General features: G+C 38.9%; 15 protein-coding genes, 3 non-coding genes and 1 pseudogene across 25 annotated transcripts; 11 read left to right on the top strand and 8 right to left on the bottom strand.

Moving 5' to 3' along the window:
• The first annotated feature begins 8,854 nt into the window (after positions 1-8,854).
• Positions 8,855-8,928, top strand: TRNAN-GUU. The gene has a single exon. It is a non-coding gene; the product is annotated as a tRNA-Asn (tRNA).
• A 1,219-nt stretch (positions 8,929-10,147) lies between these two features.
• On the bottom strand, positions 10,148-11,649 carry LOC121742723 (aquaporin TIP2-1-like). Its single transcript, XM_042135960.1, has 3 exons — positions 11,449-11,649; positions 10,978-11,228; positions 10,148-10,705 (listed from the first exon to the last, which is right to left on the bottom strand). Exons 1-3 carry the CDS (start codon positions 11,573-11,575, stop codon positions 10,337-10,339), a joined length of 747 nt encoding a protein of 248 aa, XP_041991894.1. The 5' UTR covers positions 11,576-11,649; the 3' UTR covers positions 10,148-10,336.
• Positions 11,650-21,473: 9,824 nt separating this feature from the next.
• Positions 21,474-22,979, top strand: LOC121811436 (protein JINGUBANG-like). The gene has a single exon (XM_042212290.1). The coding sequence runs from the start codon at positions 21,560-21,562 to the stop codon at positions 22,880-22,882; it is 1,323 nt and encodes a 440-aa protein (XP_042068224.1). The 5' UTR covers positions 21,474-21,559; the 3' UTR covers positions 22,883-22,979.
• A 3,134-nt stretch (positions 22,980-26,113) lies between these two features.
• Positions 26,114-28,618, top strand: LOC121742480. Its single transcript, XM_042135622.1, has 4 exons — positions 26,114-26,477; positions 27,206-27,650; positions 27,749-27,864; positions 27,955-28,618. The coding sequence occupies exons 1-4, from the start codon at positions 26,150-26,152 to the stop codon at positions 28,374-28,376; spliced, it is 1,311 nt and encodes a 436-aa protein (XP_041991556.1). The 5' UTR covers positions 26,114-26,149; the 3' UTR covers positions 28,377-28,618.
• Positions 28,619-29,295: 677 nt separating this feature from the next.
• Positions 29,296-30,079, top strand: LOC121810415 (probable inactive receptor kinase At5g67200). Its single transcript, XM_042211186.1, has 2 exons — positions 29,296-30,024; positions 30,074-30,079. Exons 1-2 carry the CDS (start codon positions 29,296-29,298, stop codon positions 30,077-30,079), a joined length of 735 nt encoding a protein of 244 aa, XP_042067120.1.
• A 1,157-nt stretch (positions 30,080-31,236) lies between these two features.
• On the top strand, positions 31,237-31,318 carry TRNAS-CGA. The gene has a single exon. It is a non-coding gene; the product is annotated as a tRNA-Ser (tRNA).
• A 75-nt stretch (positions 31,319-31,393) lies between these two features.
• LOC121741329 (protein THYLAKOID ASSEMBLY 8, chloroplastic-like) lies at positions 31,394-35,571 on the top strand. The gene is made up of 2 exons (XM_042134046.1): positions 31,394-33,094; positions 35,092-35,571. The coding sequence occupies exon 1, from the start codon at positions 31,471-31,473 to the stop codon at positions 32,143-32,145; it is 675 nt and encodes a 224-aa protein (XP_041989980.1). The 5' UTR covers positions 31,394-31,470; the 3' UTR covers positions 32,146-33,094; positions 35,092-35,571.
• On the bottom strand, positions 33,091-35,380 carry LOC121741330. The gene is made up of 2 exons (XM_042134047.1): positions 34,850-35,380; positions 33,091-33,903 (listed from the first exon to the last, which is right to left on the bottom strand). Exons 1-2 carry the CDS (start codon positions 35,378-35,380, stop codon positions 33,889-33,891), a joined length of 546 nt encoding a protein of 181 aa, XP_041989981.1. The 3' UTR covers positions 33,091-33,888.
• Positions 35,572-36,513: 942 nt separating the features above from the next.
• LOC121811600 (kinesin-like protein KIN-13B) lies at positions 36,514-41,436 on the bottom strand. The gene is made up of 13 exons (XM_042212470.1): positions 41,307-41,436; positions 41,033-41,200; positions 40,704-40,907; positions 40,024-40,218; positions 39,678-39,779; positions 39,129-39,206; positions 38,943-39,024; positions 38,574-38,733; positions 38,191-38,493; positions 37,806-38,024; positions 37,377-37,725; positions 37,217-37,282; positions 36,514-37,130 (listed from the first exon to the last, which is right to left on the bottom strand). The coding sequence occupies exons 2-13, from the start codon at positions 41,198-41,200 to the stop codon at positions 36,954-36,956; spliced, it is 2,103 nt and encodes a 700-aa protein (XP_042068404.1). The 5' UTR covers positions 41,307-41,436; the 3' UTR covers positions 36,514-36,953.
• Positions 41,437-73,960: 32,524 nt separating this feature from the next.
• LOC121811520 (pyridoxal 5'-phosphate synthase-like subunit PDX1.2) lies at positions 73,961-75,353 on the top strand. The gene has a single exon (XM_042212401.1). The coding sequence runs from the start codon at positions 74,153-74,155 to the stop codon at positions 75,071-75,073; it is 921 nt and encodes a 306-aa protein (XP_042068335.1). The 5' UTR covers positions 73,961-74,152; the 3' UTR covers positions 75,074-75,353.
• A 90-nt stretch (positions 75,354-75,443) lies between these two features.
• LOC121811519 (sialidase-like) lies at positions 75,444-77,570 on the bottom strand. The gene is made up of 2 exons (XM_042212400.1): positions 75,660-77,570; positions 75,444-75,510 (listed from the first exon to the last, which is right to left on the bottom strand). Exon 1 carries the CDS (start codon positions 77,069-77,071, stop codon positions 75,671-75,673), a length of 1,401 nt encoding a protein of 466 aa, XP_042068334.1. The 5' UTR covers positions 77,072-77,570; the 3' UTR covers positions 75,444-75,510; positions 75,660-75,670.
• A 4,653-nt stretch (positions 77,571-82,223) lies between these two features.
• On the bottom strand, positions 82,224-83,646 carry LOC121811405 (60S ribosomal protein L37-2-like). The gene is made up of 4 exons (XM_042212259.1): positions 83,520-83,646; positions 83,280-83,415; positions 82,515-82,616; positions 82,224-82,433 (listed from the first exon to the last, which is right to left on the bottom strand). The coding sequence occupies exons 1-4, from the start codon at positions 83,520-83,522 to the stop codon at positions 82,387-82,389; spliced, it is 288 nt and encodes a 95-aa protein (XP_042068193.1). The 5' UTR covers positions 83,523-83,646; the 3' UTR covers positions 82,224-82,386.
• A 654-nt stretch (positions 83,647-84,300) lies between these two features.
• LOC121742708 (glyoxylate/hydroxypyruvate/pyruvate reductase 2KGR-like) lies at positions 84,301-86,394 on the bottom strand. The gene is made up of 2 exons (XM_042135942.1): positions 85,894-86,394; positions 84,301-85,009 (listed from the first exon to the last, which is right to left on the bottom strand). The coding sequence occupies exons 1-2, from the start codon at positions 86,296-86,298 to the stop codon at positions 84,491-84,493; spliced, it is 924 nt and encodes a 307-aa protein (XP_041991876.1). The 5' UTR covers positions 86,299-86,394; the 3' UTR covers positions 84,301-84,490.
• Positions 86,395-87,806: 1,412 nt separating this feature from the next.
• On the top strand, positions 87,807-89,930 carry LOC121811502 (rop guanine nucleotide exchange factor 12-like). Its single transcript, XM_042212378.1, has 5 exons — positions 87,807-88,381; positions 88,453-88,607; positions 88,691-88,765; positions 88,840-89,082; positions 89,145-89,930. The coding sequence occupies exons 1-5, from the start codon at positions 87,973-87,975 to the stop codon at positions 89,778-89,780; spliced, it is 1,518 nt and encodes a 505-aa protein (XP_042068312.1). The 5' UTR covers positions 87,807-87,972; the 3' UTR covers positions 89,781-89,930.
• A 10,177-nt stretch (positions 89,931-100,107) lies between these two features.
• LOC121742720 (protein CURVATURE THYLAKOID 1C, chloroplastic-like) lies at positions 100,108-102,630 on the top strand. Of its 2 annotated transcripts, none has more exons than XM_042135958.1 (6): positions 100,108-100,345; positions 101,045-101,127; positions 101,247-101,333; positions 101,880-101,942; positions 102,063-102,100; positions 102,409-102,630. In XM_042135958.1, the coding sequence occupies exons 1-6, from the start codon at positions 100,240-100,242 to the stop codon at positions 102,461-102,463; spliced, it is 432 nt and encodes a 143-aa protein (XP_041991892.1). In that variant the 5' UTR covers positions 100,108-100,239; the 3' UTR covers positions 102,464-102,630. The 2 variants fall into 2 exon arrangements, with proteins under 2 accessions (XP_041991892.1, XP_041991891.1); XM_042135957.1 differs by having other exon boundaries at positions 101,042-101,127.
• A 1,254-nt stretch (positions 102,631-103,884) lies between these two features.
• LOC121810414 lies at positions 103,885-113,049 on the top strand (annotated as a pseudogene).
• A 603-nt stretch (positions 113,050-113,652) lies between these two features.
• On the top strand, positions 113,653-113,726 carry TRNAT-AGU. Its single transcript has one exon. It is a non-coding gene; the product is annotated as a tRNA-Thr (tRNA).
• A 5,284-nt stretch (positions 113,727-119,010) lies between these two features.
• Positions 119,011-122,765, bottom strand: LOC121742479 (probable inactive nicotinamidase At3g16190). 6 transcript variants are annotated; one of them, XR_006038061.1, is made up of 8 exons: positions 122,504-122,764; positions 122,311-122,424; positions 121,600-121,834; positions 121,400-121,516; positions 120,328-120,451; positions 120,006-120,046; positions 119,775-119,912; positions 119,012-119,507 (listed from the first exon to the last, which is right to left on the bottom strand). XR_006038061.1 is itself a non-coding variant. In XM_042135618.1 (7 exons), the coding sequence occupies exons 1-7, from the start codon at positions 122,552-122,554 to the stop codon at positions 119,477-119,479; spliced, it is 810 nt and encodes a 269-aa protein (XP_041991552.1). In that variant the 5' UTR covers positions 122,555-122,765; the 3' UTR covers positions 119,011-119,476. The 6 variants fall into 6 exon arrangements, 4 of the variants coding, with proteins under 4 accessions (XP_041991552.1, XP_041991555.1, XP_041991553.1 ...); XR_006038062.1 differs by having other exon boundaries at positions 120,006-120,043; XM_042135618.1 differs by lacking the exon at positions 120,006-120,046 and having other exon boundaries at positions 119,011-119,507; positions 122,504-122,765.
• Positions 122,766-123,702: 937 nt separating this feature from the next.
• LOC121742475 (peroxisome biogenesis protein 2-like) lies at positions 123,703-127,613 on the bottom strand. Of its 2 annotated transcripts, none has more exons than XM_042135613.1 (8): positions 127,351-127,613; positions 126,361-126,474; positions 126,105-126,258; positions 125,028-125,164; positions 124,781-124,881; positions 124,397-124,514; positions 124,134-124,300; positions 123,703-124,007 (listed from the first exon to the last, which is right to left on the bottom strand). In XM_042135613.1, the coding sequence occupies exons 1-8, from the start codon at positions 127,597-127,599 to the stop codon at positions 123,890-123,892; spliced, it is 1,158 nt and encodes a 385-aa protein (XP_041991547.1). In that variant the 5' UTR covers positions 127,600-127,613; the 3' UTR covers positions 123,703-123,889. The 2 variants fall into 2 exon arrangements, with proteins under 2 accessions (XP_041991547.1, XP_041991548.1); XM_042135614.1 differs by having other exon boundaries at positions 127,347-127,612.
• Positions 127,614-141,463: the final 13,850 nt, after the last annotated feature.

Below are 141,463 nucleotides of genomic sequence, written 5' to 3'. Positions count from 1 at the left end.
TGCCACGAACAGCCTACTGTTGTGCTGCTGCCGTTGCTCCGTTCAACGAGTCTCTGACGCTCAGCAATACCGCCGATGGCCGCTTCTACTGTTGTCCCGCTGCCACCACAACCACCACCATTCTCCTATCGGTTTCCTCTGCTCATCACGGACAAGAAAAATATTTGTGAAGTTCAGGTTCACGAATATGACGGTGTAAACATACACTACAAGGGAAAGTGGACAGATGGAACAATTTTCGATCCCATTTTTCAACGAGAGGATCCAATTGATATCGGACTTGGTAGTGGACAAGTAATCAAACGATGGCTACTAGTATTGGGCATGTGCTTAGGTGAGAAAAGAAAGTTGGAAATCCCTTCCAAACTCAATTATGGCGAGCTTGTTTTTGACCCTGGAGGATTCCTAGTTGTTTCTTCGTGGTTCTCACCTTGATGACAAGGTGGATTTCAACGGCGGGGGAATTGATACGTGTTAGAGTTTGTATACTATAAATCACCTTTCGAGTGATTGAATACTGTAAAACTTTATATCTTATTTTCCAATGGAATGAAACAGATTATTTTTGTCATAATGTTGTTATGTTTTACATTTAATGGATGTTTATTGCATATTTAAATGTATAAGCAACATAACAAAATCTAAGTCTCTGTTTTAGTAGACCGGTTGTGGGCGTCGTCCACTTTAAGGTAACACGATCAGTTCTGAACAAAGAAAAATAAGAATTTCACAACCTAGATAGGCCTAGACTACCTATCGTGAAAGGTTGCAATGTCAGTCCGCATATTTCTAAGCCTTACTGAAATAAGATGACATTGGTGTGGTATAGCACTGAATTGGATCTAATGGCAAGACGAGTCTTTATGCTATCTACTGAAAGATGAGGTCTTGATAATTAATTTCTTAATCAATGTACGTTAGCATTGAGCATACGATATTGATTATGCACTACTTTGACTTACCAATAGGTGCGGGTTTTTCGTAACCCAAGAATCCTGGTATATTAGGTAGTGGTGATTAATATCTAGCGGTGCTAGGATTGCTATTACATTGAATCGTGCACGAGGTGAGTCTCGTTCGATAACGTTCACAAGAGGGGCTCGAAACAAGGTTTTATTATTCGGAACCTAGCTAGTTGGAGTTTGATTACTCTATGAATAATAAATAAGCATTTCTTGCTAAGTCCACTCTTGGAGTTAATGATATGTTAATTAATTAAGTCCACAGCAGACATTGATTAATTAATGGACGTTTCTATCTTAAGCGCGAGAAATAAATGACAAACAAATGGAAACCCGGAATACTTGTAATTTCGGATTTGGATGGGCAGTGCAATATTACTTCTGTAGTGGCTGCTCGTAATATTCCAATATAAGCTTATATTAAATCGTGGGTTCAATTTAATTAGTAAAAAGCTAATTGGGGGAGGCCATATCCAAATTCTTCCATAGATCTCAGACTGGGCCCAATATGTGACTAAATATAAATAGGAGAATAAAGGAGACAGAAAATACACTTGTATTTTCTATCAAAATTTCGTCCCTCCCTTATCTCACATAGGGGACGATTTCTTCTCCTCCTCCGTGAGGGATTTTTGTCTTCTTTATTTAAGTCCTAGTATTCTGGTGAGATTAGCCCCCACTAATATCATATTACAATCCGGGAACCAGTCAGAAGATCCGTGGTTTAGTACTCAAGATCTTCACGGGGAGAAGACGCGAACCATCTTCGATTATTCAGTGAATCAACGAGGTAAATTGGTATTATTTGTGCTAAAACGTGTTTAAATTTAAGTTATGAGCATGATACATGTGAGAATTACGCGAATAGAATTTGTCTAAATAATTTGCTAAATAGATCAGAATTTTATGTGATCCGTTAGAACGCACGCTTCCGCTGCCAACCCCTTCAATACATTTGACATTCATATCTCTTCCATATCTTGCATTATTTAGTTAGATAATTTAGGGATTGCATATCTTTTACATATCTTTTGTCTTGCTCATTAACTTAGTATTAGTATTATATCTCTCTCATATCTTGCATTATATTTAGTTGCATTATTTAGTTAGATAATTTAGGGATTGCATATCTTTTACATATCTTTTGTCTTGTTCATTAACTTAGTATTATATTATAAATAGGGCTATTGTTATTCTCTTCAATCAATCAATGAAATCATAATTATTTGTCTTTTATCTTTTTTAGTTTTCCGTCTAGAATCCTAAAACTATCGATTGTCGACTAAGCGACGTTTCTCTGCGACTTTCTTTATCTTCTTCACTTGATAAGGGTTTTTCCCTTATCAGTCTCCGTGTTGCGCTACTGCGACGCACCGGTCTATTGTAAGCCGCAACGGCACCGCGACGGTTGTTCGACAACTGAGGACACGGTTTCGCTAGGTGGGAGGACGGCGGTCAAAATCGAATTTTTTTTAATTCTTTAATTTTTTATCTATAAAATACCTATTCTTAATTCAATTTTTTTTATTCCATTCTAATTTCAAATCTCAAATCTCAAATCTCAAATCTCAATTTTTTCTCAAATCCAATTAATTTTGTTCTAGTGCAATTAAAATATACCAACAATTAAAAAAATGTGAAGCGTAGCTGTGGCGTGGTTGTGGCGTGGCTGAACAAGTTTTATGTGGCTGAGGCATGACTGTGATGACTAGGCGTACAAGTTGTTTTTTGTGGCTGAGGCGTGGCTGTTTCACTATTGTGGACACTCTTGGATTTTTTTTGCATTTGTTGATAAAAAAAATCAGTTTATCTACGTGTACGAAAACTGATATAAAAATTATATCAAATTTCATCATCCGAACATCGTTGGAACATATGCAGTTGAGGTCTCGTTAGAATCCTTATAAAATTACCTTTAATTTTATATATATTTTGCGAAAAATAATTTAATCGAGAGAATTACGCCAATTTAAAGTGTTGAGATGATTTTAATGACAGAGAATTGACATTAATACTCTTTAAATTTATTTACAGATTATTTAAATTTAAAATATAATTTAATTGATTTTAATTTAGTAACTAAGAATTGGCCTTAATTGGATAGCTATGTAGTTAGCAGAATTGAACCGCAATATATAAACAAACTAGGGGTGTGCATTCGGGTTTCGGTTCGGTTTTTCACCCTAACCGAACCGAACCCGAAAAACCAAATTTCGCCTAAAACTAAAACCGAACCGAAACCGAAAACCGAACTCAAAAACCCGAACTAAACCGAAAAACCGAAATTATATAAAAAACTGAAAAATCGAAAAACCTTAAACCGAAAACCGAATTTAAAAAACCGAAAATCTGGAGAGAAAGAAAACAGTATAGAAACTTAGAAATTTTCAACCTTCAAAACATAACATGATAAAAATGATAATATCCCTAATCCATCAAAGGCATCAACCAACAAATACAAATATGCAATCAACATTCCACAATAAAAAACATCAACCAAAATGTCTTCAATAGTTTCAACACATTACATCATAAATCCAAAATGAAGTTCCATGACAAGTCTTCAATATTGTCCAAGTGCAAGCAAGTTTCAACAAATAATGGAGATTGATTAATTTGTTGAATCTTGAGTAGACATCAATGCAATACCTACACAAAAAAGAGTTATATAAGTACTATAAATGAAATAATCAATAACAAAAAACTTAAATGTATAAAACTACCTTCTTCTATCTTTTGGACATCTTCAAGAATTTATTCAACACTAAATTTGGAAGATTTGCGAAGCCAATTTTGACCATAAACAAGATACTCGACAACTTTAGGACTTAAAGAGCTCCTAAATGGATCAAGAACTCGGCCACCGGTGCTAAAAGCGGACTCAGATGCTACAGTGGAGATAGGAACTGCTAGAATATCACGGGCAGATTGGGAGAGTACAGGATATTTATATTCATTATTTTTCCACCAATCCAAAAGGTCAAATTTTGGCCCACTACTCTCAATATCCTCCTTAAGATATTTATGTACATCAATACTTCATCATGCCTTGGGTGAAAAGTCTCATACAAGGAACCCACCATTTTCATAGCATTCTTCAATACATCATTATCATCACGTGTAGCATTCAATTTCAATTCAGCATGTCCTACATTTTGTTGGACAATTGGCTGTTTGTAATCACCACACATGTTAACTAATTCAGCATCAACTTCATTTCCAAATGAGTTAGCCAACTCCTCATCGTACATATGTGCCAACACAAGTTTCACCAACTTCAACTTGTATCGAGGATCAACAACAACAGCCATGAAAATGAGCTTATTCATCTTCCTAGGATTCCCCCAATACTTGTCAAATTTTTCTTTCATTTTCTTTGCCATGATACTCAATTCAAAATCATCACCTCTATGAAAGACTTCAACAATGCATGCACTTTGTAAATCTCATGAACAAATAAATTAGAGGTAACATATATAGATCCAGAAATCCTATTAGTTGCCTCGTAAAAAATCCTCAAGAAATTCAACATTAATTTTGCTTTCCTCCAATCTTCCTCTTTTGGCACCCCGTGAACTCTATCTCCATCCACATCCTCATCCTCATCCTCATCATCATCAACAACTTCAAGATCCTTATGCCTTACTTCAAGATCCTTTTTATATGATGAGTCTATCAACTCATACCTATAGAAAGCTTTCTCAAAAGTTGTCGCAGCTTCCAACATGAAGAATGTTGAGTTCCGGTTTTTTTGCTCACCCCTAAAACAAACTGATTTTTTTTTCATTAAACTAATTTTTAATGGTCGTCCTGGCTGCATGGGTTTACTTTAACACTTTTATCTATTAAAAAAAACTAATAATGTTTTATGCATTTATATGCGTTGATTTATAAAGTAGTACTCCATTATACCTATTGAAACCTGAAACTTTGAAACCAAGCCGTATAATCTAGTATTATACTATAAGCGATCATGATTCATGACGGCAGTCACAATACTCCTCTTCGAAACGACAGAAAATTGGATAATAGTCGATACCCTCTAGAAAATTGAGCAATTAATTACACCAATGAAGATAATTAATTTTATAATGACGTTACAGTTGTAATATTTAATTAGCTACGAATTAAGCGTAAATCACTATGAACATTATCATCATTAATTTTATAATGGAAATCAAATTTGCCGATCTCAGTTTGATCCTGATCCTATCTCGATGCAATCGATATAATTTCAGTTGTAGTCTATAAAGCCCCACAACGCCTTTTTTTTCTCTCTCTTTTTTGCTACTTAATTAGTTGAATAACAATCTCATGATTTTGATTCCATATTAGTATTAAAATTGTATTTTCTACTCAGGAAAACTGCATTATCTGAGGAGAGGTTGAACAATGTTAAAGAACATGTCCTAAAAAACCGACTTCTGCATTCGAGAAAATTCCAGTTCAAACATGAGTCCACGTTACGATTCCAGCATGGCGCGCTGTCTCCGTTGTTTGCCAACTCCAGCCAGAGTGTGTTGGAGGAGACCAACAAATCGTTGACTAATGATGTGAAGTTCAATCGCGTAAACTGCCTTGTATGGACACTGCATGTATCAGCTAGAAGCTTCTCTGCTGCAGCGAAGGATCTTGCGTTGGAGGGAACACGGCCTGCTCTGGCCATGGCGTGGATTGGCATCGACGTCCATGCCTGGCACAAAAACATAGCATATCAGGTCTAATGGGATCTTTAGTAATGAATTTTGACTAGTTAGTTGTGATTTGCATTGCATATTGAGAAGCTGGCTGTTATTTCAGGTTGCAGTTTATGCATTGCTGATGGCAGTAGCAGAGGTGGAGCTCTTTCTCTCTCACAATCGTAGCAACAACAATCCTTCCCCGGTTCTCAACATGTAAGTCGAACATGCTCGTCACTTCCATACGTATATGTTTAATTCTTGTGAAAGGCAGTATGAAGGGAAACAATCCCAAATCGCGTTATGATTCTTCTTCCAATTGCGTACGTGTCAGTCTATCTCCGAAGGCAAACTTCTTAAGGGATCTCATAGAAAATCAGCTAAACATGAAGAACCCGAAGCTAGTGGAATGGTTCAAGATGGTGGAGCTTCCACGAATATCTGCCTCTTTCATGAATTTGTTCAAGAAATGGACTATGGAATACGCAGGGAGGTCAGTCGAATGAGTAAAAAGAGTGCTGTCGAATTACAAACTCATAGTGTTTTCTTAGCTGGTTTGAGCTCTGAAGCACAAAGAATTCAGTGGTGTTGCAGGGACGGTCATGGCCATGACGTGCTGTGCAGGTATACGAAAGCTAGGATCAGAGAAACTTTCGTGTTGTATATTCTCAGATTCAATCGCGGAGGCCTTGTTCCAGCTTATGGATGCAACACACAGTTTAGTAACTCTTGATAAGCTGCATTCTCTAGCAACTGAGGCCGGGTTCGAGGAGGATTTTCTGTCCTATTTCGGAAGTAGGTTTCTGCCTCATAAAAATGTTGAAGATGTTGAGTTTTGGATCTGTCTGGTTCATAGAAAACTCTGTGCAGCATTCCATAGGGAAAGTGTCGCTAGCAAGACGCGCATTCTTACCAATGAGGTAACCTTAACTTTTTTTTGTTTGGAACTTTTCAATAATGTCTCATGTAGAAATGATGTTGGCAGGTTGGAGAAAACAGTTTGGCCACTCTCGCGTTGTTTGCTTATCTTGGAAGAGAAACGAGGCTGTTCTTATCTAGGCATGGCATTCGGGTTCTTGACAAGCAAACAAGAGATTTTGTCAGGTATTTTTGTGTTTTAGATGTGTATGGCTTGAGGATAGTGAGTGCGTCTCGTGTTCGTTTGCAGCTACTTGGAGTGCGGTGTCCTGTTCGTATATCCAGAATTCTCAACACTATCTGAATATCAACTCTTAATGGAGGTCTGTTTGCATACATAGTTGATGATCAAATAAGTGATATAATATCACATCAGATGGCTTAGAACTAGTTGTGTTCTAAAACAGGTGATACTCGATGAGATCGGATGGCTGAACTTTTACGCAGCATCTAACAATCAGCTGCATCAAGAGAGAAGGAGATCAAAGCACCCTCCAATTCAAGCAGAGAAGGAGATCATACTACACGCTGTTTTCACTGTGTGCTACGACGTGATTCTAGGCTATGCTCATCGCAGCAATTCTAAGCATCAAGCATTAGGTGCTGATCTGCTAGACTTCTTGCTTAGAAGGTGTTCAAAATGTTCCAATACTTACCAGTTCTCTTCTGACTAAGCCTCTTAGTAATTTTTTTTCTCGGCTGTGAGCAGTCAAGCGTTACTGTCTACGTGTTTGGAGGATTACTGGGTGGCTTATGATGGAACAATGTAAGCTCTATAACACGATCAGCTAATAAAAACGCGTCTATGAGCTGTGTGTGTGTGTGTTAAACTGCATTCTTCTGTTCATTTTCATGCAGTGAAATGCTAAAGATTGTGGAGAAGAATGACCCTGACATGATGCCGCCTGTATGGATGAATGGCACGAAGAGCTCTTCTGCAGTGGATACGCGTTATAGACCGGCTGAAATCAACAAAATTGAAAAGCATAGTCAAAATCAGGTAGGCCTCATTGATCAATCACTACAAATTTTAGTCAAACATGCTGAACGGTTTGCAAGATTGTATCCGAGATTAAATTTGTAGTGTGTTTGGTTCATGAGATTCAGGCTCACAACTCAATCCTAGATTATATCTTGGTATTATTTTATCTTGGCAACTGAACACCACCGTATAGTTTTATGTGTACTTCTTGTGGATTATCAATTTAGAAGAAGAATTTTGACTTAAAAGAGAGGTTTTGCTGGAAATGGCAGGCTATTAGTTCTTCATCTTCATTCCAAGGTGAAAATGAAGCCTTTCTAACTTCATGGCATACTTCAAAACAAAAGGCGTTCCAACGCAATTTTCTCAAAAAGTACACGCGTGATCTTGTAGCTGCAAGCATCGTGAGTCGAATGAAACCATGTCTGAGTTCAGATAGTTTATGTCAAAACTCTTATTAAAGCATACAAACTTAAAATATTCTAGGATGTCTGGATGGGCACACAGCTGCTCTTCGTGGATATCTCGTACACCATGAGGCTCGTGCAGAAGAGACTGCACGGCCATAGAGTGACGCAGAGGGAGAGGAAGAAGATTTATAGAACAACATCAGACATGTTCACACTCATTCCAGTAGCAATACTAATGCTACTTCCAGTAAGCTGGTTTTAGCGCAGTAGTTTTGATCAAAGATTTAACATTTTCTTCGTGTTTAAGACTCTTTGCGTACATGATTACGATCAAGATGAAAGGGGTTGTTCTGTTTGATCAGGTTTCTGCTGTAGGGCATGCAGCTATGTTTGCTGCAATCAAGAAATACATGCCTAATCTGGTATGCATATAATTTCTTGTTGGTGCGCGTTTTTTTTTCAAGTTTTTGCCTTATTTTTGCGTTGTCTCCATTGAATAGATCCCGTCGCCCTACTTGGATGAACGGCTCGACTTGGTGAAGCAGCTGAAGAGAATAAAGAAGATGAAAGTTAGGCTGATTGGCATTGAAGATATTAAACATTTGCCTAATCTTAATTGATAAATTGATGTAATAATATTCCTAATGGGAGATTTACATTTGATCTATGTATCATGTACAGTACAGTGAAGAGTATGCAATATAGTACTCCTACATTACCTGTATATATTGATATGAGAATAATATTTATAGTATGATGATATTAGTAGATTATTTTACATTATGCTTCAAACTTAAGTTCCTATTTATTTTCATTTTTTTTGTAGTTGGTTATTATGCTTTATGGAATATAGTTCCCGCATATATTAATTTGTATTTAGAGTCTAGAATAAGCAAGCAACAAGCTGGAATAGCTCAGTTGGTTAGAGCGTGTGGCTGTTAACCACAAGGTCGGAGGTTCAAGCCCTCCTTCTAGCGTCTTTTATTAAATCTCTTTTATCTGTTATCCTTATTATGTTTTTAATATTTGAGACTTTGTGCTACATTTTTATCTCTTTTTCCTTTTTTTGGGTTATTGTTATGTTGTTCATATATACTTTGAGGTTTTTTCAGATTTTATGTTCATCTTTCTATAAGATTTGTTATAAAATTGTGATTTCAGCTGCTAACTGTGTATTTCTCCAAAATATCATACTGGATGTAGAGACGAAGTCATGTTGGGGGCTAAAAGAACCATAACTTCCAAAAAAATTATATTTTTTAATTATATTAAAAATCATTATTATTAAATTAGCTATAATTGATTGGAAGAAAATTTCCTCGAGTAACAAAGTTAAGTTTAGTTACTTGTGAGTATATAAATTATTTAATTTAGTATTTAACTAGTTTTATTAACAACTAGGTCCACTGAAGTTCGATGTAAAATTCAAATGTATCGTTGCAAAGCTCTTGATTATAAGTTTCTAACATTGCCCATAATATTGGGTTTCGATAGCTAAAAGTGGTCAAAACAGCTTAAAAAGGTTGCTACTATGAAACTCCTTTTTTTAAATTTTTTATTTAAATTTGAATATTTATATATAGGACATACCAATAGAAATGTACGTATGTCAAAAACATTTCAAAAATGGAATCATAAAATGGAATCATCTATTCGTGCATGATATGCAATTGTGAATTAAGGATTTAAGGTGTTGCGTATAAAATGCATTTGGAAATGGAGAAAAGAGAACGAGATATATAACGTATTCAGAAAAAGTGATATTTGATGGGGCGGTTGTGTTACCCACCAAAATAAGTTAAAAACAATATCATAGGCTATCACGGTAGACCTCACATTTCAGATAAGCACTACAATTATTTTATAAATTTATTGCCGCTACCCACCACTCCATATAATTGGCCAAAACGCAACAACCCTAGTCAACGTTTATTCACATAAATTGTTTATTTTGTTTGTACAAATACTTTAATTTTGAAGATAATGTTTTCACACTATAAGCTCATTTTAAATTTTGTTTTTCCCGGATTTCACTCTTAAAACACGTAATCATAAGCCTCTAATCTACTCCAATACAACACGTTATCTTTATTCATTTTTTATTTATTTTTTAAGGCATAGTTGCGACATAATAATCGTGAATACCATCTTCCATGATGAAAAGAGTGTGCCAAGAAGACAAAATGGGATCAAACATGACATAATTAACAATTTCACTTCACCCTTTTACCAGAAAAGCCCAATCATTACACCAAGAAATTGCATTTACAGCTGCAAACACCCCACCATCAAAAAAAAAAGGAAAAGAAAGAAACGGAAAATGAATTCCCATATCTTCCTTTTATTAGAAAAGAAATTTCACATCACAAACAAATGTAGGCAAATCTAGAAATCAGTAGCAAGTGGTGCATGCTCGTGGTGGATGTAAGTGTTGCTGTAGACGAGCCCGGCGAGGCCGCCTCCGATGAGTGGGCCCACCCAGTAGATCCAGTGGCCGGTGAAGTCGCCGCTGGCAACTGCTGGGCCGAAGGAGCGGGCCGGGTTCATGGAGCCTCCGGAGAACGGGCCGGCAGCCAAGATGTTGGCACCCACGACGAAACCGATGGCGATGGGGGCGATTGTTCCCAATGACCCCTTCTTCGGGTCCACTGCAGTCGCGTACACAGTGTACACCAGCCCGAATGTGATGATGATCTCGAACACCACTCCCTGGATCGCTCCCACTCCCGCTCCCACACCGTGGATCGGAATAGCCTTCATTTCCAAACATATATCAATTCGTTCAGTAGCGGATCCAGGATTGGCCAATAAAATGACATAATTAAAAATAAATGATATAATTAAATATTTAAGTGGCGGATCCAGAATTTAAAAAATAAAAAGACATAATTAAATATTTAATAAATAATTGTGTATATTTTTAAAACAATCAACCATAATAGCAAATATATTCTCCGAATACCATCAATTGATTATCTTGTTAATTGAGATATATAAAAATGTACTACTAATAAGAGTTGACTTACCAAGCCACCGGTGACGAAAGAGAGGAGGTATGAACCAACAACGGCTCCCAAAAGCTGAGCAATCCAGTAGAAAAGTCCGGTGATGACGGTAAGCTGGCCGCCGACGACCAGGCCGAATGTGACGGCAGGGTTGACGTGTCCACCGGAGATGTTAGCGGCGATAGAGACAGCCACGAAGAGAGCGAATGCGTGGGCCACAGCGATCGCCACAAGCCCAGCCGGGTCCAGGCCCGCGTTGGCCGTCAAACTGTCTGTTGAAAAGGCACCAATTTTATCACCCATCATAAAAATGTAGTACTTGGATTACAATTATAAAAAGGTACTCCATTTTTTGTTGCAAAGCTAAATTAGTGCGTGTGCATGCATGGCTCTAAGTTAATATTAGTAATTTTTATTTTGTTAAAAGAGTTAAGGAAAAAATAAAAAATTCTTGAGAAAAAAGTTAAAGTTGATGAGGCGTTGAGTACTAACTGAAAGCAATGGCAGAGCCAACGCCGGCGAAGACGAAGAGCAAGGTGGAGATAAACTCAGCGATGTACGCCTTGATGGTGGCGGCGCTGAACGAGTCATCGAAGCGGCCGATAGCGATTCCTGGCATTTTATAAAATTAATTCTTGAAAAAAAAAAGAAAATAGAAAGAAGAGAGGATTATGGTTTTGGGATGAGAGAAATAGCACTTTCTAAGTGGGTATATATACTGAGCCAAACACGACCTTAGCGAAATAGTTTAATATAGGCATCTATTGATTAGTATATACCAGATGCCAAGTCACAAAAGATAAGGGATAAATTAATCCATCCTACGTGGAATATTCTATCCTAAGATTATTTTATTTCAATTTTTATTTTATAGCATCCTTCTAAGAAGTTTTGTAACTAATTGAGCTAGGGTCGACGTTTAGTAAACTCAATTACGATATAAAATTGGTTTAATTCGAAAATAAAATTGATAAAGTGTCGCAATGAACTCACACCCACTCTACTAGTTAATTAATTTGGTTATGTCATGGTCTAAGGTTGTAATGGGCTATTTTAGCAAATGATTAAGATGAACATATTTGAAATTAACAATATTGAGTTTATTTAAAATAAAATTTGTGTGTTAAGATATTACCGACGCGTATGACTTTAGATAACTCATGATTTGAAAAAATATAACTTGGACAAAAAATATGAAATTTGTGACGTGCTGATAATGTCACGATCTTGACAACTTGTGTATGAATAAACGCCAAACTGGTAAACAAGTAATTATTTAATTTTCAAATATATATGGATATTAATTTTGCTACTTTGTAATATTCTTCATATCTATCTTTATTTAAGAGTAAAATAGACGGAAGTTTAAAAATTAAGTAACGATGGAACTAGATTTTTAATTTAAATGCGAAAGTCGACCATTAAATGTCAATTAGGAGTAGTTATAACTAGCTTGTAGTATTTAATTCAATAATAGTTGGATAAAATGTGTAAATTTATCTACATAACCAGCCATAAGGAATAATTTAGAGAGAATGACTCATTCATAACCGCGATATGCTTATATCACATAAACCTATATACATAATCCTATTCAACTATTGGAGCTTGTTTCATAAATGACATAAAATGATAAACTTACATTAGTTACTAAATACTATGGAGTGTAAAACATATAGTATTACCTTATATGGTCTAATTAGGGATGTCAATCAGATCAATTCTATTTGGATAGCATGCTAATCGAGCACGAATTGAAATTTTATCATATTAAAAAACTACTGCCCTAACCTTAAATGTCCGGATTTCAGGTTAATCCAATAGGCCAATCGAGCTAAAAGCTAAATTTTTTACTTAATTTATTTTTTATTTTATAGAATCTTGTGTTTATAAATTATAGATATTAATATATGACGGAGATGTTCGGTTTGCAAGATTGTATCCGGAATTAAATTTGTAGTATGTTTGGTTCAAGAGATTCAATCTCACAACTCAATCATAAATGGATAATCATGGGATAATTAGTCATAGCTAACCTCCTATGACTAAAATAATCTCACAACTCAATCCTACATTGTATCTTGGTATTATTTTATCTTGGAAACCGAACACCACCGACAAGTATACATTCATACTATGCTTACGTTCTACTGGTATAAAATTACAAAAAATATTTCATTAGATAAAAGTGACATTTAATAAATCTTGAGTTGTTGAACAATTTCACATATAATGATTTATTATTTATATGCGTATATATAAATATAAAATATAAATTGAAGGTAAATTATTTGCGTGTAGTTATTTATTTTATCAAAAGTTATCATTAAAATGTAAAATAAATTTAGCCAAACTCATTAAATATAGCCGTTTATAAATTTTGGGCTTCATTGATATTCCTATTTTTAATGCAGAAAAGGGGGAAAATAATACTATAAACAAAGGAATAAATTTGAGTTGGCAATGCCACTAAGTCCATTCACATCCAATCAAAAACCTTGGGTGCTCGCCTAGTTGTCAATAACGTGCAGATTTGAAATTGTCTGGAAAATGATCACGATTGGTCCATGTGAGATTATTAATATTTGATGCCAAAAATATAAAAATATATATATAAATACTATTTCAGATTTGAGATAACCATAAGATGGTGCTGCGACTATGTGCAATCTGGGCCACACATTGCGCCGACCAGGTTCTTAATCTTAATTTAACTCTTGTGGGTTAGTTGGGAAATTTTTTTATTATTATCTGAATAGGATTACACTGGTGATGATTGATAATTGGGTTAGTGGAATCTTGATTTGAAATAAGTGGTCTTTTGTCCATCTAATTAATTTGGACTTTTGTGATTAAAAGATGGAATTTTGTCATTTGTTTCATTGGGATACATAGTAATTTGGTAATTATTTATAGATCCCACGTAAAATTACACTAAAGAGAGAGAATATGAGATTGATTGGTTTATTTTGGAAGTGTTTCATTTTAGATTTATTCTCGTTTCAAAATGTGAAGAATACAATTATAACATTCTTTTTTTTCATGAATAAATGAATATAAATTTAAAGATCGCACCATAGAGGATTCAAATCCGAAATCTTTGACCTCGGACATTAACATTTCTATCGTTTGGTCAATTCACGCACACAATTATAACACTTTCTGATTTCTTATTCAATCAGTTGTATGTTTGCACTTTTTATGATAATTGAAAAAGGTATAGGATAACTGGATAAGTGTAATTTGAGGATAGATGACGTTTAAAAAACGGAAGGAAGTGTACAAAACAAGGCATGATAGAGTTAAAATGCAGTGGTCTAAGTCACGATTTTCATATTGTGGATTCCAATTATATTTCATAATTTTAGGGTATTTTTTTAAGTGCAATCTTATGCAGATGCGCATGAGAAGAATAAATAAGATGAGAAATAAATAGATAATAAGAGAGAAATAATAAGACGATGAGTTAAAGAAACACCTACAACGGGTGTTGTAAAAAGCAACATCGGCGTAAAAAGAGTCGACATTATATCGTAAAAAGTAATATCGTAACGCCTATTTATAACATTGTTGGTTTGTTGCTTGACAATTATATTGTATCGTAAAATCAAATAAACTACTATAGAAGTAGTAATATTTTTGCTTTTTCCAATTCCACTATATTGATTATTTGAAATATTTCAATTTTTTCAATAATTTTTCTATGCATCATTAATCAAATATCTTCACGATAAAATTCAATATAGAAGACAAAGAACTGAAAAAAAAATTAAGTGAAGAGTATAATTTTGAAATTAAATTTAACTATACAGTATTATGATATTTATATATTTAAAATATTGGCATAATACTAATTAAAATACTTTTGTATTTCTAATTTATCTAATATACATACACCCCTAGATACACATATAATAAAGGTTATTTTGACATTTCATATATTTTCCCTCAATATCATACAAAACGAATAAAAACATTAATAAGGCGTTAATTGGGATTTACTGTAGTTCATAAATTAATGAAGTTTAATAATTCACTGTTAAAATTTAATAATTCTTGATTAGTTAGGGTGGCCGCACTATGCAAGCATCCGCACGTCTGAAAAAGCTTAATTAATATGGATAAAATTTAATAATTCATGATTATATAATCACCTTCTTAATTCACTCATAAATGAATAATTGAAATACGTCTGTCGTTTTCAGCCCAGCTAGTCATGATGAGAATCTAAGAATTATTTTATGGAGTACAAATAATGATTGTGAACTGTCAAGTATTATGGCTATATAGTTGCCCAGGTTCATTTCTTGTATTCTCATTAATTGGGGGAGACGATTAATATTGTATTGTTTTGAGATGATCATATACTAGTATGTTTAGGGAAAATTATAATATTTTGAGAAGTGAAATAAAATATCTGATGTTACATTTTTGTTAAGAATTCATGTTGTCATTTAATGATATGCAACGGAAAATATAGACAAGAAATGAATCTTGATTCATAATTAATATTGTACGTCGAATTAAATTTAGATTCATAATTTTAATATTGTACGTCGAGTGTTTAAACAAAAAACTTAGAGATACTTATATATGTGTAGTTTGTTTTCCGCAATTAATTGTATCCTACAAAATAAATTCACTACTTTATATATTTATGTGCATTGACAAGTTGATACAAGATTAATTCATTGGTTGACAGTTCAATCAGATAGAAAGTTCGGTAATTTCCAATTAAAAGTACATAATATTTTTGTCTGGAAAAATCATTTTCTAAACTCTAAACGTTAAAAACTTTTGTTATAATCTCTACAATAGTATCCACTATTAACTCTTGCATTAGTAATTAATTAGTTTGACAAAATGCCTCTTAATGACAGAAGGGCATTTTGGTTAAAAAAAAACTCAAAAATTGCAAAATTCAAGCCAGCGATATTACATCAAAATTCTAATATGTGAGACGATATATTTTAATAATAGGGGCAGTAAATCATTTTATAGCAAAGTTCAGGGACTATCTCTATTGTTTAACTACCCTTTTTTTTATCTTTTTGCAGAATAATAAATGGGCATGGCGCCTAATATCACAAATTTTTTCTAAAAATTTGTTTTGTTTACAAACTTTGAACTTGGCAATATTACAAACTTAAATAGTGATTTAATTCCCACTGACGACAAAATTCGACAACGATTCATTTTATTACATCAAATAAGATATGAATACCACATAAAAATGATAGTGATATGAATACAAAGTACGTAAAAAACAAATATGGTTATCTATCTCATTTTAATGTAGTTGAATTTTGTCGCTGATGGGAAAAATTAAAAAACTACTGCCTCCCTCCACAAAAAATAGTCTTATTTGTGAACGGCACGGTTTTAATGAAAAATTGGTAAAGTAAGAGAAAATGAGAAAACGTAGGTAAAGTAAGAGAGCTATGAAGAAAAAATGGATAAAATACGAGAGAGAAACTTCTCATTTCTAGAATTGTGACTATTTTTTGTGGACATTCCAAAATGACAAAATGAGACTATTTTTTATGGACGGAGGGAGTTCTATATAAGTTTGTGATATAATATGTCAAGTTCAAAGTTCGTAAGAAAAAATAAATTTTTTAAAAGTTTCGTGATATTAAGCGTAAATATCTCTAATAAATTCGAAAACTATATGCATTATTGGATTGATTAGTTTGAAAGTTAATTCCTTCGTTCCTTAAAATAGACCATATCTGTCATTTTTAAGGATGTCCCTTAAAAATAGACTAATTCTATTTAAGGAAATTTGATTTGAGTCTCATTCTCCATTTACAATACTCCAATAACTTTTTCTTTCTATCTCTCTCTTGTTTTACTAATTGTGCATTAAAACACGTGTCATTTTAAATATTGTCTATTTTTTAAAGACAGATGGAGTATATGGCTATGAGGAAATAAAATGAAATTTTTGACATAAACAAAAAGATATCGTTGTTTTTTAAAAAAAGAAAAAAAAAATTGTATTGTCAATCAAAAAGGAAAGAAAGAAATGTTTAATATTTAATTTTAGTATTATACTCCTATTAAATGATACTTTAAATACACAAAAATAGCTAAAATAAATAGTACTACGAATTTTATTAACATAAATAAACAATTCCCAAACTTTTATTTTTCCCCTTATTTACATAAAGTGATAAAACTAGACTAACTTGCAATTCTCATATACAGCCCATACACTTCGTAGGCTTGTGTACATGTTTGAGCCCAATTTAAGAATGGCAACTCTGTTATTTAATAGTATACCACATTATCACATACGTATAAAAACAAAAGTTAATAGAGTGGGATTACCTCTTAGTATTATTTATACAAATAATTTCACCATTAATTTTCATAATAGATAAATAATTATGCACGTAATATATTTCGTAAAGTGGTAAATTAATAGGCGCACCAATGAACTAAAAATATTTTTAGGATTGTTAATCGTCTCAAGAGTTCACGATATGGACTCAGATTTCACAAAAAATGTACTTTGTCAGTATTGTTCTCTATAAAAAAATATTTGGAAACCAAATTATTTATAAGTCTAAATTTATTTCATATTCTTTTGATGTAAACCGTCTACGACAATATTATAATGCATCAATGTATAATATATAGAGAATGGTAATACTATACAAAATGGAAAACACTATTGAGACAAAAAAATTAGGGGATAAAATTTCAATATCAAAGCATAGTAATTAATTTGAATTCCAATTGGTATTGAGTTTTAACTACCTCAAACCTCATCTTGCAGAGACAGGATTTGGTTAATAAATGCACCCTCAACCACAAATGGAGCACCATTTATTGGAAAAAAAGTGTTAGGTTTAGCATTTAAGATTATATGTAGAACAAGATTAAAAAATTTCCTTATCAAATATTGATATAGGACTAAATCCCTAAGAATATAAACTGAAAACTACAACATGAAAGCAAAGTTGTTAGCTTCTATTTTGAGCAGAGAATTAAATTAAAGAGGTATGGGGATCAATTCATCATATTTTGGGCTAATCTTACTTGATTTGTGGAGTAATTGTATTTAAATTCTGTTGGACAAGAAATTTTTATGTACAACCCCGTTCAAGCTAGTTGGAATAAGAGGTGCCCAAAAGAATTAACATGTGTATTTTTTATTTTATGAATCATACATTTATAATAATGTGATCAAATGTTAACTAATTTCTAATCCAGAACTATGAACTTCAATATAGTATATCAATAATATCAACATAAAGATATAATTGTATCTATAAAACATGTAACTTTAAATATTAACACAATATCTACAGTCTTATGTTGATTTACTAATATCTTTGTGATAATTTTAACATACAAACTTGAGATTAGGATTGGAAATTAGTTAGCATTTCAAAAAATTAAAGATGTGAATCACAAGGCAAAAATTAAAATCAAAGTCAAGATTACACAAAATAAAATTAACAACTAATTATTCAATATAAGTGTAGTCTAATACAACCAGTGTGTCTTCTTAAATCTAAACACTTGCATAACATTCTTTTTTCTACATTCATAATCTTTGGAACTTCCACTTCATCATTCACTTCGAGCTCATGATCTTTGAACTTGTCACCATCAATTAAATAAACTATAATTAGCCATGCAATCAAAATTGATCAGACCAATCTAAAACCAATTGGTTCGATTTGATTTAAGTTGATTCATTGGGTTTCAGGTCGTAATGATCACCCCTAATTGTAGGTGAACACATTGGGGGGATCAGAGGAGGAAAACATGACAATTCCTTCAATCAATTAACATAATATAAAATAATCACACGTATTACCTTATAAAACCTATAGCAATTAAATCATCTAGACCTATCTATGTCTATAACCGTTATAAACCTAGATATTAAATCACCTAGTCCTATCCATGTATATATCATTGTTCATTAAAATGTCGAAATATCTATGCATAACTTAATAAGTTACAACGAAAAAACTAGATACAAACTTTAAATTCCATAAAGAAATTTTTTTAGAGTGTCCACAATGGGGGAGCCGCGGCCCGCGGCTCGGTGCGCGGCCCCCCATTGCAGAGAGCCGAGAGGCGGGGCGCAGGGCCGAGAGCCGAGGGCGAGCCGCGGCCGCGGCCTTCACTGCAGCGGGCCGCGTTTCGCGGCTGGGCTGCCGAATTTTTATTTTTATTTTTTTCGAAATTTTTTTATAAATATGAACTTCCATTTCCATTTTTTTCACTTCTTTCTATACTTTCAATCCCTTCATTACACTTCCAATCCCTACAAAAAATGCAAGGTGGAGATAGTGATTCCCCAGGATACGGAGACTCGGGGCCGACGGAACCTACAACAGTGGTAGCGACTCACGTGCATTCGACCTGAATGACGATGTGAGGGATGAGCCCCCCTCGACAATGTCGAGGCGCCAGCGCCCGCAGGGCCAGCAAGCCGCCATCCAGGAAGCTAGAACCGCTTCCCAAGTCTCTCGGGCGAGCGCGGCGGCACCGCGCCCTTCACCGACCGCGGCGTTGGCTCAAACACTGGAGGTGCAGATGATGAAGCAACTTGCGGATAACTTGTCCTTGTACGAGAAGTCGACAGACCCTATCATGCCAAAGATGTACTACGACCTCATTCTTAGATTGAGGTCGAAGTTGGGCTTCTCCGATGGGTCGGAGACGGGCGAAGCTAGCAGCAGTGGGGGCGGTGGCGGCGGGCGAGAAGGTGGTGAAGAAGATGTGCCGGATTCCGATGACGCCACCGAGTGATTCCGATGACGCCACCGAGTAGGAAGCGGTGGCGTTTTTTATCTTTTTATGTTGTGTTTTTTAAAAAATTTCGTTGTAGAATTTTCCCCTATCAATAGTACGACGAAAATTTGACTCTAATTCGTAACTTTATTAAATTATGTTTATTTCCCAAATTATTAGTCTACTAAAATTTAACATAGTTAAATTAAAAATAACAATAAAAAAAGAAAACAAATTAAATTTTTTTTATAAAGGGCCACATTTGGTGGCCCTTGTTAATTTTGTTAATATTGTTACTTTACCATTGCGGAGGGCCACATAAGAGCCACGAATAGTGGCCGGGTCACATTTGGTGGCCTTCAAGGGCCACCATTGTGGACACCCTTAGGAACCTTTTGCATATATAATTTCCATGGAAAGGTAGATAAATTCATTAATACTATGGAAAGCCTTACGTCTCACAAATAAATGCACTAATTGTATCAGTCACCAACCTTACTTGAATACTAATAAATCCTACAAAACCCAATCTGCACTATAACATTTAATTTTTGCCCACTAAAGTGATTTCAAATGCCAACCTTCTATCCTACCCAACCCCTTCAAATTAATAGCCTCCGATTTCGAGCGCTAATATATTGTATTATCATACACATTATTGTGTGCATTTTCAAAGTGCAAATTAGTTACATTGTGACCAATTGTTAATGAAAGCTAAATTAGTTATTTTCAATGGAGTGGCTAAAACTTATAAATTATAATAGTACAAGGTAGGTTTTGAAGGGATTTGGTTCTTAATTTAAATACTATCTAAAATGTTTTTATGATGCAACTATTGTTACCATGTTAGTGGACTAATTATTTATCCATTGAAAAGTACTAGTATTCTTATTGTAGCAAAAATCCTAACCTAACAAAATCTGAATGATTTGTTAGTTTAAATATGATATTGATATAAATGAATCGATTTATTCATTAGTGATTTGAGCTGGAGTTTGCAACTTCTTGGGTAGTGAACTTGAGACAAAGTTCATTATTGGAATTAGCAAGTTATAATACTTTAATAAAAGAAGGAATATTTTTTTATTCCACCAACTTTGCTAATGTATCAATTTTCAAAAAAAATATGAGAAATAAATTAAATACTTTAATAAATAAGAGAGAATAAATACACTGAAATTGCCTTAATGGGCTTGAGGGTATTTTCATCCAAATTTTTTTGAAATAATGAAAAAGCAGTTCAAACGACATTACATCGAAGTTAATGAACCACATAAGATATTTTCAAATGTTGTGGACTAAAATTGATATATTGGTAAAGTTAGTGGATAAAAAAAATGTTCCCTCCTAATAAAAATAAATATAGATTTTATGAAAATACAATACTACCTCAATCCACAAAATAGTCATATTATATTTTTTGATTGTCCATCAAAATTAGTCTCTATCTTTTTGTGATAAGTTTTTACACTAATAAGATAGATCTCATTTTCAATTAATAATATGAAAACCATATTTTCTCTTGATCTTTCTTACGTTACCAATTTTATATTCCGTCGAGATTATTTTTGTGTATGGATATACTAGTAGTATTTATTTAAAAATAGAATGATGAATGATAATAGTACTTCAACCATTCATCCCATCTTGAGAGTTGTTTTCCATATATAATTTTTAAAAAATAATATTTATTAAATTATCGTTTATAATAGGACAAATGATATGAAAAGAAAACTATATCCACACTAGATGAGCAAATGAAGTAATCCATCATTTGAAAAAAACAAAAAAAGAAAACACAAATGCATGTTTCATAAGCATTGAGATTTGAGCATCATCTTCGATGGAGCTCTACTCCGACGAGAATGTATGGCAGTTCGTCGACGAGGAGAGGAAAAACATAAACCTCCCACGAAGATTCTCCTTCGGCGGCGGCGCCAACAATGCCGAATTCCCCGATTCCCACCTCTCCTCCGCCCGCACCTCCTGCGCCTCCGCCGCCTCTCTCCCCCTCTGGAAAATGAGCCCCGAAACCCCCTGGACCCGCTCCCCTCTCCCCTCCTCCCCCTCCCCTCCCCTCCTCTACCACTGCCTCGCCTCCCTCCACCGCAGCGAGGGCGACATCTTCTCCATCACCGTCACCAACGACTTCATCTTCACCGGCTCCTCCAGCTCCCGCATCCACGCCTGGAAGCAACCCGACTGCACACAAACTGTTTGCTTAAAAGCCTCAACGGGACAAGTCCGCTCCATCCTCGCCTCCGGCAACCTCCTCTTCACCACCCACTCCGACTTCCGCATCCGCCTCTGGGACCTCTCCCTGATGCACTACTTCCGCCCCAAGAAGCTCGCCACCATCCCGCGCCGCCCCTCCCTCTTCTCCTACCACACCAACCGCAAGAGCCACCACAAGAACACCATCTCCTGCCTCGCCTACAACGCCGCGGAGAAAATCCTCTACACAGGCTCCCACGACCACACCGTGAAGGTGTGGAGCGTCTCCGAGAGACGCTGCGTGGAGTCTCTCACCGCCCACGAGGGGCAGGTGAACGCGGTGGTCGTCAACGAGGACGACGGCTGCGTGTTCACCTGCTCCTCAGACGGGACGGTGAAGATATGGAGGAGTGTCTCTAAAGAGACTCCACACATCCTCACCATGACTCTCAAGTTCCAGCCGTCGCCTGTCAACGCGCTCGCGCTGAGCAGATGTGGCGACGACTGCTTCCTCTACTCAGGGTCGTCGGACGGGCTGATAAACTTCTGGGAGAAGGAGAGGATCTCGGGGCGGTACAACCACGCGGGGTTCTTGCAGGGCCACCATTTCTCGGTGCTGTGTTTGGTGGCGGTGGAAGATTTGATCCTTAGCGGCTCAGAGGATGCGACGATAAGGATATGGAAGAGGGAGGAGGGGAATTCGTTCCATTCTTGCTTGGCGGTGATCGATGGCCATCACGGGCCGGTGAGGTGTCTGGCGGCCGCGATGGAGAGTGATGAGACTGTGAAAGGGCTGCTGGTTTACAGTGCTAGTTTGGATCAGACGATGAAGGTGTGGAGAGTGAAGGTTTATCCATGGGAGAAAGGGGAGGATGGGGAGAATGCCTGCAAGATTAGCCCTGTTTTGTCGCCTTCATGGGTGGAGAGGAAGATTCAAGCCACTGATTACTAGATCATCATCTCCTTTAAATCCATCTTTCTCATTTTGATTTTGTCACTAGTGTTGTAGTAGAGATGAATGAGTCAATAAATTAGTTATGTTATGTTTATAGATTGTTGTATATATGTTTAATTCCACTTCACCATCGTTAGCCTAGGAGAATTCATTGTTTTAGTTGCAACAAGAGTGTTGTGCTACTAAAGCTCTGCCCCCGTTGATATGTTCTGGATCCGTCACTGGTCATAACTTAAAATGATACTCTGCTTTTAACACCAAGAGAAAAATTATCAAAAAAATGTGGAACTATAATGAAAAAAGAATGAAACATTTGTATAAAATAGAAACGCTTGCGAAACAGCCTGAAACTAATAGATCTCCACTAGTACTATTTTACAATAATAATTTGCAGAGATTCCCTTTCTATTTGAATTTTTGTAGTAATAAATATTTATGTCCAATTAATTGTGTATCGTCATTTTATTATGCAAATACAATAATAGAAGACACTTCCTTTTCTTGTAAGGAAAAGAAACAGGAAAAAGAAACCTGTGATTGTCTTGCATATGAAAATTCAGATATTAAAAACATCAGAATTGCTTTGCATCTGTATAGGATATTCAAATATATCATTTAAAGAGAATAGAATAAATCTTTCTCCCAATTAAAGAAGATTCCTTATGATATGCAAGAATGTGCATCATGATTCTGGAATCAATCCCATTTAGAAAATACAATATCAGGTTCAATTTGTATGTAAATTCATAAAGAATTGTAACAATAGGTAGTAGTATGACACAATCGACGATCCACCTTGATCAACCACAACCTTAATTATTTGAACATATTAGATAGAACAACACATAACATCTCATAAAATCAAAGAATAATCTATTTATTGCAATAAAACAAGCAACATGGAAGTAAAAGTAAAACAGCCAAAGAAGTGATGCACCCTTTTGCCTTTTTCCATTGTCTTTTCCACTCTTTGGAAAAAAAAACACACAACTATACCATACTTCACACATTGGGTGACCACCAAAAACCAGGTGAAAGAAATATTCCATAGATTTCCTCAAAGTCATAAATTATGAGGATTAATTTATCCTTCTCCATTTCTTTCATATCATAATGGTATGCCTTGGAATCCTGTTTGGCTGCCGGCCCCATTCTCCCAAGTCGTACGTATTATCAGCCCTCATCATCATCGCCATTCTCGTTTGCCTCAGATTACTATGCTTTTCTATTATCCGCCTCTGGAAAGGGGACAGTGCAGGAGACCGAGATTCTGAATCCCAAGCCCGATACGCGAGCTAGCTAGTGCATTCAGGGGTGGCTTCTTCTTGTGAGACTAGCCGGATTGATAACCTCTTCTTATTTACTGACTTCCTAATATTGTATAGCTTGTATGAAAATCAATTGATTACTTTTTTTTTTGCGGCGGTTTCAGGTTTTCTTCAGGTTTATGTGATTGATGAATCATGAAATAATTGGTTTGTTATTCACATATATGCATGTAATGGACCTTAGGCAGTAATCCTGCTAGCCTCTTCAATCTTGGTTTAGTAATGACATCTGCAAACTGCAGAATATGGTATTGTGTCATTATTGAGCGTACACTATATAATGGTTTCACTTTAGTAATATCATTTTCTGTATTTTTGAATATCAATTCTTATTCAATATCATAATTCATAAGTACTCCCAAAACAACATCATTCTCAGATGCAGTCTAATTGTCCAGCCCATACATTATTCTTCTCTAGTTTAAACTGTACGTATCATTTTCCATTTGTTTGGTCCTATCATTTTTTCGGTATTTTTGAATATAAATTCTTATTCAGTATCACAATCCATACAAAAACAATATCATCTCTCGTCCATATATATTTTAACATTTACTTTGTTTAGCAATATCATTATTTTTTAGCCCATGTAATATCATTCTCTAGTTTAAACTTTATCATTTTTTACGTTTGTTATATCATTTTCTCTCAAATACTATATCATTTTACATCCAACACCGTATCATCCTATATCTATTCGACTATATAATTCATTTTAAATAATATGATATATTGAAGGAAAATTGAAAGTGTTACCTACATTTTTTGCTTCCAAATCCATAATTTCAACAATGTTTTAATAATTAACATGGTTACAGTTATATATAGTGGAGTACTTATTAAATAATTATCAGACAATTAATAAATTGGTACCTACTTATTTGGATAGTAAATTAGCCCCTAAATCATTTATTTGCGTTCAATTATGACTAGTTAAAGAGGGGTGTGTACGAGGGTAGCATCGTAAATTGATGAACTGTATTTTTCATAATTATTGTTATTTAGCTGACAATATCTAATTTATTTTAATGTCAAATACAAGAATAGTACTCCTTACGACCCCTTCTGTAATTTTATGGTTAATAAGAGGTGAATCTTTAATTAGCATGTAGTTTGGGGGCAAAAATATCATATGTGGAAAACTTAAACCAGATAGATTAGGGATGTCAGTGTAACCCGCAACCCGTGGGCTGGCCCGAATAGCCCGCCAAATTTATAGGGTTAGGGCCGGAAATTTCTAGCCCGATAAAATCAAAACCCGATTAGCCCGCACCCGATTAACCCGCAACCCGTTAGGGCCAGACCCGAAAACCCGATGGGCTGACCCGAAAACCCGATAAAATTTCTATTATTCAATATTTTTACTTATAATTCGACACTTCATTAATTAATTTTATAATATATATAACTAAAAAAATAACTTTCAATTTTATATTAAATATAAAAATTATATATTGAAATTTTTATTAATATAAAAATTGATAAATAAATTTAAAACTTCAAATTCACTAAAAAAATATTTAAATTTCTAAAACATACATTAAAATTTCACAAAATATCTCAAATATTAGTATTTGATCATGTTTATGATTGTGTTTAATCATATATCTCAAATATCTCATAATTAAATACTTTACATTTAATAAATATAACTATTTTTCATCATTATTTATTGGATTGATCGCATGTTAATTTTATCGGTAGCAACCCGATTAACCCGTTGGGCTAGCCCGAAACCCGAGCTTTTAGGGTTAGGGTTGAACTTTTATAACCCGAAAGAAATCACAACCCGACTAGCCCGCACCCGATTGGCCCGCAACCCGAGCGGGTTGGCCCGAAACCCGATGGGCCGGCCCGATTGACATCCCTAGATCCACTCATTTAGTTTGAAGCTCGTCGCTTTCCCACACAGTAGGCGCACGCAGTGAGCGTGAAAATGAAGACAACGCACAATCTGCTCGAAGGAACGGTCTCCACTCGCCGTCCGCCTCACGCCTCCGAGAACGGCAGCGGAGGTGAAGAATTCGCCGATGAGTCCAAGACCCGCAAACACATGTCCATCGCAATTCGGATCACAAATTACTTGACTCGAACGGGCTACCTCTGGCCCATTCTCGTCTCGGCTTTCGTAGTCGTCATTATCTATTCTCTAGTTTCCCGCTCCCTCGATTTTGTGCCAGCGTCCTCCTCCTCCGGCATCTCGCGGCTCTTCTTCCCGGTCGATGCAGTCGAATCGGATTTCGGAGCGCTCGGCGTTCCTTGGTGTAAGTTTTCATATTTTATGGATCATTAGGTTTAGGGATGCGGTGACAATTGAGGTCTGATTTTTTATGTAAATGTCAATTTATTATTAGTTCGAAAGGTTAAGTGTATATCTTGTTAAGAATCGTAAGAATTTAGGTTTTGTTAATGGTTATTACTGTTGATTTTTCGATTATTTGGTGTAATGCTTGGGAGTTCTGGCTTAGATTAACTGAGAGCTTTCTTTCACGGTGATGTCGATCTGTGTTAAACTGAAATATGAGAGATTCGGAATGAAGTTGCAGTAATACAATGTTGATGAATTAGGGCAAAAAAACTGAAATCGGATTGAATGTTCGTTATCATAGTTAATAGTTGGTTTGCTAGTTTTTTGTTGAAGATCGGATTTAGCAACTTTTCATTATTTAATTGTAGATATACTTAGATTGCTGGTGCAGCTAATTGCTTCAGCTGAGATTATTAGGCAGTGTTGCAAGTAGGTTTCAATGTTGCTTAGTTAATTGTATAATCAGCACATTGAGTGTTCTTTTATCAGAAGTTGAGAACCATTTGGAGGTAATAGAGATGTATTTGGAAAATGCTAAGATATAATTCTTTCGTTATGTTGTCATTCTCCAGTGCGATGATCTTATTTTCATGTTTACCATATTGATTTTTGAATTTAATATTCTGGAAGAACATAATGTTTCATTAAGTTGTATATGCATATAATTGTTATCCTTGTCAAAAGGCAGATCAAAACATGGAAAAACTGTGGAATGGACACCAAAGGATTTGCTCCTTGGGCTTGAGGAATTTGTGTCAATCTACGAGACCCGGCCAATCAAGAACAACATGTATGGCATGGGTTTTGATCACAGTTTTGGACTTTGGTTTATCACAAGATGGATGAAACCAGATTTGATGATTGAGAGTGGCGCCTTTAAGGGGCATTCGACATGGGTTTTGAGGCAAGCCATGCCTGATACACCTATTTTGTCTATTACACCTCGTCATCCAGAGAAGTACCTGAAGAAGGGGCCTGCTTATGTTGATGGAAACTGCACTTACTTTGCTGGGAAAGACTTTGTCGACTTTGGGAGCATGGACTGGGAACGAGTGTTGGGGAAGCATGGGATTCAAGATCCTACACGTGTCCTTGTGTTCTTTGATGACCATCAAAATGAACTTAAGAGGTAAGTATAGGTTAATCAAACTCAGTAACACACAATGTCCATGAATCCTATGTCATGTTCTGATTTATAAATCCCTATCTTGACTTAATAATTACTAGATTAAAGCAAGCAGTGAAAGCCGGCTTCAAACATCTAGTTTTCGAGGACAATTATGATACTGGAACTGGAGATCATTATTCCTTAAGGCAAATATGTGATCAACCGTACATTAGAGGTATTTCGTTTATGTCATAAATTTCTTGGCAGTATTACATTCATATTTTCTGGTGCATGCATGAACATGGAGTTGTCTTGTTTCATTCAGGTGGTGGGCATAGCTGCTTCAGAGACAGTGATGAAGCCAGGATAAGGTATAGAAGGAGGAAATTCTGGGAGAAAGCAGTTGATACGGACGAGTTGTGTGGGCCGGGAGAAGCATGGTGGGGTGTGAGAGGATACATGCGCGACGACTTTAACCACAGCAACAAGGCAATCACCTACGATGAGCATTTCCAAAATAGCAGATTTGTGGAGTCAGTGTTGGATGTCTACTGGGAGGTGCCCCCAGTTGCTGGCCCTTCACTTACTCATCAGACAAGATATGAACCCGCACGGGCGCCTAGCCCTATTGTCAAAGATGGTCGATTTGCCTTGTTTCAACGGCTGGGCTTAACACGATTCGAGCCCTCTGTGTTCAACGGGTACACTCAAATGGTGTATGTTCAGGTATCTGAACTGGAAACATAATCCTTGCTACTTATACCGCGCTTATATCTTAATTTGTTTGTCTTAATGCCTATGTGGCTTATAACTTGAGTTTGTCGATACTTGCCCGATCCGTCTCTCTTGAGAACTTTTTCATTTTTGTTGTTTGTAACAGATTAGTTTTCAGGCTATGAATACCTTCCACAATATATTTGTTATAGAATCTCAGTGCCTTAGTATTTATTTGAACCTCTGGAAATCGTATATTTGCTTGATTTGTTTTATTCGTTGGTTCACGTCGTATTCTATTTATTTATGGCGTTGTGTTCTCTCTTTCTCGCTTCACTTTCGATTTGCAATTTTCTCCAAAATTCGTGTGTAAATTACACATTGAATGCCGCTGTAAATTACAAATAGAGAATATTGCTATAAATAATAATCACACATTGAATGCCGTTGTAAATTACTCCCATAGGAGTCCTATTTAGTTATGGCATGCGTTTTCAAAAATGTAAACAAAAGTGGATTGAATAAGTTAGTGGAATATGAATCCTACTTATATTTATTAATTTTAGACTAAAGGCTCAAAATGGTCCCTAACATTTGACGTTTTTTTGATTTTGGTCCAAAATATTATCTTTTGGATTATTCGGTCCCTCACATTTAAAATCGGACCACATTTAATCTTAAATTGACGGAATCGTTAAAATTTGACGGAGTGTCACAGTCAACGCGAATTTAATCAATTTTGACCAGATTAATTTTTATAAAAATTCGATTTTTTTTTCTTTTTGAAATAAATGCAAATTCAAATTTAGTTAAACACTCTTTCATTCTCTCCCTCATTTCCGTTCATCTTCTTCGTCTGAGTGTGACCTGTCAACATAAATCTGCTGCTTTTACTTTAAAACACAAACCTCCATTATACCTTGCTCCAAATTAGGTTCCATCGAAGAAGACGATGAAACTCAAACCTCTTCTTCTCATTTTACTATCCCTCGCATTATCTTCCTCTTCTGCTCCCCTTCCTAACGATGCAGCTGCATTGCTCCATTTCAAATCCAAAGCCGATTTGAGGAACCAATTGAATTTTTCGCCTAAATCTAGCTCTGCATTTTGCAAATGGAAAGGAGTCGAATGCTCCGATTCCAGAGCGATTCGACTCATCGTGGAGGATGTACAACTCGGCGGCGTTTTCGCCCCGAACTCGCTGAGTCAGCTCGCCGAGCTCCGACTCCTCAGCCTGCAGAACAACCCACTCACCGGTCCAATCCCCGATCTCTCCGGTCTGGTCAATCTCAAAGCAATTTTTCTCAATCGGAACTACTTCTCCGGCGCAGTGCCTCCCTCCCTCTACCGCCTCAAAACCGTCGATCTCTTCTACAACATGCTCGCCGGCTCGATTCCGGCCTCTCTCAACGGTCTGGACCGGCTCTACTACCTCCGGCTCGATTTCAACCGGCTAAACGGCTCCGTCCCGCCGCTGAACCAGTCCTCGCTCCAGATCTTCAACGTCTCTCACAACGAACTCACCGGGGCGATTCCGGTCACTCCGGCTCTGTCGCGGTTCAATTCGTCGTCGTTTTCGTTAAACTCCGGCCTATGCGGCGAGATCATCAAAAAGGAATGCCGCTCCGATCGGCCGTTTTTCGGTTCTCCGGCGAATGCGACGGCTGCGCCGCAGTGCGTCGTTCGCATTTCAGTAGAACTATGTTTTATTTTTATTTTTTTATTTGCAGGTTTAATATTTTAACTTATTTTACATTTTGCATTTTTAAGTTTTAGGTTAATTAGGTTAATTATGTATTAGCCCTCAATAAAACATAGTTATAAATCATAATCCGGTCAAAATTGATTTAAATTACGTTGACTGTCAAATTTTAACGATTCCGTGAATATAGGACTAAATGTGGTCCGATTTTAAATGTGAGGGACCGAATAATCCAAAAGATAATGTTTTGGACCAAAATCAAAAAAACGTCAAATGTTAGGGACCATTTTGGGCCTTTAGTCTTAATTTTATAAGAAAATGTGAGTGAAATAAGTTGGTGGAATATGGGGCCTACTTACCATTTATGGTAAAAGTGAAATATGACTCTTATTATGGGACAAACCAAAATGGTAAAATAAAACTCTTATTGTGGGACGAAGGAAGTATTAAATAAACAATATCGTGCTATCTATTGCTACGTGTGTACAAATGGAGAATCAAGTGGTATTGGATGGATGATGAAAGAAAATGTATCAATGGAAATTTAAAAATCTATATATGTTCGCTATTAATGTATTCCCACCTTGCAATAGTATTGAGCGTTTCTTTTAACATTGAAATTAAAAAAATATTTAGTAAGTAAAATGGAATGAGAATAAAGTAGATGAATAATGAGAAAAAATAAAGTATGAAAGTATAAAGTACCAAATATTAAACTTTTGGATTTATCCAAAATGGAAATTACTCAACACTAATAAGACGATTCAAAAATTAATACAACTCAACAATAATGCGGCAAAGGGAGTATGGTATTCTCACAAAATTCTGCAATTGTATATGTTCATACTACTAGACTGTAAATTCATGAGAAACAAATCTTTTCCTTACTTTGATCACTACTATCACTTGTTTGGAATAAAGATATAGCCATTGGATTATATTCTGAAGCTCCATAAGATATAGTGGAGGAGTTAGAAAAAATCAAAATGTAGATGAAGGATCGGATTAAGATGGTGTGCCTTAAGTAACTACACCTCGAGAGAAATTAATTTCAAAAAAACTTGAGGAAGAGAAAAAGGTACAGATTATCAAGTTTAAAAAGCAATGAGATTTGTTCCGAATTAGTAAAACTTTTAAATCACTCTTCCTCATTCTACACATATTTTTATAATCTAAGCTAAAATTTCAGCAGTCGATATGTCCGAGTGGTTAAGGAGACAGACTCGAAATCTGTTGGGCTTTGCCTGCGCAGGTTCGAATCCTGCTGTCGACGGTTTATATTTCATTAATTTTTTATCGTCTTTTTTTTTTAAAATTTAAAATTAGTTCTTAATTCGTTTTATGCAGAGGGAAAATTCCGTCATTTGCATCTAAGCCTCTTATCCTAGTTTTTATCCGATTCACAAGCGACCAATCCTCCATCAAATGGCCGCCTACGCAAACTCAAACCTCGCTCTCTTCTCCGCCTCATCCTCCTCCGCCGCCGGCGCCGCCACCGTGCGCTGCGGTCCGCGCGACAACCGCGGCCCGCTTCTCAAAGGTCGAATCCTCAGCACCGAAGCCATCCAAGCAATCCAAGCCCTAAAGCGCGCCTACCGATCCGATCCGAAGAGCCTCCCCACGCACGCCCTCCGCCGTCTCATAAAATCCGACCTCACCGCCGCGCTGAAGGAGCTGCTCCGCCAGGACCAGTGCGCCATCGCCGCCGTGGTCTTCTCCGTCATCCAGTCCGAGTACGGCGCCGACATCAACGCGTACTCCGAGATGGTGGTGGCGCTGGCGCGGAAGGGAATGACGGCGGAGATCGACGCGCTGGTCGATCGGATGGAGGAGGAGGCGCCGGAGGGAATCGTGCGCGGTGAGAGCAGGGGGCTGCTGAGGATGGTGAAGCCATTGATCGGCGCGGAGAGGAAGGAATCGACGGTCAGGATTTACGAGATGATGAAGAGGAGTGGGATGGGGTCCACGTGGGAGGTGGATGAGTATTTGGGGAGGGTTTTGAGCAAAGGGCTGAGGAGATTTGGGGAGGGAAAATTGGCCGATGAGATTGATTCAGAATTAGGGAGGTTGTACAAGGGGGGCATTTTTGTCAAATCATGACTTCTGTTACTCCCTCCGTCCCACATAATTCGTCCCAGTTTTCCATTTTGGTCCGTCCCACATAATTTGTCCCACTTCAAACTTTCCATTTATGGCAAAAAAATCATACCAATGCTAATTACAATAAGGGAACTCAAATCACACAATTAATGCAATTAAGTGTTTAATTAGCCTTTGATTCTGTATCCCATATTTCGAATGACCCATTCATTTCGTCTTCCTTATTCTTCCCCTTCAATTCTCCTCTGGTGGAATTTACTCCTCCCACCTTCCCCCCTTCAATTCGGCTACCCCATTCAATTCTCTCCCATTGAAGACACCTCTCACCGGCTCACTCATTCAATTCGCCTCCCAACCGTCTCCCCCATTCAATTCGGCTCTCATTGCAATTTACTCCTTCCCACCGTCTATAAACCCTAGATCTACACTCATTCTCCCCTCAAATCCCACCGTCTCCACATACCTCGCCTCCTCATCCACTCCAAGTACTCGCTGTGAAAACCCTAGATCTACACGGGTTCCTCCACAAATTCGACCGCCTCCACACAAATCGATGGATGCTTATCCCGACTCTCCAACTCGTTTTTTATCGATGGATCTGGACGATCTCGTCGTCCCAGACACCCCAGATCATCTATGGGGTTCTGAGTTCGCCTTCGACGGCGGAGATCAAGTTGACACCGTTGTCCCCGAAACCCCAGCTGATCTCTTCATACCCGTAGACGTGTGGCCTTCTCACTGTGGCATCGTGTACGATGACCGTGGTTGCCCCTACTACGGGCCACCACCACCAGCCACCCCCTACGCCGGGCCACCACCACCAGCCACCCCCTACAATGGGCAACCATCCTCCACCAACGTCCAAGCTACAGCCGCCCCCATCGTGTATTCCGACTTCGAGAGGCAGATTCTTGCTATTTTGCTGCCTGGGTTTTTAGATTTAATCTAAGTATGTTGTCCCTCAATTTGGTTGTGTTGTTGATTGTGTCATTGGGTTGGAGGCAGTTGTGTTTGATGTGTTTGTTTGGGTTGGAGGCTGTGGTTGTGTCATTTGGGTTGGAGGCTGTGGTTGGGTCAGTTTGGGTTGGATGCTGTGTTAATTTGTTTGGGGGATGGGAGTATGGTTGTTGGAGTTATTGTGTGGGTTGGAGGCTGTGGTTATTTGTTTGGGGGAGGGGAGTTTGGTTGTTGGAGTGATTGTGTGGGTTGGAGGTTGGTTGGAGGCTGTGTTAATTTGTTTGGGGGTTCTCTGGTTGTTGGATTAATTGATGGTTGTATATTGTTCCTTGTGATGTGTTGCATGCTGATACTCTTTGGCCCTGTGATGATTTGTTGTGTGTTGATATTACTGATACTTTATGCATGATAAAGTCACCCCTCTAGTTAGGTATGGAGGCTTATTTGTGAGTTCATATAAACACTAAGATCTGAGGGATTACAAAAGCCATACACTGACATTACAAAAGCCACCCCTTTACAAGGTTTGGAGGCTGCCCTATGATGACAATTTTCTGAGGGATTAGGTTTCAGAAGCCACCCCTTTACAAGGTTAGGAGGCTGCCCTATGATGATAATTTTCTGAGGGATTAGGATTTTAGAAGCCACCCCTATACATGTAGGTTTGGAGGCTGTACAAAAGATGTCAAAAAACAGTTGATAGCATAAGCCACACCTAATCTTGAGGCTTACACACCCAACTGCCAAAAAATGCTTCCTAATGACTGAAATTATAAACCTACAGCCCTACATATATGTGAGATGTCATATGCTGTGCCAGCAACATTTTCACTCTGTTGGAGGTATGCCACTGCAGCCTTGACAACATGTTCTTCAACCTCTAGAGTGTGTGGAAGTATGCCCATCCTTGACAACCTATCTTTGTTGATGTGTGGAGTTTTGTAGCCATTTCCCCCTTCCACTTTCAAGATCTCTGTTAAACAAGTTTGAAGAGTTAGAAACACTTTGTTGAGTGTTTGTGCACTAAGTTCTTCAAATGAGCTTTGCACATTGCTCAACAAGTCATCCACTCCCCTAGCCAGCTTGTCATCTTGTATAGACTGTATTGCTCTGAAAAAACCTAAATCCAAGACATTACAATCTGGGGAATTGGGTGGTTGACAAATGATATGGAATGTGAAGCCATCTGTGTTTGCAATTGCCTGAAATTCTGCATCATTATGCATGATGTGGGGTCTTGCATTGTCTTATTGTATGAATATGTCCTTGCTTATGTTATCTGGTCATTTAGCCTTGATTGTTGGTATGATCTGCATAAGGGGTGCTTATGTGAGTTCTGGATTATGAAAAGGGAACAAAAATAGTGTACCTTTTGAATAAGGCAGTCTCTCATGACTTCCTTGTTCACTGATTGAATTGGCTTTGTCTCTAAGGTGCCCTTTGCTCTGTTCTTGGATTTTCTCTGTGCTGGCTCTTTTGTTGTGAATGGAAAGATGCCTATTTTTCCATCAAATATGACATCCCCATCTTCTCCAAAGTATGGTCTGCAAACAGCACACATAAACATCACCTTTGTTATAAACCGCTTTGACTTACATGACCTATATGGTTCGTCCTCATCTGGCAGCAGGTAGTATCTATCCGTAGTCTTTGTCATGAAAAACCATTTTTCATCTATGTGCACTACATTGTGCATTGTGTGGTATTTGAGCATACCATTGTGCTCCTGAGGCTGAACATGAATGAGACCCCATTTCATTCTTGCTAACTTGTTTGCGGCAGTAAGTTGGGGTTTCACAGCATTTGTGTGTGGCCTCAGTTCCCCTGCTTTCACTTTTCTGCCCACTGCACTCTTACTTAACTCCAGTTTGGCAGCCAACTTGCGGATGGTTGATCTTTCAAGGAATGAAAGAGCTCTTACTCTATTTGAATCAAGCTGAATTCTATCTTTGCGCTTGAATCCTTTAACACGATCTTGTATGCTCACAGGTACTCCAAGCTGGATTTGGTGGCTTGCCTCTGCCCAGATTCTGTGCACAGTCTTCGTGCTCACTCCAAAGTCCTTTGTTGTCTTCACAAAACCTCCATATGCTACTTTACCTTCATGGCTCAGTTGTAGCAGCCTTTGAGCTATCAGATTTTTGGTGTCCACTCCTACAATGCGCGAGTTTTTGTCGCCGGTGATATCTCCGTCACTGTCTCCGGCACTGCCTCCAGCAGCATACTCCATTGCCCAATGATGAAAATTTTCTGAGGGCAATACTTCTATTAATCTCATTTTGTTTAGTAGGTATGCCTTTGTAGCTAGTGATAGTTGGCCATACCCTACTACATTCCCTCCAAAAAAAATTTGTTTTAAGTTTAGTTTGATTTTAGATTTCCCTCCAAGCAGTTGTAATCATCAGTAGACATACATTGAGAAGTTGTAGTGTGTGGAGTTTAATAGAAGAGGCAATTTGGTTTGAAAAAGCAGTGAATGTGTATAATCTGGAGCATTGTCAATTGAGGACTTTGAATTTCAATTTATGCACACTAAAACACTCCTACAATTAACAAAACTTAATTTTCCAAATTTAATTATCCTCAATTCATCACTAATGCAAGATATTCATCAAAATACAAGATAAATACACAAGGTGGGACCCACTTTTCACTACCTACATTCATTTAAATCAAAGTCAAACAACATTTCTTAAAACCCGTGCCCGGTCAAACTGACCCGAATTATGTGGGACGGAGGGAGTATTTCTTTTCTACACTTCTTTTCATCCAAAATAGAAATATTATGCTGCCCATGTTTATTTCTGACCTTTTCTTCACATAAACAAAAAGATATTTTTAAGGCTATCGGTGAAACCTGCAAACAATACAAAAGCAAAAATTTCAACAATTTTAAATGTTACTCCAGATATTAAAAATTAAGTGTAATTTTTGTTGGAAAAACAGTATACGTTGTCACAAATTTTAGATATAATTAGGCGCTACTTAGCTCTTTAATAGTTTGATACTGCATAAATGCTAGAACTAATCAACAATTATAAAATATTTTGGTCTTGTTTTTATTTAATATACTAGTACTATTTAATTTAGGCAATCAGTCTTATAGTTTACTCATATTTTGTTATAATATTAATATATAAAAATTGAATTCATAATTTTTTAATCTATGTTTTCTTACCTATTTCATAAAACCCAAACGAATCAGAATTGGAGATTTAATCCAAGAAAGAGTGAATTAATAGATTATAAACTCATGGCCGTTTATACTATAGGATTCATAAGGGAATGGTATCATTTAATCAATGATACTCTATGTTTTCAATAGCTACTCATCTTGTAATGCTTATTAATATAAATTATTTTGTGCAAATGGGATACGATAATCCATCTACCACTGTAAGAACTAAGAACTGATAGAAGCAAAGCTGAAAATGTTCAGATTTTACTATAGAAGCAAAGTTGAACATCATAATATAAATTCGAAAACAAAAGGAAAGTGAAAAAATTGGGTAAAGTATACATGCTGAAAGCCTTCAACATAAAACCGGCTCTTTCTTCTGTCGAGGAGACATTATCAAATTGTATGTGAGTTGTAGAAATCTTTACAATGCAGCCGGTTGAACAAATCAATGATTATATAAACGGGGCAGATCTCTGCCCCAACCTCAAAGGGCTTGTAAAACATTACAAGACCAACGGCATGCGGGAGTTTTGACACAAGACAACTAATCTTAAGAGGTGATTTTCTGATGCAAAATCGAACAATGCGCTAGTGACTGCAGCGAGTATTGATTTCCCAAGCAAGCCGAAGCACAGCTTTCTATGTTGAGTATCATGACATACCTTCGAGTCTAGTAGCCAGACGAGACAAGGATGTTGTGCTCCTTCAAGCGTTTCTGGAAATGAGCCAAGCGGTTTTGTAACTGGAGGATGCCAGCAGCCTTCTGAGATAGGATTGAGTTCAATCTTGAGATGTAATCATCTAGCCGGTTTCCAGGTTGATCAGCCTCGACCAACAGATTCATCTCCTACAAAGAGCAAATAGAAGGGATTAACAAAATTCACGTGCTTGAGGAGGGAGAAAAACCAGACATCAAAAGAAAATTTTATAAACCTCTCTAACAATCTCCATAGTCTCCTCCACCTGTTTTCTGTGGGCATGAACAAGATCTTCCTCTTCCTAAACACAGACAGCACAAATTGATTAATGCCATCATAGCAATATCTATGCCTTATTTATATCATCAAATTAGGTGCTCCTGATATTCCCTTACCTTCAATAAAGCAGTCAAATCATCATCTGAATTTGAATATTTTATTTCTGATTTAGGAGGCTCCTTCCACTTGGATTGGATATTGTCTCTCTTCATTTTCTCTTCAGGAATTGGGAGGCTGTGCAGTTCAACTCCTGAGTTTTTCTTCCAAGCTGATTTTTCTTGCTCATAGAAATCCTCGTCATAGTCTTCCCTATCAGTTTGTTCGGGCCATGAATTGCCTGTATCATCCTCAAAAGTCGTAGCAGGTGGAAGGACTGACGACAAAGGTTGTGCAATTGACTCTTTCAGGTTTGAGGTCGAGGACATCACATCTTTTTTGGTGTTGCCTCTTGAAAGGCTCTTTACCCTACAACAGAAACATATTGCTCAAGACTTAAAAATAAGTGTTTGCTGAATGAATAATTACTCATTACAAGATAGACATACCTATCAGCGTATCTTAAAGTGTTTAAGGTATGCTCACAAGATCCTGAGTTTGGTGAAATACATGATATCATAACAGTGCGAGAATTCCCGACGAAGGAATCTCGTAAAACTTCGGTTAATTTACTGCCTCTAAACGGAATGTGCCCTTGGTCATTGTCAAGTGCTCTAATACATTCCTTCAGTGCAAGCAAACTTTTGTTGATCTCCGCCCCTTCCATTCTGCATAATCCGGAAATTGGATAAGAGAGACAAATTCTTGTAATCGTCATATTTTCTTCTCTCAAACAACAGGTGAAGCCAACGAGCAATGATTTGCATTACCAAGTGTGAGAATGTCCCATGGCATAATATAGTTGTATTAAAACACTAGTAAGAAATTATGTACCTTGTTTGCTTGTCATTGTCTGTCGTATCTGCCCCACGTTCACTTCCAGCAAGGTCTATGAAGGAGAGTTTACCAACAAGTCGTGCAGGTTTAGATTCACTTCCATCCACAGACCGCTTAACAGAAAGTTGAAGAATCGCATGTGACCGAGATGATTCTTCATTTGCACCAGTGGTTCCAGTACTTCTTGTCGCATTTCCTCTCTCAATGAGCTCCTTAACTGTCTCCACATCCACTACTCGATACTCTTGCAAGCCCACAATACAAACTTGCTGCTTCCCATCCTCTCTCATACAGAGTTTCCTACAAGTACAGAAATTGAAAACTGTGAGCATGCTACTAATGGGTGAAAGCCAACTAAAGAACCCAGAGAACAAGCTTACTTTCTATCACTGAGCAGATCAAAGAGTTTTCCTCCATATATCTCAAAGAAGCTGAAAAACAATTGAAACCCTTGGTTCCTGTAGGTGTGATGAATGAGCCTCACGATATCTCTCACTGCTCTGAGGGGCAGTGGTTTCATGGTATATGTTTTGCCACTTCCTGATGAATTAGAGATTGATGAAATTGATGAACTAGTGATGACATCAAAGAAAAGGAAAAGGGTTTAAAGAGTTTTCTTTTTGGGATATGGTTGAATCATCAGAAAAGTTGAGTTAAGATACTAAAATCATTTCAGGATTGATACTCCTCTACTTAAAAGAATTATACAACATGCAGTGCCACCTGATTACAGGATAGCATGTTATTACCTGTTTGCCCATAAGCGAAGCAAGTTGCTTTTGTACGTTGGAAAATTATGGGAATGATAGGTTCTACGGTTTCACGATATACCTGGAGAAATGAAAAAAAAATGAACCAGAATTAAGCAGACATCAAGATTACAGTACCAGATTCACTTCAGGTTTATATAGATTCATTTCATGTGATATAATTACCTCATCATTTGACACTTCTTCATTTAGTACAGCATCAAAAACAAATTCATGTTTCTCCTGATATTCTGTCAGGTCAACCTGTAGCACATTAAGAGTCATATAAAATGGGTATTTGGAATATACCAGATGAACAGGCATTGCCATTTCTAATTAACATTTGATTGGAGAAAGAGACATTTTAAAGAACGATTTTCCCAGAGAGTTAAGAAAGGAAAACTTGAGACGCGGTTACAACCATAACAACAAGAAAATTTGTTCTTAAAAGCTTTAAAATTTCCAAGCCAAGTTCATTACATTGCAAAAGTTACTTGTAAGATATAACTAGCAGAGATGACTTTTTCAATTTTTGAAGGTAGCTTCAAGAGTACACCCTTGAATAAAAGATGTGAATTTTACTAGAAAACAATTTTATAGGAGAGCAAAACATAACTTAATTTTAAGGAAGCAATAATCATGGACAGAGGGACGCATAACACAAAGTACTAAATGTTGGTAACAATTCTATCAATTGAATTGAGAGCAACGGAATTCATAACAAGTTCTACAGACCTTGAGTTTTGTCTCATGGACAACAAGACAGTTTGAAGAGGTTTCTATGATATCTTCATCATTCTTTGCCAGTTCCCTTTTATTTAGTGGTCGTTTCCTTACCTGGTATAAATAAAATGTTTGTCAATCATATTAGGAAACAACAGTGTTGAAGTTTTACTTATATGGTCACTGCAAGAGAAATGTTGGGTAAGAAAGTGCATGCCAAAGAAAATATAACTTATGAGACCGTGAATTGATTAGTCATAAGAAGTAATAATACTAATTTACAGAAAAGTAATGCATGTTTTCGTCCTGCTGAAATGTTTAGAGTAGAACAGCTACTTGAAAAGAATAAAATACATACCACTACTTTAATCTTTGCAACGTTGCTAGCCTTCACATTGTCCGCAGTGATGCTTTTTATGACATTAGTATCAGGTAAGCCACGTGCTTTGCCAGTTTGTTTATTGATCCCCACGTATGGGTCGGAATCATCAAAACTTCTTCCTCTTGAAAAATTATTTATTGGAGGGGCATCATACAGAGAGGGAACTGACATCTATCCTCAACAATCACACCCAAATAGCCAAAAGGGAAAAGAATACAAAAAAAGAGTTAGGCAATCTCAGACAATGTAACTTGATATCTTAAATAAAACACTGATGGGGAAAGAAATTCAAGACACGTAATATGAAACATTCTGCCTTAAATCTAAATATCAAATGTATATTAACATATCAGGCGTAACTCGCGTAAAATCCATATAGCATCAATGTAGCATCAAATGCACAGAATACAAAGGGTTCAATTGTATATTGCTGCAAACCCACACGATGGAATTGTCTTGTCTGACACCCTCTATTCCCAACAAAGCCATCGAATAAGACGATGTCTAATGCTACTACTACTTTATCCACAATATACGATAGAGTTCATTTCCTGCCACATAAACTACAACTACATCCCATAAAACCAACACCCACAATATAGTGATCAACAAAAAGTCGAAAATGACTGCTCAACTTCATAAAACAAAAAATCTACCTCCGGAAGTAGCTCAGTATCGAACGAATGCAGATCTAACAGCCCCGGGCTACTCTCATTTGGATCATCGCCGTTCTTCCGCCGTGAATGCCCCGGCGGCGTCAACGGCTCCGCAAACAAATCGCTTCCACTGTACATCCTCTGAGTCTGCAAACTCCCGTACATTCTAGAACCCTGACCGCCTCCATTGTAATATCCAAAATCCTAATTTCAAATCAAACAAACAAAATAAAAAGGAAATCAAATTTCTCGGTTTCAGCTCATGGAATCAGATCTGAAAAAGTTCAAATCCACCAAAAAAAAAATTTTAAAAAAAGCAGAAAATTTACCTGAACTGGAGGAGCCGCATTGTTCGATGACTGTAGATGCTGCAGGCCAGCTGATTGCAACCATCGGCCATTCGATGAAGCTTCCATGAATTGGTCGGAGTACTGCCGCTGATGGTGCGCCGCCGCCGCCGCCGCCGCGCCGGATCTCTGCCTTCCCACCGCATTCATCTTCTCTCACCAACCACGGTTAAAAAAATAAGAAGATGGAAATCCAACAGCGCTCTCACTCAATCTCTCAAAGCAATCGCCTCTGTTCAAATACTACCAAAAATACCTCCAATCCAACACAAGGAGTGGAATTTTTCTAGAGAGAGAAACTCCAGTTGTAGCAACCGCGCTTTAAAAACTGCGACATAGATTGAAGAGTTGCAGAGAAGAAAACAGTGAGGGCTGAGTTTTTCCTCTGTGTTTTTTTCAAAATAAAATGTTTAATTTAAATGTTTAAAAAGTGATTAATTGATTAATTATATTGAATAGTTTATTAGTAGTAGCGGAAATGGTGAGTGAGAATTTGAATTTTGAAGTGGCACGTGTGAAGACGACGACGCACACATACGAAGCATGTGATTGGTTGACGGTGGATGGGCATACTAATTTTTGAATTTGTTTAGGCTACCATTGTCGTTTCACATGGTGGGGCTATGTCGTTTAGCGTCTCGCTATCCATTGCTTAATTATATATTTTCAATTTTTATATACTGTAATTTTCTAATTAAATGATCAAACCTTGATACAACCGACTGAACGAGTGTTATAACAACTCAATTAATACATAATTAATCTCTGATAAATATGAGTGCAATTTGTGATAAAGCTCTTAAACATAATTACTTCATCGGAAATACTATAAAATATTAAAAATGAAATTTTCATGGTTCGCTTTTACAACTTCAAGAACGTTAACAAGTTAAATAAAATTTTTATTCACATAGATTTTATAAATTCATTAATTCTTATAACAATTTTATGGGGCATTAACATAATAAACATTGAGTTAAATATAGTCTATATCCAATTTAATCAAATACTACAATATTCTAATATTTCTAAAATTTTAATGTACTTCATGACTACATGATTTATTTAGAATATTTGTAACAAGTTTTCCAAGAGTCATGGTGTGAGTGGAGATGAAAAATCAAGGTTACCCGAACTTCCATTTTTCGTCGAGGATCGATGTTACGTAAAAAGTAGATAGTCATATATTATCATATAGACTTAAAAAAAACATGACAAACTGGAATTGTTTCTACTGATGCTAGACTGGATGTGGTTCATCTATATTTCACTTTGTTACTTAGTACTCCGTATTTTAGCCTCTAATATACTTCAACAGATGCATAAATCCAAGAATATACGAAGAATAGTCTGATTTTGTCATTTTGGGATGTCCATAAAAAATAGTCTCATTTCTAAAAATTGAAAGTTTCTCTTTTATACTTTTTCAACTTTTTGTTATCTTTCTCATACTTTACCCACTTTTTCTCCACATTTATCTTACTTTATCCACTTTTCTCATATTCTCTCTTATTTTACTAATTTCTAAAATACGCGTCGTCCACGAATGGGACTATTTTTTCCTGACGGAGAGAGTAGTACAATCCAAATAAAACGTGGAGCCACAATGCATATTTTTATATACTCCTTATCAAGCTTTCGCCATTTGCACTCGAATTTAATTAAAGAATTTCATACGTCTATAACCACTAAATCTAACGCAAGCTTTAAATGAGAACAAATTATTGAGCCACCTCCGGTGTTGACAAATAAGGATTCGTGTGACATATGGAATTGGAATTGGAATTGGAATTGGAATTGAAATTGAAATTGAAATTGAAATTAAAAATTTTAATTTTAAATTAAATATTTAATATTGTAAAAATATTTGATTTTGCAATTGAGTTCAATTCCTTCATTTTCAAATCTTTTAATTTCATAATTTGATTTCAATATTTAAAAAAGATAATTGAAATTTCGAATAGTTATTACTCCATAAGTTAAATACATTCACTATATATATATATCCATCACACACACACGACATACACGCATACACAAAATACACATATTGCACACACTGCACACACATCACACAATTAGACTGTCGTACGTCTTGTTGAAATGGTCCTGTGGGCCGTTGTCAGCCCAAACGAAGTAGGCCCAGCGGTGTAGCCCAAACCAATCTACTACCGAATTAGGGTTGCACACATTTTCTGTCTTGTTAAAATCCTCCTCATCAACCTGCGGAACCTTTTTTCCATCTTCTCTACTCCAGCAGCTTCTACTTGTGTTTTTTACGGATTTCTACCAATTTTAAACTAAAAGTCGCATCTACACATGCAAATATACTCCAATACATTATAAAAGTGATCGATAACATGAGACATAAATCAACCTATTAGAGGAGTATATGAATACTTTGTGAATGTTGATTATAGTGATAGTAAATCTTTGGTTTCAAATTTTACTATACTTTGTGGTACTAGAATTGTGGCATTTCATATTCAGTCGGTCGTCGGTTATGTAGGGGGTGTTACATAAATGATCCAATCACAATCTTCATTCGCCGGTGAATTCTGTAATCTGTGATGGAAGAAGAATAACGTGGTATGACCTAATTCTATGGTATAAAAGTGGGTAAATAAAGTAGATAAAGTAAGAGTGAGAAAAAAGTAGAGAGAATAAAATAGAAAAGTGAATAAAGTAGATATAAAAAGTAAAAAATAAAAAGTGAGTTAATTATTGACATAAATGAACATGAACCATAAAAGAACTTCCTGAAACAGAAAAATGACTCAGCTATGAAGGAACATAGTGAATAATTGGGAATGTGACAATATTCTAATCAGCGGTGGATCCAAGGGGCAGGAAGGGCGGTCTCCCCTCCCTGGACCACCAGGAGGACCTAAATGTCCTTACGATTTTTCGGAAAATCCATGGTGTCGCACCCTCCTCTTGATTTTGTAGAATCATGAAAAGAAAAGGATGAGGGAATGAAGAAATGAGGGAAAAAGAAACTTGATCAGCTGATTTTCAGAATTTGGGAAGAAGTAGATGCAGGCGCAATTGAAAATTTGGTAGGGATGAAGATGACAGGGGAGATCTATCTCCCCATCTCCCCTAGGTCCATCACTTATCATGTTTGTATGTGTAGTAGTAGATGTTATAGGTGATTCTAATTGTGAAGATGAGATCTTTTTGTAGTAATGGACCCATTACCGTGGGCTAATTTTTAAATACAATTTAGAGCATCCACAATAGAGGACGTCCCGAAGGACGTTCGACCGGCGAGCGGCTCGTCTGTCGCGGACGTCCACTATTGGAGCCGGCGAGCGGATGACGGACGTCCCGGACGGACGAGAGGTTGTCTGTGGTCGTCAGGCGACGTACGTCCGCTCGTCCGCTATTGTGGTCAGGCAACGGACGAGCGGGCGGACGAGAGCATTTTTCGATTTCTTTTATTTTTTATTTTTCAAAACTCTATATATATAGAGCTTTTTGCAATTCATTTCATTTACACATCTTGTATTAACTAGTTTCTCTTTTTTCTCTCTACATTTCTCATTTGATCCGTGGATGCAAAAATGCCTAGTGGTAGTGGTAGTGGTGCGGGTGGTAGTGGTGGGGATGCTGACGCTAGGCGGCAAATTAACGAAGAGTTGCGGGCCTATACGTCCGCAGAGATAAATCGCCTGATACAAGAGATCTTGCAGCAGTAGCAGCAGCTGGCGGTACCTCGCCCCATGCAACATCAAGATGTAGTACCCCGGGACCACGTCGCTGCCCACCAACGGTTGTTTGACGACTACTTCGCTGAGCAGCCGCGGTTCGGAAGAACTTTTTTCGGTGGCATTTTAGGATGCACCGAGATCTATTTATGAGTATCGTGAACGCTTTAGAGCGTCGATACAAGTATTTCAGGGAGGATGCGAGTGGTAGACCCGGTCACACGCCTATACAGAAGTGCACTGCCGCAATCAGACAGTTGGCCTACGAAGGTGCAGCCGACATGTTCGACGACTCCACATCGGCGAGACGACTGTCCGGGATTGTCTGTGGCATTTTTGTACGGACGTCATTCACATATTCAGGGAGAGGTATCTTTGGAAGCTTACCCCCCCAAGACTGTCAAGATCTAATGGATATGCACGGGTAGGTGCACGGGTTTTCTGGGATGTTGGGCAGCATAGATTGTATGCATTCGGAATGGAAGAACTGCCCAACCGCCTGGAAAGGGATGTACACAACCGGCTTCAAAGGCAAGAATCCAACGATGATCCTCGAAGCCGTAGCTAACTACCGACTGTGGATTTGGCATGCGTATTTGAAGGGGTTGGCAGCGGAAGCGTGCATGAATTTACTGATCACATAAATTTGATCTATTTAGCAGATTATTTAGATAAATTCTATTCGCGTAATTATCACATGTATCATGCTTATAACTTGAATTAAAACATGCTTTAGCATATAAAATCCCTAAAACATGCTTACTACGGAATTAGCCAATTTACCTTGTTGATTCAATCAATAATCGATAATGGCTTGCGTCTTCTCCACGTTAAGATCTTCAGTACTCGACCTCGGACCTTCTGACTGGTGTCCCGGACTATACGCTGATATTTGTGTGGGCAAATCTCATCAACGTACTAGGACTTGAATAACGAAGACAGAGCTCACAGAGGAGGCAAAATTTCGAACTCTCTCTTTCTCTGAGGGGGATGAAAATTCTCAACAAAATTATTGTGTTTTCTGTCTCCTTTATTCTCCTATTTATATTAAGTCACATATTGGGCCCAGTCAGGGATCTAAGGAAGAATTTGGAACAAGCCTCGCCAAATTAGTTTTTTACTAATTAAATTGAACCCACAATTTAATATAAGCTTATATTGAAATATTACAAGCAACCACTATAGAAGTAATATTGCACTGCCTTCCAAATCCGAAATTACAAGTATTCCGAGTTTCCTTTAAGTGCATTTAATTTATTTCTCGCGCTTAAGATAGAAACATCCATTAATTAATTATTGTCTGCTATGGACTTAATTAATTAACATATTTTAATCTCCAAGAGTGGACTTAGCAAGAAACTCTTATTTATTATTCATAGAGTAATTAAACTCCAACTAGCTAGGTTCCGAATAATAAAACCTTGTTTCGAGCTCCTCTTGTGGATGTTATCAAACGAGACTCTCCTCGCGCACGATTCAACGTAATAGCAATCCTAGCACCGCTAGATAATGATCGCCACTACCCAATATACCTGGATCGTTGGGTGACGAAAAACCCGCACCTTTGGTAAGTCAAAGTAGTAGATACTCAATATCGTATGCTCAATGCTAACGTACATTGATTAAGAAATTAATTATCAAGACCTCGTCTTTCAGTAGATAGCATAAAGACTCGTCTTGCTGTTAGATCCATTCAGTGCTATACCACACCAACGTCATCTTATTTCAATAAGGCTTAGAAATAATCGGACTGACATTGCAACCTTTCACGATAGGTAGTCTAGGCCTATCTAGGTTGTGAAATTCTTATTTTTCTTTGTTTAGAACTGACCGTGTTACCTTAAATTGGACGACGCCCACAACCGGTCTACTAAAACAAAGACTTAGACTTTGTTACGTTTGCTTATACATTTAAATATGCAATAAACAACCATTAAATGTAAAACATAACAACATTATGACAAAAAATAATTTGTTGCATTTATTGGAAAATAACAATTAGAGTTTTACAATATCCAATCACTCGAAAGGTGATTTCTCGTATACAAAACCCTAACAATCTCCCACTTATACTCAAAGCAGCTTTCGAGTATACAAAATGGTAGTGCACACGTCTAAAATTTCTCCCACTTATACTGAAAGCGAGTTGAGGTCTTGAATGAGTCGAACTCTCATCCCTTCAACGTGGCACTCGAACGGTTTCACCGCCAAAGCCTTTGTAAAAGGATCTGTCAGGTTGTTCTGTGACGCAATCTTGACCACTTGTATGTCTCCTCTCTGCACTATATCCCTGATGATATGATATTTCCGCTATATGTGTTTGCTCGCTTGGTGAGCTCCTGGTTCTTTCGAGTTTGCCACAACACCAGAATTGTCACAATAAATGGTGATGCTCTTAGGCAGATTCGAAACCACACCTAAATCCATAAGGAAGTTCTTGAACCATACAGCCTCTTTTGCAGCCTCCGAAGCGGCCACATACTCGGCTTCCATGGTAGAGTCCGTGATGCATTTCTGCTTCACACTCTTCCAAATTACGGCTCCACCTCCTAAGGTGAACACATATCATGAAGTAGATTTTCTCGAGTCCTGATCAGCTTGAAAGTCTTAGTCAATATATCCCAAAGGACAGAGCTCGGCTGCATTGTAAACTAGAGCATAGTCCTTAGTCCGTTTAAGGTACTTGAGTATGTTCTTTACGGCAGTCCAATGTCCTTGGCCCGGGTTCGACTGATATCTTGCCACCATGCCAACAGCAAAACAAATATCAGGTCTAGTACAAAGCACAGCATACATGAGACTTCTAACTGCCGAAGCATATGGAATCCTTCTCATTGCTTGTATCTCAGACGGCGTTTTAGGGCACATCTCTTGAGATAAATGGATGCCGTGTCTAAAAGGTAAGAAACCTTTCTTAGCATCCTGCATGCTAAAACGACTAAGTAATGTGTTAATGTAAGGTTCTTGAGATAAGCACAACATCTTCTTTTCTCGATTCCGAAGAACCTTGATCCCGAGGATGTGTCCCGCGTCTCCCATATCCTTCATCTCGAACTGGTTCGACAACCATGTTCGTACTGATGACAACATCTTTTTATTGTTTCCAATTAGAAGAATGTCATCTACATATAAAACTAAGAACACCACATTCCCCTTATCAACTTTCTTATACACGCAGCTTTCACTTGGGCACTTTTCGAATCCAAACTTGCGAACAGTTTGATCGAAACATTGGTTCCACGATCTAGATGCTTGCTTGAGGCCATAAATGGCCTTCTTAAGCTTCCAAACCATGTGTTCTTTTCCCTTTATGGCATATCCTTCGGGTTGTTCCATGTAGATGGTATCCTCAAGACCGCCGTTTAGAAACATAATCTTAACGTCCATCTGTCATACATCACAATCCATATAAGTTGCAATAGACAATAGTATCCGGATCGATTTGAGCATGGCCACTGGGGAGAAGGTCTCGTCATAATCGACGCCTTCCTTTTGGGTATACCCCTTGGCCACTAGTCTTGCCTTAAAGACTTTAACTCGTCCATCGGGTCCACGTTTACGTTTATATATCCATTTGCTCCCAATGGCAGTACAACCTTCGGGTAGGACGGACAAATCGTAGACGTCTTTGTCTATCATAGATTGTAGTTCCGAATCCATTACTTTTACCCATTCGCAATGATCGACATCTGCCTGCGCCTCCGCAAAGTTCCAGGGATCTAATACATTGCTGTCCGATGAGTGATCCATAGATTCTCCCAAACCAATGTATCTGTCGGGCTCATGCGAGACCCTCCCACTACGGCGCGGCACTACAATATTTTGAGTAGAAGTTGAAGTTTCGGGAATTGTTTGTACACTTGGTACTCGTTCTTGGTTAATGGAACTTGTGACAGAAGTTAGCTCATCAAGAGCCACTTCACTGCTGGGTTTATGATTCATTACATAGTCTTCCTCTAAGAATGTCGCGTGAGTACTCACAATGACTTTCTTGTCTCGGAGACTAAAGAATTCATAACCTTTCATCCCTTTGGGGTATCCTATAAACAAACATACCTCCGTCCTTGATCCTGGCTTAGTTGGATCCTTTTCCAATACATGAGTCGGGCAACCCCAAATCATGAGATGTGCTAGATTTGGCTTGCGCCCAGTCCACAACTCATAAGGAATAGTAGGTACGGATTTTGATGGTAAATTGTCTAAAATATGGCTTGCAGAAAGCAAGGCATGTCCCCAAAATGAAATAGGCAGACGTGCATAACTCATCATCGATCGAACCATATTTAACAAGGTCATGTTCCTTCTTTCAGCCACGCCGTTCTGTTGGGGCGTGCCTGGCGCAGTCAGTTGGGATTCAATTCCCGACTCCGATAAGTAGTCCAAAAATTCGGCACTGAGGTATTCACCTCCACGATCAGATCGTAGGCTTTTGATATTCTTTCCATGATACTTCTCCACAACAATCTTAAAGTCTTTAAACTTGTCAAAAGACTCCGACTTGTGACACATCAAATAGACATATCCAATTTTCGAGAAGTCATCAATAAATGTGATGAAGTATCGAAAACCACCTCTTGCCTCCGTAGACATTGGTCCACATACATCGGAATGAACGAGCTCAAGTACTTCCTTGGCCCTATTTCCCTTAGCCTTAAAAGGCCTCTTGGTCATCTTGCCTTCTAAGCATGACTCACACTCATGAAAAGGTTCCTCCTCTAGACCTTTGATAAAATCTTGTTGAACAAGAGAATGGATTCTCCTTTCATTTGCATGACCAAGTCTAAGGTGCCATAAGTACGTTTCGTTCATTGAACTTGAAGGTTCCTTTCGTTTCTTTGAAATTTTCGATGTTGTATTAAGTTCTGATTTGCGATTATTAAATTGTGTAGAAGTGATTGTGTACAGATTGTTTTCCATGATACCACGACAGATATAAGAACCATCTTTCTTAATAACGCAATTGTCATTAAAAGAAATCGAATATCCATCAAAAACCAATTTAGAAACTGAAATTAAATTTCTTCTAAAAGAAGGTATCAACAAAACATTCTTCAAAATAAAAAATCTATCACTACTAAAACGCAAATAAATGTCTCCCACTGCAACGGCCGCCACTTTGGTAGCGTCGCCCAGCTGGACTTCGATCTCACAATCATGTAGCCGTCTTGTCACCTGCATTAAGTCAGGATCAAAACAAATATGATCAGTGGCTCCTGTGTCAATAACCCAAGTGCAAGTAGATGTCAAAGTCAAACAGGACTCAACTACTAAGCTTGGTGCATACCTGTAGCCTTGCCCCTTTTAGGACAGTCTGGCTTCCAATGCCCCTTTTCTCCGCACTTGAAACACTTCCCCGAGGGCTTCTTGTTTGCCCTTTTCTTCTTCTTTCCCTTAGCCACTTTGCCCGATTCTGAGTTCGGTGCCTTCCTTTTTCCTTTGCTAGGCTTGAAGCCAGAGGAACGAGGTGCCGAAGTCATCATGGCAGCCTTAGCCTGGACCATAAGGTCCTCTGCTGACTGAAGTTCAGTCAATAGTTCTGCCAATGTGTAATTCCTTTTGTTCATCTCAAAGTTGAGCTTGAACTGCTGGAAGCTAGGGGGAAGACTTTGAAAGATGATTGTTATATGGGACTCGAGATCGATCGTCCCTCCCAACACCTCAATATGGTTGAGGTGGCCCATCATCTCGAGGACATGGCCCCTCACAGACGAGCCCTCCTTCATTGTCTTCGACATGATACTCCGAAAAGCTTGAGACTTAGCCGTTCAATACTGAGTACCAAAAAGATTCTTGAGATTCTGCATAATTTCAGTGGCAGTTTCCATGGCAGAATGTTGATGCTTGAGTACTGAAGACATAGATGCCAACATGTAGCACTTAGCCATCTCATTCGCCTTATGCCACTTTTTATGTGCATCTCTGAGTCCTACCGCAGCGTTAGCCGCCGGTGCTGGAGGTCGCGGGGTTGTGAGCACAAAGTTGTACTATTCAGCTGTAAGAACGATGTCCAAATTTTGTTTCCATTCTATGTAACTTTGGCCCTCGAGTTTGTTTTCTTTGAGAATTGCAGAAAGAGGATTGAACGACATATTGACGATTTGATTTGCACTGCAAAACAGAGTATTTTACTATTGTCATAAACTTATGTAAGAGGTTTGATTAGATTAACCATAAAACTTTTCAAAATCTTACAACTTTATAATTAAAATTTTGTACCCTCCAGAGGAAGTCAATACGCATTAAAATCATACAATATTACTAGTCACAACACCGACGAATAGTCCATAGACCACAGAGTGGCATGGCCGCCTAATGTTGCCTAAGCAAGACCACCGAATTTAGCATTACAGAATCTCATTTCTACAACACACTTCCATAACAATGCTTATGTGCTGCTAACAAGTTCAAGCTATCTCATAAATCCTATGTGAACTTCTGAATCTCGTAGTTTCTTAGGATTATTGTCCCCACAGAGCAGGTGCCGATAATATTGGAAACCACATTCTAGTTCATACCATTTATATTTGAGAAGTCCGCCATATGAACTTGCTATTTCTTAGGATTATTGTCCCCACAGTGCATGTGGCGATAATATTAGAAAAAAGCTTCATAAGTTGCAGACCAATTAGTGGAGACCATATACAAACATTGAGTTCGTAATTATAGCTTAGATATTTTGGGTTATGGTTTTTCTTTAATTATCCTTAGCCTTGAGGCAGAGAAAGGCTTGAATAAATTCTGTTGGTATTTAATTTGCTAGATAATTAAATCTTTTATTAATTGGTATCTTCCTTTAGGAAATTATTGTTCTAGAATATAATTCTTATTCATGTCTACTATAAGATATGTCTAAAATAAATAAATTATTTAATTCTTAATAAGACATGAAAAATTAAATTCAAATTAATTCCATGTTCAAGATTAGGAAGAGATATTTCATTATTTAATGTATTCATACATATCTATCCTTTTTAGGATCTTAGATATATAAATATTAGGAAACTATTAAATTATTCTTATCCATATCATCTAGGAATCAAAATAATATTATTTATTTCCATAGATATAGAAAATAATAAAAATATTTCTTAAATCTTGATAAATATTAGGAACCTATTAAATTATTCTCATCCATATCATCTAGGAATTTAAATAATATTATTTATTTCCATAGATATAGAAAATAATAAAAATATTCCTCAAATCTAGGCAAATCTTCCAAAAAGATTTTATTTCCATTAAATAATAATATTTTAATAATATCTTTTAATAAAATAATTAAATAATCATTAAAATAATCCTTCATCGTTATCTCATCGTACGAGGTTCGCACGAACGATGAACGACGAAGATTCGACGAGTTCGTCGTCGAATCATGACGCACGCAGCGTCTCGGCCACCGGCGCGCAGGTGACGCGCCAGCGTCTCGGCCAGCGGCTGTCGCCCCGTCCTCGGCCAGCGTAGCGCACCAGGTGCACTTGCTCTCGGCCGTCGGATGCAGACGCTCTCGGCCGTCTCGGCACGTCGGGTGACGCGGTCCTCGGCCAGCAGCGCGCACGACGGTGGCGCTGCTCTCGGCCAGTTGCTGTCGCCCGTCTCGGCCTATCCGAGCGACGATGCTCCCATCCCAGTGGCACACGGCGCGCGACTCAGCGCGTCCGTCTCGGCCAGTGGCTCGGGACTCCGTCTTAGACCTTCCGCCTAGGGTTGGAGTTCCCTCGCATCTCGGTGTCTCGGTCGGTTCTCAGTCGAACCGCCGCACCACGCCAGCATTCATGTCGGTCTTGACGCGGGTGCGTTTGGGGCGTGCGATCTCGGCCTGCGACTTTCACGAGCCCTCGCTCGTCCGCGCGTCGCCACGTGATCGTGGCTCCCTGGCTCCCACTGTCTCGACATCCCTACCTCGATCGCGCGTGGTGCGATCAGTCTCGGCGCGAGCGCCGACGGATTGCACGTCTCGTACGATCGAGCAATTCAAGTTCTTTGATTCGATAGTTCTTGAATTCATCATGCATAATAAATTAAACAAAACACCAAGAACATGCTTCGCAATCAAATTGGACATGCATACATGAATTTCGCGAACTTTAAATCCAAATAATCAGAGCCAAAGACTGGCTCTGATACCAATTGAAGGGGTTGACAGCGGAAGCCTGCATGAATTTACCGATCACATAAATTTGATCTATTTAGTATATTATTTAGACAAATTCTATTCGCGTAATTATCACATGTATCATGCTCAAAACTTGAATTAAAACATGCTTTAGCATATAAAATCCCTAAAACATGCTTACTACGGAATTAGCCAATTTACCTTGTTGATTCAATCAATAATCGATGATGGCTTGCGTCTTCTCCACGTGAAGATCTTCAGTACTCGACCTCGGACCTTCTGACTGGTGTCCCGGATTATACGCTGATATTTGTGTGGGCAAATCTCACCAACGTACTAGGACTTGAATAACGAAGACAGAGCTCACAGAGGAGGCAAAATTTCGAACTCTGTCTTTCTCTGAGGGGGACGAAAATTCTCAACAAAATTATTGTGTTTTCTGTCTCATTTATTCTCCTATTTATATTAAGTCACATATTGGGCCCAGTCAGGGATCTAAGGAAGAATTTGGAACAAGCCTCACCCAATTAGCTTTTTACTAATTAAATTGAACCCACAATTTAATATAAGCTTATATTTGAATATTACAAGCAGCCACTACAGAAGTAATATTGCACTGCCTTCCAAATCCGAAATTACAAGTATTCCGGGTTTCTTTTAATTGCATTTAATTTATTTCCCGCGCTTAAGATAGAAACATCCATTAATTAATTATTGTCTGCTATGGACTTAATTAATTAGCATATTTTAATCTCCAAGAGTGGACTTAGCAAGAAACTCTTATTTATTATTCATAGAGTAATTAAACTCCAACTAGCTAGGTTCCGAATAATAAAACCTTGTTTCGAGCTCCTCTTGTGGATGTTGTCAAACGAGACTCTCCTCACGCACGATTCAACGTAATAGCAATCCTAGCACCGCTAGATAATGATCGCCACTACCCAATATACATGGATCGTTGGGTGACGAAAAACCCGCACCTTTGGTAAGTCAAAGTAGTAGATACTCAATATCGTATGCTCAATGCTAACGTACATTGATTAAGAAATTAATTATCAAGACCTCGTCTTTCAGTAGATAGCATAAAGACTCGTCTTGCTGTTAGATCCATTCAGTGCTATACCACACCAACGTCATCTTATTTCAATAAGGCTTAGAAATAATCGGACTGACATTGCAACCTTTCACGATAGGTAGTCTAGGCCTATCTAAGTTGTGAAATTCTTATTTTTCTTTGTTTAGAACTGACCGTGTTACCTTAAATTGGACGACGCCCACAACCGGTCTACTAAAACAAAGACTTAGACTTTGTTACGTTTGCTTATACATTTAAATATGCAATAAACAACCATTAAATGTAAAACATAACAACATTATGACAAAAAATAATCTGTTGCATTTATTGGAAAATAACAATTAGAGTTTTACAGTATCCAATCACTCGAAAGGTGATTTCTAGTATACAAAACCCTAACAGTATTTTGGGTATGTGGGTCGAACAACGACATCAATGTCCTCCAGTCGTCGCCCCTTTTCAACGAGCAGTGCATGGGCGTTGGGACCGCCATCAGTTTCGTCGCCAACGGCAACCAACATGATATGGGCTACTATTTGGCGGATGGGATGTACCCTAGGTGGCCTGTCTTTGTGAAGACGATCAGATACCCAACAGATCCAAAGAAGATCTACTTTGCGCAACGACAGGAGGCGGCACGCAAGGATGTGGAGCGGGCATTTGGTGTGCTCCAGGCTCGATGGGCGGCGGTGAAGAGTCCAACACATTTGTGGTATGAGGAATGCATTGCTGATATCATGTATGCATGTATTATCATGCACAACATGATTGTTGAAAATGAAGGTCCAGAACTGACTGATTGGGCCAATGAAGATGTTGTCAGTCCAAGCCACGACGTGGCCACCACCAATGTACGAATGGGGATACCTTGCGCTATGGGGAGGCAACCCCTAGTAGGTAAAATTTATAGCTTTTGTGTTTTTTGGTGTGTTTTTATTTTGTTCTTGTTTTTGGTGTGTTTTGTGTGTTTTAAGTGGAACAGGAGATAGGCTTTGATGGGTGAAAAGCGGACAAAAACTGGAGAAATGGCGAAATGGACTCGGAATCCAGAAAGTTTGCCCGACCGAGCGAATTCTCACAGAAACTCGCCCGACCGGGCGTTTCTAGAAATCAAGATTATCCAGAAAGTTCGCCCGACCGGGCGATGTACAAAGTGCGAATCGCCCGATCGGGCGTTTAATGAATACGGGATTCGCACTTTGTACATCGCCCGGTCGGGTGAACTTTCTGGATAATCTTGATTTCTAGAAACGCCCGGTCGGGCGAGTTTCTGTGAGAATTCGCCGGTCGGGCAAACTTTCTGGATTCCGAGTCCATTCGCCATTTCTCCAGTTTTTGTCCGCTTTTCACCCATCAAAGCCTATCTCCTGTTCCACTTAAAACACACAAAACACACCAAAAACAAGAACAAAATAAAAACACACCAAAAAACACAAAAGCTATAAATTTTACCTACTAGGGGTTGCCTCCCCCATAGCGCAATTGTTTAACGTCATTTGCCCGACGCTTTGCAAGCTCCACTACTCAATCAAGGCAACCACAAAGACCTCGTCTTGTTGCTCCTTAGTAAAGAACCTCTTGAGATTTTGACCATTTGCCTTGAACGTGCTACCATCAAGGAGGTTCCCTTGAATTTGGGCCACTTCATGATCAAACATCTTGAGAGGGCTTCGAAGAAGAAAACCGGCACACTCTGTGTCGGTGCGGTTGTGTCAGCTATTGCACTCCATCTGGGAGTGTCGACGAGGGGCTTGGTCGCCGACATTGGTGACAACTTGATGGACTTCAGCTTTCTGAGAAGAACAAGGCTGGTCGGAGTGGACCAACGAGGGCAGATATATTTGATACAGAGGGCAGCAGATCATTACCCCCTCCCGGACACCGTCAACACCTATGTGAACGGTCCTTTCCGCAAAGAAAACTGGAAGATGAAGGCCGCGGTCCACGAACAAGCCACGGCGTTGAATCCGCGGAACTTGCAATTTAGGGATGTAAGCCCGAGCTCGAGTGTTGATGAAGCGCCCCACATGGATTTTCCCGCGATCGAGATGGGGGTCGAGCAAAATGAAGAAGAAAATGAGGAGGAAGGTGAAGAACAACCGACCCACCAAGGGGGAGATGAAGCCGGGACAAGCACTCAGAGGACACGAAGCCGACAAGAGCGAGAAGAGGAGGACTACGGCTCGATCAATGAGAGGTTGACACGGATGGAGCTGCGTCATCAGGAATATTGGGTCCAGAATGAAGCGCGATGGGACCAGTTCGACACCAACTGGACCCAATTCACTGATTTCAACAATGCACAATGGGCCAACATCAATGCCCGATTCGATGAATTCCGTGGCCAGTGGCAGCATCCGCCTTCTCCTCCGCAGTGAAGGTCCATGGGAGATCCACTCTCTTTCAAACTTATCCTAGCTTTGCTTGGAATAAGTTTGGGGGGGTGTCTAGTGGATTCCCTCTTTTACCTCTCTCCCTCTTTATTTGATGATACCCCGGCCTGTACCCCTATTCTTTTGATGATATTTGATGATGATATGTGGGCATGTAAACTTATGTGGTTTTGTTTCCTTGTTCCACTTGTGTTTGTGTCTTTGTTTTCTTTTTAGGTTTGTTTCTCTTGTTTTCTTTTGTGTTGAATAATCTCCCTTGGGTAGGATGATAGATTTGGGAAGAAAGTTGGTGAACTTGAATGGGGAGTGAGAGACATTTGGAGATGAATTGAGTATGTTTGTAAGATGAGTTGCCTATGATGAGAATTGGCTTAAAATGTTTGTGAAAACTTGTTGATATAGCTAAGTAACTTGTATTTCCTCTTTGTGATTTGCCTAGAGTGAATTGCTCGTTGCTTTGTCTTTTGCCGAAAAATACCATGTGAGGATTGAGCCTATATCTTTTTCCAAAAATGTGTGATTCTTCATCAACTATGTCATATGTTTCTAGAACTTGCTCGCGGTCTCCTTGAATCTACATAGTGATTATAGAAATAGGAGATGACGTCAGGCCATCCCTTCTACCCTTATCTTAATCTTAATCCTAATTGTAAATTATAATCCCTTGTTAGCCAACTTTGAGCCTAAAAGCCTTTTCTTTGATAGCTAATAATTTGGGTTGGGCTCCCTTAGTGTCAAGTGAAAGAGGGAAAAAGGAGGAGTTTGTAAGAAAAAGAAATGAGAGAATGACATGCAAAGCATGGAAAAAAAAAGAAAAAGAAAACAAAAAGAAAACAAAACAAAGATGAAGAAGGAGAAAAAAAAAAGCGAAAACTGGGTTAGTTTTTGAAATTGAATAAGCGTTGTTCGAAAAAAAAAGGGAAATTGGGAGTTGAGAAGAGTCTAGGCAAAGCCTATGACTAGCTAAGGATTGCAGTGCACAAGGGTGAAGTAATCGTAGTTTCACTTCGGGATTATAGTCACTTTGGCCAAATTTTCCTCACCTAACCAAAGAGCCCTACATTACAACCTTGGAAAAGACCTTTCGGATCCTAAATCTGTAGTCACAACATAGTAGAGGAGAGTCTAGACTTCGAGCAAGCTTATGGTAAGCTATACATTTTTGATTGATTTGAGAGGTTCATACTATACCTATACACTTTGAGAGTGAGAGGAAAATAAAGAAAAAAATCACGTTATATGAATCCTGTGAGGGCAAATTGACAAAGTGGAATACGTGCTAGTAGCTTGAAGCAATGTTCATTTTGGTTTACTGGTATGCGAAGTTATTGATCCATGATGATTCTGTTTTCTTTTACTGAGGCAATAATGACAATCCAACATACTTACACGAGTCCTAATTCTCTGTTTTCTACTTCTTATTTGAGGACAAACAAGTGTTTAAGTTTGGGGGAGTTGATAAACTCGTAGTATAGCAAGTATTTTGGATGTTTAACGTGAATACTTCAATGTTTTGTAGCATATTACTTGAGTTTGCATCCATTATCCACTACTTAAGTGTTTTGATGAGTTTGTCTAGTGTTTGGGGATAAAACAGGTGAAAATTACTTGAAAACGAGCTTGAAGCTAGATTACAGAAGAAGTGCCCGACCGGACGTTCATGTACAAGAGAAACGCCCGGTCGGGCGTTTGTGTAAAGAAGAAACGAATCCAGAAAGTTTGCCCGACCGGGCGTTATCCCTCGGAAGAATCGCCCGACCGGGCGATGTGAAGAAATCAGGCCATCGAGAGATCGCCCGACCGGGCGTTTAGACGACTTAAAATCGCCCGACCGGGCGATGTGTTCTGCGAGAGTCAATTGCTATTATTTCCGCCCCGGGTATAAAAGGGGAGCTAGGTTTTCGTGCCCAACACACCTGACACGCCCCCAAGAGCAGTTTTCACATTGGAGAGCAGATTAAAGCGACAAAGAGTCCGATTCATCAAGAAGGTTGAAGACGAAGACGATTTGCCCACTCAATCCACCTTTGGGAGTATCTTTATTAGTTTTCTTATGTTTAGTTCACTTTCCATGGATTTATCTTGTGAATTTGCATTGAATATGAGTAGCTAAATCTCTTGTAGAGTTTTGGTGATGACTACAATGAACGCTTTTGATTAATTCAAGGATTTTTGATTACCTATGCTCTTGTGATTCCTTTGTTTATTCTTGAGCTTTTTCAATTCAATTGCTTAGCTACCAATTGGGTTTGTTGACCTAGTTTTGAGTAATCGAGAGATACCTAATTAGGATTGATAAAAGAATGAACAACACCTAGATAATTTGCATTCGAGAGAAGGAATTCTAGAGTGAGGGCTTGAGCCTTTTGTTTTCAGGAGTTAATTGTGAAATATTAGAAGGAGACTTCAATATTAATGGTTAATCAACGGGTTGAGTGCACTCGAGAGAGGGCTTAGCCTAGACTAGCGGCTTTCCTAGTAATCCTAGAGACTTCAATTGGGTAATCGAAGTTGTTGAATTGTTCACATTGGGTTCGTTGTAGTTGGATCCAAAACTCTACTTCATTCACTTATTTGAACCTATCTTTTGTTACGTACTTTAACTTGTTTATGTTTAATTGTTTTTCCAAGAATCAAACCAAACCTTTGAATTGTCTAGATAGTAGTTAAAATCGGTCCGTGGTACTTGAGTTTATACAATTTGTCTCTGTGGGATACGATACTCTTGCTTACTTTGTGCTACACTAGCCCCGTACACTTGCGGGATTTTCTTGTGTTAAAATAAGTTGAGTCAAGTTTTTGGCGCCGTTGCCGCACTTGAGATAGATTGTCAAGACAATTATCAAAAGAATCACCAAATACAGAAAAGTCATCCATAAACACTTCCATAATATTCTCAATCAAGTCATGGAATATGGACATCATGCATCTTTGGAAGGTAGCGGGGGCATTACACAGACCGAAGGACATTCTCCTATAGGCATAGACACCATAGGGGCACACAAAGGCAGACTTGTGTTGGTCCTCGGGAGCTATAAGGATTTGATTGTACCCCGAATACCCATCTAGGAAGCAGTAATACTCGTGCCCAGCTAACCTATCCAACATTTGGTCAATAAAGGGAAGTGGGAAATGGTCTTTCCTAGTAGAAGCATTTAGAGCACGATAGTCTATACACACTCTCCACCCGGTGACCGTCCTAGTGGCTATCATCTCATCATTCTCTCCCTTCACTACAGTCGTACCCCCCTTTTTGGCTACCACTTGAGTGGGGCTAACCCACTCACTATCAGAAATGGCATATATAATATCGGCATCTAACAACTTTATCACCTCCTTCTTCACCACCTTTTGCATAATAGGATTAAGTCGCCTTTGGTTTTGGACCTTAGGCTTATAACTCTCGTCAAGATGTATCCTATGCATACAAACTGTTGGACTTATTCCCTTCAAGTCCGATATTGACCACCCAATTGCCCCCTTGTATTTCCTAAGAATCCTCAATAATTTATCCAATTCGGAGTTTGAGAGGGATGATGATACAATTACCGGAAGGGTGTCATTTTCTCCCAAAAATGCATACCGCAAATGTGGAGGTAGTGGTTTCAACTCCTCTTTCATGTCTCTCTCTTCCTTCTTGTCATCTTCTTCTTCATCCCTAAGAGGTAAGAACTGTTGACGGCGTGATCTGGGGATCTCCTTGCCTGAATCCAGAGCACCTTCTAGTTGATCTTGTGAAGAGTTGATGTAGGCCATCCTCCTAACACACTCATCCACCACGGTCACTACATTGCAATGCTGCAAGCTTCCCCCTGTGTCTGCATCATGCCTCTTCAAGGCCTCATAGAGAGAAAAGGTCACACTTTCACCATTGAAACGAAATGTGAGCTCTCCATTATCAACATCGATCAAGGCCTTCCCCGTGGCTAGGAAAGGTCTTCCTAAAATGAGAGGTACAGCTCTATCCTCCTCCATGTCCAATATCACAAAATCAGCTGGGAAAACAAACTCATTCACCTTCACCAATATATCCTCCGCAATACCCATTGGATAGGACACAGATCTATCAGCCATCTGCAGCGTGATAGTGGTGGGCTTCAAAGGACCAATCTTCATCTTGTTATATAAGGACAATGGCATGAGGTTGATGCTTGCTCCAAGGTCACATAGGGCATTCCCCACAAAACAATCTCCAATAGTGCACTCAATAGTAAAGCTCCCTGGATCCTTCATCTTGGCCGGAAGCTTCCTTTGCAAAATTGCACTACAATTTTCCGTCAAATTGACGGTCTCATGTTGTCCCCATTTCTTCTTCTTGGAGACCGCATCCTTGAGAAATTTAACATACCCAGGCATTTGCTGAAGTGCCTCAATAAGTGGGATGTTAATTTGTACTTTCTTGAAGATGTCCCAGAATCTGGAGAACTGTTCATCGTTCTTCTTCTTTTGCAACACTTGGGGAAATGGTATTCTAACCTCCGATGGCTTGACTGGTGTGCCCACCTCGGGTTGGACTGCGGGTGGTGATGTTTCAAGCTCCTCCGCTTTTTCTGCTTCTACTTCTTCTACTGGTTCACTCTCGGGCTCAACTGTAGGCTTTTGTGAGATTTCTGGCATAGAAGGGCCCTCATAACTCTTTCCGCTTCTCAAATGAATTGCCTTGCAATCCTTGGGGTTTACTTTTGGCTGTCCTGGGAACTGCCCCGGGGTATGCTGACTGCTCACAGCTTGAGCAATCTGACTCATCTGCGTCTCTAGGCTCTTCATATGTACTGCCATACTGTGCATATCATTCTCAACTTTCTCAAGTCTTTGATTGGAATGCTCCATGTTCTTGTGTGACTGTGTCATGAATGCATTCAGTATGTCCTCTGTACTTTTCTTCTGCGGCTCATTGATCATTCCTTGAGATACTGTGAACCCCGGTGGTGGCTGCAGGGCATTGTTGGGGTTCCCATATGATAGGTTAGGATGCGCCTTGTTCCCAAAATGATTGTAATCTCCACCCCCTTGATTAGGGCGGGAGTTGTTATAATATCTGTTACCCCCTTGGTGTATGTAGCTCACATCTTCTATACCCTCTTGCTGCTCCTGCACAGCCGGTCCCATCCCCATAAGATCTAACTTCTTGTGGAGGAGCTCCATCTGTTTATACATGTTTTCCATATGGCTGCTCTCTGCTGCAGAGGCTACCCTGTGTACTCTGCTCCTCTCGTTGTTCCAGCCTTCATCATTGGAGGTCACTCTCTCAATTACTTCCATGGCCTCTGCTTCTCCCTTCTTCAGCAATGATCCTCCTGCGCTCAAATTCAGTTCACGCTTTGCTTCAGGAAGACACCCCCTATAGAATGCTAGGACTTGATGCGTCGGGTTCAGCCCATGATTGGGGCATCTCTTCATCAGCCCCTTGAATCTTTCCCAAGCTCCTCGGATACTCTCTTGGGGAGTCATCTCAAATGAAATAATCTCAGACTGCCTCTTCAATGCCTCACTCGGTGGGTAGTATTTTTCTAAGAACTTCTCAACCATGGCATCCCACGTGCGAATGGAGTTAGGCTCCATACTGTCCAGCCAATCCTTGGCATCATCCTCCAGAGAAAAAAGGGAACACCCTTAATCTGATCTGCTCATCTGTGACTCCATTTATCTTCGTCGTGTTGCAGATCTGGATGAATTTAGTGAGATGCTTGTTAGGATCCTCTGTGGGTCGGCCTCTAAAAGCATTGTTTTCAGCCATCTGAAGTAGTCCTCTCCTGAGTTCAAACGTGTTGGCATTAACATTGTTGCCAACGGGTGGGTTTGCCACCCCATGATAGGCATACATGTTCTGGACAGGTACCACGTTTTGCCTTTGATTTAACTGCCTTTGCAGGTCTTCGAGTTGTTGTTGAAGCTGAGCATTCGTTGGAGGAGGTGGTGGAACATCATTCCCCTCTACGTTCTCCATCAGAATAGGAGAATGTGGCTCAAACTGAATAGGGGAGTGGACTGGTGACGGAGTAGGTGACGGTGATTCTTGAACTGGTGAAGGTGATCGTCTTTGGACCGGAGAAGAGACTCGGATCCTTTGATTTAGCCTTCTCAAAGCGTTTCTCCTTCTTTTGATAATTGTCTTGACAATCTATCTCAAGTGCGGCAACGGCGCCAAAAACTTGACTCAACTTATTTTAACACAAGAAAATCCCGCAAGTGTACGGGGCTAGTGTAGCACAAAGTAAGCAAGAGTATCGTATCCCACAGAGACAAATTGTATAAACTCAAGTACCACGGACCGATTTTAACTACTATCTAGACAATTCAAAGGTTTGGTTTGATTCTTGGAAAAACAATTAAACATAAACAAGTTAAAGTACGTAACAAAAGATAGGTTCAAATAAGTGAATGAAGTAGAGTTTTGGATCCAACTACAACGAACCCAATGTGAACAATTCAACAACTTCGATTACCCAATTGAAGTCTCTAGGATTACTAGGAAAGCCGCTAGTCTAGGCTAAGCCCTCTCTCGAGTGCACTCAACCCGTTGATTAACCATTAATATTGAAGTCTCCTTCTAATATTTCACAATTAACTCCTGAAAACAAAAGGCTCAAGCCCTCACTCTAGAATTCCTTCTCTCGAATGCAAATTATCTAGGTGTTGTTCATTCTTTTATCAATCCTAATTAGGTATCTCTCGATTACTCAAAACTAGGTCAACAAACCCAATTGGTAGCTAAGCAATTGAATGGAAAAAGCTCAAGAATAAACAAAGGAATCACAAGAGCATAGGTAATCAAAAATCCTTGAATTAATCAAAAGCGTTCATTGTAGTCATCACCAAAACTCTACAAGAGATTTAGCTACTCATATTCAATGCAAATTCACAAGATAAATCCATGGAAAGTGAACTAAACATAAGAAAACTAATAAAGATACTCCCAAAGGTGGATTGAGTGGGCAAATCGTCTTCGTCTTCAACCTTCTTGATGAATCGGACTCTTTGTCGCTTTAATCTGCTCTCCAATGTGAAAACTGCTCTTGGGGGCGTGTCAGGTGTGTTGGGCACGAAAACCTAGCTCCCCTTTTATACCCGGGGCGGAAATAATAGCAATTGACTCTCGCAGAACACATCGCCCGGTCGGGCGATTTTAAGTCGTCTAAACGCCCGGTCGGGCGATCTCTCGATGGCCTGATTTCTTCACATCGCCCGGTCGGGCGATTCTTCCGAGGGATAACGCCCGGTCGGGCAAACTTTCTGGATTCGTTTCTTCTTTACACAAACGCCCGACCGGGCGTTTCTCTTGTACATGAACGCCCGGTCGGGCACTTCTTCTGTAATCTAGCTTCAAGCTCGTTTTCAAGTAATTTTCACCTGTTTTATCCCCAAACACTAGACAAACTCATCAAAACACTTAAGTAGTGGATAATGGATGCAAACTCAAGTAATATGCTACAAAACATTGAAGTATTCACGTTAAACATCCAAAATACTTGCTATACTACGAGTTTATCAACGGGTCAGTGCATTTGTCGATCTTCGACAACAAGAAGCCCATATTCGACTCCAGAAAGATATAATTGAAGAGTTATGGGCGCACAGGAGTGCACGTTGATATTTATAATGTAATTTGTTTAAATCGTTGTTTTTTTTGTTGAATTGTACTATTTTAATTTTTTTTATTTAATGAAATTATTATTGCACTTTCTCCGTCCGTATTCATGTCGAATTTTTTATTCCATATTTGTGAATTTGTTTATTGTTTATTATTGTGCTAGGCTATTGGGATGTCCTAGTGCTAGTCCGCTATTGTGCAGTGAGATGTCCTAGTGATGTGGCAATGCAGTCCTAGTGACGTGACATTAGGTGTTTTTAGGATGTCCTAGTGCTATGTTATTGAGATGTCCACACTATTGTGGATGCTCCTAGATTATTTGAAATAGGACCGTCATCTCGTTATATGAAGTACTCCATTTTATATAAACATTGCCATACTACATTTTTCATATATCAATTATGAATTGTCTATAGTTTTAAAGCTTACTTATGAAATAACAATGACTAATTATAAATTATTAATTAAAACTTTGAATTAATTAAGTACTGTGTATACATTCTAATAATTCAAATTAAATCTGTAAATACTCGTTTAAGTAGCTCATTTTCAGTAGCTAACTTTTTATGAAGTTTAAATACGAAGAAATGGAAATTCAAGAGTGAGGAAATCAATTAAAAAGGAAAGGCGAAATGCAAAATATATAATTTGCTTCGCAATTTTTATATGGTTAGCAAATAAGAAACTCCATTTTAAGGTGAAAGCTTAGAAGCTAAAGTCTCGAGCATAGAAGAAGTGTACGAAGAAACTGATGAAGAATAGTTAAGTATAAACACGCTACTGTCGAGTAGATCTGAACTAGAAGGCATTGAAGACTTCTCAACGCTCAAACTATATAAGGAGGACAAGACAACTCTCGTCTTCATTCTCGTTTCATCCCGCCCCCTCTATTTGTTGGTTCTGGATCCATCATTGAGTAAACATATGTTCAAAAAGTTTGGGTAGAATATTAATTGCCATATAGGATAAAAAAAATTAATAAGAAAAAATAAGTTAAAATCTGGTAAGTATAAGTTTAATACTTATTTTAAAATAAATTAAAGTTTCATGATTAATTTCATACAAATATTATGATAACTATTTATCAAATTAATCCTAAAAAAGATTGTTTATTTGTTATATCGAGTATACCAAAAAAGTAGTGTTAGTTCTACTATAAAATTTTAAAATTAACATAGCTACATTTAAATGAATTCAACATAAGGGTTTACTAGCTTAATTTGCTAACTTGCCAGTTTTTCATATAGAAAATGTCAATATATTGACGTTAGTATGTCAACACAAATCTAGTTGACATACTTATGTGATGGGGTACGGACTAAACAAGCCCAACAGCAGTGACGGCCCATCAGCCCAAAGCCCAAGGAAGAGTATGAGTCCGGCATTACCAAAGAGTTCGGCCTCAGCCTACAGCTCGGTAAAAGCCAACCAATCAAGCTCTGCTCTCAAGTCGGCACCAAGCTCTCAGATCGGCAACCAAAGCAGTTCGGTCTCAGTAAGAGTTCGCCCTCAGCCTACAGCTCGGCAAAAGCCAACCAATCAAGCTCTGCTCTTAGGTCGGCATCAAGCTCTACTCTCAGATCGGCAACCAAAGCAGTTCGGTCTCAGTTTTCGACCGAACAAGGAGTTAGTGGACCCATGCAGGATTTCCACAACTTCCAACACACCCACTACCACGTGGCGTCAACTCAGGCCACGATCTTAGGCCATGACCTACACGACCTCCACGACCTAGAGTGATGATGTAAGCCACGATCTTAGTTCAATGTATAAATAGAACTTAGACCTGGTAGAAAAGTGGTTAGAATCTCTCTAGAGAAATAATCATATAGCAAGTCTGTGTTGTAAGCTGTAATTGGCAGATCAAGCAATACAAACCTGCCCCCATTTCTCCCCGTGGACGTAGATTTACCTCAGTAAATCGAACCACGTAAAATTCTCTGTGTCGTAATTTATTTTTACGAGCATTTATCATCATTGAAAATTCGCCGACTCATCACTGGCGCCGTCTGTGGGAAACAGAGAACAAAATTTGTGATAAAGCGAATTTTTGATCCATTTTTTCCACCCAAAAAATGCATACCAGATCGCAGAGTACCCGTATTCCTGCCCGTGAGAACCAGGAGGAAGCCAATCCATCCCATAGGTCGGGAAAACAGCCTAGGGATAAATCCACCACCAGTTCTCATGGTGGAGGAACAAGCCGCTCCAAAAGCCGTCACACCGAGTCTTCCCAGCAGCCCGATTTGAACGAGGCTGTCAAGCTGTTTTTGGCGGAAAAGCAGGAGGAATTCTTAACCTTCCTGCAAAAAAGCCAAAAGCAGCCGGGGACAAAAACGGCGGATTCTCCCTCTCCCTCCATACGAGACAGTCACTACCGCAGTAGTGTCATGTCTTCCAGAAGAAAGAATCCTCGGTACCGGAATCACAGGAGAACTCCATCTCCTCCATACCGAAGAAATGTCGGGTTCGCCATGTACGGAGCATTGAGGACTCCGTTCTCGGACGATATTACCCGAACTCCCCTTCCACAGAACTACCGAACTCCGTCGATAACCTATGACGGACTCGTGGATCCTCATGACTTCCTGGGACGCTATCAGTATAATATGGCGAACCAAGGTCTCAATGAGGTCCATATGTGCAAGCTGTTCCCCGAGCTGCTCATCGGGAACGCCAGAAGGTGGTTCGACAGCCTTCCTCAAGGCAGCATTAGATCCTACCGAGATCTGATGGATGCTTTCCACAGGAGGTTCTTTCAGAAAGCGGAAGCCCGAAATACTTCGGCTCAGCTGCTTTCTATACGTCAAGGTCGCGACGAAAAGATCAGCGACTTCCTGACGAGATTCCATAAGGAATGCCTACAGGTAGATAATCTCAATGATCTACTTGTCATTTCGGCATTCCAAAATGGAATCCTGCCCGGAGCTCTCTACAGAAAGCTCGTGGAGTGCGGTCCGCAAACAGCTCAAGAGATGTGGGACATCGCGGACAAGTTTTCTCGTGCCGATGAGGCAGACCGTCGAAAACGGTCTTTAGACAGCTCATCTAGAGAAGACAAAAAGAAGCCCGGTCATAGCGATCAGAGGCATCCTCGCCGGACACCTCCACTAAAGGAGAGATAGCGGTCATCCGAGGTGATCGAAAAAGAGCAAGTGTGTTCGCAGATTGCGCTTAAAAGTGCCGAGCAATCAGTTCGGCACCATCAAGCATAGCAATCACAGCAGCCGGAATCAGAGGCCGGCGAAATGACCGAAGTCACACCGGAGCCGAACTCGATGGTGTACGGCACTGAAGCCGTGATTCCGGTTGAGATCGGCATATCCAGTCCCCGAACTCAATTTCTCCTCAGAAATGAATGGTGACGGACTAAGAGCCGAACTACATCTGGCCGAAGAAAGAAGAGAATTGGCCTGCATAAAAGCAGCCAAGTACAAGGAGCAAGTAGCCCGGTATTATAACCAAAGGGTGAAAAAGCTGCAATTTCAAGTGGGAGATCTCATCTTGAGAAACAACGAAGTAAGCCGAGCAGAAAAGCTGGGCGAACTCGAACCCACATGGGAAGTTCCATATCGGGTGTCAGAAGTCCTCGGCAAAGGGTCTTACAAATTGACTCGTGTCAAGAGCACAAGTACCCCGAACATGGTACGTTTCCAACCTCAAAAAGTTCCATTTGTAAGAGACAGTCCGGTCAATGTGCTTTCTTTGGTTTGCTTGGTTTTTGTTCGTCTCTATGTGCTTTTTATTTGTCTATATGCCTTGTCTATGTGCGTGTCGTCTCTTACAAATGTTACTGAGGTATCTTGTTCTTCGAAGGCTGATCCCCTTCTTAGAACATATACAAGCTAAACGATTGTGCGTCAAAGCTTCTAAAGAGGATACAAGACCACAATTCAGCTTAAACAAGCAGTTCGTCTGAAACGAGCTGCAACAAGCCCACGATTGTGTGTCAAAGCTTCTAAAGAGGATACAAGACCACAATTCTGCTTAAGAATCAAGCACTTCGTCTGAAACGAACTGCAACAAAAGTCCGATTCTCGCGATAAAACTTGCCTGAATTAGGACAAGGGAAAGTCCAATCCACGCGATAAAACTCGCCGAATTAGGACGACCAAGTTCGGTCAAAGCAGTTTACCTCATAAGACCGAGGACGACCATGTCTAGTCAAAGAGGTTTACTGCATAAGACCACTTCGGTTAACAGGGAAAGTCCGATCCACGCGATAAAACTCGCCGAATTAGGACAAGGGAAAGTTCGATCCCGGCGACGAAAATCGCCAAATTAGAACACAAAGACGAGTCCGGTCAAAGATGTTTATTTCATCAGACCAAAGACGAGTCCGGTCAAAGATGTTTATTTCATCAGACCAAAGACGAGTCCGGTCAAAGATGTTATTTCATCAGACCAAAGACGAGTCCGGTCAAAGATGTTTATTTCATCAGACCAAAGACGAGTCCGGTCAAAGATGTTTATTTCATCAGACCAAAGACGAGTCCGGTCAAAGATGTTTATTTCATCAGACCAAAGACGAGTCCGGTCAAAGATGTTTATTTTCATCAACCCAAAGACGAGTCCGGTCAAAGATGTTTATTTCATCAGACCAAAGACGAGTCCGGTCAAAGATGTTTATTTCATCAGACCAAAGACGAGTCCGGTCAAAGATGTTTATTTCATCAGACCAAAGACGAGTCCGGTCAAAGATGTTTATTTCATCAGACCAAAGACGAGTCCGGTCAAAGATGTTTATTTCATCAGACCAAAGACGAGTCCGGTCAAAGATGTTTATTTCATCAGACCAAAGACGAGTCCGGTCAAAGATGTTTATTTCATCAGACCAAGACGAGTCCGGTCAAAGATGTTTATTTCATCAGACAAAGGGTCAAGATGTTTATTCATCAGACCAAGACAAGTCCGGTCAAAGAAGTTTACTTCATAAGACCGAGGACAAGTACGATGAAATTTTTTCGCTAAGCTGTAAATACACAGTGTTAGAAGCGAAAACAAAAACAAAATTTCATTTTCAAATCTTGTTCGGCACACAACTCCGCTACCCTACAAGATGGCGTTACGCTATTACAAAGGACTATTCTACTGTCCAGGGTTGCTAAAGTTGAGCCATCTATTCACAAAATCCTCGTGAAGCTGAGTTCGGGCGTTCCAGGCAGCTGCAGAATAAGCAGGTCGACGAGATGCTCTAATCGACCTGCCACCTCTTCTCTGAGCCCGGGAAGCCCTAGCACCTCGGCGGCGAAGAGTCTCTTCACGAAGCAGTTGTTGATCTTGCTCACTCATAATCACAGCTCCTCTACGAACTTCAGCCTGTTCTCGTCTTGACGTTTCCGGCTGTTCCAGAGTTCGTTGCTGACTTGGAGTACGGTTTTGAGCAAGTGAATCAAAGGTTTGATCTGGAGTGCGAGCATCTGTTGGCACGATATGCCGAAGGAATCTTTCTATGGAGGGGCGCCGAGAAAGAACAATGTTGTACCGAGAAGCCCAGCGCCGCAATGATGTCACGACTTGTTGGCAAGCCGAGCTCTCCAGCGCATTGTTCCTCCGGAGTACATTATATTCCTCCCACAGTTCGTCAACTCGACTCTGAACATCTGATATGGTCATTCCCCCGCGCACACGGATGTAATCCTCGTACGCAGTCCTCTCAGCAATGGTCGTATTCAGCTCGGCCTCCAGATCATTCTTATCGGACTCTAAGTCCTTATTATCGGCATCCAGCTTCACCAAACGAGCCAGAAGCTCGTCATTCTTCGTCTGATCGGCTATAGCTCTTTTCTCAGCTTCGTCTAAAGCCGAAGAGTACAGCCGCTTCCAGTGAAGTACCTCCAGCTCCTGGAGAGTTAAGAATACAAAGCAGCTACGTCAGTTCGGCATTTCAGCTTACCGAGCAGGTAGTAAACCACAACAGGAGTAAGAGAGTACGAAAGGCTATACGAAGACACAAGAGCAGAAAGAAGAATTTTTTCATTCATAAGAAAAAAAATTTTCTATACAAGGAGGGCTTCAAGGCCATTTTACATAAAGGAAGAAACTAAACTAAGAGAAGGGAGACGAAATCATACTTCGCTAGCTTCGTCTCCACCTTCTCGGTGAGGTTCAGCTTCCTTCTCATCTGCTTCAGCTTCAGCCTCTGCCTCCTTGCTCTCCTCAGCCTGCTCGGCGCCACCGTAGCCGATCTGCTGCGTCTCCTGATCGGCTTCCTTCTCCGGATGCCCGGCTCGCTCGACTTCGGCCTCCCGCTCCAGCGGCTCGGCCTCACCCTCTCCGTTGTAAGTCGAAGCGGGTGAAACGGATCCCACGGAGGCAAAGATAGCCTCCAGGTTCTCGTCCCGATCAGCTCGACAACTCCGGACTCGGTCTGCAGAAAGCAGGACCGAGGATGAAGCGAGCTCCTCAAGGAGCGGCAGATTCTGAAGCCGAGCTGCTATCTCTCGGCTGTACAGAGGCAGCACGACATCGGCCCCCTGCTCGCCCTTATCGGCAATTAGCCTTACCAGACTACCGACAAAGGCCGAGAACTGGCTGCTCAAAAAGAGTTTCTCCGTGTAAACACGGAGAGCCTCCCCTTGGGCAACCACGGCAGCAGCATCGCTCCGCTTCGCCTGCTCTCGCTGGATGACGAGCTGGTTTTTGGCAAACTGAGCTTCATCCTGGGCCGAAATCCTAGCAGCTCTGGCCTTCTCAAATTTAGCCTCAGCCTGTTCGGCCCGATGACAAGCAGCCGCCAACTTCCTCTGCATCTCGGCATAGTCATTGGACGCTTTGGAGAGTTCGACGGCGACGAGCTTGGAGAGCATATCGTTCCTCTGAAAATGGATAAGGAAAAAAGTCAACAGAGGGCACCAAAAATACAGGACAGAAGCCAGGCCAAAGAATCAAGAAGACAATTCACCTCGGCGAAGTCCGTGGGCCATAAAAATGGCTCACAGATATGCTCCGAAGGAGGCGCCAAGACCACGTCTTTCTCTGGCGCTCTCGGGGGCTTCTGGGTCCTCCCCTTCCTACTTGCCGAAGTCGACTCCGGCTTCTTTGGACCCGAAGAGGTCTTTTGCCTCTTCGGATTCTTCTCGGCATCAGGCGCCGAGCTGGTAGCCTTCTCTTTCTCCGGCTCCTCAAGCTCGGAGGACTTTCGGATAGCCTTATTCAGCATGAACACTGCCAAAAAGCAAGAAAACAAGGTTAGTTTTCTTCGTTAAAGCAGTAGAGCATAAAGATAAAGAGAAATCCTCACCCTCGGCCTCTTCGTCCGAAGACGAGATATTGAACACGAGGTCGCCCTTGACGAGCTCAGTTTCCGAATACTGTTTCCTAATCATAGGAATCTTATTGAGCTCGCCCTCGAGCTCGGCCAACGGTTCTAACCGAGGATGGGGAATCACGGACTTCGGCCTTCTCCAAGGAAAGCCCGGAGCCGAAGTCCTATTATAAAAAAAGAAACGGTTTTGCCATTTCGGCCACTTGGTTTTGCAGAAGGCCCTAAAAGGCTGTAAGGGGATCAAGTAAAACCAAGATCCCTTCCTTTTAAACTGGAAAAAATTAAGGATTGCCCTCAGAGACAGATCCTTATCTAGCCTACGCAGTTCGGCAGCAAAAGCCGATAAGTGCCTCCAAGAGTTCGGAGTCACCTGACCTAAAGGGAGTTGAAAAAAATCAAGAAGCTCTACAAAAGGTGGGGGAAGAGGAAAACGAAGCCCGCATTCTAAGCAGGCTTCGTAAACGGTGGCATAACCCTCCGGCGGGTCGTTAGCCCTATGATCATCGTCGGGAACCACCGCCTTCCCCCCAGGTAAAAAATATTTCTCGTGAAGGGATATCACAGTATCCTTACTCAAGATACTGTGAAAATACTCTACGGTCTTCTCCCCGGATTCTTTCCGGCTAGAAGACCCCTTATCCCCTTTCCTACCGCTACCCGACACCGAAGAAGAAGAAGAAGACATTTTTCTTACTTTTTGAAAGTGAAGAAAGTCTGAAGAAGCTCTTGAAAGCGGAAGAAAATTTCTCGAGAAAGAGAGTATAGAAGACGCAACAGCAAAGGTGTTCAAATGAGGAAGAAAGAGCATATTTATCAGATTCGGCGAAGATTTCAAAATCGTCGCACCGTTTCGAATCCCACCTTTTCAGGATTCAACGGCCGAATTTTACTGTCGCTTTTAATGCAGTCACATGCAAGGCACGTCCCCTGACGTCAGCCTCCCCGTACCTTTATCCAGAATGCCGAAGTGACTCGCTTCGCCGAAGTGATTCACTTCGTCTTTCGGGGGGGGGTAGTGATGGGGTACGGACTAAACAAGCCCAACAGCAGTGACGGCCCATCAGCCCAAAGCCCAAGGAAGAGTATGAGTCCGGCATTACCAAAGAGTTCGGCCTCAGCCTACAGCTCGGTAAAAGCCAACCAATCAAGCTCTGCTCTCAAGTCGGCACCAAGCTCTCAGATCGGCAACCAAAGCAGTTCGGTCTCAGTAAGAGTTCGCCCTCAGCCTACAGCTCGGCAAAAGCCAACCAATCAAGCTCTGCTCTTAGGTCGGCATCAAGCTCTACTCTCAGATCGGCAACCAAAGCAGTTCGGTCTCAGTTTTCGACCGAACAAGGAGTTAGTGGACCCATGCAGGATTTCCACAACTTCCAACACACCCACTACCACGTGGCGTCAACTCAGGCCACGATCTTAGGCCATGACCTACACGACCTCCACGACCTAGAGTGATGATGTAAGCCACGATCTTAGTTCAATGTATAAATAGAACTTAGACCTGGTAGAAAGTGGTTAGAATCTCTCTAGAGAAATAATCATATAGCAAGTCTGTGTTGTAAGCTGTAATTGGCAGATCAAGCAATACAAACCTGCCCCCATTTCTCCCCGTGGACGTAGATTTACCTCAGTAAATCGAACCACGTAAAATTCTCTGTGTCGTAATTTATTTTTACGAGCATTTATCATCATTGAAAATTCGCCGACTCATCATTATGTTATCGTGTTAATATTTTTAAAATGCAGTACAAGTTAGCAAAGTTAACAAATTAAGCTAGTTAGCAATTGATAACATCCTTTTAGTATAATCTTAATTAGTTAAAATTAACTAAAGTTTAATCCTAAGTTAGTAACGTTTTAACCACAATATTATATTATTAACATAAACTAATTAGATGCAATAATTATCACATAAATAATAAACACGTGTTGATGACCAAATATAGATGGTGGTCAATTGCGATCGATAGGCAGACGCATCACACTTACATGACATTTTATTCATTATTTCACGTCACTTACTAATGTAAAATGAATATTAATATCAATATTAATTACCATGAGTTACTTAAAGTTCACAAATTTGGAACACGTAGTAATATTTCAAACTATTAAAGAAAAGTTCTTTATTCAATTTTTAAAAAATTAATATAAAAAATTGAAGAAGCAATTTTACTTGCATGTCACAAAATTAAGTGATAATATTTAAGGTCAAATTATATTAAGAAAATTTGTCAAAATATATTGTAAAGATATTCATAAAAAATTATGAGTATATGATAAATTTAATAAAAATATATACACTTTATAGTATTGAGGGTATTTTCGTCCAAAAAAACTTGGAAATAATAAAAAGTACCTCAAATGATACTAACTCAAAGTTCACGGATCTAAAATGGTATTTTCAAAGTTCACGGATCTAAAATGATACTTTGGCAAAGTTCGTGTACAAAAATGATGTTCCCTCTTTTAAAAAATATGTTTATGTACTCCGACGTTTATGCTATCAGAAATTCAAAGTTCAGAATTTAGTAAAATTACAGTCTTATTAATAATTTTAATTTTTAGACTCAGATGCCAACATGTAAATATGCAGAACGTGGCATGATGATGATCAGAAACATCAATCAACGGCAAGAAATTAATAAATAAATTGATAATACAATTATTTATTTACTATATAGGTTGATGTGGTGGTACAGTTAAATCATAAATTTAGTAGTATTGTATATTTGAATTGATTATTGATAATTGAATATTGATAATTGATTATAGATTATCGTTGACGATTTGAATTTTGGTTACATATTCAGTCATCGTTCCGGCGAAGCATCGAACATTCTACAGGCAACGATACCATCCAAGAATCTTCTCGAACCCACCAAATCCCCAACCTCCTTAATCTTATTAATTCAATCCAACCCCATTTCCTCTTCAATCAATTTCTTCTCCAATGGCCGATGATCACGCCGTCACGCTCTACAGCAGCGCCACCATCACCGACACCAAGAAGAACCCCTTCTCCCTCAAAGTCGGCATGGCGCAGATGCTCCGCGGCGGCGCCGTCGTCGAGGTCACCTCCCTCGACCAGGCCAAGACCGCCGAGTCCGCCGGCGCCTGCTGCGTCGTCGTCTCCGATCCGCCTCCGCCGCGCGCTGGGATCTCCCGCATGGCCGACCCTTCTCTGATCAAGGAAATCAAGCAGGCTCTGTCGATTCCCGTGATGGCGAAGGCGCGCGTCGGCCATTTCGTCGAGGCGCAGGTCCTGGAGCAGATTGGGGTCGATTACATCGACGAGAGCGAGGAATTGGGGATCGCCGACGAGAGCCACTTCATCAATAAGCACAATTTCGGCGTCACGTTTGTCTGCGGCTGCCGCGATTTGGGGGAGGCGCTGCGGCGGGTGAGGGAGGGCTCCGCCATGATTCGGACGCAGGGCGAAATTAGGGGCTCCGGCAATGTGGCGGAGACGGTGCGGAGTGTGAGGAAAGTGATGGGGGAAATTAGGGTTTTGAATAACATGGATGAAGATGAGGTGTTTGCCTTTGCCAAGCGAATTGGGGCGCCTTATGATATTGTGGTGCAGGCGAAGCAAATGGGGCGGCTTCCGGTGGTGCATTTTGCTTCCGGAGGGATCACAACACCGGCTGATGCTGCATTGATGATGCAATTGGGGTGTGATGGGGTGTTCTTGGGGCAGGAGGTTTTCGACTGTGATGATCCTTACAAGAGGGTTAGATCCATTGTGCAGGCAGTTAGGAATTACAATGACCCGATGGAGCTGGCGCAGGCGAGCAGTGGTTTGGACCACGCAATGGCAGGATTGAATCTCGATGAGAATAGGGTCGAGTTTGGGTCTGGAGATGCTTACTGATTCTGTGAGTTCTAATGCTTTTGATTCCTAGCTTTCGAGCATGATGAGAAATGGTGCAAGTATAATGTTTGTGATTTACAATTTGCCTTGTTACATTGATGTTACTTCTTTGCATGATGAAAGAATAAGAGTTATTGACCTTGTATGATCCTCTGCTTAACTGATAGGGGAATATAGTTCTAGTTCATCACTTTGCACAACCCCTGTCGAATCTTGTACTATCAAATTTAAATGTACTGCATTTTGTTATTGAAATTGATTTGTTCATATCTATCCTTAATAACTCCTGGCTTGTAAACTAACTCTTGTAATTTTCCAGAAACATGATTACGCTTGTAAACTAACTCTTGTAAGTAGGAAGATGGTGCTTGCTTTTTTCAATGAACGAACATCGAGATGCGATAAAAGTAACATGGAATAGTAGAGGCGGTTTCAATCTGAAATAGGGACACAAAAGTAGTTATTGTAATCTGTAGAAAATAATGATACCCGAATACATCATAGTTTGTGGTGAAAGTGCTTCACACACAGGTAAATAAAGACAAAACCATGAACCCCCTAAGCATTTAAAATATACTCAACTCACCTACATATAGCTTAAGAGGGCAGACACCTCATTGAACTGCGAATACTGTCTGATCTCAGTTTCCTCATGGAACCATGGATGCTCTCTGAGCCCAGTTTCCTCATCGAACCATGAATGCTTTCCGAACCCAGTTTTCTCATGGAACTGTGGATGCTCTCTGAACCCAGTTTCCTCATGGAGCCATGAATGCTTTCCGAACCCAGTTTCCTCATGGAACCGTGGATGCTCTCTGAACCCAGTTTCCTCATTGAACCATGAATGCTCTCTGAACCCAGTTTCCTCATGGAAACGTGGATGCTCTCTGAACCCAGTTTCCTCATTGAACCATGAATGCTCTCCGAACCCAGTTTTCTCATGGAACCATGGATGCTCTCCGAACCCCGTTTCCTCATGGAACCATGGGTGCTCTCTGGACCCAGTTTCCTCATGGACCCATGTACACTGTCTGAACCAAGTTTCATCATTGACTTGTGAATGCTATCTGAATCCAATTTCCTCATTGACCCATGAACATTGTCTGAGCCCGATCTCCTTATTGAACCATGAATGCTATTGCAACCCAATTTCCTCATTGAACCATGAGCACTGTCCGAACTCAATCTCCTCACCAAACCATGATTGTTCTCTGGACGCAATTTTCTCATTGAGTTGTGAACATTGGTTGAACTCTGTTTCCTCATTGAACCGTGAGCATTGTCTGAACCTACTTTTCCCACTAAAGTGTGGACACTGGTTGAGCAACTCAGTCTCCTCATAGGACTGTGAACACTGGCTGAACCTAACTTCCTCATTGAACCGTGAATGCTTGTTGCTGAGTTGAGTTTCTTCATTGAGTTGTTGATATTTCTTGATGGCTGGGGAAGATTGAGTTCCTGGTAGACATTTTTGGAGAATTTGTCAACAATATCTAAATAAGTCGGGCTGGTGAGGAGGGAGTAGCAATGAACAACTTCATCTATGTCCTGTACATGATTCCCGTCACTCTCATCCATCATTTCCAATTCTTCCATCTTCTTTGCAAAGTCCTCCGTTGCCAAGAAACTAGACTCTTGCACCTTCCCTTGAAGGCGTGCTCTTGCCTTCTGGTCCGCTGATCGACGAACACTCATGGAGCCTTGTTCTCCATTTGGTTGCCCCTTCAGTGCAAGTAGGGCATCTCTCCTACTCGCCACCTCACTGGGATCCCAGTGTTGAGAGGAACTTTTGCACGAACTGTCGGTCTCCTGCAACTTGGGGCCGATCTTGCTGCTACCGGAGAAGATGGGATTAGCGAAAGCATTTGTAGGCAGCTTCGCGTACCCTCTTAGAAGTAAGGACCTCACATTTCTGAAAGCTCTGTGAAAGAATGTCTTGGTATCGTGAAACGTTTCTTTAACCTGCTTCTGTTTCGTTGTGCTAGTGTCGCCACTCATCTTTATGTCTGCAGCGACACGAAACTTCAGATTCTCGGGGTAGCAAGAAGCTGTAGTAGTGATACGAGATGCAAAAGGGCAGGGAAGATCGATGTAATAAGAGTGTGTTGAGGTTAGATGCAAAGTGTGGGTATTGAATGAAGGAGAAATGGTGGCAATGGCATGTAGTAATGGCTGTGCAGCAGGTCCTAAGACATGTGTGCAGCAAATGGGGTCTTGGAATCAGTGAATGATCCATTTTAACACAATAAATGAGCAGACCTAATCATTGTCCTAACTGGTTATTCTAAAAATGCTTAGGGAATATAATTTTGTCTGGAATTATAATTGGGAAGGAATTTTGAGCGTAATTGCAGCATTTAAATTGGGAGGTAGGAAGTTATTATGGCCCCTACCTCATTAGATGATGCACATTGTTTGAAAAATAGGATAAAAAGGGACCAGAAATTGATTGAAACTGGAAATGAAACCCAATTTTTAATGTATGCTTGGTGCTGTCATTTTCCTACAGTTCATATGCTTAGACTCATTATGGCTGGCTATGATCATGGTGGTGTTAGGACAATTTGAGCTCTTAACTTATACTGTTCATCACCTGCAACTTATGGAAATAGCTTAACGTATGGTCTTTTGATTTTGATAAAAATTGATAGGATTTTGGTTATAGTCTCTGAATTTTACTTTACACATCTGAGCGTTGCATAGAAAAAAACTCATTTCAGATCACTTGTTGTAATAGCACCCACCAAAAATAGACAAGCTGGACATATACATGTTGCCTGACAAAATTGCAGGAATTTAACAAAATATTGTACTACAAAATACATTGTGTTGCTGTGCCCATAAAATAAATAATGCCTCAACCACCTAACAATTAATCGAATGTTTGTGACCCAGTGGTTAATAACATGTTCTAACTATTATTATTGGATATGCGTTTACTAATGATATAAAAAAAATACTTCTTTAGTCAAAAAAATACTTCTTTCGCCCCCTCCTAAAAATAGAGACTATTTTCTTTTTGGTCCGTTTACTTAAATTAGAAATTTTCTATTTAAGAAAATTTCTTCTGTATAAATGGGTTATATTTTTCATTAACACACTTTTCTTTCTAATTTCAATTTCAATTACAATTAGCACAGCCCTCCATACTATTCACTTCCAAATTGCCCTCAACTTATTATGCTATTCACATTTCACTCCTAAATGCCTTTAGAGCATCTCCAATAGCGGCGAGCGCACTGGCTAGCCGATTCTTGGTGCTAGCCGTACCATTACAGCCGGCGAGCGCCAAATCGGCGAGAAAAACGGTGAGCGCACGCCGCTCGGCGATCTCCTGGCCGCCATTGCAGGCTCCAGATCGGCGAGCGATCGACGAGCGGGATTTTTTTATTTATTTAATTATCGAAACACTATATATACGCGATTTGGACTTCATTTTCATTTGCACCACTTGTTTTTAACGAGTACTCTCTCTATCTTAATTTATGTACAAGAGCAACAACGAGTCTACTCCAGTGACGAGCGGGTCTCAAACTCCGACGGTACCCGCGGGAGGTGGATGGGGTCCGATGCCCGGGTACTACTACCCTTGGCAGCAGATGATGCCCAGGGTGGCATCCGGGAGTGATATGCCGGGATGGCAGGGGATGCCGGGGGGTCCGGCGATGCAGGGCGGGCCGGCGGTTCCGGGCGGGCAGGGGGGACTGAGGATGCAACCCCCTATGCCGATGATGCCGGGGTGGACACCCGGGGATGCAGGGGACGCCGGGGGGGACAACGTCTATCGCCCCATTCTTGATTTTGCTACTGCTGCTTCGCACACATCGACCCCAGCGGAGACGCAGTTCACTGGGTGTGATACTTTCTCCTTAGAGGAGTTGGGGATAGATATCGGGGATTCGGACACCCCCGTTCAAACGGGGGGAGTAGGGCGGGGTCGGGGCGTGCCAAAGAAGAAGAAGGGGAAGGGCAAGAGGGTGGTCGGCGAGTCGTCGCAGCCGGCTGATGACCACAGCCCGACATGGAGGAAGTGGACGGACGTGGAGAACGTCACGTTGTCCAAGGCCACGTGAGTGTTTGCGATGATCCCCTCGCCTCGAACAATCAGAGGATCGTCAACTTGTGGGCTAAAATATCAACAGCCTACAAGGCATTTTGCCCGGAGGGGAGGCCACGCAGCGGGGAGGAGTGCCGGAAGGGGTGGGACCGAATCCGGCAAGGGGTCTTCGGGCTTGTACACCAACGCCCTCCGAATGCAGTCCAGTGGCCAAACTGACGAGGACTGCAGGAGGATGGCGGAGAAAGAGTTCCCCGTGCCCGGGCTTTACAAGGAGTTCACCTACTGGAACTGCTACCTGGTGCTAATGGACTCCGAGAAGTTTCAGGCAGGAGTCGATGTTGGCTGGCCGAAGAAGCAGCGCCTGAACTATACCGGTGATTACGCCGGCGGCAACGGTTCCCACGACCTCCCCGAAGATGCTCAGGAGACCCCGTCCCCTCCCGCGTTTACTCGCCGCACTCACTCGGTTGGTCAAAGGCGGGCGCAACGGGCTCGCCAGAGGTCCGAGGAGGTCCAGTCGCCATCCCCCACTGTTGGCAGCTCGACAGCCGACCTCGTCTTCTTGGCGCGTCAACAAACGCGGACTCAGATGTACAAGGTCATATCTGACTGGAAGAATGCACTGACCCCGAGGAGAAGAGTTTTTTTACGCACTGTTCGTGAGTATGCGAGCCGATTTGACTGCCGCCGCGACACAGGTGGGGGGCTCAGACGCGGGCTCAGATGCCGCAGATTTTGGGGTCCCGGATAGCGGCGACGACGGAGAGGCGTGAGACGGAAGCGGGGGGCTCGTGCGTGGAGTAGGAGTTTTTTTTTTAAATTAATGTAATTTTTTTATTGTAATTTTTTTAAATTAATATACTTTTTAAAATTTTAATATTATTATTGAATTTTCCTTATATGTGTCGTTAATTTAATTCCGTATTTTGTGTGATTGTTAATTATTTATTTTTAATAATTTTGTTTATTGTGGCTGGGCTATTGCTTGTCCAGTTGCTTATCCTGATGATGTGGCAGGAGGAGTTTTAGTGCTGATGATGTGGCATGAGAAGTTTGTGGTTGGGCTATGACTGGGCTATTCTTATTGGAGATGCTCTTAGTTTCTCCCACTGTCCATACAACAAAAGACTGGATCCACTCCCCATATGTAGCAGACCAGTCTCTTCGCTCGTCGCCTTCCACGTATTTAATCATGGTCGGACTTGTATGAGGAAAATTGATAAATAAATTATTGGAGTCTGTTTAATGATATTACTCCTTCAGTCCATGATTTTTTTTTAACACACACATACATCGGAGTTCATGATACATTTGGCAAGCTAACTAGCCCTTCCTAACCCCCGTGGCTCGTGAACTAGCCTCCCTCCAGCCGGATTCGGTCTCGTGAACTAGCCTTGGTCAGGCTCGTAGACCAGCCACCCTCCGACGGGTTCGGTCCGTAGACTAGCGCTGTCCCGGACGGGTCAAGGCTCATCAGCTTGCCAAGCCCCAAGGCAACAAGCCTTGTAAAGGCCCACAGGGGAAATTAATCCCAGGTTGCACCATGCAGGAGGTTTAACACACACATACATCGGAGTTCGTGATACATTTGGCAAGCTAACTAGCACTTCCCAACCCTCGTGGCTCGTGAACTAGCCTCCCTCTAGCCGGATTCGGTCTCGTGAACTAGCCTTGGTCAGGCTCGCAGACCAGCCACCCTCCGACGAGTTCGGCTCGTAGACCAGCACTGTCCCGGACGGGTCAAGGCTCATCAGCTTGCCAAGCCCCAAAGCAACAAGCCTTGTAAAGGCCCACAGGGGAAATTAATCTCATGTTGCACCATCCAGGATTCGAACTCAAGACCTCCTGGATGGGCGGTATCCTTACCTCCTTTCTCAACCAGTTGAGCTAGGAGTCATGGATCTCCTTCAGTCCATGATTTTTTATTTTTATTTTTTTTCTCCTTCAGTCCATGATTAAGTGTCCTAAGTTTATTTGACATGAGTTTTAAGAAATGTAATAAAGGTGAGTAGAAAAGTTAGTGGAGTATGAGTCCTACTTTTATATACTCTCTCAGTCCTTAAAAAATAGACAACATTTGAAATATATTCCCTCCGTCCTTAAAAAATAGACAACATTGGAAATTACACGAGTTTTAATGCATAACTGATAAAGTAATAGAAAGAGAAAAAAATGTTATTAAAGTATTATCAACGAAGAATGAGACCTACCTCATTTGAGAAAAAAATTCTTAAATAAAACTAAGCTATTTTTAAGAAACATCTCAAAATGACAAATGTGTCTATTTTTAATAGATAAGAGAGAATATTAGTTTTAAAATAAAATCTGAGTGAAATGAGTTAGTGAAAGTTGAAGTCCATTACCGAAAGTAGTAAAAAATAAATGAGAAACTTAATTGGGAAAAGACGAAAAAGAAAACTTGAGACTCTTATTCGTAGATAGGAGTACTACTTTAGTTTCGGATCACTCTATCCTATTTCCAATTTGTATTTTAAGAAAGTTTGGAATATCGCACACTTGTTGAAGATAAACCCAGAAGTGAAGATAAAGTGGTCAAGTCTCTCGAAATAAAAGTTTGAGAAATACTAGTGATGTAATCCTAAAGTAACTATGTATAGCGACATTCTCTCTATAGGAGTAGCAATTGATCAAAGAATAAAACTAGTAAAACTTTTTTGTTCAAATGTAAGAGTTACCCAATCCAGTGAAAGTTTAATCTCCAGGTAGAGAATCTGAATTCATGGGATAATTTGAATACAAACAGGAAAAGAATTGAAAATGTGTCAAATAAACTTGTAGTAAGCATTCTTTTTTTTAAATACTTTGCATTTATAAAAACACTTCCATGCCATGAACAAATTAATAATTAGACAGGCCAAATAAAACCAGTTTAAGTCGTATCATCAAAAACACTTTCATGCCATGAACAAATTAATATACAGAATCATAGTGCCAATATTGACAATTCACCGCCATTTTGGCCAACAAAAAAAAAAGCAACGCCGAGACTCTGAATATAGACATCGACAACTCTTTATAAGGGGAGAAGCACGAATTAGGATGAAAAAAACACACCAAGAAACATGCACATTCAAGCGAACTGGTCTTCGATTCATATGTATCAAAATAGTTGCGAGAAAAACCACAAAATGTAACAACTTATATAAAAAAGGTGCTGAAATGTCAATCCCAAAAATCAAACTGTCCTCTAAGATCGAAATAAAGATAAGGAGTACCAAATGCACCCTTGACCTTAAGCAGAGACAGCTGCGGCCTTCTTCCTTGGTGCAGCCTCGGTACCTATATTGGTAAGCATAAATAACAAGCAACAACAAAGACTGGAAACAGAGAAGGCAAATGTAAAAATGGAAGTGTTCAAACCTTCTCTGAAATTGGTCTTGAATCTGCGGGGTACATTGCGTAGGTACCTCATGCGACCAGTTCCGGTGGTCTTTCTACGGATGGCCTTCACACTCCAGTTGTCTGAACATTTGTACACATCATTGTCAAGATCACCAAGAAAAGATGCATCTCCAACAGTATTGAATAAAACAATAATACGACGAATAACTTCATTAGCTCTATTAATTAACAAAGGAAGCATTAGGATGACATGTTTACTAGTAAACAAAGATCATGTCTAATCTTATCTCCCTTTAGGTTTCCTCTTTCTCAAGCCGTGTAATTATTTCGGGATTAAATATTTAGTGTGTTTGATTCATGAGATTCAATCCCACAACTCAATCTAAATCTTAATCTAAATGGATAATCATGGAATAATTAGTCATAGCTAACCCCTTCACTAAAATAATCTCATAACTCAATCCTAGATATTATATCTTAGGGAGTATAATTTTATCTAGCAAACCGAACACCACCATATTGTATACATCTCAACTACACCCCTATGATGAAATTTATTTTGCCTTATCTCATATAGTGTATCTCACTATTATGCAACAATACAATTTAATTCCTAACCAATGGTATAGTGCAGCGAGAGCTCTAACCTAATGCTCAAGTATATCAATTATAGCGAATTCCTAAAACTAATCAGGCCATGGAAAAGGATCAGCAAACTTTATTCATATACAATTTGCCAAAATTCAAATCACAGCTCCATATAAAAAATGAGAAATGACATACATGTCCTCTTGCGAGCAGCGGGATAAGCGCAGGCGGAGCAGCGGCTCTTCTGCAAATGGAAGCTGCGGCGGCCGCACCTCACACAGAGTGTGTGTGTCTTGTTCCTCCTCTTTCCAAAACTCCCGGTTCCCTTCGTCTGAAAACATCACGCGCAAAGAGGAAGCGATAAGCATATTGTGTGGCTCTAATAATTGCACAGATCAATCGGAATTATAATAGAAACAGAAATTGAAATATCACCATTGCTGTCGCGCTGCTGCAAAAAGCCTAGATTGTGCGTGTGCGGAGGTCGGCGTTTGAATATATAGAGTAGCGAAGTGCTATATGAAGTAGATTAAGAAGAAGGGTATTAGGGTTTGGGTTCTGAAGAATAATGGGTTATTAATGGGCCTTAACTATTGGACTTCAACTTTAGTATACATTTTTTATAAAATTTATTTTCCGGACTGCGTCGATTCAAATGGAAAATGAAGTTATGCTTGAATTTTAGGAGTACTAGATTGTGTCAATTTCCCAATCCTACTGGACTCTACTAATATCTGGATTATGGAGTATATTTTTAGTAGTTACAAGGGTATCCACCGGTGGGACTAGTGACTATTTTCCGCACCAATTTGTAGGCAACTGGATGGATGGGACAGCATTATAGTTTTAATTTACTTGTAATTTGACTTTCATAGTTAATTGATTTTATAAGATCTATTTTTTCATACTAACTAATACTCCTTTCATCTTATAAAAATTGAGGCCTTTTCCATTTTGTTTCATCCCATAAAAGTAGTATTTTATTTTTGGTAATCTCTTTCTCTATTAGGCATTGATAGTACTCCAACTACTTTTTCTTTCATTGGAATCCATGCTATCCCAAATGCCGAAAGGAGTATCTTTCACTTTTACTCTATGTAGGTAATCATTTATTTTAGAATATGGTAATCAAAATTTTAAGTTTTTTAATCTATATAAATAGAGTGCATCTTTTATGAATGGATTTTGTAGTTGTATTTGAGGAGTAAAATTATTCTAAACAAGAATAAAAAATGTTTAAAGGATTGAAAAGAAAGATTTTTGGCCACAAGAACAAAAAATGTTTAAAGGGGATTGAAAAGAAAGATGTTTGGCCAAAATACTGCATTTTCTGCACAGCACACCATCCTTGCCCATATTATTGCACCTATGTCATCAATAAATCAACAGAAGATGGCTTATTCCGGTCAGATCACCGGAGTCAGCAGCGGTTTCCCGAGGAAATGACACTCCAAGTTGGCAACAACGAGATCAGCCATAGTCATGCTCGTCTCAACTGTGTCAGTTCCAACATGAGGCAGCAGGACTACATTCTCAAGCTCCAACAACGGCTCAGGCACGTCAGGTTCATTCTCAAAAACGTCGAGTCCGGCGCCACCCAGTCTCCCTTCACATAATGCAGACACAAGTCCGTGTTCATCAACAAGTGCACCTCGTCCTATGTTGACAAGGACCCCTTGCGGACCCAATGCATTGATAACCTCCCGATTCACAATGTGTTGTGTTTCATTTGTCAAGGAGGATGCCACAAACAGGATTTGACAGTTAGCAGCCAGATCAACAGCATTGGAGTAGTACCTGTAGTTCGTCGTCTGTCTCTTGGTCCGGGAATGGTAGCTGATGGTACACCCAAACGCCTCAGCTCTTTTAGCTATAGCAGAACCAATCCTGCCTAGCCCGAGTATGCCGATTGATTTTCCACTGAACTGAAAATGTAGACAGTAAATCAAATAGACAAACATGAACACAAACAATAGTTTACAAAAAAAGAGATAAAGAATGCGAATAAGGTAAGAAAGAATATCACGTAAACACACTCGTGATTTTCTTGTGAATGTTAAAGAGGTGTTTTGGGTCGTTGATCATTCGTTTGCTTGTAAAAGATCAACAATTACAAGGAATTTGAGCCACCTTTACTGAAATTTGGGTACTCCCATATAACTCAGAAAATCAACTGCCCCTGTCTGCAGTCTAGTAGCATAAGATCATGGTGGTAATTGTTGAATCAATAAACCAGGAACAAAAAGTTTGTTTTGATTCTCAAATTCGAGAATGAAGAGGCTTCCGAAACTAGTTCAAACATAATCATGAACTTAACTAATATCTTAATCATAATCAATACTTTGCAATTCATGGAAGCACAATCAAGACTTGTTCGTCTAGTCCACCGCAGATCATGTAATAAGAATAAAAATCAAACCAAACTACAGTGATGAACATAGTTTGTTTTATCAGAAAAGCTTGACCACATTTCTACCTTTCATAATCCAAAGCTCAACACAGAAAGAACTCAAACATAATCTCTAACTTTCATATTTCTTCACCGAATTTAACATAATCCATAAAGCTTATCAACTCAAATCAAGCTTCTGGCTGTATCAAATCAAGCTTCTGGCTGTATCCAAGCATACCCCAGCTTTAATCCACAAGCTCAGAAACACATTTAGACATGCATTAAAAAAATTAGAGCAACACAATTAAGGGACGCGATTCAGCTACACAGAAACACAAATTTGAAAGTATAACTAATTAAATACAATGCATTATCGAAAGAAGTAAAATAGGCATAAAATGCCCCAATTTCACAAACCTTAGTAGTCAGCTGAAAATCCCCATTTTTCCACGATCCAGCGGTGACAAACGCATGGCACGCGCATATTTTCCTCAATGTGGCGAGAGCCAGGCCAATTGCTAGGTCGGATACGTCTTCCGTCAGCACGTCGGGGGTGTTGGTAACCCTAATTCCTCTCTCTCGGCACTTTTCCAAGTCGATTTTGTCGAGGCCGACGCTGTAAGTGGAGACGATCTCGAGGCGGGGGAGAGAGTCAATGAGTTTGGAATCGGCGCCGATTTTGGCGTCGCCGACCACCGCTTTCACTGAGTCGGCGAGGGACTGAGATGATTCCCAGAGCTTGAAGAGTGTGAAGCGCTGCTGGAGCTGTTGCTCAAGGTAGGCTGACATTGGAGTGGTCATCATCACTCCCACGTTCTCCATTTTCCCTCTGCACTGCAAAACACAGCTTGATTATACGGAAAATTACTACTTCCACCTATTACAAATATCAGTATTGATTTTATGGATCCCCTTTTTTCCATTCAAAAACACCCTTGGTATTTCATTCTAAAGTCTTATTTGACGTACTAATAAAGATGTTGTATATTTTTAATATAATACTAATGTTACAAAATGTAAAAAAAATAAATTGAAAAAAATTACAAAATACTCCGTATTAATTTCATTTTATATGTTAATTCATAATGGAATGTAAGTGTAATAATTTAGTGTAATGTAAAATCCAAGGATGAATAAACGGCTAGTATATTAAAATCTCTCATCTAGCCTAGTGGATGTCTTTTGCCTTTTACACCTAAACTCATACCAGTATTTTGTTCTATTCATTTTTCTCCTTTCTTTTACCTTTTAGAATTATCTTATGTTCGTTTATTATATTTTAATATAAGCATTCTTATGTTTTAATGAATTATAACCGATCAATTAATAGACTAATTGATAGTTTTGTTCAATTATGTTCAAGGGAGGATGTTTTTCTTAGTCGATTAGTCGACATTTTTTGTTTTGGTTAGAATTGAAACAATTAGCTAAGCACTCTAGTCAAGTCCATTTACAAGAAAGGGAAATAAATAAACAGGACTTTAAATTATAGATGACCAAAAATGAGACATTTTTTTTGGACAAAACTTGAATACTCTATGAACTGTTTTTAACTTTTATGAATTCCGAACAATTGAAGAAGAAGCAAGAACGATAAAGTGCGAAGGAGATTTACGTGGTTCGATTCAAGAACATACATCCACGGGCGAAAATTAACTACTACTATGATTTTTATGATATGGAAACATACTATAATCAATTTAACTCTCTCTTGGAATCAAGAACAAGAAATGTATATGTTTCTTCCCCTGTTGATGAACAAAATGTAACGGTATGTTATGTTCGGATCTTTGGAACCTCTTTGATCAGCACCAGCAAGCCCAAGCTCTCGATCCAATTACACGCAGCTCGAGTTCCCAACTGTACATTAAGTTCAAATGAACTATGACCTTTTCAAAAAGATTGGATTTTGCATAATAATCAAATGTCTTAAAGATATTTCAAATGATAGATTCTGATAAGGTAATATCCTAATTTGAATTAAACTATGCAAATCCACCCCTATCCATTAAAAAAATCTAAAAATAACATAACATCAATAATTTGAAATGATCCTTATATAGCTTGTGGAGTTGGATGATGCAAAATATTATTGGATCTCTGCCTTTCCTCTGCACAAATCTTGTGAAACCAAAAACCACCACTAGTTTTACAAAGATGGAGGAAAACAGAATTAGAATCTACAAATAAAAATCACAAGAATAGAAGGCATAAAAAATTGAGCTGTCTTAATCTGAATTAGCTGTAACATGCACCCCACGTTCCTACATCATCTCACGTTCATAAACAACAATGGAAAAACAAAGTTTGATAATAATCACAACCATAAACATAAACACAAACCAACAACACATTCATTCCCCCCTAAATCCTTGCTCCCAACTGCACAACAATCAATCATCATCTCTCTAATCCAAGATTATTGTGAGAGAAGCAAACAAAATTAACAAGTTGTGGTTGGTCCGAGCTTGGATAGTAAAACTAAAAAACACAAAAATGGTGCGCGCGCTAGAGGAGGAGAAGGAGCATTTGCGAGCCAAGCTCGGCCAGTTTAAGGGCATGTTTGATGGGATCAGACAAACTAAGAGTTTGGTCATTGAGACTAATGGAGGACCTTCCTCGCCCAGCGATCGCCTCTCCAAGAGCCAGGCTTCGAGCCCCCAGACCGATCCTAATGACCAGCAGCAGGAACAACCCGTCCCCCCATCTTCTGATAGTGAACGGGCTGAGCCTTCCCGCCCACCTCCCAGTGACCCCCCCGCGCCTCAGCCCAGAGGGCCCCCGTCCGATCTGGACATGATGAAGGAAAAGTTTGCAAAGTTGCTTCTAGGAGAGGACATGTCTGGGGGTGGAAAAGGCGTCTCCTCGGCTTTGGCTTTGTCTAATGCTATTACAAACTTAGCAGGTACTTAAATCAATCCATACAAATATATATATATATATCTCCAAAACATAATTTATGTTGATTGAATTCAGCTTCTGCATTTGGAGAGCAAAAGAGATTGGAGCCAATGGCACCAGACACAAAGGCAAGGTGGAAAAAAGAGATTGATTGGCTCTTATCTGTCACTGATCATATTGTTGAATTTGTTCCTTCTAAACAAAAGGCTAAAGATGGTAGCAACATGGAGGTCTCACTATTATCTTTTTCTCCTCCTTTCCTTTTCTCTTTTGTATTTGAAAGCTAAACACATGCTTGACTACTCCTCACCAGATCATGATAACAAGACAGAGAACTGACCTTCACATGAATGTTCCTGCCTTAAAGAAGCTGGATGGCATGCTCCTTGTAAGTAGGACCAATTATTATCATCATCAATTCCTCAATTTTCTACGACATTGATTCTTGTGATGGCGGAACAGGATTGCCTGGACAACTTCAAGGATCAGAACGAGTTCTACTACGAGAAGGGACCTAGCAACAACGAAAAATGGTGGATCCCGACACCAAAGGTGCCTCCCAACGGCCTGTCAGAGGTTACAAGAAAATGGCTGCAGTATCAGAAGGATTCCGTGCACCAAGTTCTGAAAGCAGCGATGGCCATAAACGCGCAGGTTTTGACAGAGATGGAGATCCCAGAGAGCTACATAGAAGCTCTTCCAAAGGTAGGATTGGTAGTTTAAGGCATTCATTACATTTGTTGCATGATTTGGTGTGGTGTGTGCAGAACGGGAGAGCAAGCCTCGGGGACGCAATGTACAAGAGCATCACGGACGACTTCTTTGACCCGGACGTGTTCCTCCAGTCGGTGGACCTGTCATCGGAGCACAAGATCGTTGACCTGAAGAACAAGATCGAGCAATCGGTGGTGATATGGGAGAGGAAGATGAATGCCAAGGACAACAAGTCTGCTTGGGGATCAGCTGTGAGCATGGAGAAGAGAGAGATCATTGAAGACAGAGCAGAGACAATCCTGCTCATTCTCAAGCATAGGTTCCCAGGAATCCCTCAATCTGATCTAGACATAAGCAAGATCCAATACAACAGAAACGTGGGGCACGCGATCCTTGAGAGCTACTCAAGAATCATCGAGAGCCTGGCCTTCACCGTGCTCTCGAGAATAGACGATGTGATGCTCATTGACTCGCAGGCTAGGGGCGGGGACGAGGAAGACGCAAAGACGACGCTGCTGGATTTCATGGACTGGGAGCCCGACACCAAGAATGCCGATGCTGATGCCAATGCCAATGGCAATGGCGATGCTCCTCCTCCCGTCAAGGCAACCACCATTATCACTAACAAGAGATTCCTAGATAAGCTTGAGACCTTGAGTGGCCTGAAAAGTCCCTCCTCGCGCCATTAGTGCTAAATCTCATTTGCTTTCAATTTCAGACTTATGTATGTATATATAACATTAACTTAGAGGGACTAAAATCCTAATCAAACTGTTCGACAGTATTGGTATAGAAGGGATTGTTTTATTCAATGATATAATTCTTGTACATAGAGTACTATAATATATGCCTATGATCTTCTATACAAGGTAATGATATTAATTACAATGATTTATCATCTTCTATGTTTGGTATAGCATAATTCCCATATCTTCGGTAATTTGGAGAATTGATCTCCGTAATCTTCTCCAACACTCCCCCTCAAGTTAAGTGACAGGATTCCCGATGCTTAACTTGCACAATACTTCTCGGAAGGACTTCGAGTTCACGGCCTTAGTCAATATGTCTGCTAACTGATCTTCGGATTTGACATAAGGCATCTCAACTACCTTTGCTTCGATGTTGTCCTTTATGAAATGCCTATCGACTTCCACATGTTTCGTGCGATCATGTTGAACTGGATTCTCCGAAATGCTTATCGCCGCCTTGTTGTCGCAGTACAACTTGCATGGTTGTGATGAGAAAAGATCTAGTTCCTTCATCAATCTTCGAAGCCATAGTAGTTCGGCCAGTCCACTCTTAATCCCCCGGAATTCTGCTTCTGCACTAAAAAGTGTCACCACCTTCTGTTTCTTGCTCCTCCACGTTACAAGGTTACCCCCTACAAAGGTAAAGTACCCTGCTGTGGATTTCCTATCGTTTGGGTTCCCGGCCCAATCAGCATCAGTGAATCCATGTATCTGTAGATGCCCATGCTTCTCGAAAAGAATTCCGTGTTCAACTGTTCCCTTCAGATGCCGTACGATCCGTAGAACTGCCTCCCAGTGCTCTTCTTGGGGTGCGTGCATGAACTGGCTCACGACCCCTACAGCATATGCAATATCTGGCCTTGTATGTGATAGATATATTAACTTCCCGACCAATCGTTGGTACATTCCTCTGTCAGTCTGGTTTGCACCTTCCTTTATCTGCAAACCGTGGTTTTGAACCATTGGAGTATCGGCTGGTTTACAATCTATCATCCCAGCTTCAGCAAGCAAATCCAGTACATATTTCTTCTGATGGATGAAGATTCCCTTCTTTGATCGTAGTACCTCTATACCCAAGAAATACTTCAGCGACCCTAAGTCTTTCATCTCGAATTCGCTGAACAGATTTTTCCTCAACTCTGCCATTTCTTCTGTATCATCCCCTGTAAGAATCATGCCATCCACATATATGATCAGGCATGTGATTTTATCCCCTCTTCGCTTGATGAACAGCGTGTGATCAGAATTGCTTTGTCTATATCCATACTTCTTCATCACCTCTGTGAACCTACCGAACCAGGCTCTTGGGGATTGTTTCAACCCATAAAGAGTCTTCTGCAGTCTACATACTTCTCCTCCCTGGAACTCGTCAGTGAACCCGGGCGGGGGTTCCATAAATACTGGTTTTGGCAACTCTCCATGTAAAAAAGCATTAGTCACGTCAAACTGATGAAGTGGCCAATCCTTGTTAGCAGCAATTGAGAACAGAACCCGTACCGTATTGATCTTTGCCACTGGTGAAAAGGTTTCGGCGTAGTCGACACCATAGGTTTGGGTGTATCCCTTTGCCACGAGTCTGGCTTTGTACCTCTCTATTGTGCCGTCTGGTTTCCTCTTTATTGTAAATACCCATCTGCAGCCGACCGTTCTAACTCCTTCAGGCAACCTATCTTTGACCCACGTATTGTTCCTTTTCAGTGCTTTTATCTCGGTCAGCATGGCCTCTCTCCAGTGTTTATGCTCCATTGCCTCTGTGGCTGATTGTGGGATCTCCTCTTCATCATATAGGGCAGCTTCGAATGCCCTTGCCATTTTTGTCAAATTTCCTTGCACAAAGTTTGCTACTCCATATCGGCTTTTCTTTCCAATCTTCTCAGGGGAGTATCTTTTTGGTGGAATTCCCCTCGTGCTCCTGGGGGGAAGGACATATCTTCCAGTGTCACTGTCAACTGTGTTGTTTTCCTTCAATGCCTCTGTAACATCCCTAACCTGAAATATAAATTTTTGCATAGCAACATATTTTATTAAGAATTATATATTACTCTCTTTGGTATTACAAGACATATTTTTTTTAATGTTATAGAAGATGTTATCTTATTTAATTATGTGGAGTTGATATCATTATACATAGTATTAAAATTATTTATTATACATATGAACGAAACATATATGTATATAGTTAACTAGTTAAATTAGTTTATTTGATTAATATGTATATGTAATAGTAGTGTGCATTAAAATATAAGTTTAGTGCTTAGTTTATAAAATGTGCATGTGTACACACGTAACTTTTACTAAAGAAAAAGGAAGGATCACACGTATTCTATACGTGTACAAATTATATCCCTACATATGGGTTGCATGCATGTTATAACACTTGTCATAATTTTAATTGTTTAAATATCTTGTATTGATCGAAACACCCACTTTATGAATATATATAAATGTTTGCTATATATATGTATATTGTAAGTGGAGCTTAGCCACACATGTATTGTTTTAGCATGATATATTTAAGTAGGTTAGACTGGCATCTTAGTTTATAAAAATAGAGGAGATGCATTATAATATTACAAAAAGGGAGAGATAAACTCAAAGTGATTATACGAAGAGAAAGAGTTACGAAGAGAAAGAGTTGAGAGTTTAAGCGATTTAGCTGAAGAAAGAAGAATGAGAAAAAGAGAAGTACTAAATTCACGGCTAGATATGATTGAGGGCTGTAGATCAGGAGGCAGAATTAAGGGATTTATGTATTATAAGAGTATACGTCAGAGGGTTGAGGTGTGACAGCCTCTGCATCTATCGGGGCAGTATCAACCGTATGGACATTCGGTTCAGAGATTACCTCGGATATCGGCGAAGTAGGATCGAGGGATTGCGGTTGAGATGACTCACTTGGCTAGACATGCTCGGCGGTAGTGACAACTGGTTCTGGTGGTTCCTCAATCGAAGAATTTGGAAGTGGCACGACCCAACTTAGATAGTCCACAGAAGTATTAGACTCATTCTCTCTCTGACTACTAAGGTGGGTGTGGTAGAAAAATTCGATCTCCAAAAAATTACAGTTCATGGTAGTGGTCATTTTTCGAGTGGTGGGATCAAAACATCGATAGCCTTTTTGGTTTACCCCATACCCAACGAAGACACGTTTGGTAGCACATGGGGATAATTTGGTTCTCTCGTGTTTGTCAATATGGACATAGACCGTGCAACCAAAAATCTTAGGTGTAAGGTTCAAATGTTGGGGAATTTGGGATTTAGAGGATAAGATATCGAGTGGGGTTTTTCGGTTCAGGATTTTTGTGGGTAGGCGGTTCATGAGGTAGACGGATGTGGCTATAGCTTCTGGCCAAAAATGTCGAGGAACTTTGGATTCAATCATGAGGGCACGGGCTATTTCTAGGATTGTCCTATTTTTCCGTTCGGCTACCCCATTTTGTTCAGGTGTATAGGCACATGAAGTTTGATGGATCATCCCCTTTTCTTGAAAATTTTTTGCCATAGGGTTGTTAACAAATTCCCTCCCATTATCGGATCGAAGAGTTTTGATTGAAGTATGAAATTGGGTTTGAACCATGTTAAAAAACAAGACAAACTTATCTAACACCTCATATTTATGTTTCACGAAATAGATCCACGTCATTCTAGTGCAATCATCAACAAATATAACAAAATATCGAAACCCCTTTCCCCCAATAAAAGGTGCTAGACCCCACACATCAGAATGAACCAAAGAGAAAATAGATTTCACACGAGTGTTCGAAATTTTAAAAGACTGTCGGTGGCTTTTCGCCAAAACACAGGTTTCACAAAAGAAATCATTAGGAATAGAAAGTTTTGGAAACAGTAATTTAAAGTAACCAGGGGAAGGATGTCCTAGTCTTCGGTGCCACAGCCAAATGTCTTGTTTCATGGATCCGTGAGCCAGCATCGCACTACCAGTTTGAGCTATCTCGTCCACGTAGTAAAGTCCATATTTCTCAGTGCCACGCCCAAGTATCCTCTTCGTCCGAATATCCTGTAAAATGCAGAAATCAGGGTGCATCAGGAGAGTACAATTCAATTCCCGTGTTACATGACTGATAGACATCAATCGCTGAAATAGAGTCGGAACATATAAGCAGTTCTCTAGGCGCAGAGTAGGAGATATTTCAACAGTACCAGACCCTTCTACCGTAATCAATTCCCCACTAGCCATTTTAATATAAGTCTTGGTAACAGTGCTCATGTTAATAAAATCATTCCTATCCGGAGTCATAGTATCCGTTGCCCCACAATCAAATATCCAACCCTTCGACATACTAGTACTCTTACTCACATGAAATGCAGCGGAAATTCTTTCTAAGGGAGCAAAAGGGTTTTTAGATACAAAATCACATAATTTGTGGCTATCATTCGAATTTTTAGCATGATGGGGGTCAAAAACAAATTAGAGCAGTCTTTTTGCAAAATATGGGGCTGACATTTAAATTTAGAACTCTTGTGGGGGTGAAAAACTAATTTGTGGTTTCTGGGGGTTTCAATCGAAATTAAAAGGGGGGTTCTAGGGTTTGGTCTCAAACCAAACCCGATACCTCCATTAGTCGGCACCGCTCCTTCTCTCCCGACGAAATTGCCGGCTCCCCGGACGTTACCGCCGTCGGTTGGGCCTTCTGGGTTATCTCCTGACCCGCGACTTGTTCTTCCCCCATGGTTTCCACTCTGGTTTCGCGGTTGCCCCTCCTCGGTTACTCCGACCGCCATTTTTGCTTGCGGCTGTGCCGCCCTTGTCTTCTGCCTTTCCTCCCACCACTCCGGGTATCCGAGATGTTTGAAGCACGTCTCGTACGTATGCTTCGGTTTCTGGCAGTGGGTACACCAGAGACCGGATTTGTCCGGTCGCCCTCCCGACCGGCTGGTTGCGACGGTGGAGCGAAGCGGTCCCCCGTTCCGATATGGCGGACGCTGACTTTGGGCAACGAATCCGCTCCCAATTCCATCCCCAGATGATGTATTCCCGGCTTCTCCGCCGATGGCTTCGCGGGTGGGGAATGACGATGCCGGTGGCATGACTAGACGTCGAGCCGCCTCCGTCTTTACCCATCCGTATGCGGCTTCAACTGATGGGTAGGGATCTTCCTTGAGAATGTCGCGCTTGATGGAATCGTACTCTGGATTCAGTCCGGCTAGAAACTTAAATAGCCGTTTCTCGTTCGAGTGGGTTCGGTATTGGTTCACTCCTTTGTCACAGCAAGTGACTGGCTGCTTTTGGCATCGATCTACATTGATCCATAGCCCGTGGATCTTCCGGTAATATGTTTCAAGGTCCATATTCCCCTGTTTAATCGTGATTATTTTCTCCTCCAGGTCGTAGATGAGGTATTTATCCGCCTTGTTCTCGAACGTGACAGCGAGGCTGTCCCAAAGCGCTTTCGAGGTTTGATGATGGGCGAAATCAGCAATGATTTCGTCTTCTATGTTGTCGACGATCCATGAGAACACCACCAAGTCGTCCTCTTCCCAATCGTTATATTTCCGACTTTCGGGTTCTGGGTGCTCTTCCCGGATGTGCGAGTACGCGCCCCTTCCTCCTATCTTGACTTTCATAAGTCGAGACCATAACGGGTAGTTTTTCCCGTTGAGTTTATATGCCACCTTGACATTTTTGTTGTTCTTCAACTTCGGTTCTGAATTGCCTTTGCTGTCGCCGTTTTTGGTATCATCTGTTTCTGACATTTTGATGTAGGGTTGGTTGCTCTGGTTCTTGGCTAATAAGGGTCGGGATTGGTATATTTTCCGGCTATGATGATAACTCTCTGAGCCGAGAGGCAGCCGGCTCTGATGCCACGTTCGACAGTATTGGTATAGAAGGGATTGTTTTATTCAATGATATAATTCTTGTACATAGAGTACTATAATATAGGCCTATGATCTTCTATACAAGGTTATGATATTAATTACAATGATTTAGCATCTTCTATGTTTGGTATAGCATAATTCCCATATCTTCGGTAATTTGGAGAATTGATCTCCGTAATCTTCTCCAACACAAACTTCTACTTTCTTCACCTTTTTCATATGTTACCTGATGCACTATTTATTAACACTAAAAATACCTGCAAGCATATAGGGTAGAACTAGTATAGCTAAAGGTCAGTACCGGAATATCGAACACAGGGAATAAGATTGCAACTGGCTATCATATACTAAACGTCATATACTATCTAGAGACATGGAGTTTTGGGTTTTAGTAAGATTAAACTAGAGAAAAAATATATAAAAAACGTATAGAAACAAAATAATACAAAACAGGCTAAAGAAAGTAGAGTTTTAGGATCCAACTACTACGACCTAGTGATGATTAATCTCACATAACCTTTACCTTTATGTGTCTCCAGGATTATTAGGAAAGTCGCGATTTTCAGATAAGCCCTCTCTCGAGTGCACTTATCTAGTAGATTAGACTCTAACTATCAAAGTCTCCTTCCAATAGATTAGATTCTAACTCCTTAAGTTCCTAAGACCCAAGCCCTCACAAAGGGTCCCCTCTCTCGAGTGCAGATAAACCTATGTGTTGTACTCGTTCCTTTTACCACATAAAACTAGCTATCTCTCGATTAATCTAGTTAGACGGACATAGTTCTAAAGTTGGCCAGACAAAAGAACAATAAAAGCACAAGAACAAGCAAAATAATCACAAGAGCTAGAAAAAGGTTCAATTCAATAAATCAAAACATAATCATAATAGTTTTCACCAAAAAAACTACAAATGATGTATAACTACTCATAGACAAGTAGTAAAAACAAAAATAAAAGTATAAGACATGAAAGAAATTGATAAAACCCAAGGTTGAATCTTCAATCTTCAGTCTTTTCTTGCCTGGATCTGCAGAGCTCCGCTCCAATGGAAGATGGATGAATTATGTGTGGAAGATGGAATGGAAGAAGTGTAGAGAGAGAGAATGATTGGAGGCTCTGAGATAGAGATTATGAATTAGGTTTGAGTATTTATAGGCGGAGAAAGGTTTATTTTTAATGATTTTCGTGCCCTACAAGAAATAGGAGAGATTTGGCTTCACAATATAATAATTTCTTTTCTTCCGTGAATTTCCGCCTAATTTCCGCCAGATTTTGACTGCACTGCTCGATGTTTGTAAAATGGCCATAACTTTCTCCACAGAACTCCGATTTAGATATTTAAGGTATCCACGCGAAGGTCTTTTGAAGACGAAGAGAATGGTATCTAGTAGCCACTGATTGGACTTCAAAATCGCTTCCAGAATGGGCTCGAACAGAGGCTGCTGCACTTTGGCCTTTTTTTCACCTTTTTCTATCATTTATCAACAAACACGTCAAAAATACCAAATGTATAACATATGCAATTTAAGAACATAATTTGCATGATTGACATTTAAAACAAGTCAAATCTAGTTCTTAAAAACATGCAAAATCTGTGTTTGTCATTACCACAAAGAAATGGATTTTAACTATCCTAGCAACTCATTGTACAGAAGAGTGCAACTATTGTTGTAAGTTTATCTTTCTGGTTTATAGCAGGCACCAATGATATATGTAAACATGTTCTAACTTCTAAGCTAGTCAATTACAAACCAGAAGAGACACTTATTTGTTGTGTAATATCTTGCACCATTTGATCGAATCCTGCATATATATTCATCACCATATTTATGTATATCGATCCAATGCATGAGCAGTTCCTATTACATATATAGTTCAATCTATTTCTCTAGGTTGCGCTAATTTTTATTTATGTAAATCGATCCAATGCATGAATAGTTCCTAAACTACATAGTTCAATTAAATTTCCTAGGTTGGGCTAATTTGTGGAATGTGTTAATTTGAAAGAAGACTGAGTCGGTCGTCCAATATATTTCCCTTCAAGTTGTAGCTACTCAAAATGAACAAAATTCCATAGGTTGCGCTGATTTGGATTATGTGCAAGCTCTTGGTAATTAATGATTTTTTATTAGAGTTTTTAAACAAAAATACAAACTACTCCCCTGTCCCTCCGTCCCACTTCAGCAATCTCAGTTTTTAATATTTGTTTGTCCCACATTAAAAGTCCCAGTTAGAATTTTCGATAAATAGTAATAAGTCTCACATTCCAATAACTCTATTCATCTCACATTTTATTATAAACTAAAGTGTATATATAAATGAGATTCACTAATCACTTATCCTTTTCACCAACTTTCCTTTAAATTTCTTGAAACCAACGCACAACTCAATTGATCCCTAAAATGGGACGGAGGGAATAGTATTCTAAACGAGGAATTAAGTTGTTTACTTCACTAATTTAACATACCAATTACTGAGTAATAATAATTGGTCATCTAAAACTAAATAATTTAACATAATATTTCCTATTTAGTTAATCCCAACCTAAATACCGAACAGACCCTTAAGGGATAATCTCTATATTCATGGCAAGTTCACAACCCTATATTAGTTGTTATAATAGTGTTTATTAGTGTTAACCTTTCACTAAATGTCTCTTCTTAAATTCCAAAAAAAAATCGTATATAATTTTGCCCTTAATAGTATAAATTTCTAGCCCTACCACCGGCGGATCCAGGGGGCAGGAGGGGGCGACCGCCCCTTCCCGGCCGTTCGGAGAGCCTAAATATCCCTTATAATCGATCCGAAAATAGCAAAAATCGCCCCCTCCGTGCATAAAAAAATATGAGTTTTCAATAAATATTGTATTATAGTTAGTAGCCTAGTGGTTATGTTCTTGGACTTTTAACCAAGAGGTCCATGGATTGACCTCAATAAGACCATTTTCTATTCTTTTGACCTTTCTTTCTTTATTTTATCAATTCATATGACTTCTTATTACCAAATTAAACCATTGAAATACTTTATGAATCTATATTTTTATTAGTTTACACATATTATTTTGTTATACTATTAATTTTTTAGTTAAATATTTTTTTAATACTATATTTTACTATTTATTATTAAAAAATACTTATTTTATTTAATTTTTATTGCATCTTATTAGTATATCAAAATAAACATTTGAAATATTTATGGAGTTTAAATATTTGCTATTTAATGTAGTATTATTTTTTTTATTTTTAATTAAATATATTATTTAATTTTATTCTTAAAAGTTATATTAATTTTTAATATTTAATTCCGTCCCCCTATTCGAGTTCTGGATCCGCCACTGAGCCCTATCCATGTTCATATCATTCTCAGCCAACTTGTAATTCCACGTTGACATGGTAGTGATGCTTATTCATCATATATTAAAAATCATTATCAAAAATAAGAAAAAAAAAACTGTTTTCCACATTTTTGCATGGAATGAAACTTATTTCTTGAATACTATGAAAACACAAGAGCTTTGCACTAGGTTGCGCTAATGTTTTGCCACGTGGATTCCAATGGATAACCCTATCCCCTCATTCCATCTGCAGACAATAATTTACACTCACTCCTGCTTTACATTGTGGAGTACTGATTAGTGTACACATGTACTTCCCATTTTAAATTGATTTGTACTAACCAATTTTATTTCTTCTTTTTGTGCTATTCTTTTTTCCAGAACCTTATTTGGGGGTAGTATTCCACAATAACTCACTTTTAGATTATTTGCAATTTTGCACAATTATTTTTTATATTATCTCACATCTGAATTTTATTGAAATAAGAGTATATAATTGGAGTTTGACCTATTTATATTCAATATTCATGTATGTACTCATGGCATGCGCATTAAATAGTACGATTAACATACTATACACATATATACGGTGTACATTAATATTTTATTAGAATTTATAATTTGAGTTGAGGAGTCCAGTCCCATTACTATTGGTCATTTATTCCATATTTGAAAATTAATAATAATAGTAATAACTAATCTTCTCAAAAACACATCTGGCCACGTCATAAGGACATCCCAATGCACTACCACGTCATAAGGACATCTCACTGCACAATGACGGACATCCCAACGGACATCCATAATAATTATAAAAAAACATATAAAAATCGGGACGTCCGTCGGAAACCCGCAATGACGGACGTCACGACAGACGTCGTCGGAAATCTGCGGAACTCCGGTGTCCGCAAGCGACGTCCGCATCCACCTCGCGCTCGCCTAATGGCGGACGTCCCGCACGGATGTCCGGCACGCCGGTCCGACGTCCGCCGGGACGTCCGCCCGCTTGCTCTTTGGTAGGTCTATGGATCACGTCACCACACCAGTACTAATTTATTTTTAAAGTTTTAAATAAAATCAAATTCTCCACAAAAAGTCTTGAGTCTTAACTTCTCTCTCCACGGCAAGGTGACTTCCAATATTAGAGCTTCCTATAAATTTGGGGACAAATTCAACGCATAATTGATAATATCCATCACCACTTTACTACGCTGAATTCTGGGTTAGATGGCTTCAATCTTGACAAGGATGCCTTCCCCACCGTTGATGGTGGTCAATGGAAGAAAACCCATTTCTGGGACGCCTCAGAGATTCGCATTTCCGACAGCCAGAGGTATCCCCTGCTTTTGCTTTTCTGAATTGTTACTGAAATTGAAGTAGTTTTAGTTGGTGAAGATAATTTTGCTGTAATTGAAACCTTGCCACGCTTCAAATTAAAGTTAATTCCGTCTCAATCTGGATTGGAGTCCTTGGATGATCAAAGTTGTATGAATGGGGATACTCTAAAAAGTATGTAGCATGTTCAAGTCAGCTTATTAATAATTTAGGAGTATGATTTTGAAGATGATTTTAGTGCTAAAATTAACCCCCAAATGAAGCATATTTTCTGCTTATAGACACTGATGGTGTTATAACTCTTGTTTTGAAGGTTATATCAAATGCTCACTTTAGGAGTTATAATTTTGAACTAGCATATGCTTTTGGCTTGGTTCTTTTGTTTCTTTACATAGTGGATTCTAGAGGCTTGCAAGTACTGTCATGTAACTATGCGCGTGTCGCATTACATTTGTAAATGCGAAGGCATGGGTAGAAGATTATGGTACATCTCAAAATCAGTACTCTACATTTCGACTTGTATTCTTGCATTGGTGTTTTATTGTATGTTGATGAATTTAATGTATTTTAGAATGTTATTTATACCAAACTGCCCAAGTGTCACGTCACGTGCCAGATGCTAGACATTAACTATATCTGTTAAAAGCTATTCTTGTGTCTGTAATGGATCTAAATTTTCTTATTTAATGTCTAGTAGAGAGACTCCATCGCTTTGGAGTGATAGCAAAGGCCACTGGAGAAAGCTCAGAATCTTCGATTGGCAAGTCCATTCAGGATATTGTGAGTCATTTTCATAATCGCCTGAATACTCCCCTGTGTCAATATACTGATTCCCCCACATCTTTTCTCTTCCTTCTTTTTGGAGCTGATCTTCTTTACTTTTCAACTCCTTTGTCTAGTGGGAAAATTCTGAAGATCGGGTGGCTCTGATTGGTCTAGGATTCGCTGGTGTTGTTGGTTTCTGGGCAGCGGTTAATATTGTGACGGTAACATCTTTCTGTTCTTGTCAATAGATAACGAAGAACTTGTTTGCAAGTAGTCAGTCTGATATCTGCTACATAATGAAACTAGAAAAGATGTGGCAGGGGAAAAATGTAAACCCACACAACCATGAGGGTTTATTCAGTTAGTACTATTTGGCAATAGTTTGAAGTAAAATCCACCAGTTTCGTGTCAGGGGTTACTTGGCTGTATTCTTCAACTAATTTCATAGTTTCCACAACTTCAACAATCTTAATCATGCCAGCTATAGTTATTCCTCCTTTTTCTTCATTCTGCCATTTATGTAGATGTGAAATTATTATCTTTTGTTCATATTTTTAATAAATGCGACACTTCTGTTTTCCAGATTTTTTTTAGATGAATATGGTTGATATATAGAATGGGTAGTTTTTGCCACACTTAACTTTATCTTCTATTCTCGGAAGACTATTTGTTGCTCTTTTTAGCATGTCTATCATTTTTCTATCGTAAAATATGACTGCTTTCCATTGCTTTTGTTGAAAATTTTCATTATCCTGATTTTAAAACAGGCCATCGACAAACTTCCTGTTGTTCCAAGTTTGCTTGAGCTCATCGGGCTGTTGTTCGCTTCGGTAAGTGACCAATATTTCCATAGTTCTAGGTCTTACCTCAGGGAACTTCTCATCCGAAGGGAGGTAGACTAATCAAGAATTTCATATTTCAAACTACTAATATTTGAATTTTGATTTCAGTGGTTCACATACCGATATCTCTTATTCAAACCTGACCGGTAAGATAACTCCTCAAGTCGTATCATTGCATATTTGTATTCGTATACTCTTTGCTAGTTAGATCATCTGTGATGAGTAATATGAACTCCATGATAGTTACCTCACATTTCTGTTGATTCATCGAGTTCAGAAGCATTAGGGCAGCACATTCGCCTTGCTTCATCTTTGCTGTATATATTGTCATATCATCACTTAGAATTTGAAATGCATCCTTAAGTCCACCGTTTTAGTGTTCGAACGATCTTTTCAGAGTCTTTGCAGGCGCCATTTATGCTAATTACTACCTTCTCTTTCTCTGTATATATAGGCAAGAACTATCTCAAAAAGTCAGCAAGTCAATATCAGATATATTGGGGCAGTAATGTTAAGATGCACACAACTTTCTACCTCATTTTGTAACATGTGTGATTATAAAACGAGAGGTGATCAGTGTTGTATTCTGTGTAAATGTGTAACTACTTTCTACCTCAATTTGTAACATACTGTGATTGTGATTGTGATTGTGATTATAAATGGAGATTCGAATGAATCTATCGTGAAACAACATTTAAAATTTATATTTATTTATCCATATAAATATGAGACTTATTAGTATTGAATTAGGTGATGAAGTGTCTTTTGAATTAGTGTACATAATTGCTCTACTAGCCTTACTTTTATATTTTTCAACTGCCAATACAAACTTTAAAGTAGCATGATTTTGTACAAAATCAATAATTTCAATTAAGACTAACAATTGACTATATAAAATGAGTATAATTATTTTTGTTAGTAAAACATAAGGAAGAATGTGAATTTATTTTTGAGGCATATAGATAAATTCAAATACTACTATACTATAACAACAGTAAAATAATAAATTATACTCAGTTAAATACAGTAAAATCTACTCCTCCTAATGAAACAATGTTTGAAGTTCTGTAAACCTCGTTGGTGTTTAATCATTCATCTTTGTATACACATTTTAATATACAGCGTCAAAATTTATGTCGGTTAAAGTTCGTTTGCAATCCAGCTACAAATGAGCTCCGCATTAACGGATCCGTAGCTTCCAAATCCCCAATTCTAATATTGCCGATTTCATTCTAAAATCACCGCTCATTCTGTTGAAATACATCAACTTAGCTGGAAGAGTGAAGAAAGAAGAATTCGACTGTTGGAAGAAGTTGAATACCGTTGGAAGATATTTTCAAAATTAGTTAGTTAGTTAGGATGAGCTGGCACCTCTTTTGTTTCTTTTTGGTTCTTAGCTAGACTATAAAAGTAGATCATAACCGAATGTATTTGATGATTTGAGTGAAAATTAAAATTTCTCTGGTTTCTCTTTTTCTCTGTTTATGTTTGTGAGTTTGTATTCTTTGGTAGGAGTTTATGTTGAGTTCTCATCGTTGAGTTTGTTTCGAGTGTTTCAATCTGAGTTCTCAGTCTTCATATCTTGTTCATCGTGTTGGATTTCTACATTTCTACATGGTATCAGCAGTTTAACTGCGTTTCCGCTTCGATCTTCTCTTATCTCTCACAATGAATCGTCCTCCCTGAGGAAATCGTGGTGGTGAGGTGATTGTTCCAGTTGAAGACAACACCAGTCCGTATTATCTTCATGCTAGCGACAATCCAAGTCTCCAGCTAGTTCCTCACTTGTTGATTGGTTCTAACTACATCAATTGGAGCAGATCTGTTGTCAGCATTGATTGCTAAGAACAAACTCTCGTTTGTCAATGGAGCACTTCCTCGACCTCCAATTGATGATCTCTTATCTCCTTCATGGATTCGATGTAACAGTATGGTGCTTTCCTGGCTTCGTAATTATGTTTCTCCTCAGATTTGTTCGAGCATTATGTACATTGAAGATGCTCATGAACTTTGGCTGGATCTACGAGATCGTTTTTCTCAGATCGACTCAGCTCGATCTTATCAACTCAAGCAACAGCTCATGTTCCTCACTCAAGGTAATTCGGATGTGAACACTTATTTCACAAATCTGAGAATTGTTTGGGATGAGTTTAAACATTCTCAACCTCTTGCTTGGTGTACTTGCACCACTTGCTGTTGTGATAGTGCTTGGAAGTGGCACAAATACCAGGAGGATGACTGCACAATGCAGTTCCTCATTGGCTTAAATCCTTCTTTTTCTCAAATCAGATCTAGTATTCTATCTACTGTTCCATTGCCTTCTTTATCCAAGGTTTTCTCCATGGTTGTACAAGAAGAAAGACAAAAGAGTATTGAAGGTTACCTGCCGTCATCTCCTACAATAACTTCAAGTGAGCAGCCTTATGCTAATGCAGCCTCGATGAATCATCGGCGCAACAGCAAGATTGCGGCTACCCGACCGTTAACCGGCCCCGATGCTCGGAGACGTGCTGGGACCGACCTCGCCCTCGGGAGGAGGTGAGAGCTCGAGTCCAGCCCTCCTCCCACCAGTCCTGCTACTCCACCGAAAAGCCAACGCGGGACATGTACAGTCAGCCCGCACGTGTGACCAGTCAAACTCCGGAGCAGCCACGCCTGCCGCTAATACGGGTCTCCCAGGCGGAGAAGTCAGAACGGTCCAGGTTGGGTCTCTGCTGGCACTGTCCCGAGAAATGGGTGATGGGACATGTGTGTAAACAACGCATTCTCTGTTATGCGGATGATGGGGAGGAGTTTGAGGAGAACATTCAAGATGAGAATTTAGCCGAAGAGAAAACTGATAATACTCCCACGATAGTATTCGGTGATGATGTTCCCAATGACGTTACCGATGTTCACAATGATGGCGCTCCTCTTGATGTTCCAAACAACGAGTCCCCTGGAGAGTTCGTCAAGAACAAAGGGATTGTCAAGAACGACAATGAGTCATCACAAGTACTCGTTGGGGTATATGATGAGAAGATTGGTGAAAAGGAGGAGACATTGCTAGAAGATAAAGAGGAGGATGGTTCTATTGGTGAAGTGGAGAAGATAATAGCCTCACTCAATGTTGTTCAAGTGTCATCCAAAAATGTTGTTGGAAATTGTTGGGGCAAGAAAGGAGATGGTGCTTACATCGATTTACTCGTAATTGCTTGTGTCTATGTGGATTTGAATGTCGGTGATGTTCCAAGTATGAATTATCGATCAACATCGCTCGACAAAGATGCAAGGTTGATCCCTCCGAGTAAAGACATGCCATGCTTGGGCATTCTGGGACGCGTGGACAAGCTTTTCGATTTGGCAAGGAATTTTTCCGACAAAGTTGAGTCTCCTTTGTTGATTTTTTATGGAAGTGAAGAAGGGAGACGTTCATTCGTTCGATGTGTGTTTGATCCAGGAGGAGTTGCCTCGCCGAAGCTTCTGCTTTCAACTCTCCTTTTTGCTTCGTGGTTCCCACCTTGAGGACAAGGTGGATTTTAACCGTGGGGGAGTTGATACGAACCTCTATTATTATTATTTAGTTCAGATATTATAGGGATTTATCATATCTTTTTCTATATCTTTGTTTTCTTGTTCATTAAGTCAGTAGCATTATAAATAGGATAGACTGTTATCTTTTTTATTCATTCAATCAATATATGAAATATTTTCTCTCCCAAAGATAACGTGTGTTTTCCAATCCTAATTTTGGATTCCCTCCGCCGATCCTAATTGGACGCCGGAGTATTCTATCAATCGCCGAGTTATCTGCCCGACGGGAGCGACTCCCGCGCACAGAAACTCTGCAATCGTCCGCCGAGCCTGTTGGCCGCCGGAATTTTATCTCCACCGCCGAGCGAAACTCGCCGCCGGTGCTTGTTAAGGGAAACGCCCTTAACATGATTTGAGTGAAAATAAAAATTTCTCTGGTTTCTCTTTTTCTCTCTGTTTATGTTTGTGAGTTTGTATTCTTTGGTATGAGTTTATGTTGAGTTCTCATCGTTGAGTTTGTTTCGAGTGTTTCAATCTGAGTTCTCAGTCTTCATATCTTGTTCATCGTGTTGGATTTCTACATTTCTACACATTCCGAAACTGATCAACGATAAACACAACATTCTACCTTCATTTTCCGTGTTCTTTCTTTTTTTGAATGATGTAGAGATGATCTCAATTGAGTGAAATTTCTCCTTTTCCTTTTGGGGGGCTGGGATACGTGATTTGATCGGTTTGGCAGCTCGGATGGTGTGAATGCGATATTTGGTGGAGTGGATTAAGCGGACTGATTGAAAATATGGCGTGGTTCTCGTTGGGGAACTTAGATTTTGCTGGGGCGGTGAATAAGCTGAGTGAAAGTGTGAAGAACATGAGAAAGTGATGAAGGAAATGAAAATGATGGAAGCTACATTGCATGGCGCTGCTAGACAGTGTCAGGTATTGAAGTTGTAGTACTTATTCTTGGAGTCTGGCATGTGTTATATGCTGATACAAACTTTTGCCCACATGCATTGTTCGAACAGCGAAAGAGTTTATTCCTATTCCTCTAATTATGAAAAGGTGCTATGAAAGGTGCCTCTCCGAAAAATGGGCTCTAATGCCATTCTATAGCAAGAAGGCCGAACAAAATTAATCTATTACTCCAAATATTCCTTACCATAACATTTCTTTTGTTATGTTCCTCTTTGAATATGAGCTTATAACATGTGAAGGTAGCATTTAAGAACATCCAGCGATCTTGTTACTCTGTTTTGTTTTATGCATATGAAAGTCTTGTAATTTTTCTTAAAGAGAAGTAATTAGAGCCATTCTCCCTCTCCTCTTTATTTCCCAGGCCAAGGCTGATGAAATTGCAAGGTTGAAGAATGAAAACGAGCAGCTAAAAACTGCAATTATCATGATGGATGTTAGTTGATAAAGCAGGAGAGCACCTCAATAGTTTAGTTCTTTCCCAGAGTATAACATAAGGCCTCTTGTGTTTTTTACTGCTGGACTGTCTCTGCGGATCTTGGTCTTTGGAATAAGCATGCACTCGATGCTTTTACCATGTATTGCCGGGTTTCGACATCTACTATCAAAATATCAATGTGTGCATAATTAGTACTCCTAGGCAAATCAACAAATGATTTCTTGTGAGTCTGACTAGAATTCAGAAACAGGAAACAGGATAATCACTCAATCAAGTGTAACAACTTGAAATTAGAGCAAGGGAATGCTTGATTGCGAGAAAAGAGTAAAGAAAATATAATGATCACGGGTGGTTGTACAAAAGGAAAGCTTGATTGCATATCTCTGGCTTTTAACTTTCAAGGCCTTCGCTATATATTGTATATAGTGACACTGTAAATCTAGCATATCATATGATATCTTCTGGTTTCTTTTCTGTCGTCTCACCAATGCCTAATCGTATTCAGCTGTCTTTTTTCTGAGTTTGTGTCATGAGGTATCCATGTGCATCTATCCACATTCTTATGCATGTTACAACCATAAACTTTTCTAACACAGTTACACACAAAACATATTTTGACAGATCTATCAACAAATGAAGCTGAAATTGAATCTCTACGAGAGGAGTATCATCAGAAGGTGGCAGTACTTGAGAGAAAGGTATACCTTTGCATGTTTTGTTTCATCTATGGTTGCACTTGTTGCATAATACATTTGAGTACTAGATCACTGTCCACTTGATGTAGGCCCTGAAGTTCTTGTAACATAAATTTTGATGAACCCATAGAAGTTTAAAATACTAATAAACTATCACATACAATTAAGTCTTCCATATCTCTTCCCAGGTTAACTAATTTTATGTCCATCATTCAACAATTTTGTTAACCCTGAGTATTATTTGATAGAGTGAACTACAAAAATCGACCCTGGACAATATGGTTTGCATATTTCCGGTATATCACTGGACAAACACTTAATTTCATTTGATGTACTTTTGCACTATTTTCCTACTTTTTTGCCCTATTTAGTTTTAAGGGATATTTTAGTCTTTATGTTTACTATTTATCTTTCATCTCTTTTTTCCATTTTTTTTCTCTCTCTCTTTTTTAATTTCTTATTTATCTCTCTCATTCTCCATTTATTCTCAATTTAATTTTATTTAACAATAAATATTCAGCGCACATCAAATTAAAACCGATGTGCTTAATACAAGAAGAAAATTTGTCTATGACGCATCTTAAGAATAATCTTCGTATTTACTCACAGTCGTAATAGTACCACTAGTTTCATTTATTATTTTAACTTGCATATTCAATAACCAATCAGTAGCAAGTTTCTTAAACTACATCAGATTTACTCTTGTTATATTGACCTCCTGATTGCCATTTCTAGCTATTTGCTCTACACAGGCCTAACGTGCTAAGTTCTACAATTTATTTTTTATGAGTTGTTTGTTTTGTTACGATCAGTGGAGTTAATACTTTCTTTATTTCAGGTTTATGCTCTCACTAGGGAAAGGGATACACTGCGTAGGGAACAAAATAAGAAAAGTGATGCTGCAGCTCTCCTGAATGAAAAGGATGAAATAATCAACCAAGTGATGGCCGAAGGTGTGATTTTTTTTGGAGCAGCATAGCATCTATCAATGATTTTAAACAGCTTAAACAATATTCAATGTCACATGAAAGTGTAAACTGAATCATCTTTATATGAACTAGGATAAATCTCGAGATAGAAGAAACAAAAGATGAAGTCTTTAAGAGAGGACATAATTGAGTTATTTGCTTTGAACCTTTAATTGCATGTATGAGAATATGTATTAATTTGACATGAATGTCTCTCTGAGGTTACTTTTACCCTATTATTCTCTCTAGCTTCTCAGTTCTCACAGGTGTTGTAGGAAAGGGGCATCGAAAGACATCAAGGAGATTTTTCCACAGAATAAGAAAAAAGTAGAGGAAAAGTTCATGGAGCTTTTCACTGAACATTTTGACTAAGTTTTCTTGCTTTATGAACTGGACCATTTTTCAAATGTGCATTCTTGTTTTTATCCTGTGTTTACACAATCCTACTCTGGTACTCACAATAACAGGTTAAACTTAAATTAAAATCATCTTCCAGGTTCCAATAATTTTCATTCATATGCATTCTTCAGTAAGTTTAGATTACAACTGGCATTAAAACTCTGATGCCACATCAATCTCCAGGGGAACAGCTCTCGAAAAAACAAGCTGCTCAAGAAGGTCATATCAGAAAGTTGAGGGCACTGGTGTTCATTTTTTGGGATCATTTTTTCCACTGTGAATTTTCAGCCTGAAATATATAGATGCTCTAATTCATCTGTCAAATTTATTGGAAGGCTTGAGGAAGAGAAGAAAGGATTCCTTACGAAGCTACAGGTATTTTTCTTCTGTGTTATCTACATGTCTGTCTTTTTATTATTTTAATATGCTTAATTGCTTATTTTGCTGAGTTACCAATTCTATGCATCTTGCAAATGTTTGAGGTAGGCCTGTAATTTTCTGTTTTTCATAGATATATTTTGATATTAGGGAATGGGGTCCCATTTATTACAAGCACCTCTGCAGAAATTGCAAATTTCCGACTATTGTATGTCTATACTATATTCAATGTGAGAAGTGGTTGGACTATTGAATTAGTATATTGCACATTTCACACTTGAAATGCATTTTAGTTAAGTTCTTCGTTTTTCATCTCTAGTGTCATGTGATTCTGAAATCACTTGATTCTTTTTTGCTTGCAGCAAACATTGTAAAACAAATGAAAAGGGATGCGCTCCTGTGTTTGTTGTGATATATTCATGAATCACTATCTTTATAGTTTTTGGATACAGTTCTATCCATGTGGCACTCACTAAACTTTTCATACAACTGCTTCAAGATCTTTCTATACTCTGTCATCTGGCTTCAAGATCTTTACATTGTTATTTTGTCATTTGGCTTCAAGATCTTTTTATCCTCTGTTATCTCAACCTCCAGATTTTTCTTTGACAAGTACCTGTATTTCTTTATTTCTAATTTGACACTTTTTTGTCATTTTTATTGGAATTTATATAAATTCATTAATAGGTTGAAGAGAATACAGTAGAGAGCTTAAAAAGAGACAAGGCAGCAACTGAAAATCTGCTCCAAGAAACTGTAGAAAAAAATCAAGTTGAACTTTCTGCTCAAAAAGAATATTACACAAATGCTCTTACTGCAGCAAAAGAGGCCGTAACATTAGCAGAGGCACGCGCAAATACTGAAGCGAGAACTGAACTAGAAAGTCGCCTAAGAGAGGCCGAGGAGCGTGAAAGTATGCTAGTTCAAACTCTTGAAGGATTAAGGCAAACACTGACCAGAACGGAGCAGCAGGTTAGTTTCCCAGAGGAAGATTGCGGATATTCATTCATCACCTAGTACTAAACTGACATTTACCTTTACTCTCTTGCAGGCAGTTTTCAGAGAAGATATGCTTCGTAAGGATATTGAAGATCTTCAAAAACGATATCAAGTAAGTTTGGCCTTTGTGATGATAGATCTTCTTGCTGGAAAAGCATCTCAAATGTCTATCATTTAATGTGGAATTATTTCTCTAGGCGAGTGAGCGTAGGTGCGAGGAGTTAATAACACAAGTTCCCGACTCTACCAGACCTTTTAAGGCAGATTGAAGCAATGCAGGTTTTGCTGTGCGCTCAGTATCTTTTGAGATGATTAGATTTGCTTTCCTAGCGGTACTCATTCATGTATAATGATTAATCTCAGGAAACAGCAGCCAGAAGGGCTGAAGCTTGGGCTGCTGTAGAGAAATCACTAAACTCACGACTTCAGGTTTCTGAACGATTTGCCTCTTACATGTGATTATGGTTTTGATGCACCTAAAGTAATTCTTGATATAAATACAGGAAGCAGAGGCAAATGCCGCTGCTGCAGAGGAAAAGGAGCGCTCTATCAGTGAACGTTTAACTCAAACTTTATCTCGGATAAACGTTCTTGAAGCTCAGGTATTCTTGTTCTATTACTTGATCAACTAATTATATTGAAGATCAGCTTATGGTAGATGAGTTTTGCAGATATCATGCCTTAGAGCTGAGCAGACACAGCTGACAAGATCTCTTGAAAAGGAGAGACATAAAGCAGCTGAACATAGGCAGGAATATCTTGCTTTGAAGGAGGAAGCTGATACCAATGAGAGTCATGTGAATCAGCTAGAAGAAGAATTGAAGGAACTAAGGGGAAAACATAAGGAGGAGTTGCATGATGCACTGATGCATCAAGAGCTTCTTCAACAGGTATCACTTTTAGTTTTAGCCAGAAATTACGTTATTAACCTATCTTTGATCTTGTAATGCTTGATGCTGCAAATTTTGTTTCTTTTTTTATTTTTACTTTTACTTTTCGGGCTGGACTGCTCCTTTTGTTTGCTGGTATCTCGAACAATGCTCAGAGAATGCCTTATATGGCTAAAGTAATGATTGAAAATTAGTTCAAGTTTTAGTTCCACATACTAGCTTATAGATAAGGTTGTTATACTTAAACAGGAACTAGAGCGGGAAAAGGTTGCTCGTCTGGATCAGGAAAGGGCTGCACGCGTTCAGTCTTCTACCGTCCCTGATCAAGTTCCCATAACAAGGCAGAAGTCAGCTGCATTTGATAGTGGTATATTCCATCTGCTATGCACAAGAAACTTATATGTTTCGTCTACTGATGATTTTGATGCTCTACTTTAACAGTCAATTTGACTCGTAAGATTTCGAGTGCGAGCAGCTTGAACAGTATGGAAGAAAGTTTTTTCTTGCAGACCACTTTGGGCTCATCTGAAACCTTTTCCGAGAATAGAATTGTCGGGGATGATGCGATGAGTCCATATTATATGAAGAGTGTGACATCCAACACTTTTGAAGCTGCTCTTCGTCAAAAGGAGGGAGAGCTTGCATCATATGCTTCAAGATTGGTATGGAGCGATATCTGGTTCAGTTTACTACACCTAGTGATAATTATGCAAAAGTACCTCTTAATTATCCACGCAAGAAGGTCTTCTGTTTAGAATGTTTCCAGTAACTGGAGTTTTTGATATCCATCAGGCTTCTTTGGAATCCATTCGTGACTCGCTTGCAGAAGAATTAGTCAAACTAACAGCAGAGGTGAGGTTTTGCTGTTGGTTTTCATCTTCTTTGTGTGTGATTTGTAAGCACATGAGTTCCTTTTGATCTATCAAGCTATTTAGGTTGCCATTGCTGTAGAGCAGGATTATAACTTCAGAATAAATAAGACCAGTAAAACCCTCCTAGTTACTGAATTTTTTTTTTCTTTTAACGTCCGCCCCCTTCTGTAATGGCTATGGATTGTACTTGCAGGTGTGAAAAGTTACGGACCGAAGCAGCTACACTACCAGGAATTCGAGCAGAACTAGAAGCACTCAGAAGAAGACACTCAGCTGCACTGGAGTTGATGGGTGAACGTGATGAAGAGGTATCTCTACTTTTTTTCCTTTACAGCTTGCCAACGTTAACTATTTTATTCCACCGTGATGCATTTGTATTGGAAGAAAGACAACTTATCTGGATGGAGACCAAAACCCCAAGTTTATAACTAGTGAACACATGCATTTTATGATTACTGTTTCAAATTAAAACACCTTTTATGTTAGCTCTCATTTGAACAATTCGAAGTGGACATCTAATCTGATATTGAAATGGACAATTTGTGTAGTTGGAAGAACTCCGTGCTGATATTGTTGATCTAAAGGAGATGTACAGAGAGCAAGTAAATTTGCTAGTGAATAAGGTGAAATGTTGATTATCCATTATAATTTCATTCATCTCACATATTCATCTGTTATCTGTATATTGTACTGTTTGCAGATTCACATCCTCAGTTCATCAATGGCTGCTTCATGATAGCATATAAATATTTTCGGACTTCCAGTTTGTTGCATTTTTGCCACAAATTATTGTATACGGCTTCAGTTTTGCGACTTCTAAGGCCCAAGCTAGTTCGATCTAGTGTGTATCGATGTATACTGTATAGCGCGATATAAGAGTATGCAGTAAGTTGAGCTACAAAAATTTGTTCATTCATGTACTTTTTTATTTCAACTAAAGAGTCTTGCTTTATCCAAGCAATGATCTCGTTTTCTATAATGTTGACATTTTTAAAACTTTAAATTGAGATGTATCTTTTGTTGGAACATTATGCTTTGGGATTTAATAACGTGCCAACAATGTTGCTACTGTGGCATTTGTGATGCTATCCACTTATAAAATGAAAAATGGCTTTCAAGATTTTATGCAAATATTTAGGGTTTATTTGATACACAAAATTAGATTTGGAATTGAATTAATATTAAAATTATAAATAAATTGAACAAAGTCATTCTATATTGTAGGATGATTTATAAATCGAGGATGATTTATAAATCTCAAGTTACAGAGGATTAAATATTTTTTAATCTAAGATATATGTGGAAAATATATTTTGAACGATTGCTAATGTTGATCAGAAGTTACTCAAATCTCAAGTTACATAAGATCAAATATTTTCAATGCAGATATATGTAGAATATCTCAATTTATGCATTACATTTTTCCTGCAAAATTTTGAATGTGAAAAAAATGCGATTAGGGTTTTGTTTGAAGCCTCATAAAATTAACTTTAATTTAATATATAGTATGAGAAAAATAATTTAAAGTAGCTTTCAGTATTAATTAATCATAACAAAGAATACCAAACAAGCAGCTTTCATAGCTCAGTTGGTTAGAGCACCCGTTTAGTAAGTGGGAGGTCTTGAGTTCAACTCTCAATGAAAGCAATATGTATTTTTTTTCCATACTTTATCCTTTATAATCACTGTTATTTTATGCCAAACTAGTATCACGCCCGTGCGATGCACAAATCGATTTAATTTCATCACAGTAATATCATATTTTGAACTAATTACATAAAACCAGCTACAATTATATGATCTCATGGTTAAAAAATCAAAGATGTGTAAAATAATTTAAATGAACAACCCCAAAACATATAATTAAACAACTTTATAAATCATCAAAGTGCTTTAAAAATCACAGATGTGTAAAACAATTTAAATGACCATTTTATTCGCTATCACAAAACAATAATCATAATTATATATTGTATTAATGTCTACCACAAAATAACAATCATAATTTTATATTGTATTAATAGACAACATAAATGCTTTAGTTCCATACACATCAAAAATTAGAGATAATAATCAATACTAATGAGTCAATAAAATATAAGTATGCATCAACCTCCTAGTTATAAATCATCAAAGTGCTTTAAAAATCACAGATGTGTAAAACAATTTAAATGACCATTTTATTCGCTATCACAAAACAATAATCATAATTTTATATTGTATTAATGTCTACCACAAAATAACAATCATAATTTTATATTGTATTAATAGACAACATAAATGCTTTAGTTCCATACACATCAAAAATTAGAGATAATAATCAATACTAATGAGTCAATAAAATATAAGTATGCATCAACCTCCTAGTTATACAAATTAAAATTTTCAAAACATTCGCACCATATCTCTCACGAAATAAAAGATATATTGTTCATAATAATCGTGCATGAAAATTATTTTCAAAGTCAAGCCCAACACTTAAACTCAAAACCCAAGACTAAAAATAGTAACAAATTAAATAAATAATTAAATAAAACATTAACCAAACATAAACACATTGTCAAATCTTCTTCTTCACTCAGATGTTAATTTCTTCTGCAATATACTTCTGCTGCAGCTTACGTATCAATCTCATTTCCTCCTTATTCTCGATCAATTGGAGATTCAACATCAAATTTCACTATCTCAAAAGATATAGTATTATTTTAAATTTTAGATTAATAATTAAAATACAGAAAATATTGGCAGCTCAATATCAATTATCGAAATAAACTGCAAATCTCATACTTACATGAAATGATTTAAAGTTTATGCTTAAACAATTACCTCCAACATCACAATCCACGTAATGTATATAATTCCTGCAATTACATAAATAATGATAATTAATCAAATCTATCCAATCGAAAGATTAACCTAAAGAATAAAGTTTATCAAAAATTCAGTGACATGTAATAGAAAATAGAAAATAAAGAGTGATTGAATTTGTAACTACCACATGCCATATTTTTATCGTCCAAAAAAAAGAATTAGGATTTTAATTTAAATGAAAATAAATATGAAATAAGACGTTATATATATAAAATAACTAATAACAAAATGTTATTATTTGCTTATTACCTTCTCCACCTAATCTTCCTTGAACTCGACGATGAACTACTACCGAGCAATTAGGGTCATCTACACACCCAAAGACCACCATAATGATCTCACCATTTACTTTTTACATACACCCTCCAACATATCAAAGAAAATAAAATGTACCGGTTGTTTGAAAATTCTTGTCATACAATTACAATACTCATGTTATATCGCCTGAAGAAGATGAACAATAGCAAGTGAAATCTTAGTAGTTCGATTCATGACAACAATAGCACGTTTGCAACATCACCACATGAGAATAACCACAAACAACACACTTTTTTTCACCCTGGTCATGAAAGTTTTGATTAGTAGAATTGGTATTTATAGAATATCTAGTAGCGGTATTCTTTTTCGAATGATCCTTTTCGTATTCATCTTTATTATCTCGCTCAATTTCATTTATTACAAATTAATCAATAGTAATAAATGGCTCACAAATTTTTAACCGACCATTAGTTACTTTTGTATTGGAACCAAAAGGTGGGAGGGGATATCCGAATAAGAATGCCTAGAATAGGGAAAGTATTGATGCTAAGTTAGTTTTATTGGATTAAATTTGCAACTAATGGGGATATACGTTTAATTGAATTAAATTAAGCAATTTATGGAGAAATACGTTTTCAGTTCATAGCTATTAGCTATATTGATTATTCAGAAGAAATTAGTCAATTGTTTATTTGAATTATGGTCCACGTTTACAAATCATGGTTAAGAATTTTATGGAATACAATATGATATTTGCACCTATGGACCATATATTTATAGCTATGAATTTAAATAGGATAGGTTAATTCTCTGTAATTTAATATTCTAGTTAGTGCAGAACCGTTACAATAATCATTGAGAATTCAAGTGAAAATTTGTACCCCATTACTTTATTTTAGGGCTGGCAAATCGTGCAGATTGGGTCGTTATCGGGTCAACCTGATAATGACCCAACCCAATAAGGCATAACCTGAACCCGACCTGTTAAGGAAACTGTAAATCCGAACACTAACCCGACCTGCTACCTTCAAATCCGAACACGACCCGCACCCGACACGAACCCGTTATCGACACGATATAATATGGGTTGACACGACACGATAACAACCCGAACCTGATATTACACGATTAAAACCTAATATTACACGATTAAACCTTAATTTTTAACCTAATTTACATAATTAAAATTCGTTTTATACTATTTAAACCTAATTTATAAGAAATTAAAAAATTAAAGTAATATATATTTTTTTAAATAATAATAAAAATAATAATATTATTTCTTAATGGGTTACCCGTATCCGACCCGCATCCGACCCGAACCCAACCCGAAATTATCGGGTTCTTAATGGGTCAACCCGATAAGGACACAGATCCAATAAGACTTGACCCCCAACCCAATAATTTCGTGCGGATTCGTGTCAGATTATCGTGTCGTGTCGAAAATTGTCAGTCCTACTTTATTTTATGTTGATATCAAATTGATAAGAAACGTCCAATAACAATAAATATTTAAAATTCCACCCAAAACTTGTAAGTATTCAATATTTAACCTCGTGTGTATATCAAAAGTTTATTAGTATGAAATAATTGTGGAATTATCTTGTATTTATACAATTGGGTTAATCAATTTATACGCTTTAATTTGTATAATTTCTGTATAAATTTAATTTGTATAATTCGTACAGTCAAACTTTTAAATTGAATTATGATTAATAGAATTATGAGTAATTGGCAGTTACAATATCATTACTAAATTCAACGTTTAATGATACACAAATTAAATACAAAATTACAATTAGAAGCCAAAATTTATAAATATTCAAAATTTTGCCCAAAATTCACAAATATTCAAAATAAGGCCAAAACTCGCCTTTTATATATGTATAGAGAGACTTTTCTATTTTTGTTCTAGATTACTAATGGAATTCCATTTTAATGAAGGAGATTAGATTTATTCCAAATGGAGGAGTGACGCATAAGAGTTATGCGTCCCCTTATGCGTCTTTCATTAATGACGCACAAGGGTTATGCGTCGTTTAAAGACGCATAAAAATTATGCATCTTACCCGAATGATGCATAACCTTTATGCGTCTTTCAGTCAGCTTTTAACACAGAAGGCAGAACCAGAGCACAGACTACACTTTCATTTCCTCTCTCGGGTTTCCGGCGATTTTTGGCGATTTCCAACGTTATCTCCATAAGATCCGGTAATTTGTTCAGCAATTTAGCTACATTCATCATTATTCATGTTTATTTTGCTTTCATTTGTTAGTTTTACCCAATTTATAAAATTAGGGCTTGTAGGAAAAATGTCCATAATTGTTGTTGTTTTAAATGTTTTTGATGCAGAAATCATGCAAGTATTTGTGAGTTTGTATTGGGGTGGTAGAGTAGTTTAACTACCACATATGGGTATTGGTTATGAACCACCTCGTGCGAGGAGCTCCATCATATTAAATTCATGTGTTTTCTATTTTGAATTAGTAGCAATGATCTGTGATGCGATGAGAATAGATATGAACCAACACACAATTGAATTATTATGGAGACAAGGCATAGTCTTTGCTTCTGGTATGAGTTATACATGTTCTGTGATTTGCAATAATGATAGTGTGATGTTTATGTTCAACAATGCTCAAAATTCAAGTGGGTGTATTGAATTATTTGTTGAGTATTCACCTGTGAGGAGTTCAGAAATCCCACCAGTTGTTGATTATGGTATTGGATCATCTGAGAGGGTTGAACAAATGAGCTTTGATTGTGGTATTGGATCATCTGCGAGGGTGGAGCATATGAGCTTTGATCGCAGTATGAATGAGCAGAGAGATGTTGTAGATGTTGCTGATGTTGGTGTTGGATTAAATGATGAGGTAGATGTTGCAGATGATCTTGGTTAGCCAAGGCCACTATCTGAGACAGAGACAGAGCCAGACCCCGATCTCAGTGATGGTGATAGTGCTGATGATGGTGATGGTATTTCTGATGATGAGATAGTAGCATGTAAACCTGTTATGCAAGGTGAACAACCACTTCCGCAGTACAATCCTAAGGGGTTTAGATTCTTTCGTGAATTACCAAGTCGTCGTTTGGAGTATCTGATGATGTTGATGGTAATGAACACAACCTTTTGTATTGGGATGAGAATGAGCCGCATCGGATTGTGTTGGGAACAAAATTTGATTCCAAACTACATGTGAAGACTGCTATAACTATGTGGAGTTTGTGGAATGAAAAACAGTTTAAGGTCGTCGAGAGAAAATTAAGAAGGTGGCATGCTGTATGCAAATTTCCAGCAGGAACGACAGTAACAGGGGCATGCATCATCAGCACCACCGACGCTGAAAATGCGAGGGAATGTAAGTGAGAGGTTTCAGTTACACAAAGGTCGCATGACGATATGTGGGAAGTTAGGAAGTGGAAGGATCGACAAACTTGTGTAGGCCATCGTGCTAACAGAGATCATGCTAACTTTTCATCGGCAATGATTGCTTTGTTGATTCGACATCATGTGCGACAATGTGGATGACTAGTTTTTTAGTACTAATAGATTAGAAAACCTATTTGAATGTAACAATACATTGTTATTCCTTGTTGAAAACCTACTTCCCCGAATGCATGAACTTTGTTGGAGCTTTCCCTTTGTTCTTCCTTTTTGAAAATCCACTTAATACATTGTGCATAGCCTTCCCATTTTTACTTGATTAACTCTTCACAGTTGGACGTGAGGATCCCTCGATCGGTGGTCGAAATATAACTTCATCATCTTCTTCCCCGCCCTCATCTTCCCCGCCCTCTTCTTCATGGTCATCGTCTTCCTGGCCATCTTCTTCCCCCACAGGATCCACAAATTGATAATTTTGAAAGTATGGATCACGTCCTGGTTGAGCTGCATCCCAATCAGACCCGCCGCCAAAGAATGAATCACATGATGCTCGTGCTCCCCATTGCGAGGGCTCGTGGCTTGCATCACTCAACTGAGACCATCCTGAGGGATCGTACTCAGGACTCAAGGGCTCTGGTACCGGATACTCATGTTGCGGCTGCTGCTGCTGCGACAACCTATGTTGTCGTGTAATCCCGTGCCCACCCGTCCGGACACCCGGCAGTCCATGACGAAGAGAAGTTGGAGGGCGTGGCGGCATGACCACATTTCGCCGTTGCGAAGTTGGATACTCCATCACATCAGTATGGTCCGTCGTACGAAGGGCCTCAGCAGCCATTTCCCGAATCTGCCGTAACCGAGGGTCTGTGTCATGTTCAGAGGTCAAATGCCATATCTCCTGAAGGGTCTCAACCTAGATAACAAAAATACAAATCATTACAATCAATCCATACAAACTTCAAACTAAATACATTTTTATATACAAAAACATAACATATAGCCCGTTCATCCCAACAGTTGACTGTGTCGCAGGTTGAACTAGGTACAACACTGTGATCCTATTGTACCATGCCATATAGCCCGGATTAATGCGACCATCCATGGTCACCGTGGCATGGTCAAAAGTTGCTTGGAACCTGTCGTGTCTCAAGTCCCATTCATCAATGAAGAATTTATGTACCTTAGCCCAATCGGCGCCCTTCCTCCCACGGCGGTGACTTTTATATAGATGTCCGGCATTATGTAGCATCCTATCACAATACTGAGGAATACGCTGGTATCGGTTAAATTGTCGGCAAACGCGTCCAGTCTCGTGTGCCTCGACAAATGACCGGCACACCAAATAAGTGTCGCACAAGAAGGATGCAGTCGGATCAATGCAGTAATCGGGCCAAGATTTAAGAACAATTACCGGAATAATAACTGTTGTTCGGAACTTGCAGATGCCATCTACTTCAAAACATTCACCCAAGATTCAATTTTTTTCATAAAAACTCAACAATTCTAAATGATATGCATATGAAATACACAAATTACGGAAAATTGACCAAAAATTCCATCAATTTCATCATAACCCCTAATTTCATCATAATCCCTAAGTATAGGCAACAAAACAACAAAAATCGACCAAAAATCCATCAATTTCATCATAAAACCTAATTTTGCTAAATTACGGAAAACCTGCATAAATTAAGCAATAAATGATGTATTTAGCCAAATTTAAGAGCAATTACCGGAATATGGTTGCAAAATGGTGGAAATTCGCCGGAAATTGCTGGGAATCGTCGGAATTTGCTGGGAATCGTCGCTTGGGTCGCGGCTTTCTGTCTGTGCTGCGAACTGTTCTACCTTCTCTGTCTGTTTTAAAACCCACCGGAAGAGGAATAAGCGTTATGCGTCACTAGCCAAAGACGCATAAGCATTATGCGTCGCTAGGGAAAGATGCATAATGCTTATGCGTCGCTAATAAAAGACGCATGATGCTTATGCGTCACTAAATAACGACGCATGATGGTTATGCGTTTCTCAATTAACGACGCATAACGGTTGTGCGTCACTCCCTGAGTCGGAATACAACTAAAGCTCTTCATTAAAATGGAATTCCATTTACATGCTTTACCAAAAAAAGAAATTTTCCTATGTATAGAAGATAGATTCACGGTACAAAAACCACAAACTGAATATAATTATGCATTTATACAATCAGTATCACACATTAATAACCAGTATAGTTACTACACACAACATCCTGTGCCAACGATAGGAACTGTATTTACAAGAGGATCTTCTTCGCCACCATATATAACATAGAATACTCGATTCTAACGACGCCTTCGCCCCAAGCAATAGCATAGTTGCTCCGGCTTCCGAACAGCAGCCAAGCCAAACATGCTAACCTTCGAACTTACACCATTCTTCTAGAGTTGGCGTTGCCACTCCAATGTTTGTCATGTCATATATATTAGTTTAACTCAAGGAATGCATTATACTTTATTAGTTTGCAACGTTATACACTTTCTTAAATAACCAGACAATAAAGTTGCTTTAACACGAACCTAATATATCTAACTCCAAATCCTACTTGAAAATTACAGCAGTAATCATCAAAAGTTCGAATTCAAGGATCCACCACTGTAACCTAATAGTCTTAACTCTATCGACTTTCCTGTAACTAAAATCATCCAAATGCAAAGGGCACGTACTTCTCGTTACATTCTGTTTTCCCCCAAAACTATTCATATCTAATGAAAAGAACCACATTAAGCAACACAAGGAAACAGTTGAATATAGTTTTCGAGCTTTTACCAATTTGTACAACAGGCGTGGCAGCAGCGGTTGCATCAACAATGACCATGACTTTATGATAATCTAATGCAACGGCATCAAAGACAGTCTGCCGGATACAGTTTGGAGTTTGAACACCTGAACAAAGTATCCACCAGATTAAAAGCCTGATATCCTCTAATCACAAAAAAAAAACAGAAAGTTTTCCAACATTATATTACCAGTGATTACTAACATATTAATTCCAGCACCCTGTAGATATAAGTGAAGGTGTGCGTTAAAAAAGGCGCTAAACCTCGTCTTCACCAGCTTATAGTCACCGTCTTTGATGACCAGCCCATCAACCAATTCTGCTCCCACGCTACCCTTTGAAGTCGGTTTTGGTTCATCAGCAGCATACCAATGCCTGCGGAACAACTCTACATCTCTCCCCAATGGATCATGCTCTCGCACAACTTATAACCATTTATCACACTTCCAACATTAGGATTCCTCTCAAGCTCAACAAATATCTATCATCTATTTCTATAACTCGGTATGGAAAGTCAGACATCCAACACTACCCTATGACTCCTCTCAATCTCAAAAAATTCCGAATACAACAAATTTCACTTTCCACAATATTCAACTCAAGGTATTATATTAGCAAAAAAATATCTATCATCCATTTGTACAGGTCCATTTGCACATTAACATCATTATGATCTCAAGCTCAAACTTTCTACATATCATCCATTTGCACATATTGAATGCCTGCAATTTTTTTTTCACATTTTACATTAAGTTCAAGGAATTATATCGGCTACACATATCTACTATAATCCAATTTTATAACTCCATTTGAATAAAAATTGAACAATACGCGAATGAAGGCAACTAAATTTGCAGTGTGAAAAAACAAAGAATTGAAGCAGATAAAAAGAAGAGAGCACCCAAATAATAGGAATTTGACGGATTCGAGCTTGTTCAACGGCCTTAACAACATTTGGAACAATAGCTGCGCCGCCTATAACATGCACCGGACCGCCGGGATGAATGAAATCTTTCTACAAAAAGCAGAGTGAATTTGATCCATAGCATAAGATTATGAAAACATAAGGTTAAAAAGCAAGAAAATTGAAAGACCTGCATATCAATTACAAGAAGGGCGATATTCTTCCAGTTTGAGTCTGCCATTGCTGCACCTCTAAATCTTTGCTGTTTTTTCCTTTTCACAATTTTATCGGTGATCGTTTATCTTGAGGCCTTCGTCATATGTGAAAACAGGCCAGCATAATGAAATTATGACTCTTTAATCAATAATATTTCGTGTTTGAGAGTACAAAATTATGTTTCTAACTTTCAAGGGATTATTGATAAAAAGATCCGTCCCAAACAATTTTTGGCAATGAAGTTAAAAGAAAATACTCCCTCCGTCCCCATTAAACATGAGCAACTTTCCTTTTTAGTTTGTTCCAATCAAGATGACTCATTACTAAAAACGAAAACCTCTTTATTTCTACTTTATTCCTTCTTTCTTATTTTACTATCTCCACTTCACACACAAATAAAGTTGCATAAATTCCCGTGCCATCTAAGAAATGAGTCATCTTTCTTGGGACGGAGGGAGTATGTTAAAGAATAGGAAAGAAGAATAAAATATGAGAGAAAATAGAAAGTAAAGTGAGTGATGAAATAAAGCAAGAGTGATTGAATGTCAAATTAGCAATATTTGCAATTTTGATTAATAAAGAGATAGTGTGTTCCCACCAAAAGAAGATACTGCTAGGATACTATTATAATTATATGTCCTAATAATCCGTATCAGACCATCTTCTTGGAGCTGAGTAATTGTTACAGGTGAATGCTATAGAGTGTATAAATAGCTATATATCGAATTCAATGATTCACACACAATTTTGAATAGTCATTTACTTAATTATTCTTCTGAATATCGATAGATAGTTACAATATTGTCAATTTGGAGTAAAATTGTAAAATAAGTTAATTACCACTTACTCGCTTGTAAAAATATTTCATACATTTGAATTTTACATAAATCCATCAATTTATATAATTTTTTGCAAAAAATATATAAGTAATAATAATATTATGAGAAAAAAAAATCTTAATTGCATATATTCAAATAGAAAATTCAGAAATATTTTAAAACAGGGCTCATATTTTCTTGTATGGAAGAAATTAGACATTGAAGCTGCATTACAGTACATCATATAGGTTAGACACCTATTTATTGTGCCAATCAATCAGAGAATAAAACCTTTTATCACAACATATGGAGTATAAATCATTGGCTGCAAATAAGAATCCCTGCTCGGCAAACGACTGATAATGATCTTAGCAACTTCCATTTGATCAACACTAGTATGAATATTTCTTAATTTTCTTTATCAATTTTTTCATTCACTAAATTGAGTAATTTTCTTTATAAATGAATATTCCTTAATTTCCAACACCTTACATGATTCTAATTGTGCTTCACTATTTCATTCACCTTGTGTAACTCTTTCATCAAGTTTCACTGGAGACACAGTCCCCATGTCGTTGCATTGCAACAACGGGTTCGCTACACCTGGAGCACCGGAAAGACATGGATGCGCATCTTGTTCGAAGACAATAGTAGCAATACCTGACAGTAAAGTTTATAGTAAGGAGAAGCTTCTCTAGACCTCACTTGAGGATTGAGGTTGAAAATGTTCGTGAACATGGAGATTGACGTGCATAAAGCAATAGGAAGGATGCAGAAACAAACTACCTGTGCTGGCACGGAAGAGCTAAAAATGGAGTGGTTGGAGTTGTCTGGCAAATGGGGCATAAAGCATCATCCCCTTCTGAGTTTGAAGACTTATCTTTTGAGAATGGACGGAGAACTTTTCTGAGAGACGACGAATTGAGAAGTGGAAGAAGCAGCAACAACATTTCCTGCACATAATGCCATGCTTTATTCCACATAGCATCTTAACATATTTGGCCAAATAATGTTTCTGACAAATGCTTCCAAGAAATGATAGAATTTACCGAAAATTCATTCCACACTAGCTGCCGGTTCATGTACTCAAAGCTCACAGATCGATTCATATTAGGACTTCCATAGACAAGTCTCGCTCGTAAGGCTCTCTCAGTAAGACTCCTATACCTGCATAAACATAAGATCAATTACAATTAAGGTAAGATTGGTCCATGTTAAGTTCTTTTCAAAGTTTTATATTTACAAATCTGCAAGACTCAAGCTTTTATTCAAACATGCTCCACCATTCAGACAAAAGAACAAATTGCTATTGGACTCAGTGTTTCAGTCAGCCACAAAGGTATGATGTTATTCAGATACCAAAGAAGATTATTAAAGCAAATCATTCTCTTTGAGCTGTACGAAAAATACAAAGGCTGCATAAGAATAATTACCTTCCTGTCAAAAGGAATATGAGCAGGTTTCCAAAGGATGCAGCTTTATAAAATCCTTCTATACGTTGTAAGATAAACCAACCCCGACGAGCTAGTGATCTCTGGACAAAGGAGATGATTAGAACATATTCGAAAAAGGGCTGACTTCCATATATTTGAGCGAGTACATTCAGATGTAAGTACATCATATATCATGCGCATATCATGCACAGCTACTAGAATTAAATCTTGCAGAGATAAGAAGCACCTGCTCAGTGTCACCCCATCTACGGAAAGCAGAAAACGATTGAAGTCGGGCCCAAATATACTGACCACCAACAGTAGCTATACAGTACCAGATCTTCTGTGAAACAGTTAATCCTGGCCCCTCCAGCCCCATTCTAACTATAAGAATGTACGTAGAAGCATAAGTGTAAAGCCTCGACATTATAGGAAAAAGATCCGCAATTCAATAGAACACCAAGGGTATACTGAACAAAAACAATTATCGTTTTCCTAATTAAAAGACTTCCAATGCCTCTCTTTTGTAAGACACAAAGGCATAATGTATAACAGTTACTGACTGAATATGTATTTTTATCAAAATGGGAGACAACAAGACCCCTAAGTTCAACACAACAACTTTAATAAACACTTACTAAAGATTAATTCTAAGCTCTACTTCGAAGGGGCTAAAGGAATATAAGGTTTTCCTAGCTAGTAGTTAACTTATTGACGAGGCTGCTATTTTACCACTAGCTACAAAATTATGTAAACATAGTCTAGTATCACAAGGTTTTGCAAATAGATTATTCTAAATTGAGTATTATAGGATTTATTTTCCCCCCAAATGTAGAAGAAACTAGATAACTTTGAAATTTTTAATACCTTGTCAATGTAATGTAAGGTTATGACCCTTTCCTAACACATTTATAAATTGCTAGTAGACAAATTAGAGTGCTAGAGATTTAATATAAATGCAACCACATCGAGACAAATATGAAAGAAAAAAAAACATGTACTAAGGTAAGCTTCATTTCACACTAAACAACTCATGTATGCTCATAATTTCATCCTGTCCTAAAAAATACTTCCTGTTGTTAATAATCAGCCTAACATGCCTGAGGGGCAGGGTGAAGTTATTTGCGATTTTGTAATACATAACACCGTTACTTCTCATAAGTGAATTTCTCCAATATCTTGAAGCATTCAGTCACCAATTTATTGCACATTTTCCATATGCAGTAAACAATCACCATATAAGGATAATTACTATCACCATATAAGGATACTCAGAACAACAGATAAAGTACCGGAAGAAGAAAATAAGTAAATAGTCACTGACCTTTTACCCTTGGCTCAACTGCACGTTCATCCCTATACCTCAAGTTCATGAGAGCATTACCAGGTGTAGGCTTATCAACCCATATTGAAAATCGCCATATAAGAAACTCAAGAAATGCATCGAGTTCAGGCTCGTATTGGAATAGCATTCCTGGCTAACCCCAAAAAAAGGGAATGTAAATCAAATGCCTGTGAACTTTCAATTAATTATCAAAGCTTCTGGTCCAAGAAAACTCAATTAACAGCATGGTGTTTACCTTCAGTAAAGAAAAAACTTTAACCAACTGTTCTTTTAACATGGCTGACATTTCAACGTCAAGCCTTCCAGCATCTACCTGATTAACTCTAGATATTTCAACTGGGATCATCTCCTATCAGAAACCACAAAAGCACAATCGCAGCATTAGGGCGAAAGCTGGGAGCATCCAATAAGGATATCTTTTGATAACCAGTAGGTCTTGATCTGCTAAAAGTAATTCAGTTTCAACAACCAAAACATTTATACCGTGAATGTCAAGTGTTTTAATGTCTTACGTTCTTGATTTGAATGGGTTTGAAACTCCCAACTTCTTTTGCTGAATAATTTGAAGGGAGGAAAATAAAACATCGAGGTGTGATCTTTTGCCGTTAGGGTTTCACTACTTTTCTTAAGAACATTAATACCCACAGAATCACCAAGCTCTATCAATCTTGTGTTTTCCTACATCTATATTCTATATGCATTGTCAAGAATTCACAAGAAAACCTCTTAAGAAGCAACACCAAATATTTAACAAGCTTATCCAACTGATGTAAACTAATTGGAAAAGTTAATAATTAATCGAAAAACTGTTAATTTCAGTCAACTCCTGCATACTGGGAGAGTCAAAATGTGATGAAATTGAAGTAAACAAGAAGAATTATGCGTCCTAGACAGCTCAGTCAACAAATTCTACCCCTCTCAGTAACAACCAAACTGATAAAGATGGGATTCTTCAAACATCAATTAGCCCAACATCTCAAAATTCAGTTGTTGGATTGAAGATAGATTAAATATTAGATTTTCCCAACACAAACAATTAACAAAAAGTTAACGCAATTTCACTAGTAAGAAAAAACTACCAACAGGTACAGATTCTTCAAAAATGCACACATCGATGCAGACTATTGCTACAAATTTCCCTCGATTCAGCACATCATTTCTATCGCTCCTTCCCTCGAAAAAAATAAAAATGAAGAAAGCAAAAGCCCCAAAAGCAATTACCTACCGTGTGAACAGATTGCCATTGAGGAGTTAGCTTCAGATAAGTGTTGAACCACGCATCCTCCGGCGGCGGAGGATTGGCAGAATTACCGCTGGTAGACGAAGACGACGAAGCTAGGATTTGTCTATCCATTACTGAATTAACTAGTTCCAAATTTCTACAGCTTATTCCAATAAATGATGGATTTTTTGCGTTTCTGTGTGTGTTCACTGTGTTCCTCACCACGAGGTTTCTACGTGCTGCAACAATCATACAGATTTTTTCCTCTTAATTCTGAGGGTTATTCTCGTCATTTAAAACGGGCACGCACATTCATAAAGATATTTACATGATAAAAAGTGGCACTTTAGGTTGGTTTTATTTTTTGACTTATCTTTATTCATATATACAGTTGTTTACAAAATTTAATGGCAATATAATTACTAGTAGTAGTATTTTACAAACAATTTAGTGGTTTCCAAAAAAACCTCTACTAAACATAGGTAATGGTATTATACAGTAAGTGTGAGGTGGTGTTTGATTTCCTAGAAAATAATGCTCTCTTGATTCCATAGAAATATGTCATATTTTTTATTTTCGTCCGTCTCATACAAATAGTTCATAACTATTTATGGTAACATTTTTCTCCTTTTTTATTTTATCATTTATGGCCCCCACCATCCACTACACAATTTCAACTAATTTTTCTCATTTTCTTTTACTTTATCAATTATACATTAAAACTCGTGTCAAACTCAAATGACCTATTTCTATGGGACGTTATCAAAATACAATTTAAGATTGAGTTGTGAGATAATTTTAGTCATAGGGGTTAGTTATGACTAATTATCCCATAATTATCCATCTAGGATTGAATTGTGGGATTTGAATCTCATGAACTAAACACACTACATATTTTATCGCGAGATACAATCTTGCAAACGGAACGCCCCAAAAGTACAGTACTTTTTATTAATAAGCATTTTTACGAACAATTTATTACTCCACCACACGAATTCAATCTTAAAATCATGTAACATGCTCTTACTGGGGATATATCTAATATTCCTAATTCCAGATAATCTCCTAGGATGACATTCCAAAATTTATAAGGCCATCCGCAATGGCGCCTAGCGCACCGCCTAGCCGAGCGCTGGTGCTAGACAGTCTATTGCAACCGCCCAGCGGATTTCGGAATTAAAAACCGCCGAGCGCTCGGCGGTTTCGCGGCGCTAGGCGGTGCGCTGGGCGATCCGCTCGGCGCTATTGCAACGCCCAGATCGCCTAGCGCATGGCCGAGCGGAATTTTTTTTTTTCGAAACACTATATATATGCGGTTTGCACGTGATTTTCATTCGCACCACTTGTTTTAACGAGTACTCTCTCTATCTTAATTTCTGTACAAGATCAACACCGAGAAATGGAGAACACCAACGAAGGTACTCCAGTGACGAGCGGGTCTCAAACTCCCCCGGTACCCGTGGGAGGTGGATGGGGTCCGATGCCAGGGTACTACAACATGTACCCGTGGCAGGGGATGATGCCCGGGATGGCAGCCGGGGGGAATATGCCCGGGATGGCAGCTGGGGGGAGTATGCCGGCGTGGTAGGGGGTACCGGGGATGCAACCCAGTATGCAGATGATGTCGGGGTGGGCGCCCGGGATACAGATGATGCCGCAGGGGGGGAGGGGAGGGGGGACGGCGATGCAACCCCCGACAGGGGGTACCGGCGACGCAGGGGACGCCGGGGGAGGGGGACGTCTATCGCCCCAGTTTTGATTTTTCGACTGCTTCTTCGCACAAATCGATCCCAACGGATGCGCAGTTCACTCAATTTGATGATTTTTCCTTAGAGGAGTTGGGGTTTGATATTCTCGGAGTTCCGGATACTCCCATTCAAACGGGGGGAGCAGTGCAGGGTCGTGGCGCCCCAAAGAAGAATGGCAAGGGGAAGACGGTCGGGGAGTCGTCGCAGCCGGGTGAGGATGACGGCTCGGTACGGAGAAGGTGGACGGATGCGGAGAACGTCGCGTTGTCCAAGGCGTGGGTGAGTGTTTGCGACGATCCTCTCGTTTCTAACAAACAGAGGATCGTCAACTTGTGGGGCAAGATAGCAGCAGCCTACCAGAGATTTTGCCCGGAGGGGAGGCGACGCAACGAGGAGGATTGCCGGAAGGGGTGGGACCGAATCAGGGTTGCCGTCTCCCGATTTTCTGGTTTGTACTCCAACGCCCTCCGCATGCAGAGCAGTTGCCAAACGGAGGAAGACTGCAGGAGGATAGCGGAGAAAGCCTTCCCCCAGCCCGGGTTGTATAAGGACTTCACCTACTGGAACTGCTATCTTGTGCTGAACGACTCCGAGAAGTTCCGAGTAGGTGTCGACGCTGGCTGGCCGAAGAAGCAACGACTGAACTATACCGGTGATTTCAGCGGCAGCAGCGGTGGTTCCCACGACCTCCCCGAGACGGCCCAGGAGGTCCCGACCCCTCATTCGTTCGCTCGTTGAACTCGCCCGGTTGGGCACAAGCGGGCTCAACGGGAGGCGAGGGGGCAGCCGGGGGTTCACAGGAGGTCCAGTCGGCATCCTCCCTTGGCCAATCCACAGCGGATCTCAAATTCTTCGCGCGTCAACAAACGCGTTATCAGATGGTCAAGACGATGGCCGAATGGCGGGCGGCGGTGGACCCCGTGGAGAAGAGTTTGCTTCTAACATTGCTCCTGAGCATGCAGGAGGATTTGGAGACGGCACAGAGGGAGACCGACGGGAGTAGAGGCGGCGGTGACGGAGGCGGAGGCGATGGTGGCGACAGCGACGGAGGAGACGACAACAAGGACGAGGAGTGAATTATTGTACTTTTTTTTAATTATTGTAATTTTTTTAAATTATTGTACTTTTTTTAAATTATTGTACTTTTTAAAATTTTAATAGTATTATTAATGTTTCCCGTATATGTCTCGTAAATTAAATTCTGTATATCGTGTGATTGTTAATTATTTCATTTTTATATAATTGTTATTAGTGATGTGGCTAGTGATGTGGCTAGGCTATGGCTGGGCTATGGCTGTGCTATTTGCTTGTTTTAATGATGTGGCAGAAGGATTTTTAGTGTTGATGATGTGGCAGGAGGAGTTTGTGGCTAGGCTATGGCTGGGCTATTGCTGGGCTATTCCTATCGTGGATGGCCTAAGTTAATTCACAAAAATTAATTCTATTTTAGAACCGCACAAGACATGCAACATATTTGAAAATCTTCTTCTTTTTGTAGGCGAGAGATTGAATCTCTCATAACTCCGACAATAGATTTAAACCTCAATACTTTTAGCTAATTATACTTGCACAAAAGTTTGATTATTGCATACCTATCAAACTCTACGACAATATATCACAGCTACTGTAGAGAGCGTGACAATTTCGAATTCTCCTACTACAGAGAAGGAAAATTATGTGTATTGGATAGTGATACTACGAGAGTGTTGATGGATCGACTGCATACATGAAGGAAAGGAATATCGAGGGATCATTTCATATGATGAGCTTTAGGGACTGTCGGATCAATCTCTGATCCAAAACATGTTTTAATCTCAGCCGTTGATTGCACATGACCGTTGGGATTGAAATTGTATAAATAGTTTGTTGAAGTTTAGTTGAAACAGTTAGATAGACTACTCTCAATTGATTGAATAAGATTTCCTTTTCAATTCTCAATCGCCATGTTCTCTGATACACACACACACTCGATCCCCTCATACTCTAACAATTGGCGCCGTCCGGTGGGAAAATCAATTTGGGAATAAATCTTTTCTGGTGGAGACGGATCTGCAACAGCGATGGCATCAAGATTTGAAGTGGAGAAATTTACAGGCAAGAACGATTTCGCACTTTGGAAGATGAAAATCCGTGCGATGCTTACTCAACAAGGTCTAGCTTCCGCTTTGTCGATTAAGGGGAAGGAAACCGAATCTGTGGATCTTGGTGAGAAGAGTGCTCAACAACGTGCAGATATTGAGGCGAAGGCTTTTAGCACGATCGTTCTCAGCCTTGGTGATAAAGTTCTGCAGGAAGTAGCGAGAGAAACGACCGCTGCAGGTATAATGGCTAAACTGGAAGATTTGTACGTCACTAAATCACTTGCAAATAGGTTGATTATGAAGCAACGACTGTATTCCTATAAGTTTTTGGAACAAAAGGGGGGTATTAGAACTGTTGGAGGATTTTAATAAAACCGTCGATGATCTGGAGAATATTGATGTATCTATTTGTGATGAGGACAAGGCAATTTTGTTATTGAATGCCCTCCCATCAAATTATGTTCAACTTCGTGATGTGATCTTGTATGGCCGTGAGAAAACCGTGGCATTCCTTGAGGTGCAGTCGGCCTTGAGATCAAAGGAGTTGCAGAGTATGGAGGTGAAGTCAGGTAGCTCAATGTCTGAGAGCTTGAATGTGAAGAAATTCAAGGGGAAGAAGCCATACAAGAAGTTCAATGAGCCCTCCAAGAACACCTCCAATGATCAAGAGGAGACCTGTTCTTGCCATTGGTGCAAGAAGCCTGACCATTTAAAGAAGGATTGTTATGCCTGGAAGAGGAAACAACAAGAAAGTGGGGGTAAGGTGGTGAATTCAGCCGAGGAGGTTGAAGATGATGAGGATCCAGTAGCCTTGAATGTAATGGACATGAAGGAAAATGGGTCTTGAATTATGGACTCTGGCTGCAGTTTCCATATGAGTCACAATCTATCTTGGTTTGAAGACATAAAAGAAATATCTGGATCTGTTATCCTAGGGAATAATCAGATATGTTTAGTAAAAGGTGTTGGCACTATCAGGCTGAGAGTTGAGAATGGATGTAGTATTATGCTCAATTCAGTCAGACACATCCCAGAAGTTAAAAGAAATTTAATCTAATTGGACTCACTTGAAAGAAAGGGGTGTAAGTTTGTATCTGCAGCTGGGGTGATGACTTTCAGCAAATCAGGGAAAATATTGATGAAGGCAGAAAGAAAGGGTAGTTTGTACTACATGACAACCACTGCGTTGAAAGCAGATTCAGAAGTGGCTTGTGCTCTTGTTACAGAAAGTTTGAAAGTGTGGCATTCTAGGCTTGGTCATCCAGCCATTGGAACTGTGAAAGAGCTGATTAAAAGGGAACTTGTGCACTGTGATGATGCTGATAGTGATTCAGTAAATTATGAGGATTGTGTATTGGGCAAGGCAAAGAAGCTGAGTTACCCGAAGGCCATATACACATCAACAAAGCCACTTGACTATGCACATAGTGGCTTATGAGGACCTACTCAGGTGAAGTCCATTGGAGGTGGAAGATATTACATGAGCATTATTGATGATTTCTCCAGGAAAATATGGATTTACATACTAAAGGAGAAATCAGAGGCTTTCATGAAGTTCAAAGAATGGTGCATTGAGGTGGGGGCAAAAAAAGGCATAAGTCTAAGATGCTTGAGAACAGACAATGGTTTGAAGTATTTGTCATGAGAATTTGATGAGTTTTACAAGTCTAGAGGCATCAAGAGACATAGAATAGTTCCCATGAATCCACAACAAAATGGTGTGGCAGAAAGGGAAAACCGCACTATCTTAGAAAGAACCAGGTGTATGCTACTGGCAGCTGGTTTGGAGAAGAGGTTCTGGGCAGAAGCAGCCTCTACTGCTATGAAATTGATGAACAAATGCCCATCATCTAGTTTGAATGGGGATATACCAGACAATAAGTGGTTTGGTAGGAACAACAGCTATGAGAATTTGAGGACCTTTGGCTGCAAAGCTTTTGCACACATCAAACAAGGAAAATTGGAAGCAAGAGCTGTTAAATGCATCATGATAAGGTATCAGCCAGGAGTAAAAGGCTACAGGCTTTGGTGCATCGAGTCTGGGAATGGAAAGGTCATCATCAGCAGAGATGTCATCTTCTGGGAGCATGAGCTGCCTTTCAAAAAGAAGGCAGATGCAGAAACTAATAAAGAAACTAAGAATATGGACATTTCTGAAATTGAGGTGGAGCATGAAGAGACTCAGCAGAATCAAGAATCTGAGGTCTTTGATGCCCCACAGTCACCACAGCAGCCACAACAACCAAGCCCAGCAGCTTAAAATAGCTGGAAATTAGCCACTGACAGAGCTAGAAGAAACATAAAGCCTTCTTCTAGATATTCTGATGCTGAGTTCTTGTTCTTCTGCCTGATGGTGGCAGAGGAGGTTGAATACTCAGAGCCTAGAAACAATGAGGAAGCAGTTGAGAGCAAAGATTGGGAAAAATGGATGCAAGCTATGATAGATGAAATTGACTCAATATTGAAAAATGGTACATGGGTGCTGGTGGAGAAGCCAGATGGAAGAAGGATAGTGAGCTGCAAATGGATCTTTAAGAAAAAGATAGAGGTTGCTGATGAAGATAAGGTTAGATATAAGGCCAAATTAGTGGCTAGAGGTTTCACACAGGAGCATGGGATTGACTATGATGAAGTATTTTCCCCTGTGGTGAAACATACCTCAATAAGGATTCTATTGGCAATAGTGGCAAGAAAGGATTGGGAACTTGAGCAGTTAGATGTCAAGACAACTTTTCTGCATGGTGATCTGAAAGAAACCATTTATATGGCCAAGCCAAAGGGTTTTGTGAAGCCTGGAAATGAAGGCAAAGTTTGCTTGTTGAAGAAGAGCATCTATGGTTTAAAACAGGCTAGCCGTCAGTGGCACATGAAATTCAATACTCATACGATCAAAAGTGGATTCCTAAGGTCTTGCTATGATGAATGTGTTTACATAAAGAGTGTAGGTGGAGCTGTTGTAGCTTATCTACTTCTATATGTAGATGATATGCTATTAGCAGGGGCTGATTTGGAGGAAATTCAGAAAGTAAAAGGAGACCTCAGAGCTGCTTTTGAGATGAAAGACCTGGGGCCAGCTAGAAGAATTCTTGGCATGTCTATAATAAGAAAGAGAGAGAAGAGATAGATATGGCTGACATAAGCTGATTATGTAGCCAGATAGCTCAAGAAGTTCAAGATGGAAAATGTGAAAGAGGTTTCTGTTCCTATGGGCCAGCATTACAAGTTAATTGCAGATCAAAAGCCAAAGAATGAAGTTGAGGAAAGAGAGATGCAGAACATGCCATATGCAAATATTATTGGTAGCATAATGTATGCTATGATTAGTACACGGCCTGATATAGCACATGCTATATCAATAACTAGCAGGTATATGACTAGTTATGGAAAGGAACATTGGTCAGCATTAAAGTGGCTTGTGAGGTATCTGCGGGGAGCCACAAATGTTGGTATTCTGTTTGATGGAAATAGTGAACATGAGGGTGATGCACTGAAGGGATGGAGTGATTCTAACTTTGCTGGGAACCTAGATACCAGAAGGTCACAATCAGGCTACTTATTCACACTCTATGGTTCAAAGATAAGTTGGAAGAGTAGTTGTTTTATCTACTACTGAGGCTGAGTTCATGTCACTAACATCAGCAGTAAATGAGAGTTCTTGGCTCAAGGGGATATTGAAGGATTTTGGAGTAATTCAAGATTATGTGAGCATTGGCTGCGACAATACTAGTGTTAAGATAGGTATACTGAAAAGCATATTTCGAGCATGTTGCACGAATAGAATTGTTTGTATACAATAAACTCTACAATCCACTTTTGACCCAAGGCGAGAAGAAGTAATTTTATCGCATTGGTGTTTGCTTGTGCATTTATAAGATGTTTCTCAAACATTTAAATGTATAAGAAGCAAACAAGTTTGATTCTTCTGCATAGTAGACTGGTCGTGAGCGACGATCACAGAAGGTGACGCAATCGGTCCTTTGTAGAAGAGAAATAGAATTTCACAACCTAGATAGGCTTTGGCTACCTATAGTGAAAGGTTGCAGTGTCAGTCCGCATGTTTCCTTACCTTAGGAAATAAACGACACTGGTGTGGTATAGCACTTGTAGCACCCCGAAAAATTTGCGACTTTTGTTTTCATTAATGTGGATGTTGAATGAGAATTTCTTTTATGATATTTATTTGTTTCTAGGTAATTGAGTTAATTATGTGAAAAAAGTTGTTGTGAGATATGTGGAATAAGGGTGTATTATTTTCCAATGTGTGGATTAAATTAAATGGGATCATGCATAATTGTTCTAGCCATTTTTGTTGGAATTTAATTAATTATTTTGGGATATTTATCCAAATTAAATCCAAAACCAAAATACCCCTAATTTATTCTACATAATTTTCGACCCTTGCCCCATTCCTTGGGATTTTCGAAAATCTCCTATTGTTTAGGAGAAGAAATTATTTTGTAGATTTAATTGGTACTTTGTTTATTTCATTCCTTGAATTAAAATCCAATTAAATCTCTCCACATCATATTTTAATTAGGATTTGACTCTTTTCATCTTTAAGACCATATAATTTTCGCCCCATATGCCTTTCATTTTCCTTGTGGGATTAAATTAATTGTTACCTATTTTATGAGTCTTTTCTATAAGAAATTACCAAATTTAAATCCTATTCCTATTTAATTGAGGATTTAAAAAAATTTCTTTGATTATTCCGCCCCTAAAAATGCCCCCCCCCCCCCTTTTCCTTCTTGGAGAATTCTTGAATTATTTTGTTACTTTATTTATGGGATGCCCAATATCTTTTTACCTATTTTGTGAGTATATTTCCTTTCAAGTAAATACCAAATCAATTTCTATGCTAATTAAATAGCATAATTTCGAAAACCCTTTCCCCCACACTACACGCCTATTTTCATTTAAATTGTGGGATTTATTCATTGACTTCTATTTTATTCTCGCACAATTTTAATTGTGGGATTAATCCTAGACTATAAATTGAAAAAAAAACCCCTAACCCTAGCCCTCATTTTCACGCCTCCATCTCTCCCTCTCCTCTCCCACACGCCTCCCTCCCTCTCTTCTCTCTCTCAACAAATCTTTCACCAATTCCTTGTTCTTGCGTCGTTTTGGAGTTGGAAACTCAAGATTCATCGAAGAATCGCATCATTCGTCATTCCTACCGATTGTTTTTCAAAGGAAATGTATACTTTGATTCATCCCTCTCATTCTTCCCATTGAATCCATAATTTTTGAACCCCTCATGCATATAGTGAGTGGAGAATCGTAAATCTAAGAATTAATTGGCTGGGAAGGATGGTTGCACAAGAATGTTTATGTGTGTGTAAGTGTGTGGTTGAATCATTGGTGAATGATTATGTGTGATTATGAAAGCATGGTTGTAATCTCGTTTTGAAGCATGAATATGTGTTGGAAGCATGAATATGTATGTGTGAATGTATGATAGACAAACTAGGGTTTGTGAATGTTGAGCATGAAAACTGTTGTGTTCGGACAGTAGGTTCCGACGAGTTTTGACCAATCAAACGATCTTATTTTGACACGAATTTTTAACTGAATGAAGTTTTAGATGTCTTCTGTGTTGTGTCAACATTTCAGATTCTTTTGATGACGGATGAAATTTTAATGAATTTTTCAATCGAACTGCGCAATACTGCCAGAATTCTGTGTTCCGTCCAGTAAGTTTCATTTTTATTTTGACCGATCAACAGACATGATTTTGGTATGAAATTTTAACGGAATAAACCTTTATGTGTCTACTGTGTGGTGACCAAATTTTAGGGTCATATGAGGTCGGATGGAATTTTAATGATTTTTACAAAAAGACTGCGCTGTTTTGCCTGATTCTGGTTTTGTTGAAATAAGCTTTGTTGACAAGTTCTGAGTGAATTACATGATACATGTGTGAATAAGGAACGTATCCTATGATGTGGCTATGTGTTGCACGTTTTTGTATGCTAGAGTGTTCGTTTCGTTTATGTTGGTGAACGTTTGGGATGGGCAATAAAAGAAAAACGATGAAAGGAACGATAGAGCATGCATGATAAATGTATTGATGGAAAGACTGATGGTGTTATGGTGTTGACAATGGTTGTTGTGCGTACGTGGGTACGAAGAGCAAGGGCTACATTAAAGTTGTGAATTGTGTGTATAAGCAAGGGAGGTGGGCTTTCTTTTACTAAACTCTTTTACGCTTTCAAAAGTATGATACGGTGTTATAAGGGTGGTTTAAAGTGTTGTTTCATGCCATGATTGTTTTGATGTTGAGATTGTTTCCTGATGCCTAGTTCGTTTGAGCTTGCTCCGTTAGGCTATAGGACTGTGTTAAACGAATTCGGGTCTGAGTAGGGCCGCAAACCCTATCAGGCTGTGTACACTGGTGGGATCGTGAGCCGTCCTTGCTAGTCGGCCGGTCTCGTGGGCGAATAGTGTGGCCACACTTTCGTCGCACTATGGTATGAGGATGTGAATGATTGATTGTTGAGAAAGTGGGGAGATTGTTTTGTCTGGCCAGACTATGAAACTGTTTTTGTGATACTCAATGATATTTCTTTTCTAAATATAAAACTCGAGTTCACTATGATATGGATGACATAACTTTTATAAAATATTTTCGGCATGAGCCCACTGAGTATATTAAGTACTCAGCCCTGCATTTCTTTTTAAAATGTGCAGGTTGAGCAGTGATGTTGCGGCGGATGTTGAGTTGAGCCTTAGGAATTCCTTGATGCATCGTGTCTTCATACATGGGCGTCGTCCTATGACTCTCCCTAGATACTTGTTTTCCGCTGCCTTGTTTGAAAGTATTTTCTAAAAGTTTTCCGCATTACTCTATACAGTTTTATGCCATTAAGTACCTTGTGACATTTATCCGCTGCTTAACTATTTGATAGACTAAAATAATTCTTTTGGCAGTTAATTGAGTTTCATATTAAATATCGTCCTTTATTGTTGTCTTTTATTGCTTCCCCCATTTCTTCCCCGTTTCTTAGTTCCACCCCTAATCACGAGTTCCCCGTCTTTACTATCCTTAGTGAGGGCGGTCGTGACAGCACTGAAGGATCTAATAGTTGAGATAAGTCTTTCTTGCTATTTACTGAAAGGCGAGGTCTCGGTGATTGTTATTTCTTAATCATTGTTGACATAACATTGAGCATACGATATTGATTATGCACTACTTTGATTTATCAAATGGTGCGGATTTTTCGCAATCCAAGAATCCTGATATCTTGGGTAGTGGTGATCAATGTCTAGAGGTGCTAGTATAATTATTGCAATGAATCGTGTGCTGGGTGAGTCCAGTTTGATAATATCCACAAGAGGTGTTCGAAAAATGTTTTATTATTCAGAAACCCGGCCGGTTGGAATTTATTCCAGAATAATAAATAAAGATTTTGAACTAGACAACTCTTGGAAAAAAGGTATTAATTAAATGAAGTCAAATAGCAGACTTAAATTAATTAATGGATATTTATATCTAAAACACGGGAAATAATAAATTAAAGAGGTAAAGCTCGGATTACTCGTAATTTGGGATTGGATGGGCAGTCAATATTATTATACTATAGTGGATGATAATAATATTCTGTTGGACTTGTATTAAATTGTGGCTCAATTTAATACAAGTCCAACAGGTTTGGCCCAAGTCCAACCTCCATGGATCTCTAATCTGGCTCATCATAACTCTATATAAAAGGAGATTAGAAATGAGATTAAATGAGAATTTAATTAAAAATTTCGTTCTCCCCTCTCTGGAGTGAACGGTTTTCTTAGTTCTTCACAGAACTGAAGTTCTGTCTTCTTTCTAATCAAGTCATTTTCGATTCTGACAAGCTTTGCCCACCCAAAGGTCATTATCTGAGTTCGGGATACAGATTAGAAGATTCGTGGTTGAGTACAAAGAACATCACGTTGAGAAGGCGCAACCAATCGACCATTCTTTGGAGAATCAGATCGGTAACCTTAGACCGTAGAATATCATGAATTAGGTTTTAATTCCTTAAGCATGATTTATGTGAGTTCTTGTATGCAATTAATTGTTTAACATGTGGTTAATTAATCTCATAATCGGTCAAATAGATCTGTAGATCTGATTTATTTATTTATGCATGACTTCCGCTGTGCAAGGGGCACCAAACCCCAACAAATAGTGCATTGTGCCTGGCCAAGCATTAAGTATACCATGAGCGAAGTAAGCACATTGATGTGCACTTACACTTCATCCGAGAGAAGATTGAAGAATGGGAGATAAAGGTCTTCAAAGTTGATACTGCTGAAAATCCGAAGACATGCTAACAAAGCTTGTACCAAAGGCAAAACTTGAGTTGTGCATGAGTTTGGTGAAACTTCATAGAGATGAGTTGGTTGGCAGTTGAACCATCAAGGTGGAGTTTGTGAGAGTGTTGATGGATCAGCTGCATACATGAAGGAAAGGAATATTGAGGGATCATTTCATATGATGAGCTTCAGGGACCGTCGGATCAATCTCTGATCCATTGAACCATCAAGGTGGAGTTTGTGAGAGTGTTGATGGATCAGCTGCATACATGAAGGAAAGGAATATCGAGGGATCATTTCATATGATGAGCTTCAGGGACAATCGGATCAATCTCTGATCCAAAAGATGTTTTAATCTCAGCCGTTGATTGCATATGACCTTGGGATTGAAATTGTATAAATAGTTTGTTGAAGTTTAGTTGAAACAGTTAGATAGATTATTGTAGCTCGTTTCCTCTCAATTGATTGAATAAGATTTCATTTTCAATTCTCAATCGCCCTCTTCTCCGATACACACACACACACTCGATCCCTTCATACTCTAACAGATACTATGAACTGATTCATTTCTCTTATTTATATAGAACTAAGAGCATCCCCAACGCTGCGGGCCAGACCGTACTTGGGTCTCGGCCAGCGGCACACCGCGTTAAATGCACCAAACTTCCGGCATGGAACGGTCCCGGTGACGCAGTTGCGTCCCAGGGCCACGCCCGGGGTCCGTCCCGGCCTGGCGTTAGGCGTGCCCGTGATGCACACGAAGAGTCTCGGCCAGGCGTTGGATGTCTTGTGGGCCGGGCTGCAAGTCCCCTCAATTTTTTTCGTTTTATTTACCTATATCGGATATGAGTATTACATTGAGGGATATCTCGACAATGTCGGAGTTCGAGCTCGAGTTGCACCATGAGATGATCGTCTACCTTCGTGCTAAAACGAAGAACTAGTTTTTTTATTTTTTTTATTTTCTAGGACTTGTAATTTGTTTCTAGGATTTGTAATTTTTTTTCTAGAATTTGTAATTTTCTTTTTTCGAACAATGAATTTTCCCGTTTTAATTGTTCAACATATTCTATTTTACGAGTAAAATAGGTTGGAGTTGTGAATAGTGCAATTTAATTGTTGTGGCTTGTGATAGGTCATGCAGGGTTAGAGGAGTTGTGGCCTGTGACTCAAATTTAGGGGAATGATGACGTGGAGAAAACTTGGGGCCTGAATTGGGGACTGGGTTGGGGATGCTCTAATAGGTTTGACTGAGGATTCAATGAGACTCGGACATGTCTAAATTAAGCTCAATTTAGTTATAGACAATTAGAAATACACTCTTCGTCCTTTAAATATAGAAGCTATTTCCGTTTTAGTTTGTCCCTTAAAAATAAAAACTTTATAATATATTAAAAACATTATATAAGACTTATTCTCCATATAAGACTTATCATTCACTAATAATACTTCAATTACTTTTAAAACTTGCGACTTATTAGTGTCACCAATTAATTGACCGAGTTTCTAGTTCTCAATGTTTATCATTTCAATGAGCCCAGTTTAATTTGTTGAGAAAAGGGGAAGTATCAATAAGCATTAAAGAAGAATAGAGTTCCAAGAATGGAGTTCCAAGAAGCATTGAAGATGTGTATGCCTTGTTCCAATAATAGTGTTGTTCCATGAATATACATTTATTGTATGATCTCAAAGGTCACCAAGATCCCTATAAATATATGGGTGTTGAGTACCATTTCATCATTCAATCAAATACAATTATCTTCTCCCATTGCTTTCTTCTCTAAATATGTTGTCTATACCATTTAACATGGTATCAGAGCGGGTTTGGACTCAGATAAGGTATCATCATCGTCCTTGATACCTTTCTCGGCCCCTTCTCGTTTTTTTTCCTTTTTCCGCTGTACCTGTAACCATAAGCCAAAATGTCAAATGACAACTATACAGTAACCGAAACCTCAGATTCATCTATGGCAGATGAATTTGCCCGGCAGT

This window comes from Salvia splendens, chromosome 7 (assembly GCF_004379255.2).
Source record: "Salvia splendens isolate huo1 chromosome 7, SspV2, whole genome shotgun sequence".
NCBI classification, from domain to species: Eukaryota; Viridiplantae; Streptophyta; class Magnoliopsida; order Lamiales; family Lamiaceae; genus Salvia; species Salvia splendens.
Note: the sequence above shows the minus strand (reverse complement) of the source record. Positions and strands in the feature narration are given on the sequence as shown.

Bases quoted from the DNA above. Each gene is read 5' to 3' on its own strand.
- LOC121742723 (XM_042135960.1), bottom strand. From the start codon at position 11,575: ATGCCAGGAATCGCTATCGGCCGCTTCGATGACTCGTTCAGCGCCGCC. The intron at 11,229-11,448 runs GTTAGTACTCAA...CCTTTTCAACAG, and splicing joins TGGCTCTGCCATTGCTTTCA to ACAGTTTGACGGCCAACGCG. The intron at 10,706-10,977 runs GTAAGTCAACTC...TTGGAAATGAAG, and splicing joins CTTTCGTCACCGGTGGCTTG to GCTATTCCGATCCACGGTGT.
- LOC121811436 (XM_042212290.1), top strand. From the start codon at position 21,560: ATGGAGCTCTACTCCGACGAGAATGTATGGCAGTTCGTCGACGAGGAG.
- LOC121742480 (XM_042135622.1), top strand. From the start codon at position 26,150: ATGAAGACAACGCACAATCTGCTCGAAGGAACGGTCTCCACTCGCCGT. The intron at 27,651-27,748 runs GTAAGTATAGGT...AATAATTACTAG, and splicing joins CATCAAAATGAACTTAAGAG to ATTAAAGCAAGCAGTGAAAG. The intron at 27,865-27,954 runs GTATTTCGTTTA...TGTTTCATTCAG, and splicing joins TGATCAACCGTACATTAGAG to GTGGTGGGCATAGCTGCTTC.
- LOC121810415 (XM_042211186.1), top strand. From the start codon at position 29,296: ATGAAACTCAAACCTCTTCTTCTCATTTTACTATCCCTCGCATTATCT.
- LOC121741329 (XM_042134046.1), top strand. From the start codon at position 31,471: ATGGCCGCCTACGCAAACTCAAACCTCGCTCTCTTCTCCGCCTCATCC.
- LOC121741330 (XM_042134047.1), bottom strand. From the start codon at position 35,380: ATGAGATTAATAGAAGTATTGCCCTCAGAAAATTTTCATCATTGGGCA.
- LOC121811600 (XM_042212470.1), bottom strand. From the start codon at position 41,200: ATGAATGCGGTGGGAAGGCAGAGATCCGGCGCGGCGGCGGCGGCGGCG. The intron at 40,908-41,032 runs GTAAATTTTCTG...ATTTGAAATTAG, and splicing joins ATGCGGCTCCTCCAGTTCAG to GATTTTGGATATTACAATGG. The intron at 37,131-37,216 runs GTTTATAAAATT...TGCTCTTTGTAG, and splicing joins CTATGGAGATTGTTAGAGAG to GAGATGAATCTGTTGGTCGA.
- LOC121811520 (XM_042212401.1), top strand. From the start codon at position 74,153: ATGGCCGATGATCACGCCGTCACGCTCTACAGCAGCGCCACCATCACC.
- LOC121811519 (XM_042212400.1), bottom strand. From the start codon at position 77,071: ATGAGTGGCGACACTAGCACAACGAAACAGAAGCAGGTTAAAGAAACG.
- LOC121811405 (XM_042212259.1), bottom strand. The intron at 82,617-83,279 runs GTATGTCATTTC...ACAAATGTTCAG, and splicing joins CGCTGCTCGCAAGAGGACAT to ACAACTGGAGTGTGAAGGCC. The intron at 82,434-82,514 runs GTTTGAACACTT...TTACCAATATAG, and splicing joins CAAGACCAATTTCAGAGAAG to GTACCGAGGCTGCACCAAGG.
- LOC121742708 (XM_042135942.1), bottom strand. From the start codon at position 86,298: ATGGAGAACGTGGGAGTGATGATGACCACTCCAATGTCAGCCTACCTT. The intron at 85,010-85,893 runs GTTTGTGAAATT...CTACATTTTCAG, and splicing joins ATTTTCAGCTGACTACTAAG to TTCAGTGGAAAATCAATCGG.
- LOC121811502 (XM_042212378.1), top strand. From the start codon at position 87,973: ATGGTGCGCGCGCTAGAGGAGGAGAAGGAGCATTTGCGAGCCAAGCTC. The intron at 88,382-88,452 runs GTACTTAAATCA...GATTGAATTCAG, and splicing joins TGCTATTACAAACTTAGCAG to CTTCTGCATTTGGAGAGCAA. The intron at 88,608-88,690 runs GTCTCACTATTA...ACTCCTCACCAG, and splicing joins AAGATGGTAGCAACATGGAG to ATCATGATAACAAGACAGAG.
- LOC121742720 (XM_042135957.1), top strand. From the start codon at position 100,240: ATGGCTTCAATCTTGACAAGGATGCCTTCCCCACCGTTGATGGTGGTC. The intron at 100,346-101,041 runs GTATCCCCTGCT...TTTAATGTCTAG, and splicing joins CGCATTTCCGACAGCCAGAG to TAGAGAGACTCCATCGCTTT. The intron at 101,334-101,879 runs GTAACATCTTTC...ATTTTAAAACAG, and splicing joins CAGCGGTTAATATTGTGACG to GCCATCGACAAACTTCCTGT.
- LOC121742479 (XM_042135618.1), bottom strand. From the start codon at position 122,554: ATGGCAGACTCAAACTGGAAGAATATCGCCCTTCTTGTAATTGATATG. The intron at 122,425-122,503 runs GTCTTTCAATTT...TGCTTTTTGTAG, and splicing joins TTCTTGTAATTGATATGCAG to AAAGATTTCATTCATCCCGG. The intron at 119,508-119,774 runs GTACATAAATTC...TTTGTTATCTAG, and splicing joins AGGGCGCCGATTGGGCTAAG to GTTGAGACCCTTCAGGAGAT.
- LOC121742475 (XM_042135613.1), bottom strand. From the start codon at position 127,599: ATGATTGTTGCAGCACGTAGAAACCTCGTGGTGAGGAACACAGTGAAC. The intron at 126,475-127,350 runs GTAGGTAATTGC...GGTTTCTGATAG, and splicing joins AATGGCAATCTGTTCACACG to GAGATGATCCCAGTTGAAAT. The intron at 125,165-126,104 runs GTCAGTGACTAT...ACATTCTTATAG, and splicing joins AGTTGAGCCAAGGGTAAAAG to TTAGAATGGGGCTGGAGGGG.